The 121,034-nt window shown below is 57.7% G+C and overlaps 6 protein-coding genes across 33 annotated transcripts; 2 read left to right on the top strand and 4 right to left on the bottom strand.

Annotated features, from left to right (window-relative positions):
- Positions 1-4,509: 4,509 nt before the first annotated feature.
- LOC129211714 (H(+)/Cl(-) exchange transporter 5) lies at positions 4,510-38,752 on the top strand. Of its 15 annotated transcripts, none has more exons than XM_054839252.1 (14): positions 4,532-4,574; positions 7,044-7,214; positions 15,441-15,590; positions 25,541-25,692; positions 27,852-27,951; positions 29,417-29,601; positions 29,949-30,071; positions 30,555-30,761; positions 31,196-31,276; positions 32,144-32,686; positions 33,836-34,022; positions 35,393-35,791; positions 36,597-36,813; positions 37,438-38,752. In XM_054839252.1, the coding sequence occupies exons 3-14, from the start codon at positions 15,458-15,460 to the stop codon at positions 37,526-37,528; spliced, it is 2,418 nt and encodes an 805-aa protein (XP_054695227.1). In that variant the 5' UTR covers positions 4,532-4,574; positions 7,044-7,214; positions 15,441-15,457; the 3' UTR covers positions 37,529-38,752. The 15 variants fall into 15 exon arrangements, with proteins under 15 accessions (XP_054695231.1, XP_054695223.1, XP_054695227.1 ...); XM_054839260.1 differs by lacking the exon at positions 4,532-4,574 and adding an exon at positions 4,649-4,703; XM_054839245.1 differs by lacking the exons at positions 4,532-4,574; positions 7,044-7,214 and adding an exon at positions 12,232-12,871 and having other exon boundaries at positions 37,438-37,538; positions 38,300-38,752.
- A 139-nt stretch (positions 38,753-38,891) lies between these two features.
- Positions 38,892-70,601, top strand: LOC129211724 (uncharacterized). 3 transcript variants are annotated; one of them, XM_054839286.1, is made up of 7 exons: positions 38,892-39,558; positions 53,500-53,653; positions 65,058-65,387; positions 65,516-65,785; positions 65,966-66,025; positions 67,053-67,104; positions 68,137-70,601. In XM_054839286.1, the coding sequence occupies exons 1-7, from the start codon at positions 39,364-39,366 to the stop codon at positions 68,138-68,140; spliced, it is 1,065 nt and encodes a 354-aa protein (XP_054695261.1). In that variant the 5' UTR covers positions 38,892-39,363; the 3' UTR covers positions 68,141-70,601. The 3 variants fall into 3 exon arrangements, with proteins under 3 accessions (XP_054695261.1, XP_054695259.1, XP_054695262.1); XM_054839284.1 differs by having other exon boundaries at positions 67,053-67,109; XM_054839287.1 differs by lacking the exons at positions 38,892-39,558; positions 53,500-53,653 and adding an exon at positions 63,807-64,232 and having other exon boundaries at positions 67,053-67,109.
- Positions 45,404-51,699, bottom strand: LOC129211726 (tumor necrosis factor ligand superfamily member 10-like). The gene is made up of 5 exons (XM_054839289.1): positions 51,411-51,699; positions 48,207-48,353; positions 47,868-47,904; positions 47,289-47,396; positions 45,404-47,028 (listed from the first exon to the last, which is right to left on the bottom strand). Exons 1-5 carry the CDS (start codon positions 51,630-51,632, stop codon positions 46,586-46,588), a joined length of 957 nt encoding a protein of 318 aa, XP_054695264.1. The 5' UTR covers positions 51,633-51,699; the 3' UTR covers positions 45,404-46,585.
- A 3,030-nt stretch (positions 70,602-73,631) lies between the features above and the next one.
- Positions 73,632-89,821, bottom strand: LOC129211721 (uncharacterized). Its single transcript, XM_054839277.1, has 11 exons — positions 89,739-89,821; positions 83,198-83,316; positions 81,925-82,266; positions 80,556-80,825; positions 80,272-80,388; positions 79,088-79,189; positions 78,157-78,279; positions 77,831-77,926; positions 77,368-77,460; positions 76,131-76,210; positions 73,632-75,110 (listed from the first exon to the last, which is right to left on the bottom strand). Exons 2-11 carry the CDS (start codon positions 83,229-83,231, stop codon positions 75,069-75,071), a joined length of 1,299 nt encoding a protein of 432 aa, XP_054695252.1. The 5' UTR covers positions 83,232-83,316; positions 89,739-89,821; the 3' UTR covers positions 73,632-75,068.
- Positions 89,822-93,554: 3,733 nt separating this feature from the next.
- LOC129211798 (uncharacterized) lies at positions 93,555-106,496 on the bottom strand. The gene is made up of 11 exons (XM_054839447.1): positions 106,468-106,496; positions 100,830-100,884; positions 98,487-98,831; positions 97,263-97,532; positions 96,618-96,734; positions 95,955-96,056; positions 95,305-95,427; positions 95,012-95,104; positions 94,601-94,693; positions 94,268-94,325; positions 93,555-93,686 (listed from the first exon to the last, which is right to left on the bottom strand). The coding sequence occupies exons 2-11, from the start codon at positions 100,882-100,884 to the stop codon at positions 93,635-93,637; spliced, it is 1,308 nt and encodes a 435-aa protein (XP_054695422.1). The 5' UTR covers positions 106,468-106,496; the 3' UTR covers positions 93,555-93,634.
- Positions 106,497-108,214: 1,718 nt separating this feature from the next.
- LOC129211640 (uncharacterized) lies at positions 108,215-119,953 on the bottom strand. Of its 12 annotated transcripts, none has more exons than XM_054839046.1 (6): positions 119,444-119,953; positions 113,614-113,868; positions 112,431-112,838; positions 110,829-110,921; positions 110,058-110,095; positions 108,215-109,046 (listed from the first exon to the last, which is right to left on the bottom strand). In XM_054839046.1, exons 2-6 carry the CDS (start codon positions 113,696-113,698, stop codon positions 108,867-108,869), a joined length of 804 nt encoding a protein of 267 aa, XP_054695021.1. In that variant the 5' UTR covers positions 113,699-113,868; positions 119,444-119,953; the 3' UTR covers positions 108,215-108,866. The 12 variants fall into 12 exon arrangements, with proteins under 12 accessions (XP_054695021.1, XP_054695020.1, XP_054695019.1 ...); XM_054839045.1 differs by having other exon boundaries at positions 110,829-110,924; positions 119,444-119,952; XM_054839044.1 differs by having other exon boundaries at positions 110,058-110,101; positions 119,444-119,950.
- Positions 119,954-121,034: the final 1,081 nt, after the last annotated feature.

Raw genomic sequence — 121,034 nt, 5'->3', positions numbered from 1 at the left:
CTTTCCCCATTTTGCTGTGATATTTGCTTTTTTGGGGTGTGTTCCTCGCTACCTGTTGGCTCCCAGCAGCCTGCCGGCTGTCCGTACTTGGGAGGCCGATGCTGGGTAGATATCACTGGTAGGCGCAGCCTGCAAATGTCGGGTGGATGAAGCATCCTCCTCCTCCTCCTCTGCAGGTCCAGGGCATCCCCTCCTTCCCACTCGCCCTCTGTGTGGGTGGCTCCGACCTGGCTCCGGGTCCTTGTGCCCCCACCCTGGCTCAGCACCCAGGGGAGCAGCTCCATCCCTGGGGGGGTCACGGTGCGGGCTTGGACGTGAAGCCGGTTTCTCCCTTCCTGAGGGCTGCCTCCAGTCTGCCCCGGCCCCGGGAGCATACAGGGCTGAGCTCCCCGCTAGAAGCAGGATGGGGCCGTGCCTTCCGCAGGCAGGGGCGACAGGCTGCACCCAGCACCGGCACCTCTCCCTGGGTGCGCTCTCCACGTGGGGTGGCCCAGAGCATGCCCGGGAGGGGTCCCGGAGCACCCAGTGCTTTGGGCTGGGGTCTGCTGGGATGGGGAGGGTGGGGAGACGAGGAAACCGCGGGATCCCCACGCAGCGCTGCCAAGGGGCAAACCAGGGGCCGTGCGGACGAGGTGGTGGGACACTGGGTGCTCCCAGCTCCGGTCCCCCCTCCCCGGGCACGTGCTTCCAGTTTCGGCTATTTCAGGGTTTCCTGTTTCCCCGAACCGAGCGGCTTCGCGGCCGCCCTGCCGCCCCGCGATGGCTCTGACTTTCACATTCACCCAGGGGGATTTCTTCGTTTTTCTGGTGACGCTCCCGGGCAAGCGGCGTAGGAAGGAACGAGCGGGAAATCGAGGACGGGGGTCTGCCTTCCCGGTCCCAGCAGCTCTGCCCGGGGAGCGTCTGCAAGTACCTCCAGGTCCGGGTTTCTCTTCCCGGAGCTCCCCCACGGAGCAGCCCCGTCGCGGCAGCAGCGTGTGTGGGTGTCGGGATGAGCGGGATGGCAGTGGAGCGGAGCAGAGCCTTCTCCTTCCCGCTGCCCCCCGGCCCCCCACAGCCCTGCTGCTCCCTCCCGAAGACCATTGCTTCGCAGAAAGTCTCTTTTCTGCCGAGGTTTCCAAGTTGCACCTCCCCGCCCTGTTTGTTTCTGGTTCTTCCAGACCTTTTGCGTGCTACGCAAATGAGAAAATAAATGCTGATTTTTTTTTTTTTTTCCCGGGAGGAAAAGAAATGAGAAGTTCATTTAATGGGAGAATGGGGCCGTCGGTCCTGCGGGAGCTGGACACGGGGCTGCTCTGGGTAGGGACCTCCTCTGCGGGCACACGGGCTTGCCCAGACCCGGGGACAGGAGCTCGGGGCGGGGGGCTACGGGACCAGAAAGGGACCAAAGCAGCGAGCAGGGCAGGACAGACCCACTCGCTGCGGCGTGCGCTGGCCCTCCCAGCAGAGAACGGCCACTCGCCATCCCCAGGGAGGGACCGGCTGCCCGCCCGCCCCTCTCCATCGCCCCGATGCCCTGAGCACGGAGCGGGTGAGGGAGGTGGGAGGCCCCGGGGAGGCGGGGGGGGGGGGGCTGAGAGCACACCCCAGCTCCGTGCACGGCTGGAGGGTGGGAGCACCACACCGTGCCGGGATGCGGGGGGGCTGGCTGCAGCCAGCGGAGCCGCCTGGGGCTGAGGCCCGAGGAGCCGGCGCCCATCCCTGGGGGAGCCCGGCCGAGCCGCGTCGTCACAGAGAAGATCGGCTGAAGCCAGGGTTCGCTCCAGCAGGACTTGTGGCAAGGCCTTCCTCCTCCGAAGGACCTTCGCTTACATGGCGTGATGCTGGCGCCATCTCCTAGGGCTGCTGTCATGGTACAGCTAAGGCGTCTCTTCTCCCCCATCCCGAAAACGGGACAGCCCCACCGTGACATTCACCCCCTTTGCTACCGGGGTGGGACACGGGAGGTCTGAGGGTGCCAGGGCGTTGGGTGAAGCCTTTTGATGAAGAGATGTAGGGCCACCTCGTTCCTCGGGGCAGCGCGTACATCTGTGCAGCAGCCGTGCGTCTGTCTCCACCCGAGCAGGAGCGGGGGGCTCGCAGGGACTCCCCAGCCCGGTGAACCGCTGCTCCCGGGGTGAGGGAGAGCCGGCGGCTGGGATCGGATCCTTGGAGCCTGCCCTGGTCCTTTGCTGCCAGACTCGGCCCCTCGCCGGGAAGGAGACGGGCTCTCGCTCCGCTTCCAGCAGCATCACCGGACACGGCTCCGTGCTCTTCTGGGATGTCTCCCAGCAGGGACCGGCCACGTTTCCAGGCCCTGAGCAGAGAGCAGCCAGGTTTGGAGCCAGTCTCCACGGGAGCGGGAGCGGGAGGAGGAGGAGGAGGAGGAGGAGATGATGCTGCCGAGGACCGAGGGACAACCGGGAGCCCAGCGAGGTGGTGCTGGCTGGTGGCGGCCCCTGCCTGGCCGGGCAGCTGCTGCCTGCACCATTGCTGCCCTCTAGTGCTGCCTGCATCCCCGCGCCTGCCTGTCCCCAGGCAGACTGGTGGGACTGGTGATGGACTGGGAGGGGGCTCTTGTGGCGGCGATGCATGGGGGGGGGGGCTGGTTCCTGCTGGGGGCTAAGTGCCCCAGCTGCTGCTCCAAGGAGCGTGGTGCTGCTGGGGGTGCTCATGCACCCCCTCAAAACTGCTGCCGTGAGTCCTCCGTCCCGGCGCCTGGCCCGTGGCGACAGGCGGGGAGAGGGGAAACTGAGGCACCGTGGCTCTCCTTCCTCCCCGGCTCACACAGCAGCTCGGTGCCCCGCTCCCACGGTGCCCCCGGTTTGGCACAAGGGTGGAGGGGGATTACGGGGAGCGTCCGTGGGTGCGGCCAGGCCTGGGGGGTCTGGGCTGGGGGAGCTGGGTTTAGCCCCCAGAGCCGCCCATCTGGTGGGGCTGGGGTGGGGAGGAGGGGAGGGGTGCCGGGTTTAGGACGGGTTCAGGACCGCCTCTCCTCTTCCAGACTTGTCCGCTTTGGGGGACAGGAGGGATGGAGCCTTCCCGGGGGGGCAGGGAGAGCCACCAGCCCCCCGCTCCACCCTGGCCCGGGGGGGTCCGGTGCTGGCCTGGGGCACGGCGTTGTCACTGACGTTGTCCTCTGCGGCCACGCCACAAGCCAGAAGCAGAGCTGAGGGGGTAAAAAGCTGTTTTCCCGATGCTGACCCCTTGCTTTAAACCCACCTTTCTTCCATATTACACATTTTCTGCCCCAAGGGACCCTCCCCTTCAGCGCGGCACGGAACGCGGGGATGGGGGCATGGAGGTGAGCGAGCGGGTGCTGAGGGACAGGCTGGCTGCAGGCCACGGAAAGCACTAACGTCTGTTGTACGTATTTAGTGAATTGGGGGGGGAAACTGGTCCTGGAGCTGGAAATTTTCCCGTTCCCGTGAGCATTTTCCCGTAGGCTTCCCATCTCAGTCGGACTTGGGGGGCTGGAAATTGTCCCGCCTGGTACGAGGACGTGTGCTCCAGCTGGGGACATTTAGGGGGCAAAACTGCTCCGTGCCCCCCCGGCTCCTCCGCGGTGGCCAGGGGAAAGGGTGGGCAAGGGAAGGAGGGACACTTATTTTTAATACCGGGTGAAAAACGTCCCCCAGAAGCGGTTTGCAGCGGTGATGTCCCAGCCCAGGGTCGGGTGGTGGGAACAGCAGGAGATGTTTGGGTCGGGTCCCAGGGGTTTCAGCATGGGGGGGCCCAGCGGGGCTCATGGCGGAGGGCAGAGCATCTCGCCTGGACCCTTGGGACCTGCTGCACCAGGCTGGCTGGGGGAGATGGGGGGCAGCGATGGGGGGTCTGCGATATGGGGGGGTCTGCGATATGGGGGGGTCTGTGACAGGGGGACAGTGATTGATGGGGGGCAGCGATGGGGGGTCTGCGATACGGGGGGGGGTCTGTGACAGGGGGACAGTGATTGATGGGGGGCAGCAATGGGGGGTCTGCGATATGGGGGGGTCTGTGACAGGGGGACAGTGATGGGGGGCAGCGATGGGGGGTCTGCGATATGGGGGGGTCTGTGACAGGGGGACAGTGATGGGGGGGCGTTGATGGGGGCCCAGCGATGCGGGTCTGCAGTGGGGGGGGGCAGTGATGGGGAGTCTCTGCTGGGGCATCAGCGATGGGGGGGTCTGCGGTGGGGTGGGCCAACAATGGGGGGCAGCGATGGGAAAGCTAGGGATGGGGGCATCTGCGATGGGGGACCAGCGATGGGGAGGGAAGGGGGCAGAGCAGGGCCGGGATAGGGTGGAGGTGCGATGATTCGCGCTGTGACCTCACGCAAGGACCCTCCGCACCCACTTTCCCTGTCCTTGCCCCCCCTTTGCAGAACGAGGTGCATACCGCTTTAAGAGCCCGGCGCCCACACTCAAGATGGCGCCAGCAAGGCGTGCCCGTGCTTCAACAGCTGCGCAGCGCGCCTGCGCACAAACCCTCCCCGGCGAGAGGAACAGCGCAGGCGCCGCCCGGGCGAGTGGGCGGTCAGCCGGGGGCGGGGCAGCGGGGTGTCACGCGGGCGCCCTCGCCCCGCCCCTCCGTGGGTGGAGCCGCACGTCGCGCAGGTGCAGCGGGGGGGGGGGTGGCGGTGGCGGCGGGGGGGGGCCGGGGCCGGGGCCGGAGCCGGGCTCGGGCTCGGGCTCGGGCTCGGCCGCGGCGGCTGTGGGCGGCGGAGCGGGGCCCGGAGAGCGGAGGTACGGGGCGAGGGGCCGGGGCAGGCCCGGGGCAGCTGTGGGGCTGAGCTGTTTGGGCGGGAGAGGGGACCCGTGGGGCGGCCGTGGGGCCCGTGGCCTCGGGGCCGGGCCGGCTGCTCGCTCCCGGGCGGCGGGAGGAGGGGAGCGGCTGCCGTGGGAGAAGCTGGAGCGGGAAGCCGGAGAGAACCGGGAGGCGGGCGGATGGCGGGGTGCTGCGAGGGGCGGCGGTTCCCCACCGAGCCCACCGGCCTGGGGGCCCGGCCCGGCGCCCGCCCTGGCTGCGCTCCGCTGCCCGAGCGAGCGGCTCTGTCCCCTCCCGCAGCTCCGGGGAGCAGCGGCCGAGCCCGGGGAGCAGGGACCGGCGCCGCTGGCTGGCACCTTTCCTTCGGCCGGGTTTGAAAGCCTGCCTGAAGCTGGGAGGTCCCACCTCGGTTTTCTTCGCGGGCAGAACGAAAGGAACGGTTCGGCTTTTCACGCTTGTGCAAAGCAGGTGTTTGTGAAAGGCACGCTTCATCGTTTTCCTGGCGTTGGTGGTTCTGCGTGGGGCTCCCGTGGGGCTCCCGGACTGCGAGCACGGACACCCGGGAGGCGGCAGGCCGTGCGTGTGGCTGGCAGACACGGCTTCACCTCTCCCTTTGTTCCCAGAAGAACTTGAAAACGTGATTATTTCTGTTTTTAAAATACCGCTTGGATGGCAGTTGCATAAAATACCATAATAATTGGGACGCGACGGCCAAATGATCTTGCCGGCCCGAGCTGGAGCCTTGCTGAGCTGCTCCTTTCCGAGCTGGGCTCCACTCTGCACGGCCACGGGTGAAGGTCTGCGGTGTATGACCTTAAAGTGGTTGCACCAAAATATCTTTCGAGGTTTGGATTTGCTTTTGGTTTGCCCAAGGTTTTGTGGCGTTGTCACTAACGGTTGTTCTCCAGTAACTCCAGAAGCTGAAATGGTTTGGGAATAGCACCCGACCAAAAAGCGTTGTTGGTTTTTGGTTTTTGTTTTTAATGGAGTTATGTTGTCCCTGCTCCTTCTAACCCCCCAGTACACCGCACGCGCTTGAAAACGTAACAGCAAATTTCCTTTGGTCTCCCCGTGGACTCGCAGGTCGTGATCTTCAGCTACCAGAAAGCTGCAGGAGGTAGAAAATCGCCATGGGCCCCAAACTACAAAAGCTCCTCTCTCTTTTCTCCTGTTGTGATTTGTGGGGGGTTGCGGGGAAGTTGTGCCACACAGCCCCGCTTTCCTTTTCTTTTCTCTCGCGTCCCTGGCCGTACAGCCGTGCTGCTGCTTTCTCTGCCGTGCGCTCTTGGCAGCCCCATTGCATTTCAGGACTGGGTCACGCTGTGAGGCAAGATTTTCTTTTCATCTAAATACTTTCCTTTGGTCGTTCTCCAGCATTGTTTTTCCAATTTGCATTTGATCTGGTTTGGTGTGGTTTTTTAAAAAAAAAAAAAAAAACCCGCCATGAAGCTGGTAATTGAGTAAGAAATGTGACTGTCACACCAATATTTCAGGAAATAGCAGTTAATAATACATTATTCTTTCGACTCTAGATGTCTTGGCGAGGGAAAAAGCCGGTTGTGCAATTGTCACGTTGCAGCGTGCAATTAGAACGCGGAGTCACTTGCTTTCGGGATAAAGAGCTGCTCTGCCCGAACGGCTGGTTTGATGGGAGGAATCGTGGAGCGAGCCCTTGGGTCGGCAGCCGTTACTGTCGCGCGAGCCGGCCGCGGCAGGGTTCAGCAGAGGGGTTCAAAAACGGGGGAAGCCGGCGGGGGGCAGTGGCTGCGGCGGGGGGCGGCCGTGGCATCCTGCCCTCGGGTCCCGGTGCTTGCAGCGCTCCGTGGGCTCTCAGGGCTCGCCTGCTGCTTTGCCCTGTGTCCGCCTTCTCCCTCCCCGACACCCGTGTGATTTCTTTCCCTCCGCCACGGTTCCTCGTTCTCCTCTTCGGTCCTGGGCGTGGAAGGTGGCACGAGCTGTGTCTCCAGCAGGCTCTGGTCACTAGTGAAGGCAGGCAAACCTGCCCCCCAAAATTCCTCACCCTGAGCGTGCTCACTGAGGGGTAGCGTTCGTCCGTGTAATCTCACAAGCCATTTGGGTGTTCTGGGGGCAGACGGACCCGGACCGGGTGGCCAGAGCACCGCAGACTACGTGCACAGCCGGGCGAGGGCTGGTGCCTGACGCTGCCATCGTCTGCTCTTACACTCATCCAGCGGGTTTGTCCGGGAGTTTGGATTCAGCTCTGAGAATTAACAGCGTGGGTTTGAATATTCACGTGCTTCTTGCATCACGCTTTTAATTATTCCCGCCGGAATAACAACTCGCTCTTGGTTATGCAGCACAACATCACGTGCGGTTGTTTCTGAAGGACTGCGAGCTCAGCTTTTGGAACATCCTTTTCCGAGTCCCCGGAGCGTGGAAGACCCCTCGTCTCCTCGGCGCAGCTCGGGCAGCGGCCGAAGGCAGAGCAGATGAGGGCCGTGTGGGACGCACCGGGCGCGCCAGCCAAGGTAACCCCGGCTGCACCTCTGCCTGCTGCAGAGCCAGATGAGTCGGGTGCCGCGCACCCATCGCTGGCACGCTGCGGATGTTTGTGTAGCGCTGTCGGTTTGAGGCCAATGCTTGGGTGCTGTGAAGTGGTGTGAAAACACCGTGACTCGTGTTCCAGGGCTTGTTGCGGTGCCGCTGGCGGTGTTTCGCGGTTGTTCCCTTTCTGCACGGCTGCGTCGCGGAAGGTGGGACGTCGGGTGCCTGTTGCTGCAGCCTCAGGGTGACGCCGTCAAGGGTTTCCTCAACCGCCGCTCGTTGCTCAAGGTTGAGGAATGGGTGAGGCTGTCTCTGGGGGAGCTGGCTGTTTGGGGTGGGAGATTTTCATCACATCGCTGGTTTTCATCTTGATAGTCCTTTTGCCTCTTCACGGGTTTTCGATTTAAGCAGAAATTTCTCAAGAAATTTGAGTACTGTAGTGAGACCTACACAGGGTACGTAAAATTACCTCGATGAATTTTTTTTGATAACACCTGCTACAATATCACTTCTTAAAGAGTTTTAAATAAAAGAAATATTGCTGCAGTCAGTGGCAGCCCATTTCTGCTCTTACACGAGACCGTAAGGACCATGATCGATAAAGGGAAAATCCGTTGTGTGTTTGTCTAGTGTCCGTGATCCCTTAAGTGCTGCACGACAATAAATGGAACAGTTCCTGCTGTGCCATTTTCCAGAACGCTTTATAGTGAACAGCATGGAAGGTGACCGTCAACAGGGGCTCTGCAACCCGCGTGGTGACCCTGCTGCGGACGGGGCCAGCGTGCCGCCGAGGGTGCGCTGCCTCAGAAGCCGGCTGGAAATTAAGTAGAGGGTCAGGCTGCTTGTTTCGGTGGCTGTAGCTGCTTTACTCTCTAGACAAATTCTGCTTTTCCCAAAGGGGACACGGAAACCTCTTTGGATTCTGAGGGCGCTGGCGTGATGGGTAGCTACGGGGCATTCGGACACCGGAATGTTGCGGCGTCTGCTGTCGGAGGGTGGAAGGTGCTATTGAATGTGCGTCCTGGTTTTGGAGGGAGCTGAAGCTTCTGTAGAAATTCAATGAGTCCTGAGAGCTGCTTCAGTATTGCAGTCAGCGAGCTGGCCCTGTTGTTCGTGTGCCAGCTTGTTCTGGTTCAGTGCAAGGGGGTTCAGACCTGTTGGGCTGCGATTCAGCACTTCCAAAACGCCGTTTTTATCCCTCCTCCTCAGGAGCTTCTGGTTTGTTTGGGTTTTTTTTAAAAAAAGCATCTAGCGACTGTACGAGGAAAGAGCATGTCTACTTTGGATCGAATGGGCAGAATGGAGTCCGTTGCTTTGACAAAAACGTATAAAACCTGCTGCACCGCGTGCGCCGAGCAGCTCAGGTGGATTTTGTGGGAGGGGGAGATGTTGGAAAGGAAACTGGTGTGTGCAGTGCCCGGGGCCTGGCTGCTTCGTAGCGTTCGCTGCGTGCCAGCTGGAATTCTCGCTGTGATTTGGCAGCGTCTCTTTGGATCGTTCACGCCGGGGACGCCGAGCAGCAGCTCTTGCCAGGGCTCCGGTTCCCCTCCCGTAACCCCCTTACCCACGGGGAGGTTTTCGGGAGGCTTTTCTCGCCCAGGATTTTGTGCAAGTCAGGTGCTTTACGTTCTCTCCGTGCCTCGGAAAATCTCCTCTTCAGTCTGTTGTAGCCTGTATTTCAGTAATTTGGGCAAGAAGCAGAACTGTGGTCTCCCCAGAATAAGTCTTGACGCGATACCGTGTTGTGCCATTTGAATTTCAGGGTGCGAGCAGAGACACGGTACGTGGCACTTAAAGCTGAAACGTGATGCAAGCTTGAAACTAAACTGGACTGTAAAATATAATTGGAAATATTTGTTGGAATCTTACTGTCGTAGCCATGATGGTCCCTATTCTTAAAAAAAAAAAAAAGGGAAAAAGGAAAGGAAAAGGGAAAAGAAGTGGTGGTGTTTGAGGAGGTGATGTTTTATCCGTGGTTATTTCGCTTTTTTTTATCTGACACAGTTTCGAGCATATGCTTTCTCCATCAGACCTGAAGGACTTCAGCTCTAACAGCAAATTCTTGTCCTTTCTGAATTCCAGTCAAATAATTAAACATAACAGACACGGAAAGAACGGGACGATTGCAAGTCAGGTAATCCGAAAGGGAAGCTCCTGTGTGTCAGCGTTGCACAGCTAGTGCTTGCAGCGTGTGAACAGCGTGTGACCGCGAGGAGTTACGTTTTTAACCTGAACAGTGGAAACGAGTTTCACAAAACACGAGCTCTGTGGCCGCAGCAACTTACTTGAGTCGGGAAGTAGAAAATTATCTGTACCCTGAGAGGGCAAACAAGAAAATAAGTCCGTTTGATAAAGGTAAGCAGGAAAGGAGCAGCATTTAAAAAGGCTGCTGCCCGGCACGGTGTTGTGCGTTGGGTGGGGGACCCGTGGGGGTGTTGCTGCACACCGTGGGGGACTACGGCGAGCGCCGGCTGTGCGCTGTGCGTGGGTGACCCTGCAGCGATCTAGTTTTGGCAGTGGGGTTTCAGTACGGAAACTTTTTTCCCCCAAAGCGCTCGGAAAGCGCGTTCCTACACAATTTTTGTTTAAATGTGCGTGTACCCAGGGAGCAGCGTGCACAGTGTTTGTGCCTGCGATGACCGTATTTCTCGCAAATACCAGTTTTAGGAAGTAGTACAAAGCCTTCGCCGAGGTACAGACCTTCCAGTACTGATGGGGAAAACGTCGCAAATCAGCATAGAAACTGGGGTGGAAGAACTCTGCGTTTCCTCGATTGCCGTCTGAGTAACAAGAACTTTATCTCGGCAAGATGTAGCACCGTGTTCTTGGATCTGCTGGAAACGAACAGCGATTTCTGCGGTGACCCGAGCAGTTCCAAGCCCTTGAAGCTCCTTGCCTGGTGGGTGTTCAGTGTTCTCGTGCTCACCGCGTGGAAGGCGCCGGGAGAGAGGTCTTCGGCTGCTTGTTCTCCTCTTTCCTCTGCCTCTTCCAGGAAAAGCAACACACAAAAATCCACCCTCTCGAGCAAACCCGTGGAGCTTTCCTGCAGCGTGCCTTACGGGAGCGTTTTGCAGCTGTGTGTAGCTGACACGAGCTGGGGAAATTCCTGGTAAAGCAGGAGAAACGGGCTGCTTTTTTTCTTATTTCTAGAAATCCCTTTTATGTAAAGCATCTGCAGCAGCACACCGTTTCTTTAATCGGTGGGGGGGGATTGTGGGGGATTTTTAATCTAATAAATGGAATACCGGAACATCTTGCTCCTGGAGATACGCTTTTCTGGCGAGTGTATGTGATTCGATTAACAACTCTTGGGGAAACAAGGGGTTTATTCAGAAGCCGAGTGTCGTTACGAGCTGAGGATGAAATCAGCGGTTGGTGTTTGCCTCCACTTGAGTTTTGCATGGCTGAGTGGCGTAAGCCGTGAGGAACGATGAATTATCGCAGAAGAGGTGATAGCGGTGAGGGCTGACGGCCGTGGGCTGTACGCGTCGGGGCGTCTGTCAGCCCGTAAGCATCCCGGGATGGCAGCGAATCCGTCAGCGTCCTGAAACGCCGCAGGATCCGTACGCTGCTTTCTGCCCTTACCTGGTGAGACGGGCCGGCGCTGGAAGGACTCCGACGGGAGCGTGGGCTATCATCTCCCCGGGGGCCCGCCTGAGTGCGTGTCAGAGAACAACGAAAGAACCCCGAACGAGCCCGAAAACAATGCAAGTCTTTGTGTTCGCCTGGCGTTGGTAGATTCCCAGCCTCTCTGAAACCACCTATTGTTCCCGAGCAGCGTGGCCGTGAGGCCGCACAGCTCGCCCCGTGGCTGTTTGCCCGAGCTCAGGCGGCCGCTGAGGACGAGGGGCGGTGGGAGAAGCGGGCTGGTGCCCGAGGATGGAGCCGTTGTCTGCTCTTCAGAGGAGACACAGGCAGGCGGACAGCAGGAAGGGAGTAAAGAAAAGCTTTTATGAGCGCGCGGTTAAAAGGAGGCACGTCGATGATCTTACCTGAGCCTCTGACCCCTTCTACTGAGCGATCTGTGTGCGGTTTGTGGAACCACGCCACTGCGAACGGCAGCGTGTTTTGGAACATCTCATTTTTCCCTGAAGATATTTGTACGTCACGTCCTGCACCCGGAGGTGTCGGACACCCTCCTGCACGGGCAGCATGGAGAGTGACGTGCAAAAATAGCGTCATCCCTTTTATAAAGCTGCGGAGTGACACTTTGAAGGGTTCCAGCAGTATCTGAGCCCTGATTTGGTTTCAGGTGAGGGCTGAAAACCCTGGAGCTCTTCTGTGAACGCTCTCCGGCTCTGTACACACTCTGGTTGGACTTCTTGAGCGGTTAAAGAAGAAATTACAATTGTTTTGGGGTTTTTTTGTTACAATTGTTTTGGCTTTGTTTTGTTTGGAGGTTTTTTGTTTGTTTTGTTGGGAAGTTTTTCGGTTTTCTTTGGGGTTTTGGTTTGTTTTTTTAAGATCAGTGCCAGCCCTCTTGCCATTCACTTGAAGTCCGTGCCCGGAGCCCGCCCCGGCGGGGTTACGTGTCTCATGGGCTGGGGGTACCACGAAATCCAAACCAGCTCCCTCAGCTGACCGGTGCTCTGAAGCTTCTCATGGAGTGACGAGTACCCTCCTCTGCTCTGAAAGAGAACCTTTTCCTTTATTTTCTTTATTTTTTTATTTTTAATGGCAAGGTGAGCCTCGAGAGTGATAACGTTGCAGCAAAGCCTTGCTCCACTGGCTCCGAGCAAGGTACCTGGAGTATGGACATAACGGCTAAATGATTTTTTTTTTCCTCTCCTTTCCTTTGTTTTTGTCAGTTACAATTGGTTTATTCTATGTTTTCCCTTTTTTGTGTACCGCTGGATCTGGTAATTGTGGGAAGAGATGCCGTGGGGATGGGGAGGAAGTAGTGCCCTTGAACTATCAAAGCTCAGCTTAGATCTGCTGATCTGTGGAGGGAAAAAAAAAGGGGAAAAAAAAAAAAAAAGAGGACAGTCTTGTGATCTGGGCTTTGGTTTTTCACATGAACTTGCCGCTAGGTGGTAAGCTGGCTCCTTCCCCCGCAGCAGCGAGGACTGGTGAAGGCAGCTGGTCAGGATTATTCCCTGCTCCTTTTGAAGTCGTAATCTCCTGGTGCCATGTCTTTGTGGAGCCGGAGCCGAACCCCCCGTCCGACGGCGCGGGGGAAAAATTGCTGTGGGCACTTTCACCAGGCTCCGATTCGGGAAGCGTTGGACCGATGCTGTGGCTGCCGGGGCCGGGGTGGCACTGGGACGGGGGCTGCGGCGAGGCCGGGGGAGCCGATTTCCTACACGTGCCGGTGATGCCGAAGCACGAAATGGGGAGAAGAACCCGCGACGGCTGGTGTGGATGGAAAAGCGCTGCGAGGGCTGAAGCTGCCATGGCGGCAGGGGCTGGGTTTGCTCTGCGGGATGGCAACGGGGTGCTCCGGCTTCCTGGTTGCGAGTGCCGTCATCTGAGTCACTTCCAGGCATCCGACCCCGTCAGGTTTTGCTTCGTTGCTTCCCTTTGCTCAACTGCGATGGGGAAAATCAGGACGGACTGAAAACGGCAGAGGAGGTGCATGGGAGCGGCCGGAGGAGGATGGCTTCTCGCTCACGCAAGCGTTGGGTGCACCAGGAGCCTTTTGGTACGTACGCCTGCTGCGGGCGCCCAGAGAGTGCCTCTGCCCGGTAGGAAAGAAGCGGCCGTTGCCCAAAGTATTGCGGTAAATTAACGATGTCGATAAGCGTGAGAACAGTTTTTTGGGTGAGTTTTTGGGTTTTTGGGGTTTTTGTTTGTTTGGGTTTTTTGGTGTATGTGCTTTAGCCTGGAAAGTCATTGCTCACCAGGAAAAGTGACTTAAGCAGTCCCTGGAGATACAGGTTTGAGGACTTGTCATTCAGCGCTTGCTTCTCTCCATCTTCTGTGTCCTTTTTGTGCCGCATATTCCAGGTCTCTGCTGCGACTGGAAGGTGGTGTGGTTTGGTTTTTTAAGGTGTAGATGAGAAGAAACTTGGGGATGGATTGGGGGGAGCAGGAGGTGACACCGCTCCAATTTTCAAACTGCCTGTGCTGGCAGTGGCTGTCGGCTGAGGGACTCAGTGGATATAGGCGAATGCAGACGTGTTTTAAACCTCCCCTCCCACGTATATACACACACGCACACGCAGAGTCTTATTGGAAACTGCCTCTAAAACCGTGTTACGCTGCAGACAAGCCCTGTGACACAGGAGCACAGAGTTTCTGTAGTTCTCTGCAGGGGTGAACGGGCCATCCCTGGCAGCAGCTTACCGGCGGTGCACCGCAGCGCTTTAATGACATTTAATTATTTTTGTTGTTAGCTGGCAAATAAGAGCTTTGAGTTCTTCGGTTTCTCCTGCCTTCGGTTCTCCGTGCACGCCGACGGAGGGCTGCAGCCTTCCCGAGCACCCACTTCCCCTCGGCCAGCGCTCAGCACTTGCTTTATCGCTGTATTCTGCACCAGTTTAATGAGTAAACGGGGCTTAAAAGTCAAGAAACATCACGTTCCACAGAGTAAGGCTCAGCAAAGAGTCCAGTGCGTCACTTTGTACAATGCCAAGACTTTTTTTGTGTGGTGTGGTGGGTTTTGGGGTCTTTTTTGCAATTGGAAGTGCTTTCTGCAGAGTATGTAATTCATACTGTGTGCAAGTGCTGGCTGGCTTTTTTCCTTCCTGAAATAAGGCTGAGCTGCATATTTGGTTCCTCTCTAATTCTCTTGAAAAATACGTATGTTCGTAAGAGAAAAGCAAATACGGCCTGTCATCTCGTTGAGAGGAAACGATTCCCGCTTTCGGGTTGCAAAGGCTGTTTTTGAGGCTGAGACCAGATTATGGTTTTTTTCTAACTTAATTTATTATGTTTTCAGAGCTTCTGCTTTCATAGTTTCCCTGCTGACTTAGAGAAGAGGAGGAGAGATGACAGGTCTTGTGTCGTGCTCTGGCACGGGCAGCTCCTCGAGATGACTAGGTCTGGCAGCAGGTCAAGGGTACTTAATTAAGATTACTCACAAAGTTTAATTGCACGCTTCCATGAGCAGATTGCACACAGCTTTATGTGCGGGTGATTAAAATCATCGTTCACTCAGGTTGTTTTGATAGTTTGCCTACGTGTCGGAGAAGGACGGTAGGTGAGCTTGGCACATCTGGAGGGCTCACAGCTGCATTTCTGCTGCGAGGATCCTTCCTCTGCCATGGGCTTTGCACAGTGCTCTGGCAGTAAATACAAGGACGCTGCGGGGGGTGAGATGGTCAAAAAGAAGAAAAAGAAAAGGAGAAAAAAAAAAAAAGGCATTGCAGACCTGCTGAGAGCACGTGCGGAGATGATTTAGAAAACCCATCAGTGGATGTCACTCGCCTTGTCTGACGTGGTGTGGACCTGAGTTGGTGTTCAGCTGCTCTTAGAGTGGATTTCTGATTGCTCGCTCCGCAGATAGAAATGGCTTCACAGCCTTTGTGGGAAATACAAAGGAGAAAAAGGAAATACCTTGAGAGGCTTTTAGACCAAGAACTTGAAATAGAATTGGTTTTCTATAGAGAAAAACATTATCCGAGGCATTCGGGCTGCTCCTGTGTGAGAGATCGTGGTCAGATCACGGGGCACAAGCCGTGGTGGTGGGTGACATGGGACAGTGCAGCTGAGCTGTGGGCAGCTCAGGTGGGGGCTGTTGCTAGTTTTTGGGGTGGTGGCTTGCTGTTTGGCCGTCTCGTAGCCTGGTTAAGCCTGTCTCGTGGCTGGCAGCTGGTTATTCAAAACCCAGTTTGAGCCCTTTTCCAGCAGAAGCAGAGGATGTGTGTGTAGGATCTTTTATTGCGGAAGGAATTCCCTCTGTGGGGTTTGACTTGGCCGTGCAAAGTTTTCTAAACTTGTTTTCTTTTAAGGACCTGCGTGCCCTATTGCTGCTGTGTTTGTCTGTCTGTCCGGTTGAGTTGCCGTACTGGGACTTGATGTTTTCCTGGCCTGTGCCAATATGAAATCTAGCGCAAGAGCTTTGCTTGGGATTGTAACCATCTAGTTTTGTCCCGAGCATTTACTTGTTCTCACCCAAATTTCAGGTGGTATCGCTGCAATTCTCCTTCATGTGGGACGAGCAGGGTGGTCCTGGTCCTCAGCACAAAGTGTCACGTGGGCGTCAGTCCAGCTGGCTTAGAAAACGAGTCTTCGTGCTTGTGCTCTAAAAAATTTCCCTTTGTTCCCAGGTTTGGAAGCTCTGGCCATGGAACAGAAAGGCTATCGACGGGGGAGTTTCCAGAGCAGCACTAGCGATGAAGATATGCTGGAAATAGCAGGAGCATCTCTGGACTTCTCCATGGTTGATGATGACCCGCCACTCGACAGGGAGATGGGAGGTAATACCCATGCATCTCTTCGCTTTCTGTCTTTCGTCAGGATTTCACGTTAATATTTTCTGTATGGGTGCCACTGGCCTCTGCTGAGGGTGGGAGCCCAGCGTTTCAGGGCACCGATCCGAAGTTTGCAGGATTCTGCACTGCGTGGCATCCACGAATAGACTTCTGCAGAGCAGCTGAGCGCTCGCTCACGTGCCACGCTTGGCTCCCAGCGTTGCTTTGTAACGGAGGCTGGTGGGAGGCGCGTGTTCCGTGCAAAGTGGAAAATCTCCTTAAAATAAACGGAAGTCGCAAAGAGTGTGCGAGGGACTTGGTTGTGGTGGGGAGGCACTGCTTGTCTGTCTGCAGCGGCCGGGCTGCGTGCATCCAGTAACCCGTCAGAGGGGAAAACTGCGCTCTTAGCCATCCGTGGGGTTACTTTGCTATTAAATGCAGCATACCCTCTCTCACCACTTTGCTATTAAATGCAGCATACCCTCTCTCACCACTTTGCTTCTAGGGCTCCTGGATAGTCCTCTCTGGAGTTTTAGGAAATAGCTGCTGTAGGGAGGAGCTGGCCGTGCCACGAGGGAGGTGGTGTGAGTGTGCTGGGCAGGGATGTCAGCGCAGATTTTTGTCTTCCGTGAATTATCAGGAGTTAGTTTAAAAGCAAAAATACATACTTTTGTACAGCAGACTGCAAGTGTCCGTGACTTCCCATGAACCTTCTCGTCCTCTTCTTCCCCCGCCCCTGTTTACCATAGGGCAACAATTAAAAAGAAATCCTTCTGGTTTCCTTCTTAACTATGTGGTCTGCCTCTAGGTAGTGCAAATAAAGACAGACTTCCTCCAATGTCACCCGGCAGGAGCCAAAACTGCCAGCTCTCCTGCTGCTGGAGATGCTACAAGGAGCGTGCGATTGTTTTCTACTTGGCTGGTCCCTCTCACCGCTTTCGGGCTGAAGCGGAGGAAGGCTCACTGTTTTTGTAGCAGTTGCATTAACTCTGAGTGATAACCATTGGTTTGTGGTTAAAAACCCTCTGTCCTTGTGCAAAGGGGACGGGTGCAAGATTCGCACCCCGAGCGTGTTGTTCCCTGGGTTCCGTGCATCGCGAAGGAGGGCGGCTGGCGCGTGGGGTGGGCTGCGGTGCCGGTACCGGGCAGCGTGCTGCTCCAGCCTGACCTGCTGCTGGAACGGACGTCTGGATCTGTGCACGTCTGCGAGTCCGCTTCAAAACTCCTCACACAGAGCTCGAAATAATGACTTGTGACCGAAGTTACTTCTGAAGATCTGTTAATTACGAGTATGTGCGCAATTAGGTACATAGAAATAGTCACGTTCTGCGTGTTGATAATGGAATTGCAAATTTGTGTTGTCTTACCGGCTGGTGAGAACTGCTTTTTTGATAGCCGTTGGGGTATCAGCTGTCTGAAGTTAAACATGTGCCCGTGTCTAATGTCTAGGGAGAAGGAGCGGAATTCTTTAACTTCTTGTAAGGAAATTATTATTATACAGAGCTTAGGAGCAGCAGTGGGTGACTCGACTTTAGTTTTACCACTGGCCTGAAACAGCACTCGGTTGTTTCCCTCCTCACTTAAACAGGCTTTTCCCGTCTCTGCTGAGGGCATTTGAAGGCCTGTGGCTACTTCTGGGAAGAAAGAGGGGGTCCACCCCGCGGGCACGTGTGGCTGGGAGTGATGGTGGTGGCAGCGCTTCGGGGGGCTGCAGGATGCTTAAGTCCGTGGTGGGATTGACACAGAAGTAAAAGAGGAAATTTAAAAGGGGAAGGAGTTGCTTGCCCAAATACTGGTTTCAGTTCACTCTACAAATTTCCCCTGCTGCCTGCAGGAAATGTTTGCTGGCAAATGTTTGGGCTCCAGGCGGGCAACCTGAAGATGTGGTGGCACAGGCTCGGCCGGAGCCGGAGAGGCGGTAACCGAGGTTCTGCCACAGTGGAGCTGGCTGGGACCTGCTGCTTTTGCTGTGGGTGTGTTGTGGGACGGGGGCGAGTTAGTGACACCGCCGGGAACCAGAGCCCAGCCCTCCCTTGCACCTTCTCCAAGGCTGTCGAACTCTCCTGCGAGAGCGGTGGCATGGAAAAGCAGCCACAGCTGGAGCTTATGGATCCCTCAAGTGACCAGAGGAGGAAGTCTCCTGCTGGCGGTAGATTTGTAAACCTGGAGTGCGTTTGGCAGCCGGAGCTCCTCCGTGCTTTCGTCCTGCGTCAGGTCCCCGAAGGGAACCACCAGCCTTGCCTGCTGCCTGCAACGCAGGGTGCTTGTTGGAAAACAGCTTCACGCGGGATCTAGACTGACTGTGATGAAACTTTGTTCCTAACTGGTGTGTGCAAGAACGTGCCTGCTTCCCGACGGCTGGAGCTCTTTAACAGCTTGAGCCAAAACGTAGGTATTCCGAGTGCTTCAGGCTTGTTTCAGGCAAAATGATTTAAAAAGGACCGCAGCGGCTTTTCACGCCGGCTGCTGTGCTGTTTGCATTATTGAAAGCTCACTATGGGTAGCCACGTTCTCTCACTCTTATCTTCTCTGCTTTGGACTTCAGCATTTTGTCAATAAAAGGTAAAAGATAAGACTTGCCTTGATTATTTTTTTTAATTTTTTTTTCCACGTGGTTAAGTTGTGCTTGGAATCAAACTTGGCTTTTTAATAAAATCCCCTGATACTTTCCTAGTTTTCCTTTTAGTCTTGGTACTAAGGTAATGGTGTTACAGCAGGCAGCAAGTGAATCTTAGCAGTGCTTCCTCAAAATCGGTGTCAAAGCATAGATTTTGGTCTTGGCCGAAGGGATGATGGGGTGGCACAGTTTTTAAGGATGCAGTCGTGCTTCCCAGCAGTTGTTTCATCTTATTGGCATCGCCTCCTTTCTGCGCCACGGTGAAGGTGGCCAGAACTACACGTGGTGTTCAAGGTGCGTTTGTACAGCAGGAATTCTTTTCTGCTGCTTAGTTTAAGGGATTTAAACCAAAGCTATTTCCTTGTTGACTGTTCTCAAGTATTGAGCAATGACTTGCAGAGCATTATCTGCAGACACTTGAATTTTCAAGTCAGATGTCTGACTTAGAGCCTGCCGTTGTTTACAGCTGTCTCTCCCCTCCTCCCCACCCCGTGTCCCTTGCTTTGTTGGCGTTGAGTTTCTTCTGCTCTCTCGTAGTCCAGCTGTGGTCCTTCGAAGCCGGCCGAGGAGATGCTGGTTCCCCAGCACAAGTTACAGTAAGTGTAGGCACCGCTTACAAATATATTGTATGGTCCAAAACAAGCAGAAATGAATGGGATTCCTCTGTTGCCTTCCTCCCGCTTCGAAAGCGTAGGAATTTATGCCTTTAACATCCTGTGTCTTCATCCCATTGCTTTTCTGTGAGAAAATTTTCCCTGTTACTCCCAAGAGCTTAATTTGCTTAAGACCTTCTGAAGAAAATTCTGCCCAGAGCTTCACGGGTACCCCAGTACGTGGTCAGTTAGATTAGATCTGCAGTCCTGGTGATATTTTTTTAATTGAAGAAATAGAAGATTTACGAGGCCTGATTCCTTTAGCACAATCTGTTGGAACGGCTGCCTTACCAAGTAACATCTCCTAGAAGAGGGGTTGCTTCTGTCGAGGGTAAGTTGTACTGATTTGTAATTCCTTGATAGCCCTTTCCAAAATGATTAAAATACAAACGGTTTCCTCTGGATAGGTTAAAGTGGTTCTGGTCGGGTATGTAAGTTAGGCAGCGATGCCGGCTTATTCTGTGCTTTTCTCTAGCAGTGGTGGGGCAGACACCGGGCTTGGGAAATCCCTGGGCATCGTGGCAGTCTGGATGTGCTGTAAATTGTGGGGAGCAAAGGCAGGACTGTGCTCCTGCGCTCCCTGCTTCTTTCAGAGGAAGACTTAAAAAATGATGCAATGGTGGGAAGGTCTCTTTTTTGCTGTAGGATTTAAGGTTTTTTTTCTCTTTGAGCTCTCAGGGCAAGAAATGAGAATTGCAGTAGCAGCGAGCGAGACCCAAAAGCGCAGGAGGGTTAGTGAAGTAAAGCTCCGTATGGATTTTCCCCTGGCTTGTTCTTCAGCCACCTTTCTCCTGGAGCAGCCTGGGCCAGTATCGGGTGAGACCAAAGCCAACGTTTGCTAGGGCGTAGTGTTTCAGGCTTGCCAGACAGCGTTTAAATGACAAGCTATCGCTGGCAAATTGGAGCCAGAGGAACTTAATCACCAGCCCCTTTGAGCTCTACGTACATTGAATGGCAAGATAAAGAGTGCTGAGGGGGCCCAGGAGGGGCTGGGGGAAGCGCTCAAGTGCTGCTGAGGTAGAGAGGACAAAAGAAAAATTCAGAATGCAGTGCCTGCCTGTTCTCTGGAAGGAGGGTGAGCGGAGAGCCTCCCAACCAGCCCTTTAGCAAGGAAAATGTCAGCCGGGTGGGAAAAGAAAGGGGTTTTGTCGGTACCTCTGTGACTGACCCGCCAGCCTCGGGGAAACTCTCGACTTGGTCCAGAGCTTTGAAAATGTGGGGGTGCAGAGCAGGGTCCGTCCCAGGCTGGTGCGCCAGGAGTATCCCCGGTGTGACGTGGTGCTTGCGGCGGCCTGGCCGAGGTGGCCAAGTGCCGGTTCGCCAGACGTTCGGGGCGAAGGGGCTCCGGGGGTCTGGGTGCGCAGCTTTAACCTGCCTGACCCCTTGTGCTTGTGAGAGCAACCGGCGTTAGCAGCAGCTATTCTCCATCTTAAAGCCCTTGCTCAGTCAGCTCCCGCTGTCTGCGCTGCCGAGTCTGTGCAGCACAGTGAACGGGCAGGATTTAGTCCTGGGAATGCGTTCTGCCGGATAAAACATCCCGGCTGCGCTCGCAGCTTCGGGGTGCAGCCTGCCTTCTGGGTGCATCGGGAGTGCCGATCCCCGGACGTAGCCAGCTTCCTCTGTCCTTGCTGCCTGCCAGCGCGAACCTCTCTCCCCGTGTCGCTCCAATCCTGCCCCTTCCAGCGAGGTGCAAGGGCCGGCTCATGTGACGGTGACGACACGCCGGGCGTGCGGGGAGGGCCCGGCGCGGCTGCGGGCTCGTCTTCGGCCGAGTCCAGAGGAGAAGGATGCAGCAAGTGCCGCTGTAAGGCGAAAGAGCACCCGCCGTCCCTCGACCCGCACGGCCATGGGACGGACGGGCTCCCGAAGGTGCTCCGGCGGGAGGAGGAGTGGCTGAGCGAGGGTGAGGAGCCCCCTTCCAGGGAGGAAGAGGGGAGGCAAGCCAAGGGGGGACGCGTCTGTCCGTGGGTGCGCGTCGTGGAGGCTGTGGGGCAGCAAACTGCTGGTGGCAGCTCCGGGGCTGCTCCCGCTCCTCCGCTCGTGGGAGGGGGTGGCTGGGCCGGGCTGCGGGGTGCTCTGTTGGATTTCTGCTGTGTAATGGTCGGTTGTTTACTGCCCGTCTGCCTTTTGTCTGCAAACCCCTTCATTTTCCCAGATTTGCTAGAGCGAGGGACGCGGTGCGGAGGCAGACCTCTCCCAGGTGCCGTTGCTGTCGTCCTGCTGCGCTGGCAGGACGATTAATGAAGCCCTGTGGCTTTGCTGTGCTGCAGATGACAGATGCCTGTAACTTTAACAAACACTGCTGCCTCTTTTTTTTTTTTTTTTTTTTTTTTTTTAAGCCAGGCAGACTCTCTTGAGTGGAGCATTAACCCATTTTGGGGACAAGAGGTGATCAAACTGCTGACAAATCTGTGTTTAAAAAATGAACTGTTCTTCTCTGACAGGGTCGCCTTTAACTTGCTGTCTCTAGGCATTAAATACTGATTAAGAGATCCGTACATGAGGAACTGGGGAGACCTGTACGATCATTTTGATTGTGTTTTGGCAAGGCATTACTGAGCTCCTTTTCTTCCTTTATTCCTATCTGGTTATCCTGGGATCCTTGATTTGCAACCAGCCGAGGCAGGAAATATGATCTTGATAAATATTTATGGCTGTCAGCCATTTTATAGTTTGGTATTACTCCTGGAAAAAATGTAAGGATGTTTTCTCATTATCTTCTGTCAGATGGACAGCTTATCCGCTCGCAGGGCTGCAAAGCTGCCGCCTGTGGAGACCGTGGGGCTCTGCTTTTGCAGTGTAAACCCTGCTGGGTTAGGGACGGCAGGCTGGCCCGGAGGGACGGTGTCCGGAGAGCAGGACCAGTCTCCAAGCGGCACCTGGCTGGTCCCGAGCGTGCAAGTCATGACAGACCGTCCCTTCGGCGCTCGGCCTCGCTGCGAGATCCCCGTGCAGCTGCCGGTCGCGGTGGGGATGGGGTCGTGCGGGCCGGTACCTGTGCCACCCTCGGTGCTGCGCGCCGGGGCATCGCTGGGGTGCGGCGACCCACGGCCCCTCCTGCCTTGTGGGGCAGAGCTCTGTGCTGACGGGGTCCCTTGGGGTCCCTCGGGGTCTGGGGCAGAGCTCTGTGCTGACGGGGTCCCTCAGGGTCTTGTCCCTGTCGCTCTGTGGGAGCTCTGAGCTGGGAGAGCGTTCCCAGGACAGCTGAAAGGTGCTGGTCTGGGCAGTTATTCCAGAAGAGCGAGCAAGGAATGACCCTTGATCTCATCTTCTTGCAGAAAATACTTCTCAAAGTAGTCTGTTAGCTAGGTTAAACACTGCTTTGTTAATACTCTTTTTTTTGTTTTTTTTAGGACAACTGTATCTTTTGATCTGTAGGAAAGGTTGCAGTAGGTGTGCCAAAATAAAACGGAACGGGCAGTGAAAGCCTGCTGTCTGCAGCACGGAGACAGGGATTGTTGTGGCACTCCTAGAAGAGTTGGTCGTTCCTGTAGAAACAAAAGCGAACTCTTCTGGCTGGGCTGCTTGGCTTTGAGAGGCGAGTGTGCGGGAGACAGTCGTTCATCTCCCGTTTCTCAGGGTAGACCCAGTGTTGGCTTCTGCATCGCTGGGCTTGGCAGAGACCCATCACCCACGCTTGGCAAAGCCTCAGACCCCCCACCAGCACCACCTCCTTACTCGTGTCTGAAGCCGCTGTGAAAGCGATGTGGCCGTGGCGGTTCCCTTGTCTGGAGGACTGAGCTAAACCGAACGCCAGGCTGGATGCCGGCGTTCCATAATGCTGGTAACACCGTCAGTAACCGCCCCTCCGCCCCCAAAGTGAGATTTCAACGTTCCCAGAAAACGCAGCCATTATCTCAGTGAGGATGTTAAAAATCCACTGGCATGTGCTGGGGGACCCTGGGAATGGGAACTGCACCCAGGTGAGCGTGGTGAGGATGGCTGGTGTCCCGCAGAGTGGCCCAGGTGGGTGTTGGGATGTTGTGCGGTCCGGGAGGTCGTGGTGCGCTCACAGCCCGGGGCTGCCGTCGAGCCGACGCGCTGGACCGAACCCTGGCTTACCTCCCCCGTTGAGTTGTTCTGCTCCAGACACGGTCTCCACCTCCTGGCCTCTGCCGTGAAGATCTGCGGCTCTGAACCGTAGGTGTGACTTGTTTGAGCTGTGGTTGACTGGGACGATGCCTTGTCTTGTCCCCTGTATCAGATAACTGCTTCGGAGGGGCTTCGTTGCCTTCAGAGCTGTGGGGCAGCGCTCGCCCGGACGGCTCTAGGCAGGTAAGCAGGCTTGCAGGAGGAGTAGCAGGTATCTCGGCGCGGTACGTGCCGAACCCGGTTGGCTGTTGTTACGGAGATGATTTATTCGGGGAGGTTTTGGGCCGTCAGATTTGTAGAACAGCGCTTGGGATTTCCAGTGGGGATATTTGAATGGAGAGGTCTCTGAAAGCGTTGGTGTCGGTTTGTGTATTCCCGAGCTGTTGGCCACAAAAATGCGGTTAAAAGCAAAGTAGTTCCTGACAGCTCTCAGCAGAGGTGCCCCGGGTTCTTTACCGTGCGGGGAGGCTCACAGCCTGTGCGCTCCCCGCTTGGGGGGGATCTCTGGAGAACTTCAGTTAACCTGGTTTTGTCCCAGATGAAGCAAGGAGCCTTTTTTAAGTGGGTTGTTTTGTGGTAGTTGTCAGTTGTGCTACGTGACTCATCTTGTTTTCCTGCGGCTTTTTCTCTGTGAAGAGGCTGCTGTGCCAATCTGGGACATGGGCTTGGGAAGACATCACGGGTCTTTTTTCCCCTCTCTTGCTTTTAGATGATGGGATAGAGAGCAACTGTTTGAATTCCTTACTTCTCCCCATTCGAAGACATCTTTGCCCTGGTGGTATCTACAACCTGAATGCGCTAAATGAAATATTAAACCTTATCCTTCTGTATGGGAGTTTTAACACTCCTCTTCCCCACCACCTTTCAGTTTTGGCTGGATTTTGGTTTTTGCATCCTTTCTTTTTTTTCTTCTTTTACTTTTTCTTCTGGATGGCTGTAAACGCTTAGTGTCTTACAGAACCATGGTCGGATTTACTCTCCTGCCCGGGTCTGACCAACCAGCCTCCCCACTCGTGTCTCCGTGTGCGTACGCCCCTGGAAGCTTTTTGTAGCAGCGTATTGCTGGAGAAGAACGCGCGCGGTGTTTGCTCTGCTAGTGTGGAAGACTGGGAGTGCGTGAGCTCAGGCTTGCTCTGCAGAGCGTACGGGCTGTGCTGTGGATTGCCAAGTGAACGATTTGTGATTAAGGCGTTGAGGTTCCCAACTCAGGTGAGAAACGGGCTGCTGAGGACTTCAGCCTCTTACTGCCTTCCCGTAGATTTTCCGCGCTCCGCTTCCCTTCAGTTTGCTGCTGCCTACTGAGGTGGCTCAACGTGGATGTTGGCTGGCAGCACCTTACTCTTCTTTTTCCGACCAGCAATATATGCTGTACAAGACTGTTTTAAAAAGTCCTCAGAGCTGGGATGCCAGGGAGTTCATCTGTGCAGCTCCCTGCTGCTTTCCAGCTTGTTGCACAGCTCCGTCCCCTGCCCCCAAAAGCAGAGCGCGGCGACCGCGTCTCGCCGGCCCGTAGGCAGCCTCGGGGAGCGAGAGCAGCGTGAAGGGCTCCTTCAGGGAGTTTCAAAACTATTATTCAGTGCGTAAAGTAGCGTCACGTCTTCTGAGGATGCTTTCGCACAGTGGGTAGTAGGCTGCGGGGCACCTTTCACCTCCGCTGAACTTCAGCAGAGTGTTTCTTGGAGTAACCCAGGCAGATTTTGCCCTTTCAGCATTTGGTGGCTTAGAAAGAAAAAAATATGTGGAGTGATTCCTGAAGGACTAGGGGGATTGGACTAGATGATCTTTAAAGGTCCCTTCCAACCCAAATTATTCAAAGGTTCTATGATGAATGGATTTATTTTCTGGGAGGGGATGGTGGAACTGGGGGGATGGCACTTGGGAGGCTTTCCTTGGGAGCGTGGATGTTGTCTTCAGGTGGACCTGGCCAGCCCTCGCCACTCTGCAGGTCAATGGTTTTCTGTAGGCCCTTGCGTTACCCACAGCCTTGTTCCATGCTTCCCCCGTGAAGAGACTGTCTTGTGACCAAACCGTTGGGAACGTACACCCACACTAAGCCTCATTTTCCATGGGCTGGAGCGGGGTGGACAGAAAGCCGAGTGGCTTGGCTGAGTTTGTCTCAACTGAAGGGAGGCCGCGAGCCCCGATTCGGTAACTTCCCGAGCCCCGTTTGGTACCACTTTCTGCCTCTGAGGCCCCCCCGGCGATGGGGGGGGTCAGGTACTTTGCTTCCCCCATCTCCCTGCTCCCGTCCGTAGCCCGTCCTGCTTTCGTCTGGAGCCACCCGGGACTCCCGTCAGCTCTGCTGGGGGTCTCGAATATTCGCCTGCTCCTCTCCCCTGTGCTTTCCTCAAACGGCAGAGCATCATCACGGCAAGTCCTGGATTTCGGGAAAAGTTAATGTCTGGGTGTTAGTGTTGGTTTACTTTGGTTTCCAGGACCGACCCCATCTCTACGTGAACTGCTGGGGAAGGGCGTACCCACTGAAATCTGTGCTTTTCCCCCAAGTTAGTGTTTTGGTAATTTTATTTTAATTTTATTTTTTTTTTCCTAAAAAGAGGGAAAACTAAGAAATGCTCAATTTCCCCCCTCCCCAGGATTTTCCTCATATAATGGAGGAGGGATGAACGGCACAAGCACAATGATGGATTTCCTGGAGGAACCTCTTCCTGGTGTGGGGACCTACGAAGATTTTAACACTATAGATTGGGTGCGAGAGAAGTCCAGGGACCGGGACAGACACAGAGAGGTAAAATTTCTTACTACTCGCTGGCAGTGAGGCAGAATAATGAACTTGCTAGAGCTGATTTTAGTGCTGATTGCCGGACGAGGGAGTCTCTGGAGATACCCCCAGGGTGGGAGCGGAGAGCCTCTCCGCAGGACCTTTCATTTGAGGAAGAGGAACGCTACATTGAACTTGTTGCAGTTTATCAATTGCTGCTTCTCTGCTGAAGGCTTTTATTTATTTAAAAAGCTTCGGTGGATTTCTGATAGGCATCCTGAGTGCCTTAGCGGCATGCTTCCTTGTGCCGTGCTAAACTCGCTCGACTCTGAAGCACAGCGAAACCTCACGGGAGGAGAATGTGTTATTTGGAAGAATTACATTGCTGTCGCATGGCTAACGTGGAAGAATATAAGCACCCGTGATCCTGGTTATTGATAAAGAAACGGGATGTTTTCTGCTTGTGCAATTGCACTTCTGAACAACGCTCTTCCCATTGGAATGTTTTTGTGCTGCATGTTTGAGAAAATTAAGTGCAATTCTTTCAGAATTCGTTCCCAGGACTTCACTGCTCTCTGCAATTAAAGGAATCGGGTTAGAAAGCAAGGGATGCTGTAAATAAAGCACCAACGTCCCCAGCATGCTCCCGATTGACGAGCAACCCTTGCTGGCAGAACTCTTGCACGGTGATGGGCTGAACTCAACGTGTCTGTTTACTTGCCAAAATATTCTTTAATTTATTTTTTTTTTCCCCTGAGCCTCACAAAACAACTTGTCTCTTAATAACAGCGCTCAAACTGAACGCGGTCCCTGCTCAGTGTGTGCAATACAGTGTAATGCCCAAACTCGAGCAAGTACAGACCAAGCGAGGGGGCTCCGTGCCCCCGCTACCTCCTGCCCAAAAACCTGTTCCCATCTGTGGGTTAAGAGTAGAGACCCAAGAGGCTGCTCCCACGTATGCCCCCACGCGCACACGCGTGTACAAAGATGATGCCCGTGGGCGTGGAGCAGGACGATCTGTTTCCTGTCTCGGAGGGATGCTCGTCTGAAAAGATCGCTCTGTCTTTATCCAGAGAAGCTGAACGCAGGTCAAGGCAGAAGTTACTGCTGGCCGAAGAGGTGCAGGGCTGGTCCAGTGACCAGAGAGATAAAGGGAAGAGTTTTGCTGCCCACCCCAACCCCTGCCTTGATCAGTGCAGCATCTGAAAGACAAAAATCCAGGGGAAAAAAAACAAACGATGATCATTCACGCTGAATTGAGTCTTACTTTATTCCTCATTTAGTGAGTAGGAGTTGTTTTCATCAGCGTGCCTTTGTATCTGGGAATAACAGTGCTGTACTGGAATGTTTCCCTTGGGAGAGGCGGCCGGGCGCTGGGCACACTGTCACAGTTCTGTCACCCTTTTGTCCGCCTGTCAAGAGCAGTGAGACTGACAGGCTTCAGCCGCCCCTGCCCACGCAGGCAGACCTGGGCCAGACGCTGTGCCGGGGCCTCTCGGACGGGTCCCAGTCCCGCTTCAGTGCCACCAGCACGGCTCGGTTCCCAGCCAGCACCCTCCCTCTGGACCAGTATTAATCCTGCGGCCTCGCTCGCGCCTCTCTGCGCAGCGCTTGGCAGAGCCTCCTCTGCTCCAGCCCAGGTCTGGTCTGGGGTACGGATGCCGTAGCTGGCGACTCGGAAACGCTGGTGACGGCTTCTGTTTGCTCTCGCAGGTCGTGGGTATCGATATCGATAAAGTGCCGGGGGCAACGTGCTTGAACGGATTCTTCAGCGTTGGGATTTGCTTGTGGCGTCAGGATGTTGGCAGCTCGCTCTTACTGACGAGTAGCGGCTTTGAAAGATTAAGGGATGAATTTTGTCTTGTGTTTGTGCAGAAGACACCTAGGAGGAGAGCGTTACTTGAATGTTTTATTTTCTGCTGGAAAAAATGGAAGTATCCTCGATCCGTTCTTGTACGTCTCCTAACCAGAGCTGCATTTACCGTACCAGCTGCAAGAGCAGCCGCTGCCTCGTACTTTTTCTCTCGCCCCTGGAAGCAGAGTATGTCATGATAGCTGCCGTTCTGAATGTTAGGGGCTAATCTTCCACTAACAGTGTCCCCATGGAGGTTTTTAGAGCATATCCACCAAAGCAGATCACTGTCCTAACAGATTGTTGTTTCTTTTTGGAAAAAACCCTCTTCTAGATCACCAGTAGAAGTAAAGAGTCCACGTGGGCGCTGATACACAGCGTGAGCGATGCCTTTTCTGGCTGGCTGTTGATGCTTCTCATCGGGTTGTTGGCAGGTAAGAGCAAACCTCCGTTTAAAACTGAGTCCTGCGCTGCAGCATTGGTATCGATTCCTACCACAAACCCTGTGGAGCGGGAGATTTCGTCCCTGGAGCAAGGGCTGTGCGAGGGGCTGCACCGATGGCCGTGGCTCTGCCGCCGCTTTGCGATTTATGGAGAATTATTTTTACGTGCTTTGAGGCAGCGTTTGTGTAAATAGCCAGGTACAAAACTGAGATCGGACGCTGCCCTGGACACTGCTCTGGATCTGCTGCTGGTACAGAGCTCTGAAATAAATGAATTAAAAATCAAACCAGCAAACCAGAGCTGATCAAAGCGTGGGTCAGGAGAGCGTCACGCTGTACGTCTTTGCTGAACGCTCTTCGTTGGCACTGGAGAGGTTAATCCCAAGGACTGCTGGCAAGATTTTCTTCTTTCTATTTTTTTCCCTACTATACTTAGATATAAAAAGTGAGAGGCGTTTCTTGGGAAGTCAGGCTTCTTTCAGAGGTGGACTGGCTGAGACCTCTAAATGACTTCAGAAGCAAACTTTGGACCTGGCGCAGCAGAAGGAAATCAGCTGGGTACAGATCTTCCCGAGAGAAAGCAGCTAAGAGCGTTCATCACGAGGAATGAAATTAAATCTTCTGTTAATATTTACATAGGAAACCTGCTAGCCAGTTTTTCATTAACTGGAAGATTTGCTAAATGTTTATTGCTGCCTCTGGAGCTTGTGCTAGCACTTGCTTGGACAGATCAGAGGTCTCTGTTCCTGGCCTCTGCGTTGATGTGGCGTTTTTGTTGGGACCAGAGCTGATGGCAGCTTTCATCTTTGGGGATTGTAGGAGTTATTCTTAACAGAAAAATAAGAAACTGCTTGAAGATTCCTCTTTTAAAAGCTGAATTACTTTCTGTACCAGCTCTCCGCTTTGTTTCACTTGGCACAGTTGTAACTTTCCCCTCCTTTTTTTTTTTTTTAGTCCTTAAATTGGGACTGGAAATGTTTTCTCCAAATTCAGAGTTATTCCTGTCACAGACCAAGCGTTGTTAGTGTAACTCCTGGGTTCCAGCTCTTGCTCTGGAGACTGGTGACACATTTTGTCTGCGTCCTCCAGAAATGCAATACATCCCTCTCTGCCTCCCAGACTTCTTCCTGCGCTATATTTAATAACCGCTCTTTCAGCATAATTGAGAAGGCTTAATTTCTAGTGATGTAGGGTGGGGTCGAAAGCGGTTTGCAATGGTCAACCTGTGAAATATTATTAGGCGTACTCAGTTTCCTGACCTGCTCTTTTCAATATATGTACTTAAATCCTCCCAATTAGCTCTCTACAGAATAAAAGTTAATTGTAGGCAAAAATCTCGGTACTGGTCTATTTGTTGGTGAGTCAAAAATTAGTAGGGCAGCCTGTAACCTTCAGGTATTTGAGTTTGCAGAAGGCAATTATTAAATTTTTATCTTTCCTTTTCTCTTTAAACTAGGTTCCTTAGCGGGTCTGATAGACATTTCTGCCCACTGGATGACAGATTTGAAAGAAGGAGTGTGTTTAGCAGGCTTCTGGTTTAACCACGAGCACTGCTGCTGGAAATCCAACACAACCTTCACGGACAGAGACAAGTGTCCCGAGTGGAAGAGCTGGTCCCAGCTGATCCTCGGCCACGGAGAGGTGACGCGTGCCTACGGCTGGCTTTGCTGCCGCGTGTCCCGCTTCCCCAGCCCGTATCATCGTCCCTCGCTAGTGATCTGGATGTATATGCCAGACGTACGAGCTCTAGGCGGTTCAGCCGTTGCTATTTTATATCGGGGTCTTTGGAGATAGGATTGGTTCGTATCCCCGGAACCCAGCAGATGTAACTCGTCCTTGAAGCCTCAGACTTGCTGTAGTTCTCTTTGGTTTTGGCTGATAACCACGTGTGAGATTACCTGCTGCTTCTGTGTCCTTGCTTCAGTGCGCAGGTTTGATGTGATCTCACTTGAAATGATCTAATTTGGGTAACTTTCTCTGCATTCCAGGGGGCTTTTGCGTATATTCTCAACTACTTCATGTACGTTATCTGGGCCTTGTTATTCTCCCTTCTGGCTGTGTTACTTGTGAAGGGGTTTGCTCCATATGCCTGTGGCTCAGGGATCCCAGAGGTGAGTGAGAACGAAAGCGGGTCGGGTTGTTTTTAAGGTGGGGTGGGGATCCAGCACCCAAAGATTATAAAAGCCTGCTGTGGAATAATAATTTCTTGCACCTTAGATGGTGGCTTAATGTATGCTTTTACCCAAACTATTGCTGAAACGTGTCTAGTACTTCAGTCTCCGTGCAGTCCCTTTAAAAACGAAATATTTTGGCGTTTACTGCAGGAGGCACACACAGAACCGTGCCGTTTGTGTGAGGCAGGCTGCAAAAGCCAGCCTGAGATTTTCCTCAGCAGGGATGGTGGCCCCGAAGGAAGGACTCACATGGCTGTTTCTGCCTCGGCACAGAGGGATATTTTTACCCGCTCTGCGCTACTTTTGATAGCTGGGGGAAACTCTGAAAGCTGTGGGCAGGATTGGGAGCGCCTTGTAAAACAGGAGCTCTGACCAGGGCTTGAATGAAAGCCTGTAGAGCTTTGTGTGCTTGACTTCCAGATCAAAACTATCTTAAGTGGTTTCATCATTAGAGGCTACCTGGGCAAGTGGACACTGATCATCAAAACCATCACCTTGGTGCTGGCGGTGTCCTCCGGGCTGAGCCTGGGCAAGGAGGGGCCCCTGGTGCACGTCGCCTGCTGCTGTGGGAACATCTTGTGTCACCTCTTCACCAAATACAGGAAGAACGAAGCGAAGCGCAGAGAGGTACGGAGACGCGCCGGTGTTGTCAAACCGCTGGGGTGGTGCGGGGGGGCTGGCGCTTTGCACCGGCTGTAACTTGTTCCGATGCGGCGTGCTCTCGGTCCGCCTCGGCGCAGCACCTGCTTGGGGCAAAAGCCGACCCGGTTCGGAAGTGACGCCGCGGCATCTCCCCAGCGCAGGTCATCGTCTCGTTGGTGATGGGAAAAGTCAGTGCGTTCTGGGAGGGGAAATTACTGCGCTTCTGTTTTACTGGAGCTTTACCTAAGGCGAAAGCGTAGCATGAAATCAGCTGAAACAGAAGGGGAGTTGCCAGTGATGGTCAGACCCTGGCTTACTGCACGCTCGCCGGAGAGAAAAATCGTACAAATTTAAGTAAAGACAAACAAAAAAAGAGGGAGAGCCTGAAAATGTCTGACTGTCTTTGGTTTCTGTCCTAGGTTTTATCAGCAGCTGCAGCTGCTGGTGTGTCTGTAGCTTTTGGTGCACCGATTGGAGGAGTGCTCTTTAGCCTGGAAGAGGTAACATCAGCATTTTCTATTAGCTCTTGGCGAGCTGTTTTATTGCAAGAACTGACCCTGCTGCTTTAAAAATACAGTCCAGTCATAACTGCTTGGGTGTGGAAAGGAGACCCTGTTGAATACTGATTGGTGGTGTATTTACAAGGCCAAGCAACCTAAAAGCTTATTGGGGTTTCAGGTAATTCTTCCGAATACCGGAGAATTTATTTTGGATGATGTCTGTCCATAGCTTTGCGATAAACCTGTTGGTTTCCCCTGGTCTGTCCGTGCTCAGCAACACTGACTGCTCACAGCCACGGCCTCTCTCATGTTTTCCACACGTCCGCTCTCTCCTGACAGCTCTGTCCCAGGGTACCTGGGAACAAACTTACCTGGCTTATCAAACCCCTTTCCTTCCCAAGGCACTTCTAACCCCTGGTCTTTGGATCCAGATGTGAAATGGATCACCACCGCTTGCTTCAGGGCTTCGCTCGGAGGAGGAGTGGGCTGGTTTTGCTCAGCTGAGCAGTAGTTGTGGTGGCAGCTCCAGCTAGCGCTGCTGTTTGGCACTTCTGGACTTTGCAGAGCATGCAAGGCAAATAATTCTCCGGGTTCAGCTCATAGCTGATTTGCGACAGCTTTTATTAGCCGAGTCAGTCACCTCCACTCCAGGGATCGTAGAGGGCACTTGGCGCGCTGGAAGCGTGCAGGTCATCGCAACCGCATTGAACGGGAGCGCAACACAGAGCCCCGGGTGCTTGGCTGGAGAGGAGGGTACGCCGCCGGTGCGCGTCGATCTCAGTCCTTGCTTTGACTTCATGCAGTGGGCAGCGATCGGTGTATGACAAGCGTTAAAGTGACTGAATCCGCTTTGTCTTTCCTTTTCAGGTCAGTTACTACTTTCCTCTCAAGACGCTGTGGCGCTCCTTCTTCGCTGCTCTGGTCGCCGCGTTTACCCTGCGCTCCATCAACCCTTTTGGGAACAGCCGCCTGGTTCTCTTCTACGTGGAGTTTCACATGCCATGGCATCTTCTGGAGCTCGTGCCCTTCATCCTTTTGGGAATATTCGGTGGGCTCTGGGGAGCTTTCTTCATTCGCAGCAACATTGCCTGGTGCAGGCGCCGCAAGACGACCAAGCTCGGCAAATACCCTGTGCTGGAGGTGTTTGTGGTGACCGCCATCACGGCCATTCTGGCCTTCCCCAACGAGTACACCAGGATGAGCACCAGCGAGCTGATTTCTGAGCTCTTCAATGACTGCGGGATTTTGGACTCATCCAAGCTCTGCGAGTACGTGAATGATTTCAACAGCACCAAAGGGGACGACCTGCCGGACCGAGCTGCTGGCCCAGGAGTCTACACAGCCATGTGGAAGCTGGCTTTGGCCCTGATAATGAAGGTCTTCATCACGATCTTCACCTTTGGCATGAAGGTGAGAATTGCCTGTAAAGGAGCTCACGTTCTCCTCCTCCTCTGCAGGAACCCCACGTCTTAAGAGTTTTATTTGCTCGACGGACAGACATGTTTTCCTCCCCAAGCTGTGTTAAGAAGGGGACAAGGTGGTTGCCTGCAGTTACTTGTTCTGTTCCTCGCAGCTGAGGGCAGTAGAAGGCTTTTAGCCTGAGTGTGGGCGCCAGATGCAGCCACTGTGTCTCAGGGCTTCATGTCCCATTTTCCAGACGCATAACGCTTCTAAATTGTCCTGCCTCAAGCCTTTTTGATATATATGCAATAGCTAATTGCAAAGCAATCGTTATCTTTATTCGTAAATGCTTACTTACCATAGCTGTTCCTTGGGCAGACGGTTCTGGACTTGTTTGGGGGCAGCCTCCCGAGCTGTGGCCGTGCTGCCGGGGTCTGGGGTTCCGCAGGTGGAGGGGAGCATCTCCTCCGCCCCCCGTTCCTCCAGGGCTCCGTCCAGGAAGGTGACCCCACCGCAGAGGTTTGGACATCATTGCTGCCCTGAGGTGGCATCGCTGAGCCCGTGGGAAAGACGTACAGCGTGTGAGAAGGCTGTATGACAAGTGTGTCAAGGAAAGGGGGGAGATTCCCTGACTCCGGAGAACAGGAGCTTTTGGAGTCCGGGACAGCTGAAGCGCAGAGGGGAAACTCGCTGGCAGCGGCTCTGCTGGGTGTCACTTGTGCTGCGCGTGCTAATTCCAGGCTCCCTCGCTTTCACGGTGGAGTCTGAATTTCTGCCGGGGAAGAAGGGCGATGCCACTCCCGGTACGTGAACCGGCAGAGTGGGAGAATCCCGTGCGTGCAATAACCACGTCCTCGTGTGGCCGGAAAGGCACGGGGGAGTGTTAGCAGCGTGTGGGTGACGCTGTGTTACATTCTCTTGCGAAAAAAGCTGTAGAAAAATCCCGTTCTGTTCCATACTAACCTCGTGCGGCCGTTTCTCCTGCTCAGAAAGGAGTAAACGTAAACTCTGTGCAGAGGAGCACGGGGGTGCAGGGGTGGCAGAGCAAGGCATCCCTGCCAGTTCTAGCTTCAGCGTCACCTCTAACTCGGTCCGGTTAGAACTTCTGTCTTTGAAACGTCCGGGAAGCGGCGCGCTAACCGATGGGTGTCTCCGCAGGTGCCCTCGGGTCTCTTCATCCCCAGCATGGCGGTGGGCGCGATAGCGGGCAGGTTGCTCGGCGTGGCCGTGGAGCAGCTGGCCTATTACCACCACGACTGGGCCATCTTCAGCGGCTGGTGCAGCCAAGGCGCCGACTGCATCACTCCCGGCCTCTACGCGATGGTGGGGGCTGCAGCCTGTCTAGGTAAGCGAGGTGTCTCCTCAAGTCCCGCCTGCGGTTTGGGTCGTGGTCGGCCGTGCGAAGACACGTGGTGGTGAAATGCCGCTGCTGTCCTCGCAGCTGGCTTCGCCTCGAGAAAGGAGGCTTTGTAGTAGAACGTGCAATTGCTTCTCATCCCGTTTGCGTTCTTTTGCCGGCCCCAACCTGTCGTCGGACGTGACAGGTTTCAGCGGGCAGCTGGAACAAGCGAGGCTGGCCGGGGACGGTAGATTTTCCTGTGGGGTTTTAATGCATTTTACTTCCTGTTCTGGCCTTACATCCTATGATGTAACTCTTCTTTCAAGCACTCTGTTTTTTGGTAACACTCTTCCGCTTGGCTGAATTTGAGAAGTTGAGTGCACGTGACTGAACTTCACTTTCACTGTAATTCCCAATCCTCTCCTCCATGGAATAACGCGTTTAACTCTTAAGGGACAGCTTTACTGTATCAGGAGAAACTCTCATTTCAGGAACAACAAAAGCATGCTACCAAACCCCATCTTTGGCCTTTTTCAAGGGGATACACCTTCTTTCTTGCATGCAACTGATGAAAAATAAATACGGTTCTGCTTCATTAACTGTTCTGTTTACCACTGGGCAGTACTAAAGGGTGCGTGCCCCTTTAGGGGATGGTTATTGGAGCAAAACTCTTCTAAAGTCTTTGGGAGTAGCTTTGGGACTTGAATCTCATAATTAAAATGCACCGAGACAAAATGCTGTTATAAGAGACTGATGTCAGTATTTAAGAAGACTCATCTATTTTCTCTGGAAATGCCTCAACGGTTTTAGCGTTGAAAACCTACAAAAGCGCGATGAACGGTAGTCAGAGTGTCCGGCTCAAAGCTGGCAAACCCGCAAGGTGAGTTGTGTGACGCCCTTGGGGGATTAATGGCAGAGACCCGCGGCTGCGGGGACGACCCTTGCCTGTCGCGTACGGCTGTCGGAGGTCGCGTTTCGTGACTCTGCCCGTGGAGGTGTGTAAAGGCCCCTCTGTGGCGTGGCCGGGCTGGTTTGCAGCTGGCTGAGTAACACGAGAGGAAGTTCGTCGTCTTTTAAGGTTGCTTCTGAGTTCAGGGAAAAACCTATCAAAACCGTGTAGCAAAGCCTTGGAAGCCAGCCCGTGGCACGACGTCCTGGAAGGGACAGATGGTTTCGGCGCCGCGTTCTGCGCGTTTGGCTCCCTCTGCGCTGCTGAATGTGACGTAGGGGTGCGAGCGCGCAACCTCGTGCTGATAAAGACCTTCTGTAGCTGCGTTGGCAGAGGACAGCTGTAGCACACCTCAGAACAGCCGTCCTGCCTGGAAACCCCCAAAACCGCCTGTCGTGACGTCTGTCTTCCTGTGCTCTGTTTGCAGGCGGAGTGACCCGAATGACCGTGTCACTAGTGGTCATTATGTTTGAGCTCACTGGTGGGCTGGAATACATCGTTCCTCTGATGGCAGCAGCCATGACCAGCAAGTGGGTGGCCGATGCCATCGGGCGAGAAGGCATTTACGACGCCCATATTCGCCTCAACGGATACCCTTTCTTGGAAGCCAAGGAAGAGTTCTCTCACAAGACGCTTGCGATGGACGTAATGAGGCCAAGGAGGAACGATCCTCCTCTGACTGTCATCACTCAGGACAGCATGACCGTAGAAGACGTCGAGACCATCATCAACGACACCACGTACAGTGGCTATCCCGTGGTGGTGTCACGGGAGTCCCAAAGGCTGGTCGGATTCGTCCTCAGGAGAGACCTCATCATTTCAATTGGTAAGAGGCAAGACGCTGCGCAGATAAATGACGCCGTCACAGGCCTTACATGGCACCAGCCATACTTTACTTGACGAGTTTAAACACCCGGCAGTGACGGTGGCTGCGCATTGGGGTCCGCGTGGGTTGAGCGCGAGGCCAGCACGGCTCGCCCGGCGCAATCGGTATGGCTCTGCTGGATTCCCAAACCTTAGGGCACGGTTGAGGCTTCTTGCCAGCAAGAACTAAGCTTTCCCAACTTTGTGGGTGACTGGACGTGGAAAGCTTTCTTAGCTGTTAGTGCCTCGAACCTTATTTTATTTCATTAAGGAAAAAAAGCCCGGTTGGTCCATGTCCTGAATATTGGGTCGCTTCTGAGGTGGTGCTGTCAAACCTGCAAATATCCGTGCTGCTGTTAAAGTCTTCCTTCTCTCTTCCCCGCTGAGAGCCAGCCTGGTCACAGTTAGGTTCCTCTTGCTCTCTGGTTTCTTAGAAACCTGCAGGTGCCATTTCCCAGCGTGGGACCTGAGTGGAAGTCCTGGCATTTACGTGGCCGAGATGCGTGGCAGCCGTGACGTTAGGCAGAGCGTGCGCTGATCTCACCCCTGGGGTGAAACTGGAGGCCTTAGAGGTTATGATGTCGTTATTAGAAGATAGGATGGAAACGTGTCGCACCCTCCTTGGGTCATCGGTTGCCTCGAGAAACAGCGCAGGTGAAGGGAAAGACTTTTAAGGCCATCCCAACGTGGGCAGAGAGAGAAGGGTGTGCTCTTTGGTTGGGAAAGGGAAAGGAGGGATGATATTTAATCAAATATTTCTCTTCCAGAAAATGCCCGGAAGAAGCAGGATGGGATTGTGAGCACCTCAATTATTTATTTCACTGACCACTCTCCTCCGCTGCCTCCAAGCTCCCCCTCGATGCTGAAACTCAGGAGCATCCTGGACCTCAGTCCTTTCACAGTCACAGACCAAACTCCCATGGAAATCGTCGTGGATATATTCCGCAAGCTGGGATTGCGCCAGTGCCTGGTTACTCACAACGGGTAAGAACGCTGCAGGCGGAGCCCCAGGCTCCCCGGGTTGCCTGTAGACCTGAGTCAAAACCCGCTCTCCTTGGAGTGAACAAAGGCCTCTGATGTGGAGAGCACTGAGCATCAGCTGGAGCGATTGTTGTCTGGAAAAAAGCAATTCTTAAGATAGAAGCCGAGGGATCCGTTCCCGCAGTGGGCACCGGCAGGAATCCTCTCCCTGTGCCCTGCTGCCGTGCGTTTGGACCAGCCGATCCTTTCGGCTCCTGACAGGCAGCCGCGTTGCTCAGCGTCGCTCCCCAGAGACGTTCTGCCGATGCCTGTCAGCACCTCTGAAGGCACGGCTGCTGAGAGCGCTAGGACTTAAACTGCAGCACTAGGCGGTCAGGTTGATCTGTTCAGAGAAGGTGGGTGTTAAGAAGCATTAACATTTGTCCTTTGGGTATAACCTCCTTACCTTATTTTAGTGTAAAATACCGTAAAATAGAGTTTCTGTCAGGGTTTGTGAGCACCGTACTTTGTGTGGAACGTCAGCACCGTGATCCGAAGAGGCACTTCAGCCTCTGTGGGGCGTTAGGATTGCGGGAGCGAGGATACCTCTGCGCGGGGCGATGCACTGAAATGTGTTCTCATTTTCAGGAAGCTGCTGGGGATCATTACCAAAAAGGACGTATTAAAGCACATTGCACAGCTGGCTAACCAGGACCCAGATTCCATACTCTTCAATTAAAGGCAGAGTAGTAGGTATTGTGTGTTCAACACAAAAGAAACTTTACAGACCATCCTGGATATACTTTCCTATTTTTATTGAGACCATGGAACTGTTTTCAGCGTTTCCTTCCGTGGAGCTGAAGAAGATAATTTTTTCCTACCAGATAACCAATTGCACTACATAATCTGTGGAACGTAATCTTCTTTTTAGAAGAAAAAAAAAAAACCAAGACTTTATTTCCGTTGCTTTTGTGAAGTTGCATTGGAAAGATTCCATGAAGGAGTAAAAGCAAAATGCTATAGAATTATATCTCCTCTTCTTCTTTTATTTGAACTCTTGTTACTAACGTGGGGAGGAAAAGACAAGGTCTATACCTTCAGAAATTTTGAAGGAGAAGGATGATTTTGCACACAGCGTTCAGGTGGCGGCAGAAAGATGCGGTTGTAACTCAGGGGTGGTGTATTCCCAATTAGCCACTTGGTAAAAACGAGAACCTTGTAAAGTCAAAATAGGGGAGGGGGAAAAAAATAATTGGCTAGCTGAGGATGTTTTGCTGGAAGAGGGGAAAAAAACCCCACAAACCCAACCCCCCAACCCCCCCCCCCCCCCCCCCCCCCCCCCGAAGACCAGATCTTAAAATTGGGCCCAGTTTCTAATTGGGAAGAAGCTTATTTTGATTAATGTTCTGTGAATGTATTTAATTACTCTGACGCCGCCTTGCCAGGAGAACCCCGAGGAGGCGGCAGAAGGAGTTAACACTTGTATTCTCGTCGTGATCCCTTTTTTTAGATACATGCCTAAGGGTTTCTCCTCCTCGATTTCCCTCGAGCGTGCGATGGAATGGCAGAGCTGAGCCCTGAGCTGGGTTACTGCGCTTCCCAGTGACCTCCGATGCCGCAAGGTTTTGCACAACCGACCTCCTTCCTCAGCAGTGTCTTAGGTGGCTGCGGATGCGCGCGGGACAGCCCCGCGCCCGGGACGTCTGCGTGGGTGCGTGCGCTGCTCCCGGCCCCGCTCCTCAGCCCCGCGCCCGACTCAGGCCCGGACCCCGGCTCTGGGATGGGCAGCACCGCCACTTTACGGACCCGCACCGCTCGGTGCCTCTCCTCTTGCCGACAACTATGCAATAAAGCCCTTGCTGACCGCTGTCAGCCGAGTAACTCCTTCCACGTCTGTGCTCCTTGAGACCCAGATCTTAGCAAATTATTTTCCTGTTAATAAAATTGTGACCGTTTACTGGAATTTGGAAGGTATATGAATGCTTTCGGAGGTCGGCGTTGCTCACCGTGGTCTCAGTCTGTGGCGGACGTCGTTTTGCCGCCGGTGATGGCAGAGCTCCCCCGCCGTCCGGCTCCACCGGGGCTGCGGAAGGGAGCCGAGCTGTTGAGTCGCAGAGTGAGCGGGGGCTCTGGCTCTGCTCCCCGAGGGACAGAGGGACAACCCTGCGCTGTTGAGCGGGTGTTGGAGGTGGTGAGGGCTCCCCTCGGCCCCCCCAGCCCAAGGCTTGGTGGCAGGAGGTGACGGTTGTCCCTGGGAGGCTGCCGCTGCCCGTCATCAACCTCTTCTGGGGGGAGCGGGGGCTCCTGGCTGGGGTTGCCTGGAAGTTTGGTCAGTGCTGAACTCAAATCAATTCCTCGTCTCTGCTCGGTCAGAACCCAGCACGTTTATTTTCCAGAGCTGTCCGACAGCGCGTACCTGCCGCGTGGCTTTAGCCGGGCAGTGAGCTGGCGATGTCTTGAATTCTTGCGTAGCTCAAAGCCGAATCAAGCCCGGATGTTACCAATGGATCAGGTACCTTCTGCTTAGAAAATAAATGCCTGCGCTTTGCCTGTGGTGGTTTCGTACAGCAGGAGATGGTTGCTGAGCTGAAACGAAGCCTGCAGCGTGCCCGTAAGTCGCTCTCGTCCTGGAACGCTTCGCGTCCTGCCTTGGCTTCGATTAGACCCGCGAGAGCCCGTGGGAAGGCTGCGGGGACCCGCTGCGGAGGTGACGGCGAGGGTGCGAAGGGAAACCCGCCGGCAGGCTGGAGCATCGGCGACGACGGGCGGGTAAAAGGGAAACGTCGCAACGGTACAAGACCTTCCCTTGCCTCTTGCTTGAGCGGCTCTCTCCGCTCTCGCTTCTCCTTAATGCGGAAACCGCTCGTTTTCCTGCGAGCGGGGATGCATGACGTTTTACCGCCTGGAGGGCTGGTACGCGTGGGCAAGCTGCGAACGGGAGCTTGGGGCGTGAATCGTAGCTGCTCGCTCTGTAAGTGAAAACCTGCCGACCCCGTTAACCAACGTAAATGGTGTCCGTGTAAGGGAAATACATTTCAGCTCCAGACCTGTATCTGAGCCGTAATTCTCTGTGTAGGGAAACTTGCAGCAAAATTACCCCGTCTTCGTTATTGCTTTAGCTACAGCAGCGACGCTCCGTGCCCGGAACGTGAGGGGATTACGCGGGTACGGATGTGTGCGTATGTACGGATATGTATGTCAGGTGCGGGTTATAGAGGCTCCTGGCTGTTCGCTGTCTGCTTTTGTTGAATTCCTTTAATTCCCACAAAAATAAGTTCAACACTCTCAGCAAAAATTCTGTGCAAGGAGGAGACTGTACTCGGGTTTTTAACGCGAGCGCTGGCCCAAACCAGCGGGGTTCCTTCCCCGGGGCAGTCCCAGTTGCCGCAAAGGGTTTTGTCCGGTCCGGGTCCTGCTTTTCCATTGCCCTACCTTCGGAGCGACTCCAGGAGGAGCCCTGGGCTTTCCTTGGAGCAAACCCTGGTTCTGCGAGTCAGAGCTGGAGAGGATCGGCACGCTTGGTAACTAACACCAAGCCCGTGGTCTCCTTAGCGGAGCAAGGAGCGCTGCTTCCAGCCCTGGGCTGGACGGGCGGAGAGGAGGTTGATGCTCCTGGAAACGCCTTTTCCGTCCGTTGCTGAATCCCCCTCGCTGCCGGGGAGATGCCGTGCGCGAGGCGGTGGCGTAGGGCGCTGTCCCCTGTCTCCGAACGCGCTATCGGGAACCCTCCTGGGGAGAGATTCGGGTGCCCGCTCTGCTGTCGGGGTGCGAGCTGGGGCAGCTGACCCTGCCCTTCCCCCAGCCTGGTGCTGGGGTTTCATCGGGACCCAAAGTTTTATCGTGGAGGGCCCGGGCGCTCTGCTCGCCTCGTCTTCCCCCTGTCCGCAGAGGAGCTCCCATCCTCCGAGCGTGGCCGCGGTGCCATGCAGTGGGTAGGGGGCCCTGATGCCAGGATCCCCGCTGGGACATGGGGGGGTCCGTGAGGGGGGTCCCGCGGGGTCAGGACGTGCTTTAGCACCTTTGTGGGGACACCCAGGGCCGGGCGAGGGGCCGGGTTCCCAGGCAGACGTAAGTGGAATTACTTTCTCCTGGTATCGCCAGCTCGTCCCGCTTGGGGGGAAAAAAAGGGGGAAACGGCGTGTCCTCCGTGCACGAGACCCGTGAGCCCGGATCAAGCTGGCTCAGCAGCTTTTTGTGTGTCCGGCTCCTCTTCCCAAGGGCAGAGCCGGGAGCTGTCGGTGCTGGCAGGGCGGCCTGGGACCGTGCCAGGGAGCAGCGGTGGTGCGGGGTGGCCCAGCCGCTGGCAGCGGCCGAATCCGAGGTCTGAGCGGTAAAAGGCAATCGGCACCGCGAGGGGACAGAAATCGCCTCCAAAGCCTCCGCGGGGCCCTGGTCCCTGTGGGGCTGCAGCCGTTTGGGGAGGGCGTTGTGAGCAGCCGGGCACGGGCAGCAGCGCTGGGTTCCCTCCGCTCGCGTTGCAGGAGCAGCGATGTTTTCTTTGGGTTTAAAGAGCATCCTCCCTCCTATGGCGGTGTGAATCCTTCTTGCTGAAGGCAGGAGATTTGCTGGTTTGTTTTCCTCTTTTTCAGGCTTAGTCAGCGCTGGCGGGGGGGGGGAGCGGTGGCCGGGCGAGGTGTCCCGAGGTGTCCCCGGGGCAGATGCGTGCCAGGGCAGAGCGGTGGGTGCCAGTGGTGTCTGTGCGCCTGTGACAGTGGGGTCACAACCCTGGCCTCCCTTTCTTTGTGCGCTTTATTTACAATGTCCCAAGAAATGATTTCCTGGGGTGTTGACGTGTTTTTCAGCGTGGATTTCCTCCTTCCCGCTGCGAACTTGTTCTGGGCTTGGGACTCGTTTTACTTTCAAGTTCTTGTTTGGAAGGGAATCAAAGACTTGGATGTAGCGATGAACTGGTTAATCACAACAGAAGGGGGGGAAAGAGATTTCAGCCCCAGAACGTATTTTGAGACAAAGGCAGCAGGGTCAGGTCTGTAAACGCCCTTGGCTGGCTGGCGCGTTCCTCTGCGCTGGATTGAAAGCAGAGCTTCGCGGCGGCAAAGATAAGACGGTCCTTTGGCAGCGACTACAAGGAAGCAGTTATGTGTCCGGATCAAATCAGCACGACGAAGCCATGAGAAATAAGGTCAACCTGAAAATGTTATTAGAGCTGCAGTCCCCCGTCCGTACCGTCGTCCCCCCCCCCGGTCTTTTTTAAAGCAGGAGGAAAGGGCAGGGGAGGTTTCTGTCACCTGCGGGGCTGGGGGCTGCAGCAGCTTTTGGTTTCGGCTGATTTATTTTCCCCCCCTCGTGTGGGTCTGAGCTTGCCGGGCGCCGTGCTGGCAGAGGCCGGGAATCCATCCCTGCAGCTTGCCGGCTGCTCCGGACCAGTTTTGTAACTGCTGGCACCGAGGTTTCACACCCATCCTCTTCCCCGAAACCCTGCGTTTCTCCAGGCAGCGTGGGCAGGCAGGCAGGCAGCACGGGCAGCTCAGCACCCGCCTGCCCTGCCTTCGCCCCGGCTCTGCCCTCGCAGCTGCAGGAAGAAATCACGGCAGGGCAAAGCCACCCCGCTACGGGCAGCCAGATGAGTAACGCAGCAGGCGGTATTACTTATTCTGTGTGCTACTGGGTGCCAAATGCTCCGTGCGTGTTTATATACGCACACGCGTTTTGGTGTAAAATCCACGACAGCGCCTGCCTGTGCCCGGCGGTGTCTGTGGCACCAGAATCCAGCCGGGTGGTCTGGGAGCCGTGCTGGCGAGGAGCGCTCTGCACAGCCCGGTGCCGCAGGCTCCTGCAGCCTGCCCTTCCCTCCGGCTCTTGGAGCCTTTACAAAGAGCGATGTCCACAGGCATCTCGTACAAGTGGGGAAACTGAGGCACGGACCTTCACCAGGGATCGAGCAGTTCTGCCTGCGCTCTCGCTGCCGCCCAGCTCCCTCTGCTTTCTCCATCCCCGGCAGCTGTAGAAGGGGAAGGTGGTGAGGGCTAGCAGGTTACGGTTGTGACTTCAGCCTCCCTGATTAAAGACACACCCCCCCCCCATCCTCTTCACACCTCCGGGCTGTTCTGTAGGTATTCCTGAAAAAAAAAAACCAAACAAACCCTTTTCATAATGTTGCGTCAACGAGCTCTCAGCTTGGAGAAGGGCACGAGCCGGGTGGTTCTTCCCGTCACCCCCTGAAACAAAACCACTCACTTTCTGAGACGGGGCACGCGTGGGCGAGGGGTTGAGCTTGTCCACTCTTCTGCATTAACGGCGAACTGCGAAAAGCCAGGACCCGCCTCTGCACAAGCAAGCAGCGAGGCAGCCTGGCCGGGTGCTGGAACCATCCCTGTGACCGTGGGGTGAAGCCAGGCGGCTCCGGGGTGGGGGTGCTGGAGCAGGAGCTTCTCCCGTGCCCGCCCGCGTGGGCGCAATACGGCTTTGGCTCCGGCGGCGCTTGCTGCTGCTTGCTGTTAAATTTCAAGCTAGTTTGGGAAACTGAGAACCGTCTCCCAGTATGGCGCACGTTAACGTGCATCCCGTTCCCAGGACTGTTCTGCTTTCCTCAGCCTCGTTTTTTTGCGTTGAGCCTCCTGGAGGTTCACGCCAGGGCTGGGAAGGGTGAGGTTGCTCTGAGAGGGGAGATGTCACGGGGGGAGAGATGAAGGCAGGACGTGGTGACTTCCCCCCCGCCTCTGGCTCTCGGGGGTGTGCGGGGCTGGGGGAGCCCCTCGGCGGGGCTGGGACCGTGAAAGCACCCTCCCAGGCCAGGGCCAGCCTCCCCCCGCCCTCCCACCTCCTTCCCCCCCATCCATCCCGTCCCTGGCTGCCCAGTGCCGCCCGGCTCTCGCCAGACGTGCCGAGGCTGCCGTTTGGCCCGATGCTCGTGGAGTTCATCTTCTCCAAAAACATCCGCCCACGACGCTTCTCTCCCTTCCAGGAAAGCGGAGCAGCCCATCGCCCCGCTGGCGCCCGGCCCGGCTCTCCCAGCTCACGCGAGGAGCTGCGTTACCTGCGAACGGCAACCTCCTCCCCGCTCCACCAGCCTGGGGAGGGGGGGAGCTGCTTTAAACTCGATTTCAAAGAAAAACTTTGAACCGCCTGCTTCATCCCCTGCAGCCCCAGGTTGTCCGCTGCGACCCTGAGCTCCCCCCAGCTCCTGCCAACGGCAGCCCAGGGGCCGAGGGTGCGGGAGCTGGGATGAGCTCGGCACGCAGTCAGGATTTTAAGAGCCCGATTCCTGTTGTTGGCCACCAAGGTGGGTGAGAAAGCAGGAGGAGGAAGGAGAGGTGGAAGAAAAAGGGACCGTTTCAAAGGTGGTTTTGGAAGGGAGGGGTTGGGGGCCTTCGCCAAGCGATATCCCGGGGGACCCAGCTGCGCCGCGCGCTCTCGAGTTTTGTTTGTGTTGGGCAAGAGCCCCAACGTGCCGGTCGGGGCCAAGCGCGCTGCAGGGCCAAGGCTCGGCTCGGCTCGGCTCCCTGCGTGGGGCCGGGGGGGAGCAGGACCCGCGGCCCTGCCTGGAGCGGGGAGCAGCCGTGGTACCCCGGGACCGTGCTCTCGGTGCTCCTCTGCCTGGGAGGCTCGGGATGAACTGGGAAAACCCCCGTGCGCTTGGGGCAGGTCCAGGCGCTCGTGTGTGGGCTGAGGGGACCACGCTGTGTCCCTGGGGGGTTTTCCGTGTCGGCCTCGCTGGAGCAGGGGCTGCAGGAGATGGAGGCTGGTGAGCGACGATGGCCAATGTCTGTGGGTGCGGGGGGGGTGCAGGAGCCGCCTGCACCCAGCCCCAGCCAGGGATGCAGAGAGGGGGCCCAGGCCCGGAAAGCTGTGGGACGGGTAGCAGGAGCGAGGAGCAGCCCCTGCCTGGCCACGCTGCGATGGGGACCAAGCCCGTCTCGGCACCCCGGGGTTTGGCTGTGCCTTGGGCTGGGCTTGGCAACCCCAAAGTGGGGAGAGGAGGAGCGGCACTGGGCTCCCTGGGGCGAGATGCAGCCCCCAGGAGCTCCCCGCTGGCAGCAGGGGAGGAAGAGGAGGGGGCCGGGCTCAGGGCCCGGGAGGGGTTCTGCTGGAGCTGGTGGTGGAGCTGCCCCCAGCCCCGGGGGCTGACGGCGCTGAGCTGGGCAGCGCGTCCCCGGGGCAGAGGCGGCGGAGCCCTTCCAGTCGGTACAGGTGCGAGATGAGGCAGGGCCCGGTTATCGCCCGCAGCCTCCTCTGGGCTCTGGCTGCAGCTCTGGGCCAGAGCTCCTGCGACCCGCACCAGCCCCTTCCCCGGGGCCACCTCGGCACCCGGCGGCTCTGGCACCGCACCCGGCGGCTCCGGCACCGCCGTCCCAGCACCGCCGGGCTGGTGCAGCTGGACTCTGCTCAGGCAGGAGCGGGCGCAGGGGGGGAGGCTGCCCCTTCTGCTCTGCCCAGTCGAAGAGCTCCGCTTGCGGCCGGCCTCTGCGCCGGGCAGGGGCAGGGGGAGGGAAGGAGGGGGGCAGGCAAGGCCGGGCTGCCACGAGTGGGGCTGCGCAGGGGTGCTGCAGCGTGCCAGCTGAGCGGGGGCACCGGCCCAGACCTCGCGCTGCGGCTGCTCGGAGGCACCGGGCGCATCGCTTGGGGTGCCTGACGCAGGGAGGTGCAGGGCCAGCGCTGGAGTACGGGCTTTATTTAAAGCGAGAGCCCCCCCCGCCCTCGCAGCCGTAGCGGCGTGGGGGTGCTTGCATCCTTCGTGGGAGCCTGTGCTGCCGTCCTGTCCGTACACACCAGCAGTCTTAACGGGATACAGAGAATACACAGGTAATTACAAAAGGGGGCTGCGTCCACTCCAGCGTCCGTGGGCCGAGCCAGCTTGCCCTGCTGGAACCCACCTTCGGCACCTGACGTGGCCCTTAACACCGCGGGGTTGGTCCCGTTCCTGCTGGGTCCTGTGCCACCCCGCGTGGAAATCCTGCAGGTGAACGACGGCCGGGACCGGAGCTGTGGGAAGCGGGTGGCTGCGCTGGCCCGGCCGGGCGGGGAGGACCAGAATCCCCACGGAAAGAGACGCTCGGTCAGCAGCGAAGGGGAGGTGCGACGGCAAGCTCTTGGGCCGGACGGTCCGTGCAGCTCAGCTCGGGCAAAACGCTCCTCTCTGCCGCGGGCGCGGTGGTTCGTGCTCCAGCCTCGTGGTCCTGCTCTTTGATCTGCCCTGAAACTGGCTGCTGGCGTCGCTCCACGCTTCTAATTCGCCCCAACCGAAACTCCTTCCCTCCTTCCCAGCAGCTGGTGCTGGACCTGCCTCGTACCTGCGCGTCGTCCCCTGGTGCTTTGCCGCGGGGGTGCCGGCCCCGTGCTCGCCGTGCCGCTGCTCCCTGCTACCCCCGGCTTCTGTCCCAGCGCCTCCGGCATGGGGTCCCCGAGCCCCCGCAGCCCAGCTGGCCGGGTCCCCTCCTGCCGGACGCGGGGTCAGACGTGCGGAGGGTCATCCTGCCGCGGGGACGCTTTGTCCTGCGGCTGTGGATGTGAGCGCGGTGCCTCCCCCACAGCAGGGAGCCGTTTGGTGGTTTCGTTTGCTCGGCCGGGAGCCAGGGAGGTGACGTGTCACCGGGGCTGCCACCTTCCCCCCTCGTGCGTGTCTCCCGTGGGCCCTCAGAGACCCTTCCTGGCTCGTGGGCTTCCTCGGGCAGCCGCCCCCCGTGCCCTCCTCTGGCTCGTCCCTCGCCGCAAGGGACGACGCAGGCAGGGAAGGACCCCGCGCCGGCCCCCGCCCATTCGGCCGCCGTCCTGTTCGAAGAGCTGCTGCCCCCGGGCCGACGGGCAGAGGCAGCGGGAAGGTGGGACGCGGAGGGGGCTGTCACAGGTCGAGCCGGAAGGCCCCGAAATAGCTGGCTGCTGCATCATTGTAGTCGATGGCCAAGGAGGAGACGGAAACAAAGAGCTCGTCGCCCGTCTTCAGCTCAAACAGCCCCCCCTGGTAGAGAGCGTGCAGCCCGTAGTCCGCCTCGGGCGCCCAGCACTTGGTGCCCACCCCTTTGAGCAGGAGGATGGGCTGGCTGTAGGTCGTCTTCCAGTTGATGCACTGGACGAGCTGGGGGACGGAGGCTCGGGCGCTGGCCCCGTCGCTGGGGTAGCGGAAGTAGATCTGGGAGTAGACGTAGTACTTGCCCGCCTGGTTGACGCGCAGCCGGCCGTCCCGGTAGGTGATGTTCTGCAGGTGCGAGTGGATGGTGCTGTCTTCCCAGCGGGCGATGGCGTGGCGGCAGGACTGGGAGAGGTTCCCAAAGCGCCTGGAGTTTCCTGGGGAGAAGGAAGGGTCACCGAGGGGAGCGAGATGCTCTGGGGAGCACCCGTCAGGCTCAGGGGAGAGGGAGGGGGTGGCTCTGTCTCCCACAGTCACCCAGCCTGGAGCGGTGGAGAAGGTGGTCTTGGACTGGACAGGAGAAACATCTGCCACCAAATGCATCCTCCCACCCTGGTCCCCTGCCCCTTGGGTGGGATCTTTCCCCGTTCCCATCTCCGAAACCCCCCAGCGCCCAGTGGGGCTCCCCCCCACTCACCGTCCTGGGCCAGGCTCTGTGGGCGCAGGGTGAGATGTGCCGAGGGTTTGCCGGCCGTTTTGGGAGGAACCTGCCCCTCCGAGATGTTGAAGTGGCTCCACCGGGCCTCTGCAAGGACAGGGACACACGAACGTAGGAGACAGAGCGTGGGGACGCCCAGCCCCGTGCCGCCAGAGCGAGCGGGGCCGGGAAATGCCCCACCGACCCACTGAGGAGGGAGGTTATTTGGGGGTGGAAATGTCTAGTCAATCATTATCTAACGTTTCTGCGCTGTCCCCTGGGCCCTGCTGTCCCGACTCCAGCAGACGTGCACTGCTGTCCCTCCGACCCGCTCCCTGGGGACGCACGCCCTTCGCCCGCCCGGTGGGACGGTCCTGGCTCTCCCCTCTGCTGCCCCGGCTCGCAGCACCGTGCCCGGCGGAGTTTGCCCCGGGAACGACCGAGCCCCCGCAGCGCGCTGGCAGCCCCAGCCGCACGCCGAGCCGTGCGCACGTGGACCGCGGCTCCGTCTGCCCGGCCCCGGCAAAGGGGTCGTCGGCGCTTTGCGGCACCCCCGGTGCTGGGCCAGGAGGGACTCACCCTTCACCGCGCTCCTGCGGATGACGTTCTCCGTCACCTGGACCGTTAGAGAAGAGGAACAGTCCCAGGTTAAAGGTGAAGCAGGCGTTCCCCGCGCCCCAGCCCCTCTCGGCTCTGCCAAGCCTCCATGACCTTGTCTTGCACGCTGCCTCTGGGCTCCACCAGCTCCTCGCTGCAGACAGCCTGACCTCCAGCCCCCCCTCCTCCAACCCCCCCTTAAACCACCCTTGCAATTGCCCTCTGCCACCCCTCCGGTGAGGCAGATGAGGAAACTGAGGCAGGGAGGCAGACAGGAGCTCTCCCATCGGCTGTCCCCAAAGCCGGCGGGTCCGGGCTCACCGTGGCCACGTAGGCTTTGATGGTGTTGGCCAGCTTGAGGCAGGACTGGTTGCTGATCAGCTCCTCCAGGCTGGAGCCCTCCGGCTGCTGGTTGATAACCTGCAGACACCGCAGCTCCTCCGTGCTCCCCGGCACTTGGGCTTTGAGCTGGAACAGAAACACCCGGACACCCCCGCGTCAATCCGGGCTGGAGGGAGCAGCGGGGATGCCCGGTGCGTGCACGGTGCGGCCGCCTTCGGCCCGGCTCCCCCAGCGTCAGGGTGCTCATGGCCACACCACGGGGTGGAGAATAACCCCGAGCTGGTGGTGGGACAGGATGGTGCCGCCGGGGTGTGAAAACCCCATGCTGGGATAGAGTTAGGTGGCAGGAGGCTGGGTGGATCCCAAATTCCGTCGACAATCTGGTTTTGTGAATTGGACGGGTTAAATCTCATCTTGCTCTCCTCTGATCCCTGGCAGAACCCAGCCTCGCTCATCCCAGCTCTTCGGGAAACGTGACAGCCCCGTTCACCGAGTTCCAGCTCCGAGCGTGAGGAGCAGGCGAGACTCAAGGACTCACCAGCTGCAGAGCACCAGGCAAAAAACCCCAGGAACCCAAATTTCTCATTCTCCATCTCCCTCACCTCTTCCTCCCCTGCCCTGGGGGACTGAGGCTTCTCAAGCAGTAGAAGCCAGCCTTAGCTTGGCAGGAGACGTTCACGGCTCCTGGGGAAGCGGTTGCCCTGCAAGCCTTGGCTCCGTACAGCACCCAGAGCTGCAGGCTGGACGTGCCCAGGCAGCCTGGTCCAGGCTCTTTGTGCTTTCCCGCTGCTGAGCTAAGCCGGGGTTGCAAAACAAGCTCTCATGCAGCTCTGCCCTTCCAGCTGCCGAGCCGTGCTGCCCGGAGACGGGACCCCAAGCGCTCGCAGCGCTGCGTCAGCCCAGGCAGATCTCAGACGCTTCCTAGCCTGTGCTGGCTTGTGGCTTGGGCTGCGAAACCTTCCCTCCACGTGACGTGGGCTGCTGCACGGCGAGCTGCCCCTTCCCAGGCTGTCCCGGGGCTGACCCGGCTCAGCTCCAGCCGTGGCATCGCAGTGGGGGACAGGCTATAGGGTCTCACCACACCGTGCTGCCGCCTGGGGCGTGGGGAAACCGAGGCACGGGTGGGACGGCTGCCCTGAAATCAGTGTGCCAGGAGCTGGGAATGAACACCGGCACCTTGGCCGTCCTGCCTTTATCATCTGGGTCGTTCCCAGAGGCCAGGACAGGACCCGGAGTCCTCAGGCTTGGCCACATCGTCACCTGGGGCCTGGCCACCTCCAGCACCCTGCGCTTCCCCCAGGTCCCTCTTTGCTCCGAGCCCCCACCAGACTCCTGCCTGCCCGCCTCCCTCAGCTGCAGTTTTGGGGTCTCGCTTTGCCTAGTACCAGGATGCGCTCGCGTTTGGGACCCATACAGACTCTGGTGTCAGCAGAAAGACTGTGTGAGGTCAGATAAAAAGGGTTGGGGGTTGTTATTTTTGCACTATTGGGCCAACCGTCTGCCCTAGCACGGAGGCCGGACCTGCCAGGAGCAGGGGGGCTGGCAGGGGGGCTGCAGCGGCCAGCTCGGAGGGACTGATGCAGTGAAGCCCCCCGCGCTGGGGCTGTTCCCATGAAACCCCACGACAGGGGTGCGTGCTCGGGCAGGGCCGGCACGTGCAGCTCCTCCGCGCTGCCGGGAGCACTAATTACGGCGCGTGCCCACGTAACGGGGGGGTCAGCCCCCCCTCCAGTCGGTCCCAGTGAGGGGGTGGCACATTCCCAACCATAGCATGAGGACTGCAGCCACGGGCCTCGTCCCTCTGGGTCCTAACAACTGCCTGGCACCGACTGATCACGCTAATTGCCTTGATTAAAGCTTGCTGCGACAGGCTGCACGTACCACCGGCACCCCTCTCTTGGCAGGGCAACCCCTCTGCCTGCCTCCTCCGTCTCCCCGCCTGGGCACCTTGTGCTGGGTGGGGTGTTTAAGGAAAAAGCGGGCAAGTTTTGTAAAACTGGAGGAACAGAAAGCACCCCGCATGAGGGGGTGAGGGCAGGCTGGCCGTGCCGAGTGATTCAGTGTCGCTGCAGCTCTGCCTGCCCGCATCCCCCTCCCCTCTCCGGTGCCTTTCATGTAAATCCCTCACAGCGGGTGCCGCATGGGATCCAGGGATGGAAACAAAGCCCGAAGCGAGGGCTGAGCTCTGCTCCGAAGGATGCCCCGCTGGCACCAGACCGGTCCTTCCTCCTGCATCCATCCACAGGCAGGGCTTTTTCCTGCCCCCCCCCCCCGCCCCGCTCCCCCCGTTGTGGTTTTGCGCAACGCTTGGCACTGCGGGACCCTTTTCTTGAGGGGCCCTCCGTCATCACGGACGAAGGGTGCCATCAGTGGGGCTGCCTGGCAGCCCTGAATTTCCCTCTCCCCGCAGCAAAGCTCTCTCCTGTTGGGTGTTTTCCGTCCTTGATCCTCTGGCTGCTCGGGGATTGCCCTGGGGGGCTGGGGGGGGGGGTCTGTCAGCAGGATCAGGCCTCTCATACCCGAGTTTGGGAATGGTTTGGCACGAGTGACGCTGCGGGGAGGTGGGAATGGTCCCAGTCACCCTTTGGTGTGGTTAAGCTGGAGCAAGCAGCCGAGAGCTGCTGCGGGGGGGTGGTTTCCCAGCCAGGCCCCTTCCAGCATCTCACGGGGGGTGAGGAGGATTCGGGGTCCTGGAGCCCAGGGCAGCTCCCCCATCCCCAGCTGATGCCCCCCCAGGGCACAGCCCCCCCCGTGTGGACCCTCAGCTCTGGCCGGAGCCCAGGACAAAGGCTCCTTCACTCCACATCTGGATCCGCGGCTCTGGGCGGAGCCGGGGGCAGTGTCCACCCCCCGCTCCACATCTGGATCCGGGGCTCCCAGGGGAGCCGGGGGCAGTGTCCACCCCCCGCCCCACATCTGGATCCGGGGCTCCGGGCGGAGCTCGGGGCAGTGCCCCCCCGCCCCCCCCCGCCTCCACATCTGGGGCAGCGCCGGGACCTGCCGCCCCCGGCGGGCGGAGGGGGGAGCGGCAGAGCCCTCCCCGCAGCCGTCGGGTCTCCGGGGGGGTGCAGCACCCCCGCCGGTTCGGTCCCCCCGGGGCCCCGCCCGCACCGGAACGGCTGGGGGGGAGGAAGGGGGTTGGGGGGGGGAGGCGCAGGACAAAGCCCCGGCCGGCGGGCTCACCTTGGAGATGGCCATGGTGAAGTAGACGAAGAGGCCGGTGGTGGAGGCGATCTGCAGGGCGAGGATGGCCATGACGGCCACGCTGCCCCACAGCGGCCCGCACCGCTGCCGCCGCCGTCCCCGCGTCCCGCCGGGGCCGGTGCCGTCCGCCAGCATTGGGGCCTCCGAGCCGCCGCTGTCGGAGCGCAGGTACTGCCCGGCGCTGGGCTGGTGCGGGGCCATGGCCCGGCTGCCGCTGCCCGTGCCCGCCCCGCTCCGCTCCGCTCCACCGGGGCCGCGACGGCGGGGGGGAGGGAGGGAGGGAGCGGGCGGGGGCGGGGCCGGGGCGGGGCCGGGGCTGGGGCTGGGCACCGGGAGCGGGGGTGGCCCCGGGCACAGACGGTGGCCCCGGGGAGCGGGGGTGGCCCCGGGCACAGACGGTGGCTCTGGGGAGCGGGGGTGGCCCCGAGCACAGACGGTGGCCCCGGGCACAGACGGTGGCTCCGGGGAGCGGGGGTGGCTCCGGGCACAGACGGTGGCTCCGGGGAGCGGGGGTGGCCCCGGGCACAGACGGTGGCTCTGGGGAGCGGGGGTGGCCCCGAGCACAGACGGTGGCCCCGGGCACAGACGGTGGCTCCGGGGAGCGGGGGTGGCTCCGGGCACAGACGGTGGCTCCGGGGAGCGGGGGTGGCCCCGGGCACAGACGGTGGCTCTGGGGAGCGGGGGTGGCCCCGGGGAGCGGGGGTGGCCCCGGGCACAGACGGTGGCTCCGGGGAGCGGGGGTGGCTCCGGGCACAGACGGTGGCCCCGGGCACAGACGGTGGCTCTGGGGAGCGGGGGTGGCCCCGGGCACAGAGGGTGGCCCCGGGGTTGGGGCGCAGAGCGGTGCCGGGGACAGACCGCGGCCGCAGGGTCCCCCCTCCCAGCGGGCAGCAGGCAGCGGGACCACGGGGACGGGGCTGCGTGTCCTGAGGGACCCCACGTGTGACCCACAGGGTGAGCGCTGGTGGGGTGGCCCCGTGGGGCTGGGGACACCCAGCTCCAGGCAGCGAGAGACACCCCCCCCCGTGCTGCCTGTGCCCAGAACAGAAGGTCTCGGGGCTGGGGGGACATGGCCCCCCACGGGTTTGGGTGATGGGCCGCGGTGGGGCCCCGGGCCGGCAGGTCTGGCCACCCCAGGAGTGGTAATGGCTTGCAGAAAGGGGCTCAGCTGCTGCCGAGCATCTTCCCGAGGCCCTGCCATGGGGGGGACATGTGTGCTCTGTCCTGCATGGTGGCGGGGGGGGTCCCAGTCGCTCTGAAACAGAAACGCTGAGTTGGTTGGAAAGCAAACAGGCTGCAGAAATGGCCGTTACCTGACGACTGCAACAGCCGCCCCGTGGTCGGGTGGGTCTGTGGCCTGTAGTGCTCTCAGCTCCGAAGGGAGGGTGAGATCTCGATAGAACACACGAGCACTTCACGAACCGCTCCTTCTCTAAGGACGGGGCACGGGAAAAGCGGGCTGGCCTCAGCCCGAGCCCACAGACAGCTCCGGTGACCCCCAGCCTCGTGCCGGGGGCAGTTTAGGATTGACGGTGAAACAGGGACCTGCCTGTGAGCCAGAGGATTTGGACCCGGGTGAGACCCACGATGGTGGCAGCTGCCTGTGGCCCCCCCCCGTCCCCAGCACTCCAGGCCCTGCCGCCGTCCCTCGGCCGGGACGCAGGCCAGTGCTGCAGCCACGCTTATTCACGGGGACGTGCCACAGAGACGTGGCCACGAAGCCAGAGCTGCCCTGAGTCGAGCGGGGCTGACGTCCCCGCGTGCCACGGGGGTGCCCAGCTGGTGCTGCTCTCCCTCGGTGAGAGCCGAGAACCACGGCCCTGCCAGGCTGCGCGTTGGTCCTTGAGGGGCTTAAAACTGCCTGTGATATTTCAGTAATAACGTCGGTTCGGGATTTAGCCTTTAAGCCTGGACTTTCTGGGCTGGATCTTGCAGAGCGTGTGTCATCTAAGGACCCCCCGACCTGGGGAACAGGGAGAGCTGGTAGGAAGAGGTGGCTCACCAGCGCCTCGCTTCTCCAGCGCTCTCACACAATGAAGGGCATTTTTTTTTTTTTTTTTCCCTTTAGAAAAGGAACTGGACCCGCTTCACATCCTGCCTGCCAGGAATGGCACTGTCTCTTCCACCGAATCCCCTCGCCTCCCCCTGGCTTCGTGCAGACCAGTTTCCTGCTGGGAGCCCCAGCGGACACAGGGGATGCAGGAGAAGGCGGCGATTCACAGGTACCACCTAATTAAAAGGGAAAGAGCAGGTCCCGTGTCTCTTTTTAATGATTTGTGGGGCTGGGGGGAAGCAGCAACGCCCTCTCAGGTCCCTAATTGCCTTGGGCTGGGGTGGGGGGACAGGAGTTGTCCTTTCCCTTAGCTGCCAGGGCAGGAGCTTGAAGAAAAACCCCTCAAGCATCTTTCCAGTCCTACTTTTCTGCTTCTGTGTTCTTGCCCCCCCGCCGTGGTGTTGTCCATGCAGCGCTGCCGTGGGGAGAGCGGGGCAGCGCCCACCCTCCCATGGGTGGGGAGGAGGAGGGCGAGGCAGCGGGAGGCTGTTTGGGGTTCCCTCCCCGGGAGATGGAGGAGATGGCCCTTGTCGGAGGACGTCCGGGGCTGAGAGCAGGGCCCCCTGCCCACCCCCAAATGCGGCCATCACTCGGGGGGAGGGGAGGGGAGGGGGTGGCCCTGCTGTCCGAGCTCCCAGGTCCCCGTACCCGGGGAGTGACCCCTGGTCCTCCTCCTTTCTCCTCTCCCGCTCACCCCCAGGCTCTATCTGGGTGTCCAGCAGCCTCTCTTGGTGGACCCGGGCTCTCCCTGCCCCGTGCCGGTGGCCGTTCCTGGCAGTGGGTGTTGTCTCTGCAGCGGCTGACACCCATCGCGCGGGTGCCGCACCCTGGCACGGGGCTGCTGAGCGCTCGGGAGCGGGAGGTTGAAGTGGCTTTTTGCGTAGGAGAAGTTGTGCAGAAAGGGCTGGCAGCGCTGCCGCTCCCCTGCCCGCCCTGCCCCGCGCTGCTCCGAGAGCAGACCCTTCTCTCCGAGAGCAGACCCTTCTCTCGGGGCTGACGGCTCCCCGCAGTCCGCGTTGGCTCTCTCCTTGCTCCTCAGGCTGGCGTTTGTGCACGTGTCCTTCCTCCCGACCCTTGCTCTCTGGGCCCATCCCTGCAGCCTGGCTGGGTTGGCATCGCCCGTACCCCAGGAGCGGTTTTGAGTGGGTCTCCTCCACAAGCCTCCCTCCACCCGTGCTTGCTTTGCCACGAGCTGAGCGTGGGGACACTCAATCTCAGCGCTTTGGTTTCCCCAAGCCCGATTTCATCCGTGGGCGTGCACAGATGCGCGGCAGTCCCTGCAGCACGGGCCAGGCGTGCTGGGCTGCCCAGCCGGCAGCGGAGCCCCGTGACCGGCTCTCGTGACCTGCCGAACACGGGACTGTGGGTAACTACTCGCCTTATCTGCTTTTAGTCTTTTACAAAAGACTTTGCCAAGCCTTGCATAACGCCAGCTCCGTACAAACGTCTTTGCATCACTGATCTAATCGCTCGCTCGCTGCGGGGGCGTCTGCAGTGCACCGTGATGTGTGAAGGGAGAGGATGGGGGAGCGTGTGTGGAGGAGGCTGCCGGGTTCCTTGGCATCTTCTGGGTAGCAAAAAGGTTTTTCCTCCTGCTCTTCTAGCGGAACGGCAGGGCTGGTGCTGTGGGGGGGCTGCGGCTCCCCCTGCTCCCCATCTCCTGTGGACCTGCACTGGAGGCGGGTCCGGTGAAGGAGGTGGGACGTGGTGCGGACAAGAGAGGTGGAGGGGGATGCTGAAGGGCTGAGGATTGATTTACTACCAACCTTCCCAGCCAGAGCCTTTCAGCTTGGGCTGCTCGGTGATCTTAGTGCCCGCTCTCATCTCCACCGCCCTTCGCTGTCCTCCGCTCTTTCTGCGGGAAGGGGCTGCTGAACTCCTGCTGACTTGTCTTGCAGGGACCCGGGTGGGCAAAACGCTGCCCCTTCCACCTCCGTGCTCCATCAGGATGCTCCTGAGACAAGGGGATCTTCCAGCCAAAAGCATCTGCCAAGTCCCTGAGGGTTTTTTCCCGGCTCTCTGCCTGCTCGGTGCGTGGCCCGGTGCCCGGTGCCCGTGAGAGGCAGGCGCTGCTCAGCTCGGCACTAGTGCGGGCACCATCCCTGCCCTGGCACTGCCCCGGCACCCCAGGCGAGATGCCTTCGTTGGAGGTGGGGAAGGGCACTGAGCTAGGAGAGAGACGACTGTTCATTTCTTAGAAACCCAGAGAAAAACAAACCCTCCTGGCCGGTCTCATTAAAAAGGCTCCGGACCTTCAGAACCAGGTGGAGGGGGGAAGAGCTAGAAAAAGCGCATCGGTGGCGCAAACTACTTGCAAAAACTTGAACTCGCCCTGGTCTCGGGCAGCAGTTCTGCCTGTTTCTGGTGTCGGAGGGCTGCATGCGCGGGGCAGCGCTTGCCTGCCAGAGCAGGCAGGGTGGAGAGGGGGGCAGACGGCCACGCTCCTGCTTTTGGCGGAGGTGAGCCTGAAGAGCCACGGGCATTTGCGCTTTGGGGCGTGGGCGTTCGTGCAGAAGTAACCCGGGTACCGCTCGTCCGTGTGCCGCGATCCTGGGCCGTGGCGCTGCTCCGTGGGACGGGGCACGGGCACACGCGGGCTCCGCTGATGAGCAGAGGGAAGCCTGGAGCTACAAGGTGGCTCGGGGCTGCTCCCCGTGCCTCGGGGACAGGAGGTTTGCAGAGCAGCCCAGCCTGTGAGCGAGGGCAGGACCAGAACTGGGACTGTGCAAAGGAAATTGGGCGGGAGCCAGATAAAAAAATGCCTCCTGATACTGGCTGAGGAGTTGTTTTTCACTTCTATTATTTCCTGGTCTGTGCACTAGGAGAGCAGGGTCAGCTGAGCCTGGAAATTGGTTTCCTCAGCACTCAGTGGCGCAGAGCAAGTGCAGGAGAGCGGGAGACGGTGTTTTGCTGGGGTCTCGCCAGTGGCGTCGGCAAGGCACTGGGGTGGGGAAACCAGGCAGAGAGAACCCGCACGGAGACGTGAGGTGTGCGGCTGGGATTTCCCAGGCCGTCCCTTGGATTCGCTTCAGCTTTGCTTCAGGCAGGAAGGTGGAATGTGCCATTTAGTCACGTTATTTCCCATGTTCGGCGGGGCGATGGTGCGTGCAGGCTCTGTTGGGTTCGCCTGGACCGGAGCTGGGCTGGGATAGCGACGGGGCATTCCTCCCTGGTTCGCGTCTGCTGGAGCGGGCAGAGCTCCGGTGCCGGTTCGCAGCTTCCGAGGCTGCTCCTTTAAGGCAAACCGCAGCTCGAGCAGCCGATGATTTCTAGATGATTTCTAACATGTGTTGGTTACATGATCTTCAGTCAGGAAGCGGCAGCCCCCCGGGAGGTGAAATCATTGCGTGCGGCTCAGGAAGGCTTTGCTAACCTCCCTGGTATGCTCTCTCAAGTGTTTGTCTTTCGATTTGAACTGATCAATTCCTCTGCTGAGATTTTTTTTTTTTTTTTTTTGCGGGGGGAAAACCACCTCTTCCCCATCACACCGTACTTCCGAGGCTCAGTGGGAAGGTCAGTGCTTCCCGCCGAGGTGCTGGGTCAGTTCACCTTCCTGACCAGGTCTGCCCCAACCCCCTGGGACCTCTGAGCCGGGCTCAGCTCTGCCCCTCTCCTGGGGGGGCAGGGACCCACCCCGCTCCCTTGGCCAGCCCCGTTCCACGGCCCAGCAAAGCCGGGGTGGCTCACGCATCCCCGGGGCAGTGCAACATCGCGCCTGGCAGCTGTCGCAGGAACGGGGGAAACGGGAGACTGCCAACGACGTGCCTTGGCCCTCTGTGCCTCAGTTTCCCTCTGTCTGGCACAGGCTCTCGGAGGGCCTTGCTTCCTGCGTGGTTTCCCAAGTGCTTGAGATCAACGGCCAGGTTGGACAACGCCTTGGTGTCTGCGCATCCCGGAGGGGTCCTGGGGAAAAGAAGAGCCTTTAAAAACCGAACTGGAGATGGATTTATGGGGACCGGGATGGAGACGTGGGATGGGGCAGGGTGGGCGACCTTCTTGTTGGCTGGGGCACCTCTACAAGGCCACCACAGAGGGGACGTTCCTGGGAGACGCGGTGCTCGAGTGGCCCGGTGCAGCACGGCTGAGTACTGACCTTGGCGCAGGTCTCGGTGGGGCCATGCCAGGTCCCCAGTGCCTCTCCCCTTCCTTTGGCAACCGGCGTGTGGCACTGGGATCACTTCGGGAACGAGAGGGGTGTTGGCTTGGCACGGATGCCAACGGCAAAACGCCCGGCGTCGGGACACGGGTCCCAGCTCCTGCAGCCAGTTTCAAGCTTTTCAAGAGTCAGAGTTATCTCTTGCCACAGGTTTCCGAGCAGAAGGTCACCATCCTGCATCAGGCAGGGGCTGAGAACCCCTGGAGATGGCCCTGGCAGCGCCGCTGCTGCCTGCAGCAAAGAGGGGTGGTTAAAGCCAGGTCTTCCGTGTCCTTCCCCACCCCGAGTACCAGTGGTTTCACAGCACCTTTAACTCATGGTGAAATCTGGAGGGACCCATCTGCGGCGGGGCGGTCTGCCAAGGAGCCGGCGAGTAGGTGGGCTGCTGCGGAGGGCGGTGGGTGGGAGAAGGGGCTGAGGGGGACAGGGGCGGGAGGAGGACACCTCTGGGTTTGCCCTCCGGCAATGTGGCTGTCACCTCATGACGGGCAGGCTGGGGACACACGGCCACTGGGCAGGATGCGGGCGCCTGCGGTGCCGGAGCTCGGAGGGGGTCACGGGGGGGGTGCAGCCAGGCCGGCTGAGGGACCGACGTGGCGGCCGCTTTCAGAAGAAATCAAGCCTCGATTCAGAAGGGGAAGAACTGAAGTATTTCAGCCCGGGGCTCGTGGTGCCCCTTCGCCCTCCCCGGGCACCTCGAGGCGAGGGCTGTGGGAGCACATGGCGCTGGTCGGTCCTGCTGTGGGGTCCCCCTCGGCAGCCGGGCTTGGGGACGGGGACGTGCCAGTGGCGCCGGATGGGGTGACCTGAACAGACGTGACTCAGCACCCCGACAGCCTGACTCAGCACCCCAGAAGTGCTGTCTGACAACGCCCAAGTGCTGGTGCCGCAGTAACTGATGCTGCAGGAACCGGGTGCCCCGTTCCTCCCTGGGATCGGCAGCTCCAATCTGAACCGGCAGAAAGTCTCCCCCCAGCAACCCCCAAAGTTTGCGTGATGGGAGGGATCTGTGTCTTTGAGAGACGTCCAGAGAAGCTCTTCTTTCTCAGCCGCATCCAAAATACGCCTCCGGAAAGGGAGCCCCAGGAAGGGGATGAGCAGGACGATGCAAGCCTGGCTCAGGACCGGTCCTGGGGGGTCCGCAGGCATCAGCACCCCACGGCTCTGGGGGGTCCGGCTGGGTCTGCCGGTTCGGGTCCGGCCGTGCCGATGCTGCAGAAAGGCTTGTGGAAGAGTTGGTTTAGGCTTTATGACCGGTCTTGCCTGTCTCACCCCTTCTGCCTTTGCTCCCACCTGACCCAGGCACACGCTTTGGCCCAATTCCTTGCCTCAGTTTCCCCACGGCCCCGTACCATACACAGCACCCTTTGCTGCCGTGCTGTAGTGCCACGCGGCAGTGTACGGACCACGGTCCCAGCGATCCGTTTAAATGGAGACTTGGCTTTTTCAGCCTCGTCCTTTCCCCTAAACTCACCTCCAGCTGCCCAGTTTGGGCCAGTCCCTCGGCCAGACCCACGCAGAGACCTTCAGTCTGACCTCCAAGAGGTCCCAAGGCCCTGCCCGCACACGCGGGCACGGGCACGCTGATGCGGACAGACAGCGTGTGCTCTGGCTCTGCGAGGCGCAGAGACCCTCCGCTTGCTTCCCGGGAATTTGGAGAGCTGTGCGAGCCGTGCGGGGGGCACCGGTCCGAGCGAAGCCGTGGTTGGGGCTGACTCAGAGCTTCCCACCACAGGTTTCCTGCTGGCTCAGGGTTTTTTCATGCCTTCCTCCCTCCTCCTCCCCAGAACTATCCAGCTCCTGGTGAGGATGCTGAGATACGTTTACTACCCGCAGAGCTGCGAGAGGCCCCTTCCCCTTGTCGAGGCAGCTCACGGGGGGAGCGCGTGCTCCCTGCCTCGCTATAGCTCAGTGGAAACACTTTCTGGGCCAGCCTCGCTCATTCGGGGTTGATGCACCCGGCTTCGAGCAGTGCCGAGGGGTGGTGGGTTTCGCCCCCTCCGCCTGCCCCCAGCCTGCGGTGAAGCTAAAGCATCCTTCGGGCTGCCCCGCTTCGTGCTGGCTGCGAGGGCAGGACGTCAGCCATGAGGACCGGCCTCCTCCCCCCCCATCACCCCCAGCCCTTGTCTGCCCCCCAGGTCACTCCTTGCTCGTCGGGGGAGCTGGGCCGGCTGCTCCAGCCCCACGCGTTGCCAGGTTAGGGCTGAGGCTGGGGGGGGACGGGGGGGGGGTCGCAGGACAAGTCGGCCTGGATGGGCACAAGCTGGCCCTCGCTGAGCAGCAGCTCCAGTCGCAGATGGAGAACTGGCGTGGGGCGGCCTCCTGCCATCCCGCGGGATCTGGGCCGGCTCGGCTCAGCTTCTGCTCGCGCAGCATGGCTCGGCCCCAGGGGCGGGAGGAAGGTGCCTCCGTCCTCGTCCTCGGGCTGCTCCTGCATCCCTGTTAGGCTGGGACACGACGCCTGGCTGCTCCTGGGCTGCAGAGGGTGAAAGGGAGCTCTGGGTTGTTTTGACTCATCGCTTGGGTTTTGCAACCTCCTGGCAAAGCAAAGCATCAAAAAAAAAAAAAAAAAAAAAAAGAGAAAGAAAAGAAAAGAAGAGGAAAGCGGACAGCCAGAGGCAGCCCAGCTGGGGTCCGGGTGCATCAGCTGCCTGTGTGGGCCCGTGCCTCCTGCTCCCGACCCCCACAGCCCCGCTTTCCGACTTCTCCCTCCCCAGCTGGCTCGGAACCGAGCCCCGGGGGCAGCCCAGCAGGAGGCATTGGGGCAGCCCCTCCGCGTCCTGCCGCCTTCCGCTCGCTGCTGCCCACGGCATCCTCCCGCACGGGGTTACACCCCCGCACCTCTCTGCCCGGAGGGAAGGCGTCTCGTGGTGCAGGGGAGGATGGATATAACGGCACCGGTTTCGAGGCTCTGGGTCCGTGGTGTGGCAGGCTGTGTGCCCGGGGGGGGTACGCGGGTGGTGCCCAAACCGCCCTCGGTCCCTTTCCTTCCAGGGACGCAGGCCTGGGAAAGGCTGTTTCCGTGATGCTCGGTGGGCAGCCTGGTTTCTGTGGAGCGGGAAGAGGAGAGAGATTCCAGCTGCTTTCAGCCTCCGGCCGCCTCGGGGCTCTGGGCTGGGCCAGCCTACGCCAAACTTTTTTCTCAGGAACCGGCTCGTTTTTAGCTTCCAAGCTTCAAGACCTCCACAACCAGCCCCGCCAGAAGTCGTGCACTGAGCGGCTTTGTCCTCTCTGCCTGTCTGGAGCAGCGGGCTGGCTGGAGACGCGTGGTGCCGTGACCGCCGGGACGCCCCCACAGCGGTGCCTGGTGGGGCCCTGGGGAGCCCCAGGCTTGGGCTGGGGCGTTGAGCGGGGACGTGCGCCCGCGCTGGCGCTGTTCCTCACCCGCATCCGTCTGGCCGAGAGCATGCTGGCCGTCCTCACGGCCCTTCCCGACCTGCGGGCCGGTGGTGGGACCTGGAGGTAGCTGGGGTGGAGAGCCAAGGGGTGGCGAGAGAGGGAAAGGAGGAGCAGGGGGGCTCTGGGATCCGTGGGAGCAGGGCTGCTCCTGCTTTGCTGGTGGGAGTTTGTTAGCTTGGCAGCGGAAGGATGGATGGGTGGGTGGGTGAGTGGATGGGTGGGTGGATGGATGGGTGGATGGGTGGGTGGATGGGTGGGTGGGTGGGTGAGTGGGTGGGTGGGTGGGTGAGTGGATGGGTGGGTGGGTGGATGGATGGATGGATGGGTGGATGGCGAAGACTGTGGCCAGCCCCATAAAGCCACAGACCAGCAAGCTTTACATCCCCGGGGAGGGATGCAGAGCCCTAACGCTGCCGACCCAGCAGCACCCTGTGTAACATCACAAGATGGACTGCTAGCTCCCGAGACACGCGCGCCCCGGCCAGGAGCATCCCCAGGCTCCAGCGGGGGACGAAGGGCCAGTTTCTGCCTGCAGCTCCTTGTGTTGGGCTCCTTCATCCCAACTCTTCCGCTTGCCGCCTCCGACAGCTGATCTTCTCGCTCCCTCTAGCGGGACGGTTACGTGGCCTCCCTGCCTGGGCACGCACGCCCACGCTTCTCCTCTTGCTCACACTTCTCCTCTTGCGTCTCGATGTCTTCCTGGAGATCTTCCTCTGGCCACGCTGGGTCCGGTCCCGGGTCTGGCCCCCCCTCTCCTCCCTGCAGCCCCGCTCCCCTCGCTGCTCCCAGTGCGCAGTCCGGTTCCCACCAAGGGAGCAGAGCATCCTCCAGACGACACCCCGACAGCCTGGGTTTTATTGCGCACAGGCGGCTGCCAGAGGTGTGGATTCGTGACCGGGGCAGATCCAAGCTTCCTGTTTCCAGCTGCAGCCACATCCCAGCCGCTCTCCTCCAGCGCAGGAACGCTGGTTAACCCCTCGTGGGACAAGCAGCTCGGAGAGCTGACCCTGATAACGCACCGCTCCCCAGCCCCTGCCAGGACCCACGCTTTCTGCGGGGATTTTTTCAGCAGTTTGTCCCTACTCGGGCTGCGCGTTACTTGGTGCTCGCTCGGTGCGTATTCACTTTGCGCACGCTCGGTCTCTGCCTAGTCACTTTGCGCAGCGGTTTGTGCGTATCCAGGTCGTGCAGCAGGTTGTTGCAAATTTAGTTTGAGCAGCAGGTTTGTGCAGCACAATTGTGCGTATTCAGTTGGTGCAGCAGATTCTCGCGACGCTTTTGTGCAGCACGTTTGTGCACATTCAGTTTGTGCAGCAGCTTTGTGCGTAGCCAGAGTACCTTACCCGGTTAGAGAACCTTAGCCAGTCAGAGCAGCACATGGGGGCACATCGGAAGGTCCCCCCCACCCCAGCACCCACCCTCCACCGCTGCAGGCGTTGGGAGGGGACGGAGGGGACCCAGCCGTGGCGGCTGTTGGGTTCATTGTGTTGTGAAGTTGCTCGGGGCTGGGAACGGACGCCGAGGTGGTGTCTGAACCTGCCTTCCGCAGGAAGCAATGCTGCACGGGGGGCGGTTCTTGAACTGGTTTGGCTCAGTCCTTGTATGTATATATATGTGTATGTCCTTATATGTATATATATGTATGTGTCCTTATATGTATATATATGTATGTGTCCTTATATGTGTATATATGTGTATGTCCTTGTATGTATATATATGTGTATGTCCTTATATGTGTATATATATGTATGTGTCCTTATATGTATATATATGTATGTGTCCTTATGTGTGTATATATGTGTATGTGTCCTTATATGTGTATATATGTGTATGTCCTCATATGTGTATATATGTGTATGTCCTCGTATGTGTATATATGTGTATGTCCTCGTATGTGTATATATATGTGTATGTGTCCTTATATGTATATATATGTATGTGTCCTCATATGTGTATATATGTGTATGTCCTCGTATGTGTATATATGTGTATGTCCTTGTATGTATGTATATGTGTATGTCCTTATATATATAGATGTATGTGTCCTTGTATGTGTATATATATGCGTATGTCCTCTCGCACAGCCCTGCCCCGTGCTGGAAGGCTGCTCCGGCAAAATACGAACCCCCCATTCCTTGTTGCTGCCTGGGCTCCTTCGCCTGCCCTCGCAGTCCTGCACAGGCCCCAGCCCGGGATATGTCGGTGCCGGGGACACGTCGGTGCCGGGGACACGTCGGTGCTGGGGACATGTCGGTGCCAGCGATGTGCCGATGCTGGGGATATGTCGGTGATGGGGATATGTCGGCACCAGGGACACATTGGTGCCCAGGGCATGTCGGTGCCGGGGATACACCGGTGCCAGGGACACGTCGGTGCTGGGGACATGCCGATGCTGGGGACATGCCGATGCCGGGGACATGTTGGTGCTGGGGATATATCAGTGCTGGGGATATGTCGGCGCCAGGGACACGTTGGTGCCCGGGGCATGTTGGTGCTGGGGATACACCGGTGCGAGGGACACGTCGGTGCCGGGGACATGTCGGTGCTGCTCTCCCAGCGCCCGTTCCGACCTGGCGTTTGGGTGTTTCGCACCCCACAGACAGAGCGGGGAGGCGAGGGGCGGCCGGAGGCATCGCACTGGGGCTGCTTTCCTGCGCGCTGAGTTTGGCGGCCCTGGGAAGGAGAGGAGAGGGGAGGAGGAGAGGAAGAGGAGGAGAGGAGGAGAAGGAGGAGAGGAAGAGGAGGAGGAGGAGAGGAAGAAGGGCCGGGCCGGGGAGCCAGGAGCCAGACCCGTGGCCGGCCCTGCCCTGACCCTTCCTGCTGCGTGGAGCGGTTCCCCGGCCCCGCGGGATTCCCACGGCCGTGGCCGCTGCAGCGTGGGGCGGGACCAGCTCCGCCGCGCCGGCTCCCGAGCAGCCCGGGGCTGGGGGGACACCCGGCCAAGGTCACCCGGCTGAGCGACAGCGGCAAAAGCCGGGGGGGGGAGGAGGAGGAGGAGGAGGAGGCGGAGGCGCTGCAGGACCAGCGGCCCCGGTCCCACCCCCCCGCTTCCCCCCCGCCCCGCCGGGACCGTCCCGGTGCCTCGTGCGGAGCCGCCTCCCTCCGGGCCCGCAGATGTTGCTCGTTGTTCTCCTCCTCCTCCTCTTCCTCCTCGCCTGCCCCGGCAGCTCGGCAGCCGGGCTGGGCATCACAGGCAAGTCTCTACCCCCGGGGGGGGGGTATGGGGGCTCTCCGGGACCCCCCGGCGCTGGGGACGCGGCTGGGCTCTCGCGTGGGTGGGTGGTCACGCTGCAGGGGTGCCCGTGGATCTAGCACCGCGCGTTTTGGGGTGTTTTGCTGGCTTGTGAAGAGTTGGGAGCTGCAGCCGGAGCTCCCCGGTGGCAGGAGTGCCCGGGGGGGGCTGCACCGAGCCGAGCCTCCCCCCGGCCTTCAGGGGTGCAGGAAATCTTTCCGGGCCCCTTTTATGAGCAGCAAAGGCGAGTGCCAGGCTTGGGCGCTCCTTCACCCCGTCCGTTCCCCAGACAAAAGCTTTTCAGGGAAGACTGAGAAGGGCTTGCAGGCTTTCCCGTCTCTTAGCGCGATTTCTTGGCAGTGATCCGACGGGAAGGCGCTGGTGCGCGGTGGGGGCTCCCTTAGCTCGGTCACCCCTGGGTTTGTGCCCTGGTAGAGTGGGAGGGAGGAAAAGGGCTCCCCGGGTGGGACCTGGGAGCAGTCGGCTCTCCCGCCGTCCCCGGGAGCGGTGGCCGACCTCGGGTACGAGCCACTGGAGCCGTGCGGACGCAGAGCCGACCGTTCCGGCACGCGACTGCGCTCCTCAGGTGTGAGCTACGAAGGGAGCTCGTAGGCAACCATCGGGACCTCCTGCTTTTCCGTGTCGCTGCTTAAAGCCAGAAATAATTCAGTCCCCAGCGCCGCTGTTTGCAGAGCGGTTGGACCAGGGAGGGTTTCTGCGGCCACCTCCCAGGTGGATGAAGTTGAATCGTGGTAGCCGTAGAGTGAGACCTGATTTCTTTTTCAGCCCGCACGCTTTCTCCATGCTACTCCGCTGACCTCAGGCCAGCATCGGAGAGACTCGTCTCGGCCGTGGGCTGCACTGTGCTTTTGACGATCCCACCGCTGAAGGCCAGCAAAGTTGTCTCCTGGGAATACAAAACCGGCCCGCAGGAAGGCGTCATTGTCAATTATGCTTTCGATAGACCCGCCAACACGTCTCGTCCCTACGAGAATCGCACGAGGTTCAACGAAACGGACTTCTCGCTGCAGATCGTGCTGCAGCGGGAAGACGACCAGCTGTACCGGTTCAGGTCCGAGTCAGAGGCCACGGGCTGGTTCCAGCTCCGCGTTGTCGGTGAGTGACGAGATAACCAACCCTCCACCGCGGCCGGGGAGCTTGAATCGCTGTGGAGGAAGGTGCTCTGGGTCTGGCACCCGGGGATGCACGGGTTTGAATGCTGACAGTCACTCCGTCTCTCCCAGAACCGCTGTCCGAGCCAGAAATTGTGGGCAACTCGTCAGTGAAGGCAGGAGGCAACACCAAACTGGTTTGCAAAGTCCTGGAAGGGAAGGCAGACTTCTACTGGTGGAAGAAAAACGGGGAGCTGCTGCTGGGAAGCGACCACATCCAGTTCATTGACAACACCACCCTGTGCATCGTTAAAGCGTCGATGAACGACAGCGGCTACTACGCTTGCGTGGTCCGCAACGCAGTCAGCCAGAATGAAACCTCCTTCCTGCTCCACGTCCAGAGTAAGTGGGGGTTTCTTCCTGATGCCCAGGAAAAGAAACAGGGGAAATAGCCCAAAAATCCTATCTCCTTGCCCTGCGCCTCCATGTCCCTGTGCTGGTGGCAGGGTTTTGCTTGGAGGGTGTGGGCAGGGGGTTAAATTGGGTCTGGCCCCAGAGACTGCGCACCCTCTCCTTTTGCAGACGCTGCGAACGTGGTGCTGCCCGTGATCCTGGCGTGTGTTGTCGTCGGCTCGCTCGCAGGTGAGTGCTGGGGCTGGCTTTGCCCGGGCTCTTTGGCCAGCGCTGCGTTGCTGGTGCAGGTGCTGCACGCCACAGGGGATGGGGCGAGCGGGTCCGCGCTGGCCGGCGTGGCACGTCCGTGCCGGGACCTGGGTTTCCCACCCAGGCGTCCTGTGGGCAGGGGCTGGCGCTTTGGCACTGCCGTCATTTCGAGCAGGGTGTCCCCGATCCGAGGAGATAATTTTGTCCTCCGTTGCCTTCCCTTGCCTCCCTGCTCCCAGACACGGGAGGGAAAGTTGTCGTGAAAACCCCTCCTGCGTGTCCAGAACAGGAGGATTATGCTTTACTTTCCTTATCCGGGTCAATTCCCGACAAAGTCCCGTGGGCACCGAGGGAAGTTGCACATCCCTTCTAGGGTAACGGCACCGAACCCCCCCACCGCGCTCTGCTGTGCTTTTCTGCCCACAGAAGGGAAACTGCTTCCTTACTCAGTGGTCTTGCTTTTCCTCCTTTTTTGGAGCTGGAGAGCATTTCTTCCGGCCCATCCCCAGTCCCTGGCAAAGTGGGGATTTTAATTCTCAGATTGCCAACTGCAAACTTGGAAGGGGGAGGGGAAAAAAAAAAAAAAAAAAAAAAGGAATGCCCAAGTCTGGACGTGAGAAGAGGATCTGGCAGTCTAAAATAGAAGTGGGAGGTTCTCCCTAGGTGATTTATATGTATGTTTTGCTATTGCACAAAGTTTTCAGGTTTTTCCTGTGAAAAGCCTCCAGGCGCTGGGTAGGTGCTGGAAAAGCTCATCGGTGTGTTCCTGCTCTCGTCATCCCCGGGACACTCCCCGTGTACCTGCTCACACGTGGCCAGCGCTGGTGGCCGGCTCTGCTCCCCGGCCATCGGCCGGGCTGGGGCCATCGGCGCCTGTGGGGCGGCACGGAGATGGGCAGGGGTGCCTTCCTCCAGACCCCAAACACGTCCCGCCCGAGCGTTGCCACGCGTTGACCGAGCACCATCCCTTGGGCGTTTAACGGAGACGATGCTGGTTTGTCCCCAGGTGTCTTTGTCTGGTGCAGGAGAAGGGACCGCCCGTGTCGCAGCGGCTGTCGGTAAGGTGAGCCTCTCTTGGGGGTGGCCCTGCTCCTCCAGCCGTAGCCACAAGCCAAAATTTCTTGTTGGCTGGACCTGAGTAAGCCGGACAGGCGGGAGGGCTCGGCGTCCTTCGCCGGCCTCTCCTTGCAGACGTGAGAGGCAGCCGAGGGGCTGCTCTCCTCGCTCCGGGGGCTCCGAGGATTTTCTGCCCCCCCTGTTTAGTCCCCACTGGGATTTGCTCTGGAAATATGCTTGTTTCCCCCGGCCAGGGCCCGATGCTGCCGGTTATCTCCGGCAAAGCAGGCACCGGGCAGCCCTGGGCAGCGGGAGCGCAGGCTCTCCGGCAGCGGGGAACCTCGGAGCTCCTCCTGGTCCTGTCCTCCCTCTACGCTGGCTTTTTAATTCCCCTCGCACGTTTTCTGAAGCCGGGTGTACTGGGGTAATAAGTGGCGGTCCTGTCCCAACTATCCCGGTGCAAAAGCAGGCAAAAACCCGCACCCTGTTTCTGGGGAGAGCAGCATCTTGTTCAGCTTCTCCCGTGCACGTCCGCGGCTCAGACGGGGCCAAACCCGGGTTTCCAGGAACGCTTCCCAGACTGGTGTGAACCAGGCTGCAGCAGCCTCTGGGATGGAGCAGATGCAGACGATGTGCAGATCCTTAATGGGTGGGGGTTTGGGTTTTTTTTTTCAATTCACCAAAGGGCTCCGGGGGTTTCTGGGAAGTGAGTGATTCTCGAAATCTTGGTGCTTGCTCGCTCTATGTGACCACAAAAAACTTGGGCTGTTAACTGAGGCTTCCTGGAGGGTGAGGACAAGGATGTGATCCCCGAGGTTGGAAAACCCCGTCCCACGTTGCGTCCAGTCAAAAATAAGAGAGGTCTCGGCTGTCTCGTGCAGCCGGGTCTCAGACAACACCTCCCAGAGATCAGTTGGCCGAGGTGGCTCCTGAAATTTGGAGCAGAGCACAAGTCCAGACCTCAGCACCGCCCGAGACCTGCGGTGAGCGGCAGGTGGAGACGGCTCGGATGGAGACCTCTCCTCTCCTTGCAGGTAGAGAGCTTGAGCGGCTGCGCCCTTGCTGCCTTCCCCCACGGTGCTGGTGGTGGATGCTGCCTGGGGAGCGCCGGACGTCCGATGCTGTCCCAGCCTCTTCTGAGCTCATCTCTGAATTGCTCAAGCTGCCAAAACCCACAAACGCTTTTCTCGTAAAACACTGGCTCGGACTATTTCTGTGTCATCCCGCCCTTGCCCGGGGCCCCTTGCCCAGCCCTGGGGGAGGAGGTGGGCATGGCCGTGCTCCAGAGCTCCTTACCCCTCCTGGCTTTCTCCAGCGGCCGTGGGGGGCGAGAGCTTGGGGGGGGGGGGGCTGATGGCTCTGGAAAGAGCCCCCATCACCGCCGGACAAACGCGTGGTCCTGGGGCTGCCGGGCAGTGCCGCGGTGCCAGCCCCTGCCTCCCCAGGGCTCCTCGCCCTGTGCCGCTGGGCTTGGGACTCGCCTGTGGTCAGGGGCTGCTGCTGTGGGGCTTCTACTCGTTTTGGCCCTCGGAGGGAGGAAAAAGGGGCAGGATTTTGCTGTTGTGTGCACTGGGGAGTCCAGGAGATGAGTGGAGCCAGTGGAAGGCGGCAGGGGATTGGCAGGGTCCGTTCAGACCTCTCAAATTTACGGGACAAACGCACTCTGTGATTTAAACTTTATTTGATGAGCTCATTAAGAAATATTAGAAAGAAACACAACAAACAGGGGCTCAATGCCCTTTTGCCCAGGCTAGTCTATCGAGTTAATTCACTTACCCTTCGGGTCGTACGGTTTCATAACTTACAACCCGTGACTCTTCATGTCCTGCGCCTATGAGCAAAAGAAAAGACTTGGTTACCTGGCCGATGGTGAGGGCGCTCGTCCTTCCTCCTCCATCGCGGTGCGGTGTCTGAGAGCCTGGGCAGTCCCGCTGCTGTTGGATCCGCTTCAGAAGCTTTTTGGGTGAGCTGATGCTTTATAGCCTCCGGCTTGGCGGTTTGGTCTATACCATTTCCCTAAGTTGGTGGATTCCGAGGAAACCGCCAGACAGAAGGTCATGGCTGCCGCAGACAGCAAGTTGCAGGCGATCGTGGCTGCGTCACGGCCCTTCAGCTCTTCCTGCCTACGCGGTGCTCTGGGCTTGACCGAAAGGCGCTGCTCCCAGTGTAGGTCAGGCCTTGGCATGAGCTGGGTTGGCCAAAATCTAGGCAGGAGTTGAGTGAGCGGTCACGGGGATGGAGGAGCAGCAAAGCAGTTCTGTTTCAGAAAGCGAACCCCAAAGAATCCCCTGCGGCCGTCTGCGTCAGAGCCACGACGCAGCCTGGCGTGGCCGACCTAGGGGTGCTCCCCAGCCCGTCTCTTCTGTCCTCCAGCCTTGGGCTCCGGCGGGATTTGGGGACGTCCCCTCCTCTTCCAAGCCCTGGCCGCCTGGCTCGCGCGCGTGCCGATGGGAGCTCGTCCTGCCCTTTTGCCGCTCCTGCGGGTGACGGTGGACTTGGTCTGGTTTGACGTGGCCAGGGCAGCCCTGCTTCCAGCCCCTCGTCCTCTCGCCTCCCTTCCCCGGGCCGTTCTGCAAAGCTCTCCTGGGCTTTGCTTGGGGAGGGGTCCTCCTCCTCCCTGTAGCTCCCATTTCGTAACCTGGGGGCACAACTGGCACCTTCACCCTGGAGAAAACTGGATGCTGGACCTCCCCAAGTGCCTTGCTGACCGTCGGGTCGGGGCGTTGCACCCATCTGTCATTCTGGTGGGGACACCCCCAGGTCCAGCACCCTGTCTGAGCCGGTCCCCAGCACCTCTGCGCGGGCAGGCGTTTTGGGTGCCCCGGTCTAGCTGCTGGATGGTCGCTCCTCTCCCAGAGCAGCTGATGGCTTGGGGACCCCTCCTCGCTCCCAGCCAACGGAGAGCGGTCCGGTGGATGTTTCTGCTGCTGGGTCTCGCTGCGGAGCAGAGGGTTTTCTGGCCGGGGGAGCGGTGGGCTCCCCTCTCCTCGGAGCTATCCCTTCTCTGTGGAGGATAGGAGTGCCCCAGGAGAGGCTCAGATCTGCCCCGGGGCAGTCGCTGAGCTGCTGCCCTTGCTCTTTGCGGGGCAAATAAATAGGAAAATCACGGCAGAGCGAACTGGCTCGTGGCTTGAGCGCCTTGGCCGCCGCCTGCTCACCCTGCTCTGGCAGCGTAGCTCTGTGCCGGGGAGATAACCAGGATATAAAGGGGCCAGCAGCAAAGGGCCGCCCCCCCCGCCCGGGATTTCATGTTGCAATTAAAGCATTAAAGGAAGCAGAGCAGTTTGGGTGGAGTGAACTAGATTTCCAGCTCAGTTTTAAGCTGCAACGCGGGTTGTCACGTTCCCTGTTGCACTTGGAGGTATGCAACGAATGCTGCCGCTTGTTTTACAAAAAATACTTTTCTAAACTTTTTGGAGAGTTGTCTGTAAACCATTTTGGAGACATTGTGTTATTTTTAACGTCTGTCGCTACTAATAAAAGTGCGTGTGTTATCCCAGTTGATGCTGTCGTGATCTTCAGGGGTGGAAATATCCCCGCGCGGGTGTCTAAAGCCTGCGGTACGGAGGGGTGCGCGCTCCCCGGGCCAGACCCTGCCCGGGCTTCAGGCTTTGGTGCTGGGTTGGAGCTGGGGACAGACCTTGGGGGTGCTGGACTCACCCCCGATGGGTGTCCGGCTCTGCGGGAAGAGCCACCGCGCTCGGGGAGGGCACTGGCTACGGCTGGGGGGCTCCTGCATCCCCCTCCCCTCCCTCGCCCGGGCAGCCCGGCTCCTCCCGTGGCGGTCGCAGCTTGGGGGACTGAGCTGGGCTTAAACCCGGCCCCGTAACGTTGCCCCGAAGCCGGGTGAGGGTATTTCTAGCCCGTATCGGTTCCCTGGGTCACCGGGACCCGCCGCAGTCCCAGGGGGAGGTGGACTGTGAGATGCCACCCCGGGGAGGGGGACAGGGTCGGAGATGCCCCCGGGGTTCGCCCTGCGGGTGCTTTTTGGGGAGGTTTATCTGGTGGCCTCTGTATGCAGGTTTATGTGCTGGTAATCAGAAAAGCCTCCTCTAGGCTGTAGGAAATACTTCCGTGCGTTGTAACGGCTAAATCCGGTGGGAAAAATAGCCTTTGGGAAAGACAGAAGGTGTTTGCAGCGTTGAAATGTGCCCTGAGTAGAGAGATCCCGGCGTGTCAGACCCCTGGGACGTACCTGGCAGCGTCCATCCCCTCTGCGTCCTCCTGCTTCTGCCTTCCTGTCCTCCCTCGGGCGTCTCTTCCCCCTCCCTGGGAAGCCTTGGCACCGTAACGCGCCGGACACCTAATTAGCAAAGCTGTTCGCAAAAGACCGTGCAATTTAATCGTTTTGCTGTAGCAGCGTGGAGAAAAAAAAAATCTGACCCGAGCAGCAGAAGCGTTTTGGCGTGCTCAAGTTTGGCAAGCAAGCAAATTACCGCTGCTAAGGCGAGTGTGTAGTTCAAGTTACTACAGAATTACTCCCAGGAAAGCAAGTAGATGTTTATATGGCAGGCTGCTACCGAGCTCACCGCTGCTAAAGCGGCAAGTATCTGCAGATCAGTAGTGGAAGTACGTACACCTGTGATGAATTTCCTACGTGAATACCTCCGTGTAGGTATTACTCGAAACGTTACCAGCATGCTGCTCATCAAACCGCTCCCAGGAGCGAGGCCGGTCGATGATGCACAAAGTCTCTGTGCGTGGATGAGCCGTGTCAGGGAATTGGGGTCCCGTCTCGCGTGGAGAAATTCGTGCAGGGACAGGCTCCATTTTGGGTAGAAAGCGAGTAATTTTTATACCATAGTGACGTGAGGGGGCGTAGGACACCACTCTTTGGAGCGGTTGGTTCTGTTTCGCCCGGAACAGCCCACGGATGATGGTGTTTCCTATTTTTCTCAGACCGATTTTTGCTTTCCCGGGCTGTTTCTCTCCTCCTCCAGCAGCCAGTACCTGTCCCCGGGTCCTACCTTCCCAGCCTGCTTGTCACTTTTTTGGGCTAATTTGCCCCCTTCCAGATGATAAATTTGTCGCTGCTGCTGCTTGGTTTTGTGGTTAGCGAGGGTACCGCGGGCTGTTTCAGGTTCTCGGTACCCGGCTGCGCTGTGCGGATGCCGGCTGCGCTCCTCAGGGATGCTCCTGGTCCCGGGCTGGCAGCGCCCGGGCGGGCAGGCGTCTGCTGTCAGCATTCTAGCAGATCTTTTCTGTCGGCATTTTAGCAGATCTTTTCTGTCGGTATTTTAGCAGACCTTTTCTGTCGGCATTTTTCCCTTTATAACCTTTACGGCTGCTCCCGTGGGTCAGTCACGCCAGTCCCCACGCGGTGCTGGCTCGGAACGGAGCGTGAGATGACGCAGAGAGTCGAGAGAGGATTTAAGACGGAGCCGGGGCGGGCTGCGGTGATCAGGGCTGGGTCCCACAACCAGCCCCATTTACCCTCCTCCTCTCCGCCCCTTCCCCCAACCGTTCCTGAATAAATTTTGCACAGAGCCACGTCGTGCCCCCCCTCAAATATCCCAAATCCTCATCTTCCTCCTGCCCCCCCCCTTTTATCAGTTGCAAACTCCGGGTTTGTTCTCCCCGAAGCTCTGCCCGTCAGTCCGTGGTCGCCCATCGGTCGGTGACCGGAGATTTTCGGTCTTTGGCATCGCCTCCCTTCGCCCCTGTCTGCCCGGGCCGTGTCTCCGTGCGCTTTGGTTCATCCCTGGATGGGAAAGGTCCTTGATGGGATAAAATGGACCGAGCTGGGACAGGATGGATGCGGGCTCGGGGGTCCGGAGCTCTCTGAGAGCCGTTTCACTGGGTTTGTAGCTTGGTGGAGGAAATTCGTTATGTTCTGGCTAATGACTTTCCGTCCCGGCTAATGACTTTCCGTCCCGGCTCGAGCCACACCGGAGGAGTGCGTGGGCTGCACTGCTGCTGGGAAGTGATCCCCTGCGCCCCAAACCCAGCCGGGGAGAGGGCTGTTCCTCCCGCAGCGAGCAGGGACGCCCCGAATCCAGCCTGGGGTGCGTGCACGGGGACGAGGGATGTCCCGACGCAGCCAACGGGGTGAGCGAACGTGGGAAGACGCTGCTGCCCGCAGCGTCCCCGCCAGCACGGCTCGGGGGGATTCGGCAGGGCCGCGGGCGCTCAGGCGGGGGAGGCAGGGCTCGAAGCGAGGAGGTCGAGGGAGGTGGTGATGGGGGAGGAAGGCTTCTGGCGTAACAGCCCGGACGATTCCTGGCTGCCCCGGGGGGGGGACCTCGAGCCCCCCTCCCCAGCCTCGCAGCGCTCGGCAGCCAGGAAAAGGCAGCTCCACCACAGCGCGAGCCGCCGCCGCCTTCCCCAGCAGCGTTCCTCTTGCACCGATGTACGCCAGCGCCCGGCCGGGGAGCCGAGGGCAGAGGCAGCTGTGGAAATGGCAGCGAAGCCCAAAACTCACCCCTGGTCCAGCGCTCACCGGGACAGGAGCCAGCCCAGGACCGGGGTCCGGAATAGGATGGAGTCGTCTTCTGTTTGGGGAAGCGAGATGGGGATACACAGGGAAGTATCCGTGTGAAATGCATTTATTAGAGCAGCTATAACAAAGTGAAGAACAAAAGCAACATAAGGGGTTTATTTCTTTACACATTTTAAAACTGACATCCTGGCCAACGGGGACAAAGAAGGGGCAGAACTTGGCAGAACGGCCAACGTCACCTAAAATGCTGCAACCTGCAAAGGAAACTGCTGAAGGCTACAGCATGAACGCCAGGTCGGTTAAGTGTCCTGTGGAAGGGAAATCAGCTCAGGCCAACGTAGTTCAGGGATGCTTGAAAAATACGGGGGGGGGGGGGGAAAAATCACACCTCGCAGGTACACAAGGGCTGGAGCGTCCTTTCCCGGTCATCCTGCCCAAAGGCAAGGCGTCCCTTCCACGGCTGGGAGCGCGGGGTTAACGGGTGCCCGGAGGAGCTGGCAGCAAACAAGGAAGGACAGGAGCGGGCGTAGGGCGGACAGCCAAGGGCTTGGGCGGGGGGTGCTGAGGACGGTGATGTGAGACGGGGACATTCGTCTTGTAAAACCCAGAGGAAGCAAGCCGGAGGAGATGGTGCAGAGCTGAGCAGAGTGCCACCCCGGGACCCGCCAGCCCGGCTCACCGCACCTTAAAAAGGAGCTTAGAAAGGCAGGAGGAGGAAGCAACGCCGCGCACGGGTGGCGACACCGAAATCCTCGCGTGGGCAGAGCTCTGCTGACAGCGAAGCGGGGTGAGGTTAAAGCTGGAGAAGCAGACGCGGAGGCAGGGCGGCTCTGGCAGCAGCGCGTCTCGGCAGCGCGGTACACACGGTGTACACTGGAACGAACGCGGACCGGGCCAGTGGCTAACGCTGGGCGTTAATCTGCTCGTCTGCATCTGGCTATGCTAATTAACAGCAGCAGTACATTCCGGTTGGGACAACTGGATCGAATTCCTCAAAACGCTCCAGAGCATCAGCTTGCTCCCTTGATTGACATTTACGGCTTTTTGGTTGGGGTTGGCTTTTTTTTTTTTTTTTTTTTTTTTTTTGGGTTGGTGGTTGTTGTTGACTCATTAACACACTAACAAAAAAGGCGGCATGTGGTGCGACAGCGTTCGTGGGGACGGCTAACCTCCAGCCTGGAGCCCGACCCAAGTTCTGGCTCATGGAAAAGCTGCCCCGGCTTGGCTGACGACCAGCACCACCAAGAGCAACGGCCGTATTTTCTCTTAGCCTGGCTTTTATGAACAGAGGGCAGGGAAAGTGGGGGGGGTGTGTGTCTGTGGGGGTATCATTCGTCACCTGGAGCTACGGCGTGGCGATCTGCATGACAACATTTTGGCAAGATTTTCGCCCAGAGCCTGACCTCGCAGGTGTGGGGTAGAGGCAGAGCTTCCGGACGCCTGGCTGCGGCTTCCCAGCTCCTCGGGCATCTTTCCCGGCTGCCTCCGGCTGTGAGCGCAGCTCCCCGGCTGCGAAGGGCCGACGCTTTACCTCCCTTCCTGCCCTGGTCCTTGGTTTCCTTGCACCACCTGCCAAAAACACCGGGGCCATGTCCTTCAGCGGCACGAAGGGGACCGGGAGCTCTTTGGCCGCACCGCGGAGCACCCCGCGGCAAACCGTGCTGCTGGGGGGGGCAGGGTGTCCCAGCCCCGGGACGAGCACCCCGGGACGAGCACCACCCCCCCCAGCACACGGTGCTGTCGCACTCCTCTTAAACACCCCAGTCCCTCGAATCACCCCAGAGACTGGCCTGGGGGGAGGCAGTAAATTCCTCCCCCCCCTCTCCCCACGCCGTGACCCCCTCCAGAGGCGGGGAAAGGCTGGGGCTGCACGTGTACCAGCACCCCGAAATGCGGGGGTGCAGCATCAGCCCCCGCGCTGACATCAAGCCTAAGGCTCAGCTGCAGGAGAAGTAACGGGGGGGGCTCCTGTGACCCTCAAATCCTTCTGGCATCTCTGAAACAAGGAGGCGGGGGGGGGGGGGGGCAGGCTGAGCCCTGGCGATGCCGGCGTGGGAGGGAGCCGGGCTTCTCCGAGACAGCGCGGGGTGGAAGAGGGAGAGAGTGAAACGAATATGGGATGTGCGCATCTTTAGTGCTGCTGTTGAGGGCAAGGGACCTGTGGTTTTCCTCTGTGTCATTTATAGCTGCTTTGGGTTCGGTGTGATAGAGGAGCACGTTTTTACCCACATCGAACTGCAGCAGCTCTGAGAACTGGCACACTCGCAGCACCGAGACGCTTCTCCGGGCAGCCTGGCCCCGCAGCGCTGGCGCGGGCAGGTGAAACTGCGGTGCGTCGCCCGCCGCACCCCAAAGGCAGGGAAGCTGCCCGGGACGTGGCAGTGACCCCGGGGGTCCCACGGGACCCAGCTGAAGGACGGCACCAGCCGCCAGCAGGCTCACAGTGTCCCCCCAGGGTGAGGACAAAGCCCACCGCCTTCTGCAGGAAGGTAGGCAGATGCTTCCTTCTCATTATGGATTAAATATTCCTAAACATTCATTATGAATTATTTCATGAAATAATAAGGATTTGCAGCTCACGGCAGTTACCAAGGTGACCGTGACTTCCGCGGACTGGGTGGTGTGATGGATTTTCAGCTCCTGCTGCTGCTGCTGCTTATTCCTGTAACCTGGAAACGAAGGAAAGGCCACGTAACTCTTGGGTCTCCAACAACGCCCCGGCAATCCGGGCTGCGCCTTGCGTTCCACGGGACGCGTGAAGAAAAGCTGGCTGCGGAGAGCAATGAGGATGGGAGCCTTTCACTGGGCAGAGCCCCTCCGTTTCCAAAACCTTTGGGGGCCTTTTGGGAGGGGAAGCAAGGCGGCAGCATGGAGGGTGGACTTCTGCCTACGACGCCCGCCTTGCCTGCAGGGCCCCGCAGCTCGAACCTCCCTCCTTTGGCTGTACGGACTCGGTGCGATATTTCCTGTATTTCAGACTTGGAAATGTTCTGCGCGCTCTGGAAAAGCATGGAAGTCCCCTTCCAGTCCTCTCCTCAACACGCTATTGACCCTCCTTCTTACCGGTTCCCTGGGATGCTACGCGTCATCCCGAAGGCTGAGTCAGCGTTTTTGGGATGCCCGCTGGGATGGCCGGCCAGCCCTCGAGACCGGGCCACCGCCAAGCCTGTGCGGGGAGACGCCAGATACAATTGCTAATCATGCTAACGAGGGGATTCACGTGGTGAGACCACAGAAACCAGGAACTTTAAAAAGGAGAAGCTGAAGAAATCACAGTAGACGTGGAAATCATGTCCCTGATCTCTTCCCTCCAATCCCAGAGCTGGAGGGACAGAAGATGAACTACCTGACCTCATTCTGCAAGCCCTGCTTCACTGGAATGACTGGTCAGCTGCTCTCCTGGGTCATAAGATGTTCCCAGACCTATTTCTGCCTGTTTATCAGGTAGTTTTCTCCTCCCAAAGCTTGCTGTAGCTGAGCTTTTTTTTGACCAGGGTATGGCTATCTCTAGGGAAGATGACAATAGGATGTTCTGGAGGAGGAACTCACTTTCCTCGAGCATCCGTGGACAAAGCAGAGGTGCTGGCAAGGACCGCAGGCAGGGACCAGTGCCTACTGTGGCTTTCCTAAAAAGACGGACACCAGAGTTGGGTCCTCAGATGATACGGACCGTCCCGCTCTTTAAAAGCAAAGTCTGGGTTCTATCTAAGCGAAAGCATCTCTCCTCATACCCGCTGCCAGGGGAGGGTGCGCGAGCTGAGCCTGGGGCGTCTCAGCGGCTGAGCAGCTCGTTGGGGTCCCTGGAAGGAACCGGCGGGGTACTTACACCATAGGAGGAGGAGCAGGAGCAGCAGGAGGACCACTGCAGCAGCAGGCACACAGCTGGTGTACAGATCAACGGCCTCCGAGCAGCCTTGCTCTGCCGAGGAGAACGGGAGAATTGTCAGCAGTTGCTCCTCTGGCCAACACCCCCCCTTTGGACACGTAGGCACCAGGAATTTAATCCAGGGACGTCCTATGCGATGGAGAGGGGAGATCCCTGCGTTTCAAGTGACGGAGCCACCGGGGTGAACCTTGCTTTGCTACGGAAGAGCTACGACCTCCCCGCTCAGCGCAAAGCTGCCACGACTACGTCAACTACAAGGTTTCCTGCAGCACCAGCCATGCAATGCCACCCAGACTCCCTCTCTGCCCTGTGTGAAGCCAAACCCCCCCCCCAGATGCCCCACTGCTCCCCAGAAGAAAGGCGAGCAAGGGCACGGGCGGTGCAAACCCGGGCCACCCCTTACCATGGAGCTGCTGGATATTGTAGAGCAAGAGGGTGGTGACCAACAAGTTGATGATCAGTGTTGTGGGGGCTACAGCGTGCTGGATGACTTGGTGCCCTGGGGAGAGGGAAAAATTTCTGGCAAATGAGAGGAAAATGCGTAAGGAGCGCAGGCTGGCACGCAGAGGAGCTGGGCGACGGTGGGAGGCTGAGCGAGCCGTGGGCAACGTCTCTGGACGCGCACCACAGCAGCGTGCCAAGCCTCCGCTCCCTCCTGGGCGTGGAAACCTAAGGAGTTTACTCCTGGGCCTTTCCCACCAGAGGTTTAGATCATAAACAGCAACTTACAGCTTTCCATCTTGAAGTAGCTGAAAGCTGCTGGTTTCCACACCACCGCTGCTGCCACCTGGCCAGTTGCTACTACCTCAGCAAAGAAGAACAGCCCAAGCAAGACGAAGGGAGCAGAAGGACCTGCGGGAGCAGAAGTAAACCAGAAGGTGGGATGGAAACTGGTGGAGGCAGCGGTCTGAGAACAAGGCAAGGGAAGTTGGCTCGTGGTGACCCCGCACCCAACCGTCACCGGGATCCGTCACCGGGATCCGTCACGGGGCTGTGCAGTGGGAGCGGGGCTGCAGCCCGCAGCCAGGAAGGGTCCCCATGGCCTGGGGCCGGGTCTGGAAGCGGGACTGGCTTGGTGCTGCTGGCCAGGGGACCACAGCCTACAGCTGAGGACAATTTTTATCCTGGAAGTTGGTAGCAAGCAATATTTATTATAAATGCACACAGAGGCAGCACCTTTCTTTCAACAGAATGGGGAGAAGACCCGCGTGTTCTGGGGGGGTGGGGGGGTGTTCTTTGGGCTTGTTTGCTTTAACGTCCGCTTGCAGCTGGGCACGTAGCAAAACGAGCAGAGAGGTACCCTCAGCCTGGGGCAGGCAAGAACTGGCTACGGAGCAGTTTTAGAACAGGCGAGCTTTGCGTTCATCACCCGTGTCCCCTGAGGTCTGGTGGAAGCGGTTTCCGAACCGCTTTTTAATTTTTGAGAAGTCCTGGAGAAGGGGCAGTGGTACCGGCAGAGTGCAAAGGGACAAACGTTGCCCTTTGGTTTCAAAAGAGCAGAGAAAGAGGAGCCTGCAGGCTACAGAGCAGTGACGTCTAACTTCGATTTCTCCAAATCAAATACTGCTACGTCAAAGACGCTGCTGTAAAGACCTGGAGCAAAAAGAGAGATGAGACGCTGAAGCTATCTAGAACAAATCAGGTGACATGAGTCCTATACCTTTTTCCTGCATCCAGATGATGGAGGTGACAAACAGGAGGAGAGAGGAGATACACAGCAGTCCGTGGGTGAACACAACTGTAGGTTTCATTGCTTCCTCTCCTGGGGAAAAGAAAAAAACCCAAAAGTACTCAGTAGCGCACAAACAGGATGGGTGCGGCCCGCGAAGGAAGATAAACAACGAGCACAGGTTTTCTTTGTAAAGAATTGGATCTCTGAGGTTTAGAAACCCTGAACAGAAAACCTGGTGAACTTTCAAGGGCTTGGTTTGACTTCAGGAGGAACCAGGAGAAACCAGCCAGATTTGGGGTTGTTCCACGCTGAACCAGAGCCCAATTCCACCTCGTGAGATGCTTCACAACGCTTTGGCCTGAGATTTTCCCTCCTATAACGACCTGACTAGTGCTAGATTTCCTCCGGAGACCCATTTCACGGCGGGGAGGAACCCACATGGCCCAAGCTCTTGCCACAAGCACCAGGCACGGAGAGCTCCTCAGGGGAGAGTACCCCCAAGGGCAAGACCTGGCACCACAACCCGCGCGCGTCCCCAGTGATAATGCTGAGGGACAAGTCACGTGGGAGAACTTTCACCTCTGCTCTCCAGATGGTCTCCGTTATTCTGGGAATTACTCGTGGTGGGTAGCAGATCACAAAGGCCGTGTGGGAGGACCTGCTGTTGGCTACGTCTTTAGGTTTGTTTTCTGTTCATCAGTATATATGTTGCTACTGAAGCACCCACGTGAACCTACAGGCTCCTTGGGTACGGGCCCAATGTCATGACTCAAACACCAGTGTGTGTGGTCACCAAAACCCATCAGACATGGTCTTTGGCCAACTCCAGGCAGGAAGGCTCTTCCCACGCAGCCTGCGTGTCCTGCATTTTTTACTCCTTCCCAGGAATGCCTGAGGGAGGGCAGAGGAATGGCTCACACGCTTGGTTCCGGGGTATGTTTCGCTCCGTTCCCCACAAAGCCATTGGGGATTAGCTGCTTCTAGGGAGTTTTATTTTCTGTGCAAGCTACAGAGGCAGGAGAAACGACCTGAGCACAGTTCCTCCCGCTACCGAAGTCACTTGGGATGGCGAGGGAGAAGGAGCTTGGCTGAGGCGTTCTGACGTCCGTCCTGTCCACGGCGGGGAGAGAAGGGTTTCGTTCGGGGAGCTGGGGCGCAGGCCAGGTACTCACCAAATCCTCGCTCCCTCATCTGATAGAGCAGGACAACGAAGCTGACGGCGGAGACGGCGACGTACATCAGCACGACGATGACCAGCCTCTGCACGTGGCGTAGAGGAGGTGTGAGACCTGCAAGGCAGGGCAGGAGGGAAACCCCGCGCTGGGGACGACCCCGAAACACAGAGCGGCGATCCCAGGGAACTGCAAAATGCTGGAAAACCCGAGGGACGAGTCCTGGCCCACGAGAAACAGTTGCGCCGTGCCGAGCGGACCTGGCACAACGCGACAAGGCTAACCTGTCACCGTCAGGTTCAGGGCCGCCTCCTTCCAGCTTATCACGTTGCTGACGTTGCAGGAGTAGGAGCCGCAATCCGACTTCTCTCCGTTCATTATCTGCAGCACGGCGGTATCTCCAGAGAGCAGGTAGCACTGTTCGGGGGGAAGGGGATGTCCCTCCTTCTTCCAGGAGATGGAAGCCACCGTTCCCTCTGGCACCACGCAGACCAGCTCGATGGGTGAACCTGCCAGGTTTGAACTGCTCCGGAGCTCGGGCTGGGGCACGGGCTCTGGAAAGCGGAGAGCAGCGTGGTAGCACTCCCAGGAGCACGAGGACTGCCTTGCTTTGGACCTGAAAACTGGCCAACATGCAAGAATACCGAGCCCCTTGGGGAGTGAGCAGGTCCTTCCCCTCTGAGTTACACCCCAGGTCGGTTCGGAGGGAGAGAAGATGCTGCAGGAGCAGGGCAACACCCACCAGAAGAAAGCAGATGTCCCCATCCCCGCCACCGCGCTGCCCCTAGGATGGACACTACCAAGCCCTGGAGATCAGGCACGGCACCCTGCGCTCAGGGATAGCGACCCGAAGGAGCTGCAAGTTGGGATTACGCTGGGAAAGGACGACAGGGACTTTCTGGAAGTGTCTGCCACGGGGTGTCCCAAGAGGAGAGGGCTTTTCCCACGCAGCAGTGGGAGGGAAGCGTGGGAGGGCTCAAAGAAGTCATGGAGTTCAGCCAAAGAGCAGCAAAGACTCCGCTGCTGCCTTGCGTTTAAGCCGGTCCAACTCCACATGGGCCAACGCACGGCGACGCGAGCCTTGCGCGCTGGAGGCCCCTGCCATGTGCAAAGGGGGAGCCGAATCCGTCCCTCGGCTGACGCCTAGGTACCTGCACCGCCCGGGGCTGCTCTAACTACACCCGGACTTGCACCTGACAGCAACCGCGTGCTGCGCGGTCCTTCACTCCTGGATGTCCTACGTGCACCTGTAGTGATGCTAAGCTCTAGGAAAGGGCAGTTCAGAACAGGATGAGCTCTCGCTTCTGTTTATTTTTCAGGGAAATTCAGAGGTAAGAGAAAGGCAGTGATGGTGTGGAGGAGATCAGCCACATCCGCCTGACGGACCCACCCTCCGGTGAAAAGCATCCATAAACCAGCTGCTCTCGGGATCCCACTCTGAAGGGGTCAGCAGGGCAAGCGGTGAGGCAGCAGCTCACCCTGGGATTGCTGCCACGGAGCTTCTGGCCCCAGCCCCAAGGCACCGGCCACGACCTGCAGCTCCTTCTGGGTCCCTTCCGACCCGAGATATTCTGTGATTCTCTGACTATTCTGGTGCTGGCCTCGTGGACCTGTCTGTCTGAGAAAACCATCCTCCCAACACACTTGACTTACTGATAACTTCAAGGAGGGTTGTCCTAGCTTTATGCTGCATCAGATTAACTGTCGCTCTGTAGATGCCGCTGTCTGTTTCTCGTAACCTCTGGAGGAGAATTGAGCCATTCTTTGGATAGAAAACCACCCTGCCTTGGTAAGCCGCGTAAATGGTTGGGGACTGGTAATCTGCATAGTACTGCAGGATGAATTCAGGGCTAGTGCTTCTTATGTATTCCCACTCGGTGAGGTTTATGTTCTCGGTCTCTGGCGCATGCATCAGCACGGAGGATCCTTCTGCTGCGACTCTTCTTTCGGTGATTTCTACCACTGCGGAGGACCCCTGAAAAACCAGCAACAGGTCTGGAAACAGGAGAGATGCCAGAGCAGGATGGGTTAGTTGTAAAGCAAAAGCCAAAGAGCAATTTCATCTGCATGTTCGTACTATTTTTTTGTAATTTTTTTTTGGCACAATTTACTAACTGACTTCCTGAAGTGTGTTATGCCACATCTGATTTCCTTCCTCCCTTGTTAAGACAAAAAAATGTAACATTCGTTTTCGAGCGCTATATAAATGCTTCTTAGCCGGCTAAGACGACTCCTTGCACCTTCAGCCTTGGCCTCGCCATCCTCTCCGGAGGGGTTAAGCCCTGCAGAGCTGATGCTCCAGCTCAGCTAAACACCCAGTGACCTTATGTGTCTGGCAGGCGCTAATTCATGGTACGTTCACATTTCCTGGCACCTCTGAGTAATGCAACAGCTCCCTGGTGCAGCCGCCGTGCACACAGCTGCTTTTAAAACGAACGGGCCTCGAGATAAATGCCTTTGTCTTGAAAATCTTTTACGGTTTCCCCAGGGGGGAGAACGAAGCTAACGTGGGGGTCAGGCCGCAGCGTACCCTTGGCTGTACAAAACCCCGGCGTGCGAATCCCGGCGTAGTGCTGCTGGCATGAAAGGGCTTAGCAAGCAGAAAGTCACGTCCGGTATCTCCAGCCCCCAAAAATCTGCCAGAACCATCATCCGGGAGCCGCTTTTAGCACGTTTAAAAGGTTATGCTGGTTGCTGAAGAGAGAACGAGCTAGAGGAACGAGGTACGGAAAGGAAAGTTCGTCTCAGCAACGAGGAAAGGTGACGGAGGGGAGGCTCGGCGGTACCGGAGGGTACGCCACGGTCGGAGAGCTGAGAAGAGGCTCGCAGGGAAGCAGCCCGGAGCAGGGTCACAAGGAGAGCACAGAAACGCCGCAGGCGTGCGCGAGGAGGTGCGCGGCCGACGCGAGCCCCTTTTCATACTCACAGCCCGCGATGGCCGCCGGCAGCCAGGTCGACATGGCAAAGCCCCGCAGGCCCTTTCGGACTAGGACGAGGGATGAGCTCCTCCTGCAGCGACGTGCTCTTGGGGTGGCTGCTCCGGGCCTGCGAAGGACACCGTGAAAAGCACCGTCGGCATCAGCCCGGCAGCGGTTAGGAAAGGCGAGGGGTGCTCGGCACAGCGAGGGGGGACACCCCCACCCTCCCCACCACCCCCCAGCACCGGCATCTCCGCAGGCGGCACAGCCCGAAGCAGGCGGGTGCCGTACGGCAGCCCGAGCCCGCGGCGCTTGTGAGGGTGCGGCTCAGGGAAACCATCGCGGCCGCAATATCTGTGTTCAACACCGATTCACCACAGCGATTAAAAATAGAAAGATCGACACACACGAGGGCTACTGATATCCAACAGCATCGAGACTGTTACTGGGGGGGGGACAGGAGCTCCTGGGTGCTTTCTGCAGCCCTTCCTGTGTGCTGCAGCTTCGCCCCGCGAGCAGGGGCAGCGCTGGCCCCTCCGTGCGTTCTGCTGCAGCTGCTGGCCATGAAATTGCCCGTCTGCATTTAGCAACCACCTCCACAGCCTCCCAGGGAGCCACACGCTCACACCCCAACACCTCTGCAAGCTTTAACCTATTTTGTAACTTCCTCGAACAGCCCTGACTCTTGTTCTGTGGCACGGAGCGAACACGGGCTCCGCATCTGCCTTAAGCATCGCCTTCACGACTCCGAAAACCTCCATCCCGACCCCTCTCCCACCTCCTCTCTCCAACCCGGAGGCTCCCAGAATTTTCAGTCTCTCCTCGCAAGCTCTTCACCATTTTGGCCGCCGTTCTCTGGGTCTTCTCCAACTTTTTTTTTAGCGACCTTTTGCTTTAGTTTCTTCACTACAAAGACTGCAAGGGGCACCGCACCGATGGGTGGGCAGGAGAGAGCTCGAGAGCAGGCTGCTTGCCTCCAAGGGCGTTACTGGAACGGGAACAGCGCTCAGAGCTGCTCTGCAGGGCCAGACGGAAAGCTTTGGCGTCTGGACGTTCACTGTCGGGTTTTGCAAGGCTCTGGCGCGAGGGCGGAGGGCAGTGGGAAAGAGGACAGTGGGACAAATTTTTGGCAAAGGGTTTTTCACTGCCCTGTGATCAGAGTCTCAGCAGAGACCAGAAGTGGTCTGTTTTAGAGACGTGGTTTATTTTAGGAACAGCTTAAGACTGGCTTCTGATGCGAGGTGTGTTTAAGGCTGAGCTCCCTTCGGAGAGACATTACTCCCGGTAGCACCCAGCTCTCCTCCAGGGAATCCAGCAAACAGCAGAGCAGCATCTCCAAGGGAAGCCATTTCCACCGCGGAGCTGCCCACGTGCTCTCCTGCGCCCGGCCAAGCAGCCCAGCCCCCCGAGCTCAGGAAGGGGAAGAGAAGAAGAAACACCCCAAAACCCAAGGGAAGAGAAAACAGCCAACGTACGTCGTGTTCATCCCTGCGACGGAGACCTCCAGCCCAGGACGTGTCCACCACCGGCGGAGCCAACTGCATGTCCCCCATTCCTGCCTTGCTAAAAGGGATCCAGGAGCTAAGGTTCTGCGGAAACGCACCCGAGTTAAGGGTGATTTACCTTCTGCGCAGCTAAAAACCTACATTATCTGGGACAGAGCGGCTGCTGCAGGCTGCAGAGCCCTGTTAATGCACAGAAAACCGGCTGCGTGAATGCCCTCGTGTCTTACACGAAATCCTTGTTGTGTTCTTCCTAGGTCAGCAGGTACGTGGAGACCATGAAAAATCCTGTAATTTCTGTCATCGGATTTCCTCGCAACGGGTATTTTATTTGCTCATTCATCAACAGGTCTAATTAGAAGTGGAGGAGAAGCGGCAGACTACATCATCTTTGCGTTTGCGAAACGCCTGGAGGAGGGTTTGAGGGGAGGGTTGTGGTGCTAAATTTGGCCTCTTCTTTGGCCGTTTTCTCTGGTATCCTCTCGCTCTCTGAGGTTTGGGCAAGAACTGGCTGTGGCACGGCGGTCTCTCCCCTCTGCCTGCGGGGGATAAGGCTCATCCCAGGCGATGGAGAACAAGGCGTGTTTGGAAGGAGGGCACGCACCGCACAAAGTGCCGCTGCTCCTTGGAAAAAAATCCCTCCTCTTCCTCCTCCTCCCTTCTCCCCCAGCAGACCGGGACTCCTCAGATATGTGGCTGGGGAGATGGGGAAGAGCCTTTGTGTGACGAGATGCCCACGCACGGCGGAGGGTGGGTTAGACCTGCCTGCAGTCACACACACTGGTTTACCTCTCGAAGAGGACCTCTCGTCTCATGCAAGGCGTTAGCACAGTCGAGTGCTTGCAGCCTGAGAGGCGGCTGTAAACGTGAGCCGACACTTTTGGTACGGGGCAGATGTTTTCAGAAGTTTTCACGGAATCTTACATGAACAGGGAGAGGAATCGGGCTCGTGAAGACGCACGCGCTTAAGGCTGCCGTGTTTTCCCCCCGGGCCTCTAGCACAGCTGCTATGCTGCGTTATCTTTTGGTTTCACAAAATCCACATGGAAAAGCCGGAACAGAAGCACTGCTGCAGCCTGCTGGAGTTTTACAAAGACATCCTTTAAGGACTGTCTCAGGATCTGTGTGACAAAGCACGCATGCGGCACTTGGGCAGCTCAGCCGAAGCACTCCAGCCTCTCATCCAGCCGCTTACAGGAATGGCGTGTGTGTCAGTTGTTTTTCAGCTCCCAAAAAAAGAGCTTATTGTGTCAGCTGGAGCTATGATATCACCAAGGAATCAAATATCCAAACAAAAAAAAAGTCTGTGTTTGGGGAAGGGAAGCCCTGCAGCACTGCAAAGCCCTTCCTGGCTTCGGACGCAGCTGGGGACAAGCAAGGCAGGGAAGGAGTCCTCCCTCGCTCCGAGAGGGGCCACAGGCTCCCGTAGGGATAGGGAGGCGAAAGAAATGCTCCGCCGGTATTGCAACTGCCTCCTCCGACGGTTTGTGGGTAGAGCAGATCTTGACAGCTGTGGTCTGTCAAAGCAAGCTGCAGCTGCACCCCTTGCAATCAGCACGGGCGCAGGCGCTGCGCTTCGCTCTCAGCTGTGGCATTATCGTTGCACAGCGTACTAGGAAAGCAAGGACGACGGGTAAAGAGGAGGCACGGTCTTTATCAGCCCCTGGCAAAAGGAAGGCGGGGGCAGGTTTGGGGCTGGGCGTTATCTGAGGGGGGGGCTGCAGGGGCTGGCCGGCCCCGCACGGGATGGGGCCGCTCAAACACCGCGCTCAAACCCGCTCAAGCGCCACGCTTACCCGGAGGCATGTCTCCTGAACGAGCGAGGCAACGCCGGTTCCTGCAGAGGGGCGCAGCGTCCTCCTGCGTAACACGTGCAGCAGCCATTAAAAGCAGTCCCTGGCGCAGGTAAGCAGTGCCCAAGGGGCCGTGCTTGGTCCCGTCCTAGTCAACCTGTTCAGCAAAGACCTGGGCAGGGGACGGAGCGCACCCTCTGCACGTTCCCTGGTGATGCGAAGCTGGGAGCAGCGGCCGACGCAGCAGGAGGCTGCGCTGCCATTCAGCGAGACCTGGACAGGCTGGAGAGTTGGGTGGAGAGGAACCCAATGGAATTCAACAAGGGCAAGTGTAGGGTCCTGCACCCAGGGAGGAATAACCCCAGCACCAGGACAGGGTGTGGGTGACCTGCTGGGAAGCAGCGCTGCGGAGAAGGGCCTGGACGTCCTGGTGGACACCAAGCTCTCCATGACCAGCGGTGTGCCCTCGTGGCCAAGAAGGCCAACGGTGTCCTGGGGTGCATGGAGAAGAGCGTGGCCAGCAGGTCGAGGGAGGTTCTCCTCCCCCTCTGCTCTGCCCTGGTGAGACCACAGCTGGAGTTCTGTGTCCAGTGCTGGGCTCCCCAGTTCCAGACAGACAGGGAACTACTGGGGAGAGTCCAGCCAAGGGCTGCCGTGATGACGAGGGGCCTGGAGCATCTCTGGTATGAGGAAAGGCTGAGAGAGCTGGGGCTGGTTAGCCTGGAGAAGATAAGACTGAGAGGGGATCTCATCAACACTTATCAATATCCAAAGGGTGGGTGTCCATGTGATGGGGCCAGACTCTTCTCAGTGGTGCCCAGCGACAGGACAAGGGGCAACGGGCACAAACTGGAACACGGGAAGTTCCATCTCAACATGAGGAAAAACTTCTTCCCTCTGAGGGTGACCGAGCCCTGGGACAGGCTGCCCAGAGAGGTTGTGGAGTCTCCTTCTCTGGAGAGATTCCAAACCTGCCTGGACGTGATCCTGTGTGACCTGCTCTGGGTGATCCTGCTCTAGCAGGGGGTTGGACCAGATGATCTCCAGAGGTCCCTGCCAACCGCCACCGGTCTGTGAATCTGAATCTGTGAATCTGTAAGAACAGACTTGGTGATGGGAAGAAACAAAAGGGACGTGTGATTTGCAAGCGTTAGTTCCCACACCAGGGAGCACAGGCACCTGGTACCATCAGGCTCTTTGGTAAGGATGTATGGGAAATATTCAAAACACTGTGTGCTATTTCTGCTCTTATGTAAAGTCCTTACCATAAAATTATAAGGAATGATCAAAAAAAAAAAAAAAAGATGCAAATCATCCTATTATAAATCATCCCACAGCTTTGAAAGAGTAAATATGACAGTTCCAAATATGAAACCCTACTGAGCAGTATCTAGCTCTGCTCCGTGTCTCACATCTGCTGTGCATCGCAAAAAGAACAGCAACGGGCAACTGCTACAACCGATAACAAGAAACCGTAAAATGCTACTTGGCAGAACGGTTAGCCTGGTAGGAAAAAACTACTTTCAGCTAAAACCCCAGGTCCCCTGTAGGCAGCAGGACTGTGGCAAAGGTTCTCCATCGCTGATACAAACTGTTACAACCTAAAGAGTCCACATCTACTCAGACCAGAAGTGAGAGTAACAGCAGCAAAAAAAAGCAGCAGTTTTAACACTCATCTAGAACAGCGCAGCTTTATGCGTACCTCCAGCTCTAAACACACCAAAAAACCCCCTTCCTCATAAATTGTGAGTTGAGGCTTTTGTAACTTCCCCTTGCCCTTGTCTAAGGCTCTCCACATCTTGCTGCCAGGACAGACAAATTAAGCTCGGCAAACAGTCCTGGGACCACGTAGCCCAAATCCCACGTGCAGCAGTCCACCAAACGCAACCCCAAATGCCACGATGAACTCCTCCACGTGCGAGAGGGCTTCAGCCAGCCACCGCTCCGCTACCGGCACAGCAGCCAGCTCCGGCGGGGCCGGTGGTGTGGGCGAAGGGGCTCAGCAAGGCAGCTGGACGGAGCGAGCAGATGCACCATCGCAGTGGCCCCACAGCTCCAGTCCCCCGGCCCCACGGGTCCAGTTCCCGGCCCCACAGCTCAAGTCCCCAGCCCCACAGCTCAAGTCCCCAGCCCCACAGCTCCAGTCCCCCGCCCCCACGGGTCCAGTTCCCGGCCCCACAGCTCAAGTCCCCAGCCCCACAGCTCCCGTCCCCCGCCCCCACGGGTCCAGTTCCCAGCCCCACAGCTCCAGTCCCCCAGCCCCACAGCTCCAGTCCCCTGGCCCCATGGGTCCAGTCCCCAGCCCCACAGCTCCAGTCCCCCAGCCCCACAGCTCCAGTCCCCCAGCCCTACAACTCCAGTCCCCCAACCCTACAGCTCCAGTCCCCCGGCCCCACAGGTCCAGTTCCCAGCCCCACAGCTCCAGTCCCCCGGCCCCACGGGTCCAGTCCCCCGGCCCCACAGCTCCAGTCCCCCGGCCCCATGGGTCCAGTTCCCAGCCCCACCGCTCCAGTCCCCCGGCCCCACAGCTCCAGTCCCCCGGCCCCACCGGTCCAGTTCCCGGCCCCACAGCTCAAGTCCCCCGCCCCCACGGGTCCAGTTCCCAGCCCCACAGCTCCAGTTCCCGGCCCCACAACTCCAGTCCCCCGGCCCCACAGCTCCAGTTCCCAGCCCCACAGCTCCAGTCCCCCGGCCCCACCGCTCCAGTCCCCCGGCCCCACAGCTCCAGTCCCCAGCCCCACGGGTCCAGTTCCCAGCCCCACGGGTCCAGTTCCCAGCCCCACAGCTCCAGTTCCCGGCCCCACCGCTCCAGTCCCCCGGCCCCACAGCTCCAGTTCCCAGCCCCACAACTCCAGTCCCCCGGCCCCACCGCTCCAGTCCCCCGGCCCCACGGGTCCAGTTCCCAGCCCCACAGCTCCAGTCCCGCCCCCCTCGCCCTGCCCCGCCCCCCCCCCCCGCTCCAGCCCCTGTTGCCGTCACCCCCCTGCCCATCACCCGGCGCCCCCGGCCCCCCGCCACTCACCGCAGCTCCGGGGCCGCCCCGCCGCCGCCCGAGGCAGCCGAGCGGTTCCACTACGGCCGGCTGGGAGGGGCCGCCACCAGCGGGGGCAGGAGCAGCCCGAGCGGCGCCGTGCCCCCCCCCCCGCCTCCTCCCAGCCCCGGTCCCCTGCTCAGGCCCCGGCTGCCCACCCGTGGGACCACCCGTGGGGACCCCCCCCCCCCAGCGAGATGCTCCCTCTGCCCTGCGCACCCACCTCTGCAGGGACCCGCACCTCCGGGGGCCTTCTCCGCTGGAGGGGTTTCCGCTCCAGGAACCATCCCCAGCCCCCGCCTGTCCCCCGGGACCGCTGGCTCCTCACCGAGCGCCGCTTTCTACCCTACCCCCCCCCACCCCACGGCCCTTGGCGAGCCGGGCCTTCGGCGCTGTCACGGCACCCTCGCAGAGCAGCCGACCGGCGTGGGTCAGGCGAGCGGGCAGCGCCGTGCCTGAAGCCCGGCCGAACAACCAGGCCCCAAGGGCTGGTGCGAACGCTGCGTCCCCGGGGCCCGGTCCTGCTTCACGTCCTCAGGAACGACCTGGGCGATGGGACAGAGCCCACCCTCAGCCAGTCTGCTGGTGCTACAAAGCTGGGATGAGCGGCTGGTACCCTCCCAGGGTCATGCTTCAACAGGCTGCCGAAATGGGCTGAGAGGGACCTGGTGTGGTCCAGCAAGGAGACGTGGCGAGCCCGGCCTCTCAGGAGGAGCAGCCCCAGCACCCGTAGGGGCTGGCGGGCTGGGAAGCAGCTCCGCAGAGCCTGGGGGTCCTGGTGAACACCGCCAAGGTGGGCGACGGTGTCCTGGGCTGCGTTAGGAGGAGCATCGCTGCAGGTTGGGGGGGGGTGGGTGACCCTTCTCCTCTGGTGAGACCCCAGCTGGAGCGCTGGGTCCAGTTCTGGGCTCCTCGGCAGAGGAACGATATGGGCTTACTGGAGAGAGCCCCACCAAGGACCACAAAGGTGATGCAGGGAGTGAAGCATCTCTCAGCCGAGGAGGGGCTGGCACTGTTCAGCCTGCAGGAGAGGAGGCTTGGGGGGGGAAAAATATCTAAAGCGGGTTGTAAGGAAGAGGGGGAAAAAATATCTAAAGCGGGTTGTAAGGAAGAGGGGGAAAAAATATCTAAAGCGGGTTGTAAGGAAGAGGGAGCCAGACTTTTCAGTGGTGCCCACTGACAAGGCCGAGAGGCGATGGGCACGCATTTAAAAGGAAATTCAGTCCGAATACAAGAAAACACCGTCTCACTCTGAGCGTGACCAAGTGCTGGCCCAGGTTGCCCGGAGAGGCTGTGGAACATCCATCCTTCTCAGCCTTCAAAAGCCATCTGGCCACCGTCCTAAGCAACCACGCGCCCTCAGCACGTCTAGTTCAATCTGTTGCTGGTTGCTATATTAAATCAGGAGCTATTTTTTTTTTAACCTTAATGGTATTACAGAAACGCCAGAGCCTCTGCTGACAAGGGCTAAGCAAACACAAAAATCAATACAAATTCCTATTCACCTGCTACCAGGGCAACAGAAGAGCAGGACATAAGGCTCGGAGATATATAATCATGACCCGTGCCCACCAGCAAATCTCCTTTCCATCCATTATTAACTAGAGATTCTCATGACATTGAGCTTGTAAGAGGGGAAAAAATTCCCTTTACAAATGGAAGTAACCATGTGTCTGTGTTTGCTTCCTCTTGAGCTGGCGGTGAGATTTGCTAGGTCCGTGAGTTAATTCGCCCCTGACTACTCTCCGCTGCCTGATTTGCTTGGTGCCGTTGGCTGATGGCAAAGGCCGGAACGACCTCGGGGGTCTCTTGCAGTTCGTTATCCCTTGAACTCGTCAGACTCTGAACGCTCAACCTGGGATTAAGCTACAAGTCATGGTTTCCCTGTATGCCAACGGCTAAAACCAGCCGCAGCTCATTGCTCAGCTGGGAGGGTAAAACTACAGGGTGCTCAGAGTCTAAACCCCGCTTTTGATTTTAATGTTTATCCTTCTCATGTCTCCATCTTAACTCCTGATATTCAGTTGCGTGCTCCTCCTAAGTCAGGTTGTTTGGCGAGGGGTCCATGGAAAGTGCGGTTCCTGCTGAAGGTAGCAGGATTTTTCCCCATTTTCTTGACACAAGAGGCTCAGGAGCTGTTGTTTCTCTTTGCAGGAAGGGGAGAAGCTGGGGGGGGGGGGCTGAGATGCAGATGTGACGCTGCCTGTTCAGGCAGGAAAAACCAAGGAGGAAGACCGAAAAAAACCCCAATAAATAAAGTTAATAAGGATCCAAATTCCTGCTGACCACAAGGAGCGAGACCTCCCCTGCCCCGGAGCGCAGGTGGGGACTGCCTCTGTGTAGGCAGCATCCAAATCCTGGCCTCCCCAGCAGCACCTCAAAAGCGCCCCACGGCCGAGCCCCTCCTCGCAGGAAGGAAAACCCAGCCGGGAGCGGAGGAGATAATATCATGTGTTGGGTTTGCGTGGCAGGGTTTTGGTGGCGGGGGGGCTACAGGGGTGGCTTCTGTGAGAAGCTGCTAGAAGCTCCCCCTGTGTCTGACAGAGCCAATGCCAGCCGGCTCCAAGACGGGCCCGCCGCTGGCCAAGGCCAAGCCCATCAGCGCCTCTGTGATAACATATTTAAGAAGGAGAAAAACACTTGGAGAGAGAGAGCTTTTGCAGCCGGAGGGAGGAGTGAGAAGATGTAAGAAACTCTGCAGGCACCAAGGTCAGTGCAGATGGAGGGGGAGGAGGAGCTCCAGGCGCCGGAGCAGAGATCCCCCTGCAGCCCATGGTGAAGACCACGGTGAAGCAGGCTGTCCCCCTGCAGCCCATGGAGGAAGGATGAGGGGGTGTAGAGATTCCACCTGCAGCCCGTGGAGGACCCCACGCCGGAGCAGGGGGAGGCACCTGAAGGAGGCTGTGGCCCGTGGGAAGCCCACGCTGGAGCAAGTTCCAGGCCGGACCGGTGGACCCGTGGAGAGAGGAGCCCACGCCAGGGCAGGTTTGCTGGCAGGACTTGTGACCCCGTGGGGGACCCCACGCTGGAGCAGTTTGCTCCTGAAGGTCTGCACCCCGTGAGAGGGACTCCATGCTGGAGCAGGGGAACGATGAGAGGAGTCCTCCCCCTGAGGATGAAGAAGCAGCAGAAACAACATGCGATGAACTGACCGTAACCCCCATTCCCCGTCCCCCTGTGCCGCTGAGGGGGGGAAGGTTGAAGCCGGGAGTGAAGTTGAGCCTGGGAAGATGGGAGGGGTGGGGGAAGTGTTTTGAGAGTTTATTTTATTTTCTCATTCCTCTACTCTGTTTTGCCTAGTAATAAATTAGATGAATTCCCTCTCTAAGTTCGGTCTGTTTTGCTCGTGACGATAATTAGTGAGTGATCTCTCCCTGTCCTTATCTCAACGCACAAGCATTTCGTTATGCCTTTTCGCCCCTGTTTGGTGAATGAGGGGAGTGAGAGAGCGGCTCTGGTGGGCACCTGGCCTCCAGCCAGGGTCAACCCACCACATATCAACACACCCCCACGCAGGGTCGGGGCTCCAGGAAAGTGCTTTGCACTGATGCAAACAGACTAAAGAGTGGGCTCAGGTCAGGTGCCCCCCCCCCCCCGAGCCTCGCGGAGCGGGGACAGCGGTCCCCTGGAGATGCTGTCCCGTACCGAAGGGGACAGGCAGCGCATAGACCTGTGGATTCAGGGGGAGAGAGCCTGATGCACCCCTTCCCCCCCCAAAAAAAAAAAAAAAAATTAAAAAAATAAAAATAAAAGCATGCCCTGAAATCATCTGCACCGGGAAGCGAGAAGTCAAGCGTGGCAGTGGGAGAGGGTGGGGAGGGCTCATTTGGTTACCCACTCATGTTTAAAAAAAGGCCTCATTATTTTAATAAACTAGTGAGAGAGCCTGTTTCTAAAAGTGCTTCTCTACTTTAGGGCCTGATTTTAAAGGGAAAGAAAGGGAAAAAAATGTGCATTTGCCCTCCCCTGATTTTGTGTTAAAAAAAAAAAAAAAGGCAGAAATGAGTTCATTTCATGACCGTTTATTGCTGGTGTTGTGGAGGACCAAACCCCCTGAAACTGAAACCGTTAAACATGGAGGAAAGCCAAGTGAGAAACATCTTGATCAGGTGGAAACCTCTAACGGGTGGCAACAGCATCCTTGGTGCTGGGCTGGGACATTTCAAAGGACCTGGAAGGAAGAGGAGGAGGGACGCGCTGAGCATCGCCCAGCCAGGGGCTTCGTGTGCCCACCCAGACCTGCCCTGGGTGCCAGGCAGAGGCGGGCGCTGCGGTGACCTCTCTCCTCTCCACCTTCGCGTGGCCCGAGGACACCATCAAGACCTTACAAACGGCCGTGACGCTCGTTCCTCTCTATCTCAGGATGCTTTTGGCCGGGGCAAAGAGAAGCTGGCCGAGGGCCATGAGGTCGCGACGTCCCGGGGGCTTTCCCGCAGGTTTGGCCGAGCCCAAACGCACCCACGGCACGGCTGAAATCCAAAGTGCTCGGACGAAACCAGCAGGAATTAAGGTTTAAAAAGCTTCAGGCTGAGGCCACGAGGGAGAGGTTTGCGGGGAGATTTGAGCGCTTTGCTGGATGGGGACCTCCACCAGAACTCCCTGCTCTGAACCCAGGGTGAAATCAGGGGCCGGGAGGGCTGGACTGCTTCTCTCTTGGGGTCTAGGGCTTAAAACAAGGATAGTTTCCATATCCCGCTCTTTTCCCTTCAAGGCGGTGTGAATTTAGGCAGAAAAGGGCAATAGAGGATCTACCTTGCCTTGTCCACCCAACTGGAGTCACATTCCTTCAGCGATCCCTGAGTCGTGTGATCTGCGAAAGGACAGGTCTGTTCCCAGGCATCAGGAGAAAGCGGGTGAGAGGCACCGAACGCGCGGTACGGGATGCGGTACCCGGGGGATGCTGTCCGGGGCCCGTCGGGGAAGGGAAACGGTCAACGGAGAGGGCTTGGGCTCTTCACAAGAGCCAAACAAATAATTTTTAAATAATTCACGTGGCTGCTTGATCGCGTGGGGACAGAGGGAAACCCGCTCGATAAATGTAAGGCGCTGGGAGGGGCAGGGAAATGAAGGAGCGGGGGGACTTACAGCAGAGGAAGATGGCGAGGAGCGGGAGGGCCGACACCGCCGCCGTGCTGACTGCGAGGGCGGTCACGTCCACGAACTCCGTGCATCCTTCTTCTGCGTTTAACCAAACGAGGCATCAGCGCAAAAAGCCGTCCGAAGCAGAAGGAGAGAAGGGAGAAAGACAATTGCCCCCGTGAAAATATGCACGTGTGCAAAAATAAATAAAAAAAGAAGGGGTGTTGAAAACTAGTTTGGCTTTTGCAAAGATTTCGTTTCCCTGAAAACCCCAATTTGTTGGATTTTTTTTTTTTTTTGGAGCAGGTCTAACTCCGAATGGCCGAGTTGAAGGCGTATCGGGATTACGTATCCGGGACAAGTTTTAGCCTCAGCGTGACAAATCCTTGGGGTGGTCCCTGGAGCATCCCCTCTCACCATGGCGATGGTGGATGTTCTTTATGAGGAAGCTGGTCTTCAGCACCACCAAAACCACTCCTCCGGGAGCAGCGTAGCCCATCGTGCGCTGCGCTGGCCGAGGGAAAGATGACAAAGTGATGTTAATGTCGGACAGGGGTCTGCCCTCACCCAAGATCTGGTGGGGAATCCCACCACAGAGGTGGAAATAAAGTTTTCATAGAAAAGAGTTAAGGATGAGATTTTGGGCAAAACAAACCCCCCCGGGGGCCAGTTTTATCTCCCTCCCTGCCACCCTTGGTAAAACAACTCACCTGTTTTGCTTTTGAGTTGGATGAGCTTTGTAGGCTGGAAGGTCACGGTGGCGCACACCAGGAAGGTTACCACGATCACGTACGTAAGGGCGATCTCCGGCAATATGATGGCAACAGAAGGGCCTGAAGGAAGACAGCACCAGGCAGAGTACCAGTTCTTGCACTTCCCAACCACCTTCATAACTGTGTAAAGCTCCACCATATCCCCTCCCCACCCTCTCCCGACTCCCGGCCTTTTCAATCTGTCCTCGCACCCAGCCTCTCCATCCCTTGATCATTTTAACTGCCCTTCTGCAATTAACTCCGGGAAAGGGCTCTGGGTAAAGGAGAGCGACGATACGAATTGTACGGATGGGTGTGTGATCCAAACGGTGGTCCAGGTCCCCACGACTGGCCGAAATCACACACGAGGAAGCCACGTGCGGCTCTGGCTGGGTCTATCCCCACGTATTCAGCTGCGTGACCCTCCCTCTTCGGGGCACTGCCTTCCTCTCCGACCCCAGGAGACTCTACATCTCCCATGAGGTCTTCACCCCGTACCCTCCGCACAGCAGGGATTGCTTTTCTGAGCTGCACCCTGCACAGGGGAAAGCAGCGGGGTCTGCACGGCATCGCCCCCCACCCCAAACCACCCCGCAGCCGCCTCCTACCTTCCTCTCGCATCCAGAGGATCCCGGCGGTGCCTGCCAGGACGGAAGCGATGCACACCAGCCCGCAGGTGTAGACGCTGAGCCACCTCCACAGCTCCCCCCCTAGACACCCAGAGCAGCGTGGCGTGACTGCTGTGACCCCTCGTGATGTCCCGCGCCAGCCCCCAGCCCCTCCTCACGCTGGGATGCAGCCCGTGCCCAGCCGGGATGCTGCGGGGTATCCCCGGCCAGCGCCCCGTGGGTCTGACGCGCTCTTTAGCGCGGGTAGCTGGAAAGGGCTCTGTGCCCCCCGGTACATACTCTCTGAAAAAACGGAGCCTTCTAATAAAAAACCCCAACCCGCCCCCTGAGAAACATCTTTTTCTAGAAAAGTGTCAGTCAGTCACCTCAGCCCTCCAGAACAGCGATGCCTGGGAAGTGCCAGGATCAAACCTGGCTTGAAAACCGAGCAAAATCAGTTTTCGCCATTAAAAACATTTCCCAAGGAAAGTTCCTCTGCTCTTGTAAAGACCTGCCAGGTGTCATGAAGATGAGATGTGTAGACGGCTGGGAAGGGAATTAGCTGATTACCAGCTCTTCCCACAGCAAGGCTTCTTGCTCTCCCCCCCCCCCGCCCCCGAGGAGGAAAATGAGGGTTCGGCTGCCCCCCAACTGCAGACTCACTGATTCTCAGCTTTTCAGACTGGCAGACGGGAAAAATTAATCCCCATCCCGAGACGGCAGCAAAGACCACAGCAACCACCGCAATCCTCAGCACGTCCTGCAAGGCAGGGGAGAGACCTGGAACCCCCCCCGCCCCGAGGAGCCAGGAGTCAGGCCACCGGCAGGACCAGCATGGGTGGCTCTGGTGGGCCATGGGGCTCCTCCATCACCAGCACAGATTCAATTTATTTTCCAGCTGGTGGCCAAATCAGAGCTCTCTGCTACAGTCTGTGGTCCATGAAATGTCCAACCTGGGATGCGTGCTGTCCACAGGCTTTCCGGCCACCACCCCCCCTGCCCGTGTCCTGGTCACCATCACCTTGGCCAAGGGCCATCGCTTGGGACCTTCTGCAAGAGGGAACAGACAATCTTCTGCCACCCACCCTGCCAAGGATTGTGCCTTGGTGGGATCAGAGACCGGGAATTGCTGCTGATCATCCCACGATGGGGAGCTCCTGTCAACAGCACGTGGGCCACAACCTCACGAGAGGGCGGCCAGACCTTGGGGGATGGAGGCAGAGGGATGGGATGAAACCACCCAGGGATCCCCAGGGAGGGGTGGAGAGCAGGAAGAGCGGTGGGAGGTGGAACCCCAGCAGCGATCACCTGCAATGGTGACGTTCAGGGAGGTTTCTTGCCAGCTTATCCTGTTGCTGGCGTTGCAGGAGTAGGAGCCGCAGTCCGACTTCTTCGCCGACCTCAGGTACAAAATGCTGAGGTTGTCGGAGAGGTGGAAACCTCTGTCTGGGGGAAGGGGCTGCCCATCTTTCTTCCAGGTGATGGTGTCCACCCTGCCCTCCGCCACCTCACAGACCACCTCACCGGTGTCCTGGGCCACGAGGGCACTGCTCCGGAGCCGAGGGCGAGAGACGGGCTCTGGAGAGGGGACAGGAACACCAGAACGGCTCTCAGACACAACCTGGGGCATCTGCGATGGGGATCCGAGCTGCTGCAACGTCCTTGAGTCTGCACCGGTGCAATCCAGGTGCCCTTCCCTTGGAAAGTCCTGTGGTGCACAGGGCTGCCGTGCTCTCTGCGTTTGGGCTTTCCTTTCTCTAGCTGAGTCATTGCTTTTATGGCATTTGGGTAAATACAGGGCGTTTTAAAATATGTCAGGAAATGAGAAAAAAAAAAGAGGAAAAGGATGCAGATCCCGTTCAGATTTATGTGTGGTGGAAAGGAGAAATGAGCGGTGAAGGGTTGTGGTAGCGTTATGGCAGCAATATTATTAGAGCAGACAAAAGATAATGCCAAAGCTAATTAAGGGAATTGCCGAGAGCGATATTGAGGAAGAACTTCTGTATGGCTCTTATTTCTGCGACAGCGGCTGGCGCCAGCAAATTGCAAAGAGACAATCAGTCAGTATGGTCTGAGGGTGAGATTTTTTTCGTGGCTTCTCCAGAAAGCCCACCATCGGCTCTGCCTGCTCTCCCTCATAAAGGTGCCGGAGGTACTCTCCGCAGGTGGCAGCGGATACGCAGCATCCCACCAGTCCCTCCATCCCTGCACTGAGAGTAGGAAAAAAAGGGAGGAAATGGCCTTTCCAGGGCGGAGCCCAGCCCTCTGTCCCAGCCAGGCACCCTGGGAGGTCTCCTCGGGCAGCACCACCGGATCTCCACTGGGACAGGTGGGGAACCTCTTCCCAAAGTCTCCCTGGTGATGTCTCCATGCATGGCAGGTTCAAACGAGCTCATCGTTGGCCCATTAGGCTTAACTCAAATCCCTTCTCCAAATCCCTTTGTCTGGCCGATGGTCCGTGTGCAGTCAAATACCACCACCGCCCTGTTTGCACCCATCACCCCGCTCCTCCCTCCCATGCCCACCACTTACTGAGGACTTCCAGCAGGATGTTCAGGCTCTCCCTGTCCCCCACGTTGACAGTCACTTTGTAGGTGCCGCTGTCGCTTTCCTGGACGTCCTCCAGCAAGAGAGATCCATTGGATGGATGGAAAACGGCTCGTCCTGCGTAGGGCGCGTGGACGGCTGCGTCGTGAGACCCCCCGTAGTACTGCAGGATGGTGCGGGAGCCGGTGCCGTTGAGGTACTCCCACCGCGTGGAATAGATGTGCGTGACGTTATCCGGCCCGGGAAGCAGCACCGAGGATCCCACAGCAGCGGTTTTTCTCTCCCAGGGTCCCACCGCTTCCGCAGCCTGTTGCAAAGGCACCAGCAGCCCTGGGTGGCAGGGGAAGGGAGGGTGAGCGGGGCAGACGGAGCAAGTGGGTACGGCTTGGGACAGGTTGGGGTACCCCCTGTGCCACGGACACAGACGTGGGACCTGGACTGCTCGGTCACGGCGTCTCACAAAGCCATCGCCCGTCATGCTGCCAGGCAGCGAGACATCCCAGCCGGTGCCTAAATACAGCACGGGGTGCTCGGAGGTACCTGGGTGCAGGGCTGCCAGCTGCTTCTGCTTGAGTTTTGTGTGTATTTAGGTGGCAGTGCCTCCCGCTCCGGGCCCAGAAGGGACTTTCTAATCCTGACCTAATTTCCATGGCTCATTCCCAGTTCCTGGCCTTTTCTGGGGCTGAAAGCGTCCGCACACTGCGAGCAGAGCGGGACGCGGCTGCCTGCCCAAAATACACGGTGATTTCTGGGCTTGTCGTGACGGGGGCTCTAACAGGCACGGGAGGACTTTGGGAGGACCCGCTGCGGGTAGGTCACAGCTCCTGGCCCTGAATAAAAAACAAAAAAAGAGCTTTCTAGGAAAGCCAGGCAGAAGCCACGACTACAGTCCTAGCTTGTAAAGTGGATTCTTCAAAAAAAAAAAAGGCGAGGTTAAAGGGTTTGAAGCAAGGAGCCAGCCCTAGGCAGAGGACATGAAAAAAAGGGCGTTTATCCACCCAGGCAAAGGTCCAGCTGACTGCCAGTGGCAATCCTCATCCTCCTCAGAGCCCGCTCTGAAGGAGGCACCAGGATTTCTGCTAAAGGTCCTCTCCTCCTCCCCAAAGCTGTCAGCCCGGCCCTCGCGCGGGAGCCTCAGGTCCGAGACCCGCTGAGACGGGGACTGTCGGCAGCGATCCCAGCCTGTCCCCGGACCCCCACCACCGAGCCACCGCAGCCACGGTTTCCGACAAAGCAGACGGCATGAAAACGCCTTTCCAGCACCGGCCGCCCCGAACGCTCGGCTGCCCGCAGCGAGGCGGAGGGGTGCTCAGCGGGGGGGGATGCTCAGCAGGGGGGGATGCTCAGCAGGGGGGGGATGCTCGGGCGGCCGGTTGCTCCCGGTGCAGACCCACCAGCTGCACAGGCTGTGTTTGCTCTTCTCTCTCCACCGTGTCTCCGTTCCCGCCCTGATAAGCAGATGCTCGCGTGTGTTTACGCTGCTGCCTGCTGTCTCTGCAAACAATCCTGAAAATTGGCCCTTATGCTCTGACAGGTGATTTCTCTCAGCGGTTTTGCAGCACGGATGGGAAAGGACATAGGCGTAACCACCCAAGTAAATCAAGCTCGGCCGATGATTTTCCTTTCTCATTCGTAACCTCGAGAAGCAGCTATCGGGTTTTATTTTTCTGCCGTCATGCCCCCCCAAACCAGAAGATGTGCAGGGAGAAGAAACAATCCTATGATGGAAAATCCCCTTGCTGTAGGAAAATACTATTTATACAGAACATGCGGTACCGCCAGCAGAAGGTAAGAGAAAATACTTCATCCCAGGCCTCTGGCACAACCGCAATATCCAAAGCCCATCCTAGAGACACTCAAACAGAGCTCACTAACACCACGGCATCTGGAAAATCTAGGTACATTGTAATGGCTTTGTTTTCTATTTTAGCTGCTCGCCCTGAAAATCTTTGTACGTTTGCGCCTCAAGGCAGGCAGCGCACGTATAAGGGGCACAGTGAGACTGGTCACACGAGTATAACTGCAATAAATGTTGGGTTATTACATATATCAGCCCCAGCATAAATCTCTCAGAGCAGACTTTTACCTTGGCACCGTGCCTGGCTCTTGAGCTACCTCCTGTCTCGGGACAGCAAAGCAGAGACACCCTTCCCTTGCAGGACTAAGCATTTCACCCCCAGCTAAAAAGTCTAGTCCAGATGGACCAGCGATCCCCACGCACAACTGCACAGCTCCACTGAAGCCTCCGTGGGTTTGCAACAGGCGAGGATCTGGCCCGGAGCCCACTTGGATGGTATCGGCACCTCGCCCAGCCTGCGGACAAGTTACCTGCAAGGAGCACCCAGCTGGTCCCCAGCAGCTGCACGGGACGGCACGTCAGCATCTGTGAAAGAAAAAAAAACGGCTCAAAAATTGCCACGCTTTTAAAATAGCCCCTTAAAAGCCCACACGCTGTAACGAGAATAACGGGTCAGGCCGTACCGCGTGAGGAGCTGTCGCCGTCTCCGATGCTCGCGACGGCAGTGCCGTGGATGGTCCCAGCCTGGACTGGCTCCCGCCTCACCGCGTTCCTGCCGATTGCTCCTCTCCTCCTCCCCTGCTGCCTCCTCTCCTGCCCCTCTGCCCGGGGACCTTCCCGGCAGGTTTTCCCGGTGGCAGCTCCCGGCTCTCGCCCCCGCGCTCTCTGATGCCGGCCGCTCCCCGGCGCTGCGAGTGGGCAGCGTGGGAAGGCAGAGCTGCCCGATGGCTCCCGGCACCGCGGCTGGCAGCGGCGGCTCCCGGCGCTCGGACCCCGATGGCCTTTGTGCCGAGGCAGGGCAGGGGGGGGGACCCAAGGGGACGTCCTGCAGCCCCACGGGGGCACACGGGCAGAGCTGCAGCGCACCCCAGAAACGGCCCTGTTGCAAGGAATGTTGAGCTTGATTGCCAGGCCAAACCGGGGAGAATAACCTCCCTGACTGCTTCCAGGAGGAGTTTCCTATTTCAGTGCTTGCAGCAATAGCAGTTAAGGGGATGGCGCAGACCGTTTCCGTGCCCTGAGGCCAGCAGACCCCTCCCCATCCCTTCCTTACAGCTCAGTCACCTCCCCGCCTGCCCCTGGGCGAGCATCCCAGCTCCCTGAGCAGAGCAGAGGCTCAACTCATCCTCCAGCCTGTTTCTAGCGGTGGCCAGGGGCTCAGGCAGGCTCCGAAACGCTCGTCCCACCGCGAGGGGCTTTTTCCTCCACCAAGGCAGACGCGGACTGGGATCATCCATGTCCCACCAGCTTTCTGCAAAGGGAATTTCAGTTTAAGGGAGAGTCACTCCTGGGATCGGAGGACCAAGTTTCATGCTGTCCACTGAGAAGCAGAGGGATGAGAGCCTTGGGAAGGTTCCAGCTCTGCCCCGGAGCACTAGGGAAAGCTTTCCCGCCCAGCTGAGCGTGGCCAGCCCCGTCCAACTCCCACGGAGCACCAAATCCCGAGGGAGATGGATGCTGGGGCAGGACAGCTGTGTGGAAAGCATTGGGAAAAGGTGGGTGGATGCAGATGTCATCGGGTCCAGAGCACCAACACGGTGGTACCCGCTGGCTCCATCAGCCCCGTCCCCGTGCTCCCTGCCGGCCAGGGAAAGCGCCCAGCCCGCACCTCCCACCTCCCGAAGCGCATCCGACCCGTATGCCGTGGTCAGCCCGATGCTCACCTTGCCATCCCTTTTCCCGTTTCCTGACCCTTTCTTTCTCCACCCGCTTCCTTCCAAATAAACATGCCTGTAATTACTCGTCCTCCATTGGTCCTCATCTTGCTACCTCCATCCCCAGATTTAGTAGTCCTGACACCGTTAGCCAGACAGTCCCAGGTTTAGCCGGTATTGCCAGTCTGGTTTTACCTAGGCGCTCTCGGTTTTGCGCGTCTCCTCCCCAAGAGGTCCCCAGTGCTCCACACCGCCAGCTGAGCACTTCGGTTGTTTCACATGTCTCCCACCTTGGCCACCGTGAAACCCAGCTGCACGTCACACACCACTCTTTTTTGGCCTTTTTTTTGGAGGTTTTGGTGTTTTCTGTCAGGGAGGTTCCCATTCCCTGGCCAGGCTGCTTCGCCTTAGGCTAGAGCCTAGGCTGCGTCGCTCACCTGCAGCCCCAGCGAGCAGGACAGACGTTCTCGGACAGGAAGGACAATGACCTCTAGAACAAGTGGAGCTTACAACTAGCTCAGTACAAACTGCACGGTTTTTTTGGGTTTTTTTGGTGCATGTTAAAGGGGAGACTGCTCCCACTCAGATTCCGCCTTTCGCGTTTAGTGACCAACTGTGCATTTTCATTTTTAATGTAACTTCTCTTTCTCCCCCGCGCCCAGCAGAGTGCAGGTTTTCTGTTCCCATCTGCTTGGTTCCTCAACACTGGGCCGGGCATTTGCGGGGTCATATCACGCATCCGTTGGCATTTTGTCATCGCAAAAGGGCTGCTGCATTCTGCGTGCAGTTTACGTGAGCTAAAAGCAACTGAAAGCAGTGCAGAGGCACGGGCATGAGGCAGGAGCGGGAAAATGCGATTTGTGAAAAGGAACAACAGCTCTGCCCCTTTTCCAGGGACGTTCCCTCCCCGGAGCAGCACGTTTCTTGGGTAGCCCTGGGCATCAACGTGCAACAGCGATGTTTGGGGGGACCATTCACCTGAAGGTGTCTTCAGAAGGAAGCTGAAGGATGAAGCTTTCATTCTCCAGGCAGATATTTCATTCACCTGCAGGAAGCTGCCACAGACGAGTTGCCCAACTGCTGCTCCCACCACGTCCCCATTGTCCACACGCACCTCTTCATTTAGCTGCTCCAAAGAGTGATTTTTATCAACCAGGCCACTCTGGCCCCATTAATCCTTCCAGGTTGATGGAAGGAAATTTTAAAAACATATTCTCCACTTAATCTTAGATAAAAGAAATGAAAAAAAAACACCAAGGCAGGTTTCTGCTAGCGCTCAACTCCTTTCACAAGTATTTTAAAAGCCTTTCCGGCACTTGCGTTGCACCCTGCACCTTTTGAGGGGCTGGTAGAGACCAAACAGCAAATACAGCAGCAGAGTTTGCACACCCGCTGCTTCAGGCCATTGCAGCTTATTGTGGTTGGAGAGAGATAAGAAGAGCAGACAACCATGAGCAGATGTGAAACTCATGCCACAGGCTGTCTGATAGCACAGCCCCAGGTCCCTCTCTCTCTCTTCCCACTCCCACGCTGCTGCAACCCCCAAGTCATGAAGGGACAATCGTCGGTCTCTGCCAGAAGTCAGAAGCGTGTGGATGAAACAGTAAATTGCATTTTATGGTCAACCTCAACATCCCCGTTGCAGATAGCGGTTGGAGACCCCTCCACCCCCAGCAGCACCAAGCCCAGGATGCAGCAAGCACGTACACAGAGCAGCTGACGGCTGCTCACCCCCTTCTGCCCGTCCCCAGGCTGGAGAACGCAGACTGCCACCCCCCCCAGGAGTCAAGGGCAATGGAAAGAGACTCGTGAGTCCTGCCCACAAAACTGCTGGGCTGGACAGTAGCGTGCTGGGACAGTCCGGGCAAGGAGAAGGCTTTGCTCTAGTCAATGTGCTCCTGACGGTCACCAGCACCCATGTGGGTGCTCAGTGGAGGTGGCTGTGCAGAGCTTTGCATATGGGGCTTCCTGAAATTCTCCATCTAGGATTAAATGGGAGAAAAATCACAGTGAAAAGGAGTGGGATTCACCTGCTCAGTGCCAGTGAAGAAGGTGGAGGCCCAGCTCAGCTCTGGGAAACCAGGGGACAGCGAGCTCCTCCAGCCTGCTGACATGCAAAGAGGTGCAGCTGGGAGCCTTGGCAGACAGCCGTAATTTGTGCTGTGCTCGTCACCTGAAATCAGCTCGGGCAGCCACGATACGCATCCTGTAGGCTCTGAGCAAGCCCTGTGTAAGGGACAACTGTGACACTTTTTCCCTCTAAACAATAGCGTGGCCAAATCCCAGAACGCCAGAATAGCTGAGGGTGGCACGCACCTCTGGAGATGATCTAGCCCAAGCCCCTGCTCATGCAGGGTCACCTAGAGCGGGTCGCCCAGGACCATGCCTGGGTCCGGTTGTTCAGCCAGTTTTCAACCAAACAAACTGATGAATCCACTTATCTAACCCATGCTTTGTCAGCTTCTCTCTGAGGATGCTACGAGAAACGGTGTCAAAAACCTGACTAAAGTCAAGGTAGCCAACACCCACTGCTCCTCCCTCGCCCACCAAGCCAGTCACCTAATTGTAGAAGGCTATCAGGTTGGTTAAGCAGGATTTCTCATCCATAAATCCATGCTGACTCCTCCTGATCGCCTTCCTGTCCTTCGTGTGCTGGGAAATGGTTCCCAGGATTAGCTGCTCCACCACCTACCCTGGCTGACGGCCCCGTAGTTCCCTGGGTCCTCCTCCTTGTCCCTTTCTGAGCATAGCAGCTCTCCTCCAGTCTTCAGAAACCTCCCCCATCTCCCCCAGCCTTTCAAAGATTATCAAGAATGGCCTCGCAACGCGGTCAGCCAGCTGCCTCGGCACTCGTGGGTGCATCCTCTCAGGGCCCATCGGCTTATGCGTGCCCACGTCGCTTAAGTACTGCCTAATCTGATCCTCTCCCACCGAGGGAGTCCTCCTCGCTGTGGACTTTCTCCAGGCCCTTGGATTGCTGAAAAAAAATTACTGGTAAAAACCGAGGTGAAGAAGGCGTTGGGTGCCTTGGCCATGTCCTTGGTCACCAGGTCCCCCACCCACTCGGCAGCGGTCTCAAAGGAGGACATTCAGCCACATGGGCCTGGGGTGGATTGAAAGGTGGAAGAATTAATTGTGACAGGCAGCAGGGCTGTCGAGAGGACCAGTGAGCCACCTGAAGCCTTTAAACTACAAGGCTGCACGTATCTAGCGGGAGGAAGCTTGCTCTGAGTCGCAGCCAGCAAGCGCCTGAGGTCTGCAAGCACTGAGCCATCTGCAGCCGCAAGGAACGCCACGCTGAACTTTAATACCTTTAAAGACCAAACACAGCAGGGCCTGGGTGCACTAACGCAGCATCTCGCCAGCCACCAGCAGACACCCGCCTGCCTGCGGGGAGATGCACAGGTCCACCGGTGCCCAGCCCAGGGATGCACGGGCTGAGGCGAATGCAGCAAAGCCCGGGAGCTCCAGGGCAGGCACGTAATAAAGAGCCTCTTCTTCCTGGGTGACACCTTTGGCAAACGACACGCACGTTACCCGACTGACAAAAAAAAATGCAAGCGCAAGCGGCACCTCATTTCCAGAGTCAGGCGCTGAAGTTCCTCTTAAAGCCATCACCCCAAACCCTGGTCCTCCAGTCCAGCCCAAAAGACAGCCTCCCTCCCTCAGCCATGCCTCAGGCTGAGCACAGCAGGAATGGAATTTCAGCTCAAAACAAGAGGTGGAAAACAACAACTGAGTTTCCAAAAATAAACTAAGCTCAGTCTTCCTGCAAAAATGAAAACTGCAGTCGTTCTGTGAAATGTCCAGGAAGCTGCGGCAATTACCCCGTGGCTCTAGATGAGCTCACTGCGACCTCTCCGCTCCCTCTCAGAAACATGCACAGAAACATGCCAGCCCATCTGGCAAATTTTGCTAGATAGCTCTGTTCTCCAAAAAAAAAAAAAAAACCCAACGCACACTAAACTGACCCGCCAATTTGGCTCCCGAGCTCGGTGGCGGGGCAATCTCCCAGCCCACGCTCCTTTATCTATCTGGCCCATCACACACCTACGTATTTTCACACAGAGCCGCGGCGGTTGGGCTCTGTCGCGCTCATATTTGGTTCCTCTCCTTCTCTGCCTCCCAACCTTACCAAAAAAAGCAGAAGGATAAGGCAAAATTGTGGAAACTCTTGCAAAACTTCATTTTCTGCTATTTTCAGTCCACCTCGGGCATAATTAGTGAGAAATCTGTCTTGCCACTGATAGCGGAAGTGTATTTCAATTCCGAGAGGGAAGTCGCTGTCACCTACCTGACTGCTTAACCCAAATCCCGTTTTTCTTCGCCCAGCAGCCCGTCAGCAGCGCAGGGAGCATCGAAACTTTCCCCTTGGCTGAACTCAGACCGTCAGGGAAGACAGCCGGTCAAGGCTGACCTCATCCCTGCGGCTCACGAAAACACTCGACCTGAGATCAGCCCACTTCGTGGGGGGTGCCACGGCTCCCGGTGCGACGCCAGGACCCGAGCCCGCCCCCCCGGGCAGGATTGGGTCCCCCCCACGCAGCGCAGGTCCATACCGCAGACATCCAAAACAAAGCAGCAGCTCACGGCGCGCGCAGCTTCAAGGCACCGAGTTTTCCTCTCCCTCTAGCAGGCGTTCGGCACCGCACGGTACGAGGCAACTGGACGTACCGGTACTGGTACCAGTACTGGGTTTGCGCTGGGTACCGCTGTGCGAAGTGGAAGAGGGCGACGCAAGGGTAGAGGAGATGCGGGACGGTCTCCGCGTGCAACAGCTGAGAAGCTTTGCTGCAGACTCCCGGAGCGGGGCTTGCTCCGGCCCCTCGGTGTTACCTTCTGGGAGCAGGGCTGAGCCCCGGGGTGATCCCGGAGTGAACCCCGGGGGGGCTGGGCTCCCCGCAGCCGTTTTCTCCAGCTGCTCTGGGAGACGCAGGCGCCGGTAACGGGGCGCTCGTGGTTCTGGGTGGTTGGTGGATGCAGGAATTCGGTTCTAGGTCTTCATTTTGCTCCAGGGCTGAGATTATTTTGCGGCTTACCAGGCACGGTGGGGGGACCGAGAGGTTACTCTGCTGCCTCGCCCCCGCATGCCCCCCGGGGGTCCCTCGGCAGTGGGGCAGGGACAGACGCCCAGCCCTGCCCAGAGGGCTGCCAGCAGGCGACCCCACGTGCTCTAGCCGAAGGAGCAAAAGCCATATTTCCTGTGCACTTATTTGCTGCTGCTGCTTCAGTTTTTTAGTAATTGCATCTCTCCTGCTACTTCAGGCCTCACATTAACCACAGCAGCACATCGCTCTGTACCTAATGCAAGTTTTTTTGCTTTTGTGGCTTCACCGAACCACAAAACATTTCTGTTTTTCTGGAGGAAGGCTCTGCTGTCACAAACGCCGGCAGGGCTTTCCAAGAGCGGAGCGGCCAGCCCACGAGGCAGGTCTTCCACCCGGCGCCGGGAGAGGGGCCGGAGCACACAGAGCTGGAGATGCAGGTGAGACGAAAGCAAAAGCTGAGCGTGCCGCTGCACGTCTGCCTCCAGAAAAAGGTTTCTTCCCTCGCTAAGAGCAGACAGGAGCGTCGGAGGCAGCTTCCAGCGCTGCCGCGGTGTTGGGTGCTCTTCCCTTCCCTGGGGAAGGCGCAGCACCGGTGGGAGCAGCTCAGCGCTTCGAACGTCATCTTCAGCATCGTCCCTCTTGCGCATCATCCCAGCCCGCAGAGGAGCACCCAAAAGGGAGAGAGGCGGCGGCAGCAGCGGTTTCCACGCTCCGTCCAAGGGCGCCCTGCCCCGCAGCCTGGCATCGCTGCGTGTGCCGACAGCGGCTGCGGTCGGAGGATGCCAGGGGCTCTCGTCCCTTCAGAGCATCCGTTCATTATTAGTGACGGGGCCCCACGTTTTGGTACGTGCTACCTGGCCTTCTGTGAAACCCAGAGGGGAAACAAAACCGATTTATGCCCTCACTGCGTTTCAAAGCTGCCTGAAAATGCTGGTGCTGCTGGGGGAAATGTGGCCTTTTAATTTGAAATTAGAATTACACCGCTCAGCTCTCTTCCAGCCACGCATACAAATTTTGAGGAAGTGGCATTATGTGCTAGGAAATGCATTATACAGAAAGCCCCATCTCCTTGTGCTGCAAAGGGACATTGCAAAACAACAGAGGAACCTGTTGCCCTGGGATCCCGAGGGGAAGCAAATTTCACGGTAGGAAGAGTCAGCTCAACAATCACTTGGCATACTTATAAAAATAAGGACAACTTTTCAGGTCAAAGGATCTTCATATATTCTTTTAATACGGCAAGACTATTGGTAGTGAACCTGGGACACGCGATTAAAACCCGTTTCATGCTCTCCATTGCCCCTCGAGGTGAGCAAGCTTCCCACGGACTAACCGTTGCTTTGCCTGTGCCTTAGGGATCCTTCTCTTACGCCGGTTGTCTTGGTACTGTCAGGAAGTCTCAAGGAGAAACTAAAACCAGCTCGTCCCTCAAATTCGAGAGAGCCTGCAGTTCGAGGCAAACTAATGCGTTTCTGCAGTCTGTCGTTCCAAATCCTCTCAAGCCCAGGTTCAGCGTGCGGAGCTGCTGGAGGGGGAGCACCGAGGGTGCAGCATCAGCGGTGACAGCATCAGCGACAAAAACATCCTCTTCGCTTTGAGGCACAACTACCTGCTGCAAAGGTCCCGCTCGAGGCAGCTCCCCCAGTCAAGCCAGGACATGGTAGTATCCAGCGTCCGGTTCTGGATCAGAAGTTATGGTTGTGTACACGACCTCTGACGTCGGTCTGGGCTGTGGCTGTTCAAAGCTGTCTCCGATTCTGGCATAAATGGTTGCCATGTCCCTCACGGCGGGGCGTTGCATGTGGAACTCCTCCACGCTGGAGACCTAGAGAAGTACAAAGAAAGCACCAGAGATGAGAGCCTTCTCCAGAGGCTGAGCTGGGATCAGGAGGCGGCCAGAGCTACGCAACGAGGCGTTGGCAGAGGCAGGAGCTGCGTAAAGCCCCGACGGCTTTACCCACGATAGCCGTGGGGCAACTTTGGTCCCAGCTCCCCCCCCGCCCCGGATGCAGAACTGGCTCAGCCCATCAGGTTCTCCCCAGGGTGGCATCTACTTTGCCCAAGGACCTCTCAGACAGGACACACACAGCCTGGAGAGCAGGGGGGAGAGCTCCACAGCACTGGAAATGGGGATGAAAACCTTTGCTGAAGTTTTGTCGTGGTTGCCAGACCCACCCTCGACCTTGGCTATTTTCATGGGAAGAAAAATAATCACAAACCCCTCTTTTCCCTCTCATGTGGAAAGAGCTGTAGGCTGGTAGGATCTGAGAGACGTGTTCTCTGGAGTACTCGAGTACTTTGGGGACAGCGGCCACCCCCCCCGGAGTCACCTTCCCCAGCACTGCGTGGCGGGCAGAGAAATGACTTGAGCCGTCTCGCTCCGACGTCTCCTTCTCAGGTTTCTTTGCCTCTTTCTCTCTGCTTTATTTTATTTCTCAGAGGTAAAACTCTGTGTGAGATGAGTCCCTAGATCACCGATCCCTGAAGAAGTGCTTTAGCACAAGTTCAGGAGGCGAGGAAGCCGGGAGGGATGATAATCTGCACGTTTCTCGGCACCGAACCGTTCCGCGTTTCCCTTGCTGCTGCTGGCCGGCGCTGTCGCAAGGCTTCTCGGCCACGAAGGTGAGATTGGTGTCGGTTTGGGGTCTGGGAGGGAGGGGAAGTGTGCAGCTGGGGAAAGGGCAGGCGCTTTGCTGACTTCCCTTACTATAAGGAATTAACTTCCTAATTTTACACCCAGCCCCGGATCCTTACAGCTCAGTACGCCTTACTCAAGCCCGCGGTTAGCGGTCACCCAGGTGCCTGTGCCCAAGAGCTTCCAGACTTTCCCCTGTACCTGCTGTTGTTTAGTGGTTCTCCCCTTCTTCTGCTGAGCTGCACCTAGGAAAAAGAGAATTTTATTATCTGGCAGACGCACTGATGGTCTGCACCTTCCTCTCTCCCAGCGCTGGGGAACCAGGATTACTCCACCGGCACTTTCACCAGGGCTTGCTCTGGATTTTGCCTTTAGGACGGAGATTTCTGTAACTGCTTTCTCTAAGTGCAAGCAAAATCTCCCCCTGGGAAAGAAATGAATTTGTTTCCTGGCAAAGGCATGCTCAGGGATGACGGTTTTGAAGACGTCGCTGATGGAAGCTGTGGAGATAGGCACCGTGTTGGCTTGTTTTAAAGTGGAAACACCCCCGGGTATTCTCCCCAGCTGGAGTTTTACGGTTACAACAACAGAACAGTCACGGCTGCGCTTAGAGGATGCATTCCAGAGTCCGTGAAATCGCACCTCTTTTTCAGACTAGGTATGTTGCAGTATCTTGATTCTGGTCCCAGCACCAAAAGGTGTTGAGTTCTCCCGAAAATCATTGCAACAGACCCATGCCGTGCTTCTGCTTCCTTAACCCGCGTTACGAACTCGAAAGGCGTTCAGCGACTCTTATGACTGGAAGGAGGCGGCACGTTTGAGAGGTGCTCTTAGGGAAGGAACAATTTTGTTGTGAAGAGCAGAACCCAGGCAACTCCCGAGCCCTCCGCTACCTTTAACACCCAAGAATGTGCCTGGGCGAGCGGGAGGACGCAGCCTGGAAGGGTAAAAAGCAGGGGCAGACCCACTCACCCCAGCGCCATTTGAAGCAGATGAACAGGAAGAGCAGGAGGAGGACTGAAGAGCAAATTCCAGGTATGTAGTAGAATTCTGGCTTCTCCGTTCCTGCTGTTTGAAAGAAAACGGGTGGTGTGTTTTCTGAACAAGTAATTGCGGTAGTTTCACCACATTTTCTAGAGCACTCCTGCTGGTTACAGCACCCTCCTTGGGATCAGAGCGCAGCACGAGGGGCTGGAGAGCAGCACGACGGACACGCAGGTCAAAGGAAATAGCGCACTGCAAAAAGCCCACTCACGTCTACAGCTCAAGTATTAACGAGTTTCCTTTCCTGCGCTGGCTGCCTGCACGCCCACCCGCGCCGTGTGCACCCCGAGGGCGGCACGCACCGTGTCGCGGGGGTTGCTGTGACTCTGGCGTCGCAGCCCTTGGAGGTGCCGGACCCGGGAGGTGCCGGTGCTCAGCACGGAGCCGGGCAGGGCTCAGGCTCATAACCAGCCCCGGGGGTTTGCGATGGGCACCTTCCCCCAAAGGCACGGGGAAGGGCAGAGGCTGGGCAGGAGGGTTCCCTGTCCGCACGGCCGGGAAGATGGCTGACAGCTTCACCCCACGACAGAATTTGTATGTCAGCCCAGCAAATATTCTCAGAGATATTTCTATCCCGGAGAGAGTACGACTCAGGTGCACGTCTCACGGCACTGCCAGAGCGGGTGGGAAGGAGCTCGCCAGCCCTAGCACAGAAGGGATGGACAGTCAGGGGCTGCGTGCCAGGATTTGCACTGAACCGTGCCAGATACTGCCACGGAGATTATTTCCCGTGCTTTGTACGTCGGGTGGCAGCAGGGCTGCGGAAGGGTCGTTGGTACGAAGAAAGCGTGCTGTGTTTCGTGCCTTGAGAGATGGCAGAGATCAAGCAGAGGAGGCAAAACGCAGGGAGGGAATTGGGAATTTACAGAAGCAGTTTGGGATTCAAAACCCCTGTGTTCACCGTGGGGAGTGATAAACCAGGCCAGGGAACAGCAAGAGAGAAGCACAGACAGACGGACGGGTGTGAGGCACACATCACCAGGACCGCGTGGCAATGAGAATAAACACAGCGGCTCGGGCGGGTCACAGAAGGAGCCCATCCTGCCACGGGGACCGAGGCTGCCAGCTTAACCGGCTGCCCTACCATACACGCATCTTGCACGGGCATAAATAGCAACCATTTGGTATATTTTTCTTAGCCCACAGATTTATCCCCGGGCACCCCATCTCCCCAGTGAATACTGGATTTACTGCAGTACAGGACCCAAACTCAGTGCTCGGGTTTCTCAGCCATCTCCCTCGCCTGGGTAAAGCCAAGGATGGCAAAAGGGCATTTCTGCTGCAGAGACGACCAGCTGCACAGGAAGCCCTTACGCTTTGTTAAAGCTGGCAGTGCAGGACAGGATGGGTTTCCTGTCATAAGAAGAAAAGACCTACGGCACCATAGAAGACATCCCTGGAAATTCTATCTTTGCCACAGCAGCTCGTCCCTTCCAGAGGAGGGACAGACACTCTGCCAGCACCGCTCCTTTCTGCGTGCGTGGCTGAGGCAGCGCAGGAGATGTCTGTGCCGAGCACGCTCACACTTACGCTTGCCTGGATTCTCCGGGGTCCGACACTGCTCGTGCACGGTCAGGGTGATGTCCCAGGTTTGGTGTGATGATATGAAGGTGACATTGTAAACTCCGCTGTCTCTGAGCTGCAGGTCCCGCAGCAGCAAGGACCCGTTCTGGGGGAAGAGCTCAGCACGGCCATGGTACGTGGCGTGGGTGAAACAATTTGCAAAGCAATCGCTGGGAACCCCCCCGGCACCCAGGGAGCAGTTCTGCACCGTGCAGGAGGTGAGCCTGTCCGAGGAGTTATGGAACGTCCAGAAAATCGCCAGTGGGAAGCCAGAGGCACTGCTGAGCGTGTAGGAGACGGGCAGGAGCACGGACTGACCCACGGTGCCGTTGACCAAATCCTGCCGGATTTCAACGACGACACCCAGGTTTCCCCCTGCAGAGGAGGAGGAGGAGGCGGCGGCAGATCAGCGACAGGCTTCACCCCGCAGCGCGGGAGCACGGGCCGGACCCGCTGCCCCGTCCCTCCTGGAGCAGAGCCCCGCACGGGCGGCTGCAGCACAGCTCGCCCCACAGCCCGGCCGTGCGGCTCCGCGCACAGAAGCCGGTTCTCAGCAACGTGCAGCAGCCGCCGCACCCCTAGCTTTGGGGGGGACACGAGCTCCAGCAGCGAAGGGCTCTGCCTCCCCAGGATCTGTGTGGGCTGAGGACACCGGCCGTTCAGCCTGAGAGGATTTTTCTTCCCTTCCAGGAACGGGCACGTTCAGGGGCTGGGCAGTGCAACGCCCTCTCAGGGTTCAGTTTGGGAGTTCCAACCCTTTTTGCGCGTCTGTTATCGTGACACAGATGAAAGCAGAAGAGATGTTCTGAAGTTGGAGCCACCCTCCCGTTACCACCCTTCGTGGCTGTCCAGAGATTACCAGCGGTAAATACCCCAGCGCCGCTGGAGCGGTGAAGAGGAGCCCAGTGAACGGCTGCGCTGGCTCCAGCTGGGCCACTGCTCTCCCGGGGGCAGCTTCGGCAGATGCTTTGCAGTGATTCTACGTACCGTGTTGTGATGGTCCATCCCCCCCCTCCACTTCCCCACCTTGTGTTGTTCAGGAGAGCACTTCATGGTCCCCCCCGGCTACTTCCCCTTATCTCACCAGCTCAGCATTATCCCCGTCCCAGCTTTGACATCCCCCACATCGCCTTCCCCATCTCAGACTTACCGAGGAGCAGCAGGATGGAGCAGAGGGTGCAGCATCCCTGCAGGGAGCTCATGTCTCGCTTGCCTCGCGGCAAAGGCACGATCATGAGAAACTGAGCACCGGTGCTGACCTCAAGATCTGCGTGAAGATACGTCTCAGCTGGGAGGCCAGCAGCTCCGGGCCGTTGACTTTTAACCACTTGAGACAGCCCTGGTGAAGTCTGGCCGCACGTCCGTGGCCCCGTGATCTCTCTTCAGCTCAAGAGGCTGATACCTGCTGTCACGACACACGAGGTGCTGTCACGACACACACAAGGACTAGGGCGGTGGGGGGCAGCTGGCCCAGGGGAGGGCTGCGGGAGGGGGTGGACTGGTGGGGGTACGTCAGAAGTCTCCAGCGGGAAGGCTGGAGGGTTGGTCTCAAAGCAGGTGAACAGGATGGGGGGCAGCGACACGTCAGGAGGAGGATGCAGGAGCTGCAGAGGATAGCGATGGTCAGGGAAAGAGCAGCGCTTTCCGAAGGGCAGAGAAAGTCTATAAAGACTTGGGAACAAAGGAAAATTTGAGATAACGCCGTTTTACTCAATGTTTTTGCCTCTTTCCCCAAGGCTGCTCTCCTTCCTGAGACAGCCTGCCCCCCAGGCACGGGACGCCCATCCCGTCCCCTCCAGCTGCACTCTCCCCTTTCCCCGCCCTCCACCAGCTCTGCCCGAGCGCGGGGTCAGCCGGGGCTCTGGGCGGGTGCCGCAGTACCTCCAGCTCTCTTCTCTCCCACCCCCAAAACCAGCCTGCCCCAATGACGCACAGAAGGAGAAGCAACGCGAATGAAGTCTCCAGATGTTATCGCTGATTTTTGTCATGAGCTTAGAGCTGGGGAACACCATCTGAATATGCATGTTTCTAGAGGGCATTGCTTTCTACGCGAATATAAATCACCCTTAATTGCTTTTCACCCCAGTCCTCTCAGTTTTGCACATTTTGGGTTTTTTTCCTCTGCAAATCCGTGAAGGCGACAAATTGCGGTTTGTTTCCTGTCATGATTTTAAAGAGGATTTGTCCTCTAAGGTCTAGCGAAGTGGCCGTCACCTTCGCGGCTTTGCACCCAGCTTGGATCACCACTAAACCGTTAGCTTAAATGTCCGCAGAGAACGAGCCCAGGAGAGACGCAGGCACAAAAAAAGGTGTTTGCGTACCCCGCATTAGGTCGAGGTTTGAGCTAGAACTCTGGCTTCACATCTGAACACTCAGAAACGTATTCTCGGCGGCCAACTCCGCCTTATCCCAGCGGTCACAGAGGTATTACCCAACTCACCCAACTGTCCCTGCGTCAGAGCGATTTCTCGTTCTTACAGCACATCTTCACGGGCCTGATCCTCTTTCGGACGCTGTAGCTCGAAGTTGTGGTGTTGGTGGTTTGGGTTGGGGTTTTTTTTTTTTTTAAATATTAAAACAAGCTAAGTATTTGATGGTTACAGCAAGCGCTCCACGCAGATACTCCCCCTCAGCACCAGAGGAGAAGGCTTAGGCAGCGTTTCTGACGCCTGCTGAAGCTTCAGAACTTGCCTTTACCGAAGGTGGATTTTGCCTCAGAGTTTTCTTGGAGATCTCCTTAGCTGCAGAAGCACGAGGCTTTGTGACTGTAAGGGCTCCACTTCGCCAACAAACGCAGCCCAAGGAGCTTTGGGGGATGAAACGAGGGACCGGTGGAAGCTTTGCAGGGGTCTCTCCCTCCCTGAGCTGAAGCGTCCCCTCACTTTTCAAAGGCCCCTCAACCTCACGGGGTGCATCACAAAATTCGGGTTTGCTTTGCAAAAGCCTTGTGACCCCCAATCCTGAGCACAGCACTCAGCGCCCATCACCTCCAGCCTGCGTTGGCCTGAGGGACACAGCAGTCATCCTGCAGAAGCCCTCGCACGCTTCAAAAAGCCTTCCTCTGCTCGAGTGGCTCCTCTTTGCCACGGGATGGGACCTCTGTGGGCCAGCTTTGGGGAGAACAGCTGGGATTTAAAGAAATTCTTTACTGTGAGAGTGGTGAGGCCCTGGCCCAGGTTGCCCAAAGAGGTTGTGGAGGCCCCCTCCCTGGCAGTGTTCAAGGCCAGGCTGGATGAGGCTTTGGGCAATGTGGGCTAGTGGAGGGTGTCCCTGCCCATGGCAGGGGGGTTGGAACTAGATGATCTTTGAGGTCCCTTCCAACCCAAACCATTCTATGATTTTGGGGCAGATCTCAGCTCTCTGCAGCTGGCCACAGCCACCGACGTTCACCTCCAAAGTCCTTCAGAAACGGAGTTTGGACCTGCAGCAGATGAGCTCGTCCTCACCTCCGTCACCTACAGGAGCCCCCCAAGAGGGGGAAGATCCCTTCCGTGGTACTTTTCTGGAAGTGACGTAGAAACATCCTGCCTGCCCTTCACAGCGTTGTAGCCACCTCTAAAAAATAAAGTTACGATGGCATAGGTGTTCTCTTTGGAGGCTTCTTTCGCTTCCAGAGCTGCGCGCACACTCGGGAATCGGCGCAGCCCAACGCCTCTAAGCACCCACTGCAGAAATACATTGCAGCATCCGCTTCTACGTGACCTGCCCACGCATCCCGGCAGGGGTTTCGTCTGGGGGCTCCTATCCACGGTCACGCAGAGGCTCTCGTAGAGCCGTGAGCGACGCTAGGGCAAGAGGCGAGAGCACCGGGGCTGCAAAACGGGCTCAGCGTTGCAAAAGCAGCGTTACCCGTCTGAAGCGTGGGAAACCTCCACCTCGTGCTAAGACGGGAACACGCAGAGCGCCAGCAGCGGGACGAGGCTAATCGGCAGACGAACATGTGAATTACAGTTTCTCCATAACGGAGAACTGCAGCATTACACTGGCTGGAGAACAACTTCTCCCTTTTTCAGCCCGTTTACAGCTACAAATGTGAAATAGATACGGTTTGTCTCTGCCAGCACGTAACAGGCAACAGAGAGTTGTCTTCTCTCTCTGAGGTGTCCTGAAATTGCTCAGGTTTTTTTTTTTTTTTTTGGCAGTGGTGAGGAAGCAAGGACCCACTGAAACGGCTTTACAGACCGCAGGTGTCATCACCATGGGAAGTGGCACATCCAGCCGTCAAGGGATGCCAAGAAAACAGCAGCAGCGTTTCAGTCCCAACAGCCCGTTTTCACGGCGGAAGGGCCACGTGTCTGGCATCACACACCCCCAGGCGATGCCTCTGCTGGAGAAGTCCCATCGGTGGGTCTCTCCCAGGTTATTTTGGGGATTGCTGTAAGATTCCCTCCTCCTCCGGTCAGGAGGAGCCTCCAGCCCTGCACATGCATCAGCCACCACCAGCTTTGGGGGTAAAAAGGCAAAAAAAAAAAAAAAAGGCAAAAAAAAAAAAAAGCACTGCTTTACTCAGGTTGAGGGCTTCCTGAGAGCAGCGTTTTATGGATGAATTTATCTTCTAAGGTCAGGTCTCAAAAAGGGCAGAGCAAAGCAGGACTTGCCTTCCCCCAGCCAGCCCTGGCAGCACGCAGGTCTCTACGCCCACGCTCCTATTGCCACAATTTCCTCTTTGCATCTAAAAGCATCTAAATCAAAACCCTTAGAGAGTTACAAGCATAAAGATATTGAAGTCTAAACTAAGCATAGCTGAGAGATACTCAAGCTAAAGAAAAGAATGACTATTCCACCACGATCACTTTATATTTCAATATGAAGAAATACGCTCATAATCACCAGCGGCAGCTGCCAGGTAACCATCATCCACATCACCCCAGGCCACAGCGTGTTCTCATCTCTTACTATACATCTACTGAAAGGTTACACCCACAAAGAAATTATTTACGTTCATTAGCATCCAACAGCCACGTTAGCCTGCATGACAAACACATCCCCCTTTCTGATTAGCAACACTTCGATGATTTCTTCAGCACCAATCCCCCAAGTACGTGCTGGGGCATCTCCAACTCGAGCCAGCATCTCTGCCAGACAGCACGCCACACAACACAAACATCACCAAAAATGCCCAGTTTTTGCAGTTTTTGGGGAGGACAGCTGGAAAAAGTAAAGTTCCTTCCCTTCGCATTTAGCCTGGAAACAGCCAGCATACTTGAGACACAACAGTACATTTTCCTAGGGAGGATCACCTGGTTTTGGGATGCAGCAGTCATCTTCTGCCTTCCTCCTCAAAAATCCTCTGGGATTAGCAGAAAACCTCCCACCCTACCAGATCACAGCAAGCCCAGCTCGGGACTGCTGCTCACACGGACACAGAGCCCCAGGACTCACCGGCCACTCACTTCACACACACAAAAACACCACAACCCCCTTTACTCCTCTTCCCCAGGGGAAGCTTTAAGGCTGATTTTATGGACCACAATTCACAGTGGTGGGTGGAGATTGCCCTGGTATTACCTAACTGCCTTCAAATCCTCTTCACCTGGAGCCACGTTAAAGGAAAAGCGTTTGCAATACCCAGAAAGACACACAGAATGGCTGCAAATATGTAGAAAGGACAGAGAAAGGAAATGCAAATCTTGTGGAAATCAAGAGTGAACTCGAAAACTGGAGGGAAAAAAGCTTACGTGCATCCTTTATCCAGGTGATTTGCTGCAAAGCCTTGTCGGGGGCTGTCCCTACGCCTGGAGTGGTTTCAGGCTGATTTTAGAGAGCTCATCCTGCTGGAGCATGGGAGCTTCTCCAGGCGAGCTGAATTACAAGTCCTCAAGGGCTGGGATACATATAATCTTGATTTCAAACTATTTTCCTTCCTTTCCTTCCTTTCCTTCCTTTCCTTCCTTTCCTTCCTTTCCTTCCTTTCCTTCCCCAAGCTTACGCAAGGAATACTTTTGCCCTTTCTTGCCCGTCACTGAGGATAAAGCGCCTGTCGCCACCGGTGTTTCCCACGGATAGGCACGTCACCGGGATACAAACCTCCCACGGGGACGGCTGCTTGCAGACGGGGGGAGAGCGGGCAGCCAGCAGCGGTGGCCGTGGCTCCCCCCGCCCCACGGGCTCTCTGGAGGTGCCAGCACAAACACGCTGCTTGGCAGACGCTTTCCCCTGAAAAATCACTTTTCTGCATCACCGCTGTGTCAGCAGAAGGGTTTTGATGCAGGAGAAAGGGTTAATGCTGCTTGTCCCGCGTTCACCCGGATTACTGCTGCTCTGGGTCTTTCACAAGTGTCCTGGTTTTGGGTTTTTTCCCTCTTTTTTTGATGCTGAAGTCTGACTCAGCAAATGTCAAGAGCGAAGCTTCTCACCTTTCACCAGGGCTTACGTGTGCGTGTTTAAAAGTGGCCTTAGCTGGTGCTGGATGGGGATTGTGTCTTTAAACGTGCAATATTTTCTCAGAATGTAACTCTGACTTCTGGGAATCTTTATTCTCTATTTCACATCTCTCCTTCTTCATAGCAGCCTTTCACCTCTTGCTGCCTCTCACAGCTTCTGCTTTCCTCATTTCCAGCGTTTTTAAGCCCAAATTCTTGATCAAAATCTTTTTAGAATTCCCTGCTGGCGTTTCCCCGGGCGATGCTGGGAGCTCTGCAGAGACGGGATTGCTCTGCCCCAGGGCGTCCGGACAGGAGTTTCTAACCACAAAGCTGGTTTTGCCTTCAGCTTTTTTCCAGTAAAATAATAACGCTACCTGCCTGTAAAACATTTTGAGGTTCGACAGTTCTGAGAAACCAAACGGCTTTTGAGCAACAGGTTTTACGGTGAGCCCTAGTGGCTCTTTTTACATAAACCCCCTTTTTTGTCCCTTTTTTGCCTCTCTGAGCTGGAGGGCAGAGGGTGCTCTGCCAGCCCCCTCTCCCCGAGCCCCTTCAGCCCTAAACCCTTTAGAGATGCTCTACGGGATTAATTAACCCCAAGTCAATTGTACATACCTGGTCCATGGGTTGGTGTGAATTAACGGCAGAATAATTAATCACTTGGAAAATCCTGGTCCGGCGCTATCGTCACCAGGCTCCCATGAGTTTGTAAGGTTTTCCCTTTATTTCATTAAATCTATTGAAGTTATTACAGGGGGACTAGGTGATAATTTGCTTCCCTCCCTCATCTACTATATTTATCCCCATTACATTCCCAAGGCTCGAAGTGCCGCAATAGAGTTAATGAACAGTAACGAACTGGAAGTGGGTACTTCCCATTAGCAGCGTAGCAACATCCGTCAACGAACACGTCATTTCTCTGGCTAATGAAGGTCAAACAGAAAAAGGCAAAAACAGAGACGCTGGGTAAAATTAGCAGATACCAATTGTTTGGGGTGTGGGAGAGCGAGCGGTCGCAGGTCCCCGTCAACTCAAAAAGGAGATGTCTGCGTTGCTGCGGATTATTTCAGAATTTAAGAAGAGTGGGAGGCGTAAGGAAGGGTTTCCAGGGGCGTTTGTGAGGGTGCGGTTTGCTGTGCGGTCTGCGCGTTACCTGCCAGCCTTCCTGCGCGCCGCTGAGGTTACTCGCAGGGGAATTCACTTGCACCACCTGCCTTTCTTCAAAACTGTGACGCTTGCCACGTGTTAATTTGCTTCTGCTTTGTTTTTCTGTAAATTCGTATCGCCTCATTTCCATAGCAGAACTGTGTCTCCTCGATCTGACAGTTCAGGTTTGAACTAAGGGGTTTAATTAAGTTAATAATTAACTTTAGGTAATACAGTTTCAGTTAACTTAGCTGAAGGACCCTATTAAAATAGCTTCTATGTTTTCCAGGAGCCAAAAAGGAAAGAAATGAGGAGTAAAGTTAAAAATGTAAAAATACCTTTTAGCTTAGCTGAAAGAATAATTTAAGAATAATTTTAGTATAGCAAGTGTAAAATTAAACCATTTTTCTTTATATAAAAGAAAAGGCTTTTAATCACTACACATAGATTATAACTGAGGGCAGCGTGGATCAAACGGTTGCAAGAACAACACATACATTTTTTCCTGTTCTTTGTAGCCTCCTGTGAGGAGTAAAAGGCTCCTGGCTGCACCAGAGGGGGGCAAAGGGGGACGTGCCGAGACCCGTGGGCAAGCAGGGGGCTCTGGGGCATACTGGGGGAAAAGTGGGGGGGCTCTGGGGAGCACCAAAAGCTGAATGATGGGCTGCGCTGCACACCCAAGAGGAAGGGTCCCATGGGGACCAAAGGGGGTCCTGGGGAGACAAGACACCAACCAGGGGGACATGGGGGGGCACCAGAGGGCAAACAGGGCAGTCCGGAGTGGGGAGGGCAAGGGGAGGGAACTGGAGGTGCAGATGGGGTAGGGGGATCTGCTCAGGGTGCACAAGGGGAGGGAGGGATGGCCCCAGCAGCAGAAGGGACCCAACCGTGGGCACAGATGGGAACCAAGGGCACCGGGGCACACGCTGCCCTCCAGCAGCCCTCACCGCATCTCTCCTCTCCTCTCTGTCTGCCCGTGCTCAGCTCCGCTTCCTTCCTGCCTCACGTGCCTCAAACCAATTTTTCTGCACACACCTCCAGATCACCCCACTGCACGCTC

The sequence above is a fragment of the Grus americana genome, chromosome 12 (assembly GCF_028858705.1).
Source record: "Grus americana isolate bGruAme1 chromosome 12, bGruAme1.mat, whole genome shotgun sequence".
In the NCBI taxonomy this organism is placed as follows: Eukaryota; Metazoa; Chordata; class Aves; order Gruiformes; family Gruidae; genus Grus; species Grus americana.
This window is presented reverse-complemented; position numbering and strand designations above follow the sequence as displayed.

Coding starts and splice junctions, on each gene's coding strand:
- LOC129211714 (XM_054839245.1), top strand. CDS start 12,826: ATGGCTTCTCGCTCACGCAAGCGTTGGGTGCACCAGGAGCCTTTTG. Junction 32,687..33,835: donor TCTTCACCTTTGGCATGAAG/GTGAGAATTGCC, acceptor GTGTCTCCGCAG/GTGCCCTCGGGTCTCTTCAT. Junction 36,814..37,437: donor TGCCTGGTTACTCACAACGG/GTAAGAACGCTG, acceptor TCTCATTTTCAG/GAAGCTGCTGGGGATCATTA.
- LOC129211724 (XM_054839286.1), top strand. CDS start 39,364: ATGGTTGCTGAGCTGAAACGAAGCCTGCAGCGTGCCCGTAAGTCGCTC. Junction 53,654..65,057: donor GAGAAGGCGGCGATTCACAG/GTACCACCTAAT, acceptor TTTCTTTTTCAG/CCCGCACGCTTTCTCCATGC. Junction 65,388..65,515: donor GTTCCAGCTCCGCGTTGTCG/GTGAGTGACGAG, acceptor CGTCTCTCCCAG/AACCGCTGTCCGAGCCAGAA.
- LOC129211726 (XM_054839289.1), bottom strand. CDS start 51,632: ATGGCCCCGCACCAGCCCAGCGCCGGGCAGTACCTGCGCTCCGACAGC. Junction 48,354..51,410: donor TCACCATGGCCATCTCCAAG/GTGAGCCCGCCG, acceptor TTTCTGTTCCAG/CTCAAAGCCCAAGTGCCGGG. Junction 47,029..47,288: donor ACAGAGCCTGGCCCAGGACG/GTGAGTGGGGGG, acceptor CCTTCTCCCCAG/GAAACTCCAGGCGCTTTGGG.
- LOC129211721 (XM_054839277.1), bottom strand. CDS start 83,231: ATGTCGACCTGGCTGCCGGCGGCCATCGCGGGCT. Junction 80,826..81,924: donor AACCCTCCTTGAAGTTATCA/GTAAGTCAAGTG, acceptor TCCGCTTTCCAG/AGCCCGTGCCCCAGCCCGAG. Junction 79,190..80,271: donor GATGAGGGAGCGAGGATTTG/GTGAGTACCTGG, acceptor TCTTTTCCCCAG/GAGAGGAAGCAATGAAACCT.
- LOC129211798 (XM_054839447.1), bottom strand. CDS start 100,884: ATGCTGACGTGCCGTCCCGTGCAGCTGCTGGGGACCAGCTGGGTGCTC. Junction 95,428..95,954: donor CCTCTGGATGCGAGAGGAAG/GTAGGAGGCGGC, acceptor GTCTTCCTTCAG/GCCCTTCTGTTGCCATCATA. Junction 93,687..94,267: donor AGTTGGGTGGACAAGGCAAG/GTAGATCCTCTA, acceptor TCTTCCTTCCAG/GTCCTTTGAAATGTCCCAGC.
- LOC129211640 (XM_054839036.1), bottom strand. CDS start 113,698: ATGATCGTGCCTTTGCCGCGAGGCAAGCGAGACATGAGCTCCCTGCAG. Junction 110,925..112,430: donor CCCGGAGAATCCAGGCAAGC/GTAAGTGTGAGC, acceptor TCTTTCAAACAG/CAGGAACGGAGAAGCCAGAA. Junction 109,047..110,057: donor GAACCACTAAACAACAGCAG/GTACAGGGGAAA, acceptor GTACTTCTCTAG/GTCTCCAGCGTGGAGGAGTT.